General features: G+C 41.4%; 1 protein-coding gene and 2 pseudogenes across 1 annotated transcript; 2 read left to right on the top strand and 1 right to left on the bottom strand.

The window, feature by feature from the left end:
- Positions 1-5,473: 5,473 nt before the first annotated feature.
- On the bottom strand, positions 5,474-7,179 carry LOC140528406 (phosphoglycerate mutase 1 pseudogene; annotated as a pseudogene).
- A 49,568-nt stretch (positions 7,180-56,747) lies between these two features.
- On the top strand, positions 56,748-108,189 carry CDH5 (cadherin 5). Its single transcript, XM_072635918.1, has 12 exons — positions 56,748-56,929; positions 85,115-85,339; positions 90,407-90,701; positions 92,466-92,582; positions 94,188-94,352; positions 95,486-95,673; positions 96,736-96,986; positions 98,865-99,007; positions 99,720-99,844; positions 102,422-102,530; positions 104,652-104,897; positions 106,503-108,189. The coding sequence occupies exons 2-12, from the start codon at positions 85,136-85,138 to the stop codon at positions 107,030-107,032; spliced, it is 2,373 nt and encodes a 790-aa protein (XP_072492019.1). The 5' UTR covers positions 56,748-56,929; positions 85,115-85,135; the 3' UTR covers positions 107,033-108,189.
- A 19,260-nt stretch (positions 108,190-127,449) lies between these two features.
- LOC140519876 (vesicle-associated membrane protein 4 pseudogene) lies at positions 127,450-127,890 on the top strand (annotated as a pseudogene).
- Positions 127,891-144,179: the final 16,289 nt, after the last annotated feature.

The following is a 144,179-nucleotide window of genomic DNA, read 5'->3' on the forward strand; positions in this document are numbered from 1 at the left end:
TCTTCATTTTCCTCAGGGGCCCAGTTGTACCATAAATCCATCAGAACAGGCAATAGGGAAAAGTTTCCTGACATCCATCAATAACAAAACAGAATTCATCAGGTATAGCACCTTGGTTGATTTTACATTCCCCAAACAGACTTGCTTTCAGCAGCTGTTGGGAAATAGATTGGATGCACTTGAAATGAGCATGTTTTGGCCAAAGGCTAAGCTAAAACATTGTAGGAAAAGAGTCCAGATTGCCAGTTAGCTATTATTTAACTCAACAAGGACTTGAGGTAATTATAAGATATTTTGTAAAAAGAAAAAGGAAAAATTGTCTTAACTGCCCTCTCCATATTCCACATGCCAACTATAACTTCTTTGTAGTACTAGAGTTTTAATTCCTTGGCTATTCCAAATGTCAGCTTCATGTATAATGTAAATAAAAACTCACACACACACACACACACACACACACACGATTTGGACTTAATTATGAAAGGTTATTGGTGCTGCTACAGTTTTCTTATTTCATAATAAATATTCTTTAATTCCCCTCTGACTTGTCCAATTGGAAGGGATTATGGTCACAATATGATGTGGCTTTGCATGTTGAATACAAGCCACAAAGAGGAAGCAGATAAAGTCTCCTGGGGTCCTAAAGGATCAATGGACTCCTATACAGATCTTAGCTCTACTCCTAATCTGGTATAGTTTCCCCACCTATACCTCCTAAAACTTCTCCCTGCTTTTGCTGTACTTCCACAATCTATCCCCACCTGACTTCTCTCCAACATAGGCTCTCTGCTTCAATCACCATGATCTCATAGATTCATAGACTTTCAAAACTGGAAGATACCACTAAGACATTGTTCAAAGAAGCAAACTGAAGCCCAGAAGATTAAGCAACTTGGCCAAGGTCACAAGAGTTGTTAAGTAAATGATAGAAATGAACTTGAACTCAGATCTTCTTAGTCCAAAGCCAGTCCTAGTGAAAAGAACACTGCCTGTGAGGTCAAAGAACTTGGATTCAAATACCAGATCTTATAGGGTCAGGGGTGGGGGGCCAGGGTCAATATTAGAGTGTAAGTTCAAGGTTAGAGTCTTGGCAAGAGTCAAGATCACAGGTAGAAGTAAGGATAAGATGTGCTTCTATATCACTCCCCAGCTCCTGCAGAGGAACAGCATGTTTAGAAAAGGTTAAGAAGTCTGATGTGAAGGATGACAAATACAAGAACCTAGAGACAAGCTAGAATGTCTCAAGAGACCCCATGAAGATATTTGCTTCTCATAGCAACTCAGATATTAACACAGCCCCAACAGGAATGAGAAGAAAGGCTGTTCCAAGTCAGGAACTAAATGATAAAGGTACCCCTATAGGGGAATCATTAGCCCCCTAGACAAACCACAATTTCAATCTCTCTGTCTCTGTCTCTGTCTCCTTATCTGCATCTCTGTCTGTCTGTCTGTCTCACTCTCTCTCTCTCTCTCTCTCTCTCTCTCTCTCTCTCTCTCTCTCTCTCTCCCTCCCTCTCTCCCCCTCCACCCGCCCCTCTCTCTCTCCCCTCTTCTCCTCCCTCTTCCTTTTCTCCTCTGCTTCCTCGTGAAATACTGTGAGAAGATCCTGGCCTACCAATTAGAAAAGATAATGGACACATTCAAGGAGCCAGAATCCCATTTCCAGGGGATCAGAAACTAGCCTACTTCTCAATGGACATTGCTAGATTAGAGAAAGATGCATCCTATAAATTCAGATGGAGCCAAATTGTATTGCAAGCCTATGAGGTTGATAGGAAAGATAAGGAAATAAGGAGCAGTGCAAAGTATTAGGAAATAAATGGAATCTAATCATCAAGACTCTTTTCTGTGGATTGGTACAGTAAAGAATGAACCACAAATAACAATGAGCAGACATTAATGGTCTAATGAAGGCATTTCTGACCAGTATAAAAACAGCTACCCAAGTCAAATGCAGTGACACACATTCCAGCTGTCTCCATCATGCTCCCTCCCCATCATTTGCAAGGAGTCACTGAGTCAGTCACCCCTCAGATATAATGCCCCTCTTTCTCTGTCAATCAGTAAACATTCATTAAGGATCTACAAAGTGTCCGGCACTGGATTAGGCTTTAAAAACTAAACAGAAGAGCTTGCATTTGATCCTAAAGGCAGTTGGGAGCCACTAGAATTATTTAAGAGAGTGAAATGGTCAGATCTGTACTTGAAGAAAATTACTTTTGCAGTTACGTGAAGGATGAACAGAGGCAGGGGGAAGCTGATTCAGGGAAACCATTTAGGAAACGCTGTAACAAACTAGGGAGATGCAAGAGAGCCTGAATTAAAGTAGTAGCTCTGTGAGTGGGTTGAAGAGGTCAGATGGGAGAGATGTTTTACAGGTATAAATAGGAAGATTTGGCAACTGGTTGGATATACAAGCTGAGGGAGAGTGAGGAATGGAAGGTAGCAATGCAATTATGAACTTGGGAGAGTGGAAGAATGGCGCTGCCTTTGACAGAAACAGGGAAGTTTGGAAAAGGAGTGAATCTGTGGGGAAAGATAATGAGTTTTGTTTTAGACGTGTTGAGTTTGGGAGTCTCTGTGACATCCAGTTTGAAATGTGCAATAGGCAATTGGCGATGCTGGGCTGAAGCACAGGGGAGATAATGGGGCTGGGTTGATACACCTGGAAGTCATCTACATGGAAATGTTGATTAAATCCATAGGAGCTGATGAGGACATGGAGGAAGAATATAGAGAGATAAGAGGAGATCCAGGACAGAGCTTTGGGGAATCCCCACAGTTGGACCTTAGGATATCATCGATGAACCAGAAAAGGAACCTGAGAAGAAGAGGTCAAATTAATAAGAGAATTAAGCAAAAATAGTGTCATGAGAACTCAGAGAAGAGAGGTTGTCTGGGAGAAGAGGATGGGCAACACTAAAATACACTAGAGGAGTCAAGAAATATATGGATTATGCACACCATTCAGCACTGGAGATACAAAAATAAAAACAAAATGACCCCAGCCTTCAATGAGTTTACATTCAAGCTTGACTTTGCAAGTACAAGATGGGGGAAGGGAGAGGGTGGTTAGATGGCAGTTATTCTAAAAATGATCTGGAGGTTTTAATACACCACAAGCTCAATATGATCCTGTACTTGATGGGGCAATCAAAAAAGATAATGCAATCTTGAGTTGCTTTAAGAGGGTCAAAACTTCCAGGAACAGAGAGATGTGCCTTTGTACTCTGCCCTCATCAGACTTCAACTGGAATATTGTGCTTAGTTGTGAGAACCACAGTTTAAGGGAAATATTGATAAGCTAGAGAGTGTTCAGAGGAGAGAAACCAGGTTTATGAGGGGCATTAAGTCCATAACATATAAGGACTTGTTGAAGGAACTGGACGTGGTTAGTCTAAGGAAAGGAAGTCTCGGGTTGGACATGATATTTCAAATATTTGAAAGACTGTCCTGTGGAAAAGGGATTAGACATTTTTGGGGGGGAGGGTTATTTGTTTTATTTTGTTTTAACCACAAAGAAGGACAGCACTGAAAATTTAGGCTTGGTGTCGGGAAAAAATTTCCTAACAATTATAGCTATCTAGAAGTGAACGAGTTGTCTCAAGGGGTGGTAGGTTCCATCTCCTTGGAGGTCTTCAAATAGAGGCGGTGACTGCTTCTTGGGAATGTCATCATAAGGATTTCTTTCATATACTGTTGGACAAAATGACCATGGAAACCACTTCCAACACAAAAAGTACATGGTTCTGTGACAACAGGCTCATAAAGGCATATATGACACGTACAAAGTAGATATAAGGTAATGTTAGATAGAAAAGTATTAGTAGCTGAGGTGGAGGTGGAGGTGCAGAAAAGTCCTCCTGCTGAAATGGGTCCCTCCCCTTCTATGTAGAGCATCAAAGTTCTGATTATTGATTGAGGAGGAAGAGAAGAACAGTCCTAAGACCCAACTGTAAGAGAAATGCTGCCAATAAAGTACTTAGAGACTCTCTGGGGAAAGGATATACTTCACCATCATGAGAAACTTAAACTGTAAAGGCTAGAGGTATGGGGGCAGAGGAGGGAAGATGGAGATCAGAGAAAAGGGACTTCTCTTCTATGCCTGTCTTGTCCTTTCTTACTCTACAAGGGATGAGGTAACCACAGCAAGAAGTTTGACTTCACCATACTTCAGAAACGTCCTACACACACACACACACACACACACACACACACACACACATACACACATACACACACAAAATTAAAGGCTAAAAACTCTTCTGCTAGATAGCTGCAGTCACCCAGAGATATAGAAGGGAGAGGGAGGATCAGGAAGACCTGAGTTCAAATCCTGCCTCAGACACTTACTAAACATATAATGCTGGGCAAGTCACTCAACTTCTGCCTGCCTCAGTTTCCTCATGTGTAAATTGGGGATAATAGCACCTATCTCTAGGGTTATTGTGGAATAAAGTTAGATAATTTTTGTAAAGCACTTTACCAACCTTAATGTTCTATACAGATGATATTGATATTATTAGTGCTATTATTATTATTACCATCTATTTCTGAAAATCATGATTCCTTGACATATCCATCCAAAGAGCTGAAAGCACCATAAGAGTGAGTTTGGAGGAGGGTTGGTGCAGTCTGGGCTGTCCTGTGAGGGTAATAGCAGCACCAGATGGTTAAATGAACCTCATCTGAGCTCCTTAGGCAGTGCTTTGAGATCATGTGCCACCCTGCAACCCAGTAGAGCGAAATCTTTGTCCTTCCTGGATTCTGCCAAAGCTAAAAGTCAGATCTGTCTTCACGGTTCTCTGAGTTGGAGCTAGGAGCTGGGATGGAGAGGCTAACATCTGCTTCTGAGCCCACCAACTCATAGATAGAATCACAGAAGGCTAGAGGGAAAAGGGACCTTAAAACATGAAATAATAATGGGTCACATGTATACAGTGCTTCAAGATTTAGAGGGTGCTATACCTGTAATGACCCTGGAGGCTAGGTAGAGCACACATCATTGTCCCCATCTTGCAAATAAGGAAATGTAAAGAGGTTAAAAACATGGATAGACTTGCAAGAAATAATCAGAGTGAAATAAGCACAGCCAAGAGAATGTTGTATTAAGTGACAACAATGTTGTTTTAAGGACAACTTTGAGCAAATAAGTCATTTTGACTATTATAAATACCCAAATTAACTACAAAGGATATATGAAGGAAGACTCTATCTGCATCCAGAGAAAAAAACTGATACATAGAAGTATGTATAGAATGATTTTATATACACACTATATAGATATAGATAGATAGAGACAGAAAGAGATACACACATATATTTGTGTATAATGGTAGCTATTTCTAAGGTGGGTGGAAGGAGTGGGGGAGGGACAAAAAGGAAATTTACATGATAACTTTATTATATATTTAAAATATATACTTTAATATGTATTTAAAAGCAAGTTGTACATAATAGATTTACAGTCTCATATGAAATCATCTTTTTTTATTGCACATCACTCCTTTATTATAATGAACATCAAAAAAGGGGGGGCAGGGTTAGTACAGTTGTGCTAAAACTGAGTGAGCACTCAGGTGGCTGGACATTAGATGGAAGCAATGGGACACTGAGACACATTTCAACATGATCTAGGGGCATTTCACTGCCACAGAACAGAGCAGGGGCTATAAAACACAATGGGATGTACTCATCCATCCTTTAGAAATGAAGGAACTCTTTTATTCTCTGACTGGGCTTGAGATCTCTGATGACTACCAAGTGGGACACTTTAATTTCAAAAGCCACTAATAACTCGCCTAGAAGGGTTTTTTGAGAACGTAAATACCACAAGTAAACATTAGGACATAATCTCAACCTCCCAGATCCATTTTTCTTGGATTAGGGCAGAAGTAAGACTCATGATTTGCTAAATGACCACTCGGGTTATAGGCAACTTCCTACAGCAGCACGTGAGAGGGCTGCCCTACTGGCAGGACTGGCTCATAGGAATAACTGGACCAATTGCTTCTTTCAACTCCCCACATTGGTCACTTCTTACTATGTCCCCATCCTTAACCCCTAACCAGGTCCTTACTGAGCCAAACCACCCCGGAGGCATTCTGACTAATGTGGTTGAGGGGAAGGGCAACAAGAGAGAAGAGAATTGGTCTGAAATAGGGAGGAAAAGAGAAAAGGAACCATCAGTCTCCCACCTGCAGCCATGTGCTGCGATCCCTAAGGTGATGGTCAGTGTGTGGAGCAGGCAGGGGAGAGATGTGGTGGGGACAGTGAGAAGAGAAGGACCTGGCTACTGCTGGCAGGTGCTGGTAGCCTGCATTCACTGCTTGGCCTTGCCTTGGGCTGCCACGGCTTCCATGGCTTTGCGCAGGGTCTCTTCATCCCCAAGGAACTGCATGGGCTTGATGGGCTTCAGATTCTTGTCCAGCTCATACACGATGGGAATGCCAGTGGGCAGATTCAGCTCCATGGTTGCTTCTTCAGACAGACTTTCAAGATGTTTGACAATCCCTCGAAGACTGTTGCCACGGGCTGCAATCAGAACGCGTTTGCCTTCCTTGATCTGGGGGACGATTTCCTCATTCCAGAATGGTAGAGCCCGGGCAATGGTGTCTTTCAGGCTCTCACAGGAAGGCAGCTGATCCTCAGTCAGATCCTTGCTGATGTTGCTGTAGAAGGTGTGGTCAGTCTCCATTGGAGGTGTGGGATGTCGTAGGATCGTCGCCAGATCTTCACCTGCACCTCACAGTGCTTAGCAGCAGTCTCTGCTTTGCTGAGGCCTGTCAGACCTCCATAGTGCCGCTAACTGAGGCGCCAAGTCCTCACTACAGGCAACCACATCTGGTCAATATCATCTAGTACTGTCCAAAGGGTTCGGATGGCTGTCTTCTGGACGGAGGGGAAGCAGATATCAAGTTCATATAGCCAGCAGCTCGTATCGCCTGGCCGCCACGCTTGGCCTCCTCGTGCCCGGCAGGGCTCAGGTCCGCGTCGTACCAGCCACTGAAGCGGTTCTCCAGGTTCCAGGCGCTCTCTCCATGCCGGAGAGCACCAGTTTGTAGGAGGCCATGGTGGGGCGGGGGCTCTGGGCAGCAGGGAGCGAGCAGACCGGCACAGAGGCGAGCACGCACTTCAATCATCTTTTTTTTGTTATACTGTGTGATCGAAGTGCTTGTTTACTTCTAAAGATTAAAAATGAAATAAATATTTTTTTAAAAAGAGGTCAGATGGAGTGCCCATATTCACACAGCTGATAATCATCAAACCTTGATTCAAGTTGAGGTTTCCTCCCAGCTGACCTAGAAGGACCTCAGAAAAAAAGCATATAGAACGCCAGAGCAACAAAGGACCCAACCTAAGAGACCATCTAGTCTAATTACTTTGCTGATGGATGAACTGAGAGGCTACATCTGCCACTAGTGAAAAGAAAGAGAAAACCAACAGCGGAATGTATCACCTGACAACTGCACTTCAGATATTAGGAATGGATAAGTTTAGACTTAAGTAAAAAAACTTACCTATGAATGAAAATAAAAGAGAACAATCCAAGGTTACAGTCTTTTGCCCAAGTCTCAGACTGAACCAGATGCAAACATCTGCACATGCTGGAAATCCCCAAACTCCCACATCAGTCCTTATTGGCCATCATCACCATCAGAAAAATCCTGAGTATCCCAGTGATGACCAAAGTGTAAGAGAGAGAATATACTAATAGCAAACATTTACATGGTGCTTGAAGGTTTGCAGAGTACTTTAGATATGTTACCTCATTTGCTCCCCATAATGGTGCTTCCATCATCCCCATTGGATAGATAAAAAAAACAGAGGCATGTGATTAGCCTAGGATCACACCACTTGTGTCCCGGGCAGGATTTGAACTCAGGTCTTCCTGACTGCATCCAATGCTTTCTATCCACTGTGCCACCTAATCAGAGATCATTATAATTCACCTCAATCTATGACTTTATTGACGTATAGGAAATACCCAGCAAGAGAACTCCCTCTATAAATGTAACTATTGTGAAACACAGAGTTTTAGAAATTTTCCTGGGACACAAAAATTAAGTGGATAGCCCAGCATTCCCCAGCCAGTATATGTCAGGCAGAAAGGACTTGAACCCAGACCTCCCTGGCTACAAAACAACCTCTCCATCCACTATACTTTGCCAGCTTGCCCGGTTGTTATGACAACTAGATTTATGATATTGGATAAGTCATCTCATTCTCTCAGACTCAGTTTCCTCACCTATAAAATGGGAATAATGATATTTTTATGTACATTATTTCATTTGGTTTTTACAACAGCAAGATGAGTAGTATAAAAGCTTTATGCACATAAAACATTTTATAAATGAGCTACTAATATTACTCAATCAGATAGTTCTTGTCACTGTCCAAATCATTTGATTCACTATGTGTGCAGTTTCTTGAGTATTGCTGAGGAAGAAACAAAGTTTACATAAGCTAAGTCTGATATACTATATGTGATAGACTCATGGTTATTCTAGAGTGTGATAATAAACATTAAACAACCAGCTGTCCAAAAACAATGAACATTTTCTCAGGTTGAGTCAATTAACCAAACAATAAATCAAGCCCTGATTTCTGAGGTACAGTAACAGAATTATATAATGCCTGGAAGGGAGCTTATAACATGGAATATTAGTACTGGATTGGACCTGAGAGTATAAAATGTTATAACACAATGTTAGCATTGAAGAGAACCTTAGAACAGAGCTGGATCAGAACTTAGAACATGGAATATTATAACCAAATGTTAGCATTGGAGTGGAATCTTAGAACATAGAATATTAGATCAGGAAAGAACTTTATGATGAATAGAATTAGAAATGGAAGGAACCTTAGAAAATAGGACATTACAGCACAAAATATTAGGGCTGGACCAGAGAATGTTAAAACTCAAATACAAGTAGAACATAGAACATTACGACACAGAATTTTAGTGTTGGAGGGGTGTCTTAGAACATAGAATGATAGAGCTGGAAGAGACCTTTAACATCCTCTGAGTTCAACATCTTGACTTCACAGATGAGGAAACAGGTTCAAAACAGGGACATAATGTGATCAAGGCCACACAGCAGGTTAGTAGCAGAGCTGACAATAAAATCCTGGTCTTTATTGAATGCAGAGTTCAAGGTTCTTTCCCCTCTTCTTGTCAGATCTGGATGTCAGGATCCTAGGCTCAAGAAACCTGACTCATCATTGGAGCTGCTCTCCATTCCTACCTCCAGCAAGCAGCCAAATCCAGCTACCACTCATTAGTTTCAGCCTGCATTTATTTAATCATGCCATAAACTCCCCTCCACATTATTAAAAATGGTAATTTGGTATGGTGGTGAAGCCTGCCAGCTCCCAGAGAGAATGGGTCCAAGCTGTTTAATCTTTTCTCACAATCCCCAGTCAGTTTTAAGAATTGTTATTGTTATTATTATTCTGTGAGGAAACTCCCAGAACAATTATAAACTCTGTAAACCAAAGAGCCTCCAAGCTGAGCCATCAGAGGTTTTTGGGGGTGATGTCTGGATTCCAGAATATTTTCTGAAAAGATAAGTCACTCGCTATTTTTCTCTTTGATCCTGTTCCTAGATTAGGAGGAGAGGAAAGACAGGCACTTCCTACATTTGTAGACTATCAGGGCTGGGAAGGGCCTTAGAGGTAATTTAATCCAATTCCCTCATGTTACAGATAAAGGGACTGAGGCCCAGAGAGGGGAAGGGATTTGCCCAAAATGACAGAATAGGTTAATATTTAATCAACAAGCATTTATTGAGTGTAAACTGGCAGAATCAGGATTTGAACTAAAGTCTCTTGACCCTTTTCCTAGGGACTCTCTCTCATGTCATATTATCTCTGTCAATACAAGTGGCTGTGGAGAAACTGAGAGCAATATAGTCAGGGTGTGGGGGAGCCATCTGGGACTGGCAAATTGTTAAAATCTGATTGTGATCATTTATACCTCAGAAATCAGTGAGGTAGACCATACCATATTAACCCAGTCAGGTCTTGATCACTGTAAAACCACAGATTTCACTAAGGCCAATAGCAAGCTGTATAGTTCACTGATAGAAGAAGGGTTTGGGGGTCTTAGCCAACTGAGGAGAGCCATGATCCATGGGATACCATAGTGGCAAGAAAGACAGAAAAGTCACCTCCCCAGAAGGCATCTATTTTAGTCAAGAAGCCACACTGAAAGGGAAGCTGGATCTCAAGCTGTTCCTACTCTGTTCTCTCCCTTAAAACCCAGTTATTATTGGAACTGTGAATTAATCTAACTAACCTTTCTAGAAAGAAATTTAGAACTGTCCTCCAAAAGTTATTAATCTATGCATATTCTTGAAGTTATTATTTGCATATATCCCCAAAAAGATCAAAGAAAGAAAGGATCTACATGTACACTGTAGTAGAACTTTTTTGTTATAGCAAAGAATTGTAAATAAAGTAGGTGCCCATCAATTGAGAAATAGCAAAACAAATTATGTTATATGAATGCAATGGGCCATTGTTGTGCTATAAGAAATGATGAAAGGGACTGATTTAGAGAAACTTGCGAAAACTTGTATGAATTGATGCTTAATGAAGTAAGAATAACCAGGAAAAGAAATGATACAGTAACAACAACACTGTAAGGAAAAATAATTTTCAAAGACCTAAGAACTCGAATCTCACTCATCATGACTCCAGAAGACTGAAGACAATGTCTGCCTCCCCTCCAGGCAAAGAGAAAATAAAGTGCAAAATGAAACATACATTCTCAGACATGACAAATGTACATTTATTGTGCCTGACTCCATGAAATGTTAGTCAAGTAGCACTTATAAAATGCCCACTATATGCCAGATGCTGTGCTAAGCACGGGGAACACAAAGAAAGGTAAAAACAGCCCTTGACTTCAAGAAACTCACATACTAATAAGGAAAAAAAATGCAAATAATGATGGACATAAAATATATACATACACACATGTATATATGTATATGTGTGTGCTGGTTCACTTGCATTCAATTCTTTGTGACCTCCTTTGAGGTTTTCTTGGCAAAGATACTGGAATGGTTTGCCATTTCCTTCCCCAGCTCATTTTACAGATGAGGAAACTGAGGCAAACAGGGTGAAGTGACTTGTCCAAGGTCACACAGCTAGAAAGTGTCTGAGGCCAGATTTCGACTCATGATGATGAGTCTTCCTGACTCTAATCCAGTGCTCTAGCCACTGGCCCACCTCACTGCCCTATGTATATGTGTATATGGAGGGGGAGTGGGGAGGCAGTCTCTTAGAGTAAGCATTAGAAATGATGGGATCAAGAAAGACTTCTTGCCAAACATGGGGTTTGAACTAAGTCTTGAAGGAAGCCAGGGAAGCTACAAGTGGAGGTAAGGAGGGAGACATTCCAGGCATGGGAGACAGCTAGTGAAAATGCACAGTCAGGAAACAAGTAGACTTCTGTATCTGAATCACAGAGTGAGTAGAAAGAAGTAAAATGTAAGACTGGAAAAGGTGGACATTTTCAAGAAATATTGCAAAGGTAGAATTGACAAGACTTGGCAACAGACTAAATATGTGGGCTTAGTGTGAGTGAGAAGTTGAGGATGACAAGGTTGCCAGTATCAGGGATGTGGAGGTTGGGAGTGCCATTGACAGTCACAGGAAGTTAAGAAGAAGGGATGATTTCAGAGAAAAGACAATGAATTCAGATTTGGACATGTTGAGATTGAGATACCAAGTGGCAATTAGTGATACAAGTTTGGAGCTCAAGAGAGAGATTAGGGATGCATATAAAAATCTGGGAATCATCTGAACAGAGATAATAATTGAACCCATAGAATGTGATGATATCACTGTGGGGAAGGCAGAAGGAAATATAGAGCAGGAGTTTTTAACCTAAGGTGAGTGAACATGTTTTTCTTTTAGATAGATGGATAGATAGATGGATAGATAGATAGATAGATAGATAGATAGATAGATAGATAGATAGATAAATGTATTTCAATATCATTGATTTCCTTTGTCCTCCTAAGTATTTTATGCATCTAAAAAACATTCTAAGATGATTCATAGGTTTCACCAGACTGCCAAAGGGAGTCTATGACATCAAAGGCTAAGAACCCTAAAAAGAAAGGGAAAGGAGAAGAGGAATCAGGTCAGAGCTTTGAGGGATATCCATGGTTAGTGGTCATGACCTACATAAAGATCCAACAAAGGAGTCTGAGAAGTGGTCAGGCAGATGCTTCAATGTCACAAAAACCTGAAGAGGAGAAGAATTATCAAAGAGAAGGAGCTAATCAATAGTGTGAAATGCTGAAGAAGGATGAGGGCTGAGAAACTTAAGGTTAGATTTGTCAGTTAAGAGATCTTTGGTAACTTTGGAGAGAGTTGACTGTCATAACGAGGTTGGGAGCTAGACTGCAGACAGGAAGAAAAGTGGAGGCAGAGGGCGTAGAGGTTCTCTCAAGAGGAAGAGAAGAAAGATAGAGGACAGTGACTAGCGGGGATGGAGGGATCAAGCCAGGGTTTTTGTTTTGGTTTGGGGGGTTTTGGGGGGAGCTGCTTGTTTTTGTTTTTAAGGATGGGGGAGAGATGGGCATGTCTGGGAGGTACTTAAAAATACTGCCAAGTATCTTCACCATATATTGCAAGGTCACGTTCGAGGCAAGCCTACAACCATTCTGCAAGAAAATGAATGCAGTGAATTCATTTTTCTAAAGTCCCTTTCAATCCAACAATCTATCAGGTAAACAATGTAGCAAATACTTCTGACACTTAGCAGTTCTATGACTTGCACAGTTTCAGTCTCCTAATCTGTAAAATGGAGGTAATGATACCTATTATACCTCCCTTTGGGGATTACTGTGAGGCTCAAACGAGATACTGTCTTTCAGTTGTATATAATGTATCTAAAGGGCTTTGCAAACTTTAAGCGACAATTGTTGTCGGTAATGAAGACAGTTAGGTAATGCAGTGGACAGGGCACTGAACCTGAAAGCAAGACCTGAGTTCAATGTAGCTTCAGACACTTACTAGCTACCCCGACCCTGAGTAAGCTTTTGTAACCTCTTTTTACTTCTATTTCCTCATCTATTAAATGGGGATAAATCAATCTATTAAACAGCGTTTGCCTCCTAAGGTGGTTGTGAGGATCAAATGAGAGAAAGTTTGTAAATTATACCTTAAAGTGCTACATAATATAAATAATGCTACCGGTTATGATTATGATGTCAACAACGTTGTTGCTTAACCTTCATTCTAGAAAAGGACCATGACATCAGGAAGGTGATGTCATGACTTGCAAGTGAATTGGATTTAAGTGAGGAAGGGCTATGCAAAAGCATGATGATGGTAGTGGGTATAAGGGATGAGAAAAGGAAACTAAAGGAAATGCTATTTATATAGTGCCGTCCTACCCACAGGTACTGTGCTAAGCACCTTATAAATGTGATCTGCATCCTGTAGAACACAGCAAGTCCTGAGACTTTCTATCCCCAACATCTAGCACCAGGCCTTAGTAGAGAGCAGACACAATAAATGTTGAATTGGACATCTCTTCCAACTCCACCAATAAATCTATGGTTTTATGATTTCTATATCCCAGCAAATACTCTGTGATCACAGACAAAATATTCATAGAGAGAGAATCTACCTTTACTACTTATAATTGCCCAAAGGATCCCTTTCAAATGATTAGAACTCTTGCCCCCTGCCATCACAGAGGTTTTTGATTAAAATCACAGGTTGCTCACATTACAATAAAAAAGCCAATTCCTTTAAAATAAAGAAAAACCCAAATGGAATTGGATTTTCTGCTGGCAAAATGCATGCATGCACACACACACACACACACACACACACACACACACAGACATCACACATACATAGACTCTTTCCTCAAAATTGGCTGGGAAATGATGCCCCCAATTCAATTACGCCCTGGCAGTCTGAGGGCGGACTTTTGTTTTTGATCTGTGATGGGTTTTGAGCCCCTCAGAGAAGTCTGTGAGAGCAGCTCAAAATGCAGTATGCCAACCTGAAAAAAAGCCTGCAGTTTATCAAACCTGAGATTGGGGGAATAGGGTGTGGGACCAGAAGCTGCTAGGGAGCTTGTATGCTGCCCCCACCACAGCCTAATTACAGGGCACATTCCGGGGCATCTGGGCACGAGGCTCCAGGTAAGATGAGAGCCATGTCTCTGCCTATGGAGTCCCAAAAGGCCCCACACCAGATGCCAGAGATCCAGGGGTCTTTGGCGCAGCTCCTGATGGACTGACTCTTCAAAAGAAATAGATAAGGATGCTTAAAGCCGGTAGAAAGATATGAGTCCAAAAAGAGAGGAGGCAAGAGAAAAAGAAAGAAGAGAGAGAATGAGAGCCCCAGGAAAGAGAGCTTTGAAACGGTGGGGCACCAAGACAGAAGTTTTAGTCAACTTCAGAATTACAAACACAGACTAAGAATAGCTCACAATGACTTGGCCTTTTTCTCCCCCAAGTCTGTGGTAGCATGATGGGTGTAGAAAACTCCCCTTGCCCTTGAAGATGAATAATGGCTCTGCAAGGTATGGTCTTAAGAGATTTACCTGAGACTGACCCAGGGTCACACAACCAGTATGGGTCTCCGGTGGGACTTGAATCCAGTGCTACCTGACCCCTGGCAAGCTCACATTGCCCCAGCAGCTGCATCTATTCATCTATTATAAGGGAGAATGAGGGGCAAGAGAAGGGTTGTGATGATAAATATTAATCATTAATAACAATAACTTATTGTTAGTGCAGTGATGATATGAATAATTACCATTGCATCCTGGACCATCTCCAGTTATCCTGATCTGTATCTTGCCACTGGACCCAGAGAAGAAAGTGAGGCTGATGACTTTGCACAGCCCTCCCTCACTTAAATCCAATTCAATCACAAGTCACGTCATCATCTTCCTGATATCATGGACCTCTTAGAAAACAAAGGACAAAACCACAATTAGCATTCACATGTGGCAAGCATATACATATTTCATTTCATCCTCACAACAAAAGTGTAAGGTAGGTACTATTATAATCACTATTTTATTCCACCAACTAACTTACTACTTCCATTTGGGGCATCATTTCATTTGATCCTCATAATAGCCCTGGGAGAAACATGGTAAATATGTTCAGCCTAGAGCTGTAAAATGCCCATTTTACAGATAAAGTAACTAAAGCTCTGAGCTACTAAGTGGCAATGGGGTGCTGTGATGTATTGGAAATAGTACTGATCTTCAATTCCAAAGAGTCCAGATGCTGGCAGTTAGTAGGTGTAAAACCCTAGCCAAGTCTTTTAGCTTCCTTGGGCCTCAGCTTCCTTATTTGTAAAATGGGGATAATAGAATGATTCAAAATGTATTGATATAAAAACTTAACTTGCCTGTGACTCCACTTTCAACCACTGCATTTATTTATTTAGTGACTGCTTTGCACCAGGCTCCACGCTAAGTGCTGGGAATGCAAATAAGGAAGTGCTTAAGGAGATTACATTCTAAAGGGGAAGATAACACACAAAGCAAGGAAGCTGGGGGTGGGGAGACATGGAGAGAGAGACAGAGACACAGAGACAGAGGTGGTGGGGTGATAAGACCTGGATCCCTAACAGGAAAAGACCAAGTCTTTGCCTTGAACTTTCCCACTTTGGCGTTTCACCTAGGCATCTGGTCCATCCTAGCCTACCTAGATACTCAATAATCCTTTTAACAGCCCTTTCACTGTGGCTGCACCTGTACCACCCCAGGCAATTTACCACTCCTTAATCCCATCCACAATCTTCACCAGTCTTTCCTCATATATCAGTACCAATTTTTACCCCCATTAAATTATGCAGATTCCCTAAGAATCTGTTGGCGTCACGATAGCAGATTTACTAATAATCTGCCCACCATGTTGATGTTGTAATGAAACTTCACTACTCTAACTGAAAGAAGGCTTGAGTGGGTGAATTCTTTTGAGGCAGACTCACCTTGTACCCTTACATTTCAGGGTTCCCAGCACCCCCAAACCACAAGAGAGACAGAGACAGAGAGCTATCCTTGTGGGTGTGCTAGAGAAAGTCCAGACAGCCAGTAGTACAGATCAGAGAGGAATGAAGACATGGCCCTGCTGGGTATTTTCCTTAAAATGGAGGTTCTGGGAGAAACCAGATAATCACATGAAGGGACCAAAAAGTCAAAAGTACTTTCAGTGTGAGAAGTACAGGGATGAAGTAAACTTCCAGGGTAAGGATGCTGCTATGGCATCAGAGACAAAATCCAGAGAATCACAAGTGGATTCCCAGAGATGAGTGAAGACATGACTCTCCATTTTATTCTGGCATTGACCTAACATTAAATTCCAGCAGGTGACCACCAGTGCTGTCAGTAATGGTTGTTAGTACCCTAGACATGGAATCAATGATGTTTTGTACTCAAGCATAGACAGAAGGGAATAGATACCCTTTCTGAATGCAGCAGCCTGAGAGAAGAGGAATCTTGCACATATATGAACACACCAATTACATACAAGTTGAACTGAGGAAATCTACTCTTGAGAACTCTCCTCTCAGGACACAGTCATTTCTAATTCCTGGTGGAGAGGACTGCCAATTGTGGTTATACATGTTTCCCACCCACCCATTCCATCCAATGATAGCTAGCATTTACATAGGACCTACAATGTGCCAGACACTGTGCCAAATGTTTTACAAATATTACCTCATTTGATCCTCACAACAACCCTGGAAGGTAGGTGCTATTATTATCCCCATTTAATAGATAAAGAAACTGAGGCAGACAGAAGTCAACTGACTTGCCCAGAGTCACACTGCCAGTGAGTGTCTGAGATAAAATTTGAACTCAGGTCTTCCTAACTAGGCACAGCTCTCCATCTGCTCCACCACCACCTCCCAGGGTGGTTATAAGATCAAATTAGATATGTAAAATGTTTCACAAACCTTAAAGAGCTATATAAATATTAGCTATTATTATTATCATTATTATACAATGGAATTAATTAATGCTTTCAACTGACTACCCCACAGGGCTATTGTGAGGAAAATGCTTTGTAAATCTTAAGATTTCAAAATGCTATTGGAAACATGAGCCAAGAAAGCTGTTTAGAACCTAGGGTTCCTGTCTTCCCATCTGAATGAAATGTTATGATGAGCCTCTGACTTGGGTCCAAGTTAGAGAGTACTACATATTCTGCTCAGAAGCAACATGAACACAGCTAATCATGGAGATGCTTGGATGCCCTCCATGACTTGAAGGTTTCAGAACCAAGCTCATTTAGAAAGACACAAACATCTCTCGAGCAGCTCCCTCTCCCCTTCCTCCAACCTTCCTCCTACCCAGAATGCTGAGGGACTGATTACTTCAACAGACCTCCAACACCCTGCTTGGAGAGAGCTCTCTCCTCACCACTCATCCCCATTGGTCTCGGAGCACCTCTGGGTGCCAAAGGATGGGAGAAGTTGGAATTGGGTCTAACCTTTGAATTTTGGTGTCTGCCAAATGTTGCCAGCACTCACTGACACGTCATATTTGAGATGAGCCAGAATACCCTCTAGAACAACCAGTTTCGTGAATTGATCGTTTGAGGTCACCTTTATGAATGTAATACCTAAACCATTTTCATAAACTACTTATTTCATCACCCTTCAAAAAACTATGCAATTTGAAAACTGGAAAATATTTTCCAAATACAGCTTAGATGATATCATCCCTCCCTTCTTCTTCCCCTCTTTTCTTCTTCCCCTCCTCCCCTCTCACACAGAGAGAAATCGCCATTGCATCATATTTTCCTCCAGGATAAAATACATGTAACCCATGCATAGTATAGGATAGCTCAAAACTCTGGGTTCTCACCAGCTGAGTTCAATCCTAAGGACTGATCCCAAAATCTATTTTTCTTTTGATTAAACTAGCCACTCATCTTTCACTCTAGGAAAATCTTCTACTGTAGCTTAGGTCTAGACTTCTATAGATATGGGAGGAGGCCCCAAACTCTATATAAGTATTCAAATGTATAATGATAGAAAACAGTCTTGATTTTACTCCATAAAAAAATGCAGATGAAAATGACTCAATATTAGCCCATAAACAGAAAAACAGAAGTCTCTGGGACATCCAGTTCAAAGGGACCCAAAGGATGGACCAAAGTCCATTAGAAAATATAGGAAACATGTGAAGCATTCAAAGAACCCACAAGGTCCCCTCATAAGGGAACCTCACTCAGGGTTCCTAGTGAAGTAATTCATTGAAAATGTCCCCTACTCTATCTCCCATCTCCAGGGCCCTAGGGAATTCATAGAACCCTCTGCGATTGATTGAACTTGTTTTGGAAGACAAAGATTTCCTGGAGCTGCTAGATAAACATCCCCCTTTGCATATAATTTACATTCTCTGAATAACTCCCTGGCATAGCCAGGTGTAGCAAGATTCTCTCCCCTACTCTTCTAATGGCTTAGCTTTACACATGACTGTTTCCCCGACTGCAGGGACCACATGGGCAATCCTCTCCTTTCTCCAAAGAAACACCCTTCTGAGGAAATCTACTTCTTTCTCTAGAAGTTCTGATCCCCCAGATTTCTTACTTTTGGGGGTTCTCACAAGGCAAACTTCTAAGGCTGGTTCTGTCCATGTAATATCCCCTCCCGAACTAGAAAGCTAGATTCTGAGGTCACTGCCTAGTCAGTCAGCCAGTCAATAAATGTTTATTAACCACCTACTATGGGCCAGGCACTATGCTAAGTGTTAGGGATACAAAGAGAGGTAAAAATCGTCCCTTCTCTCAAGGAACTCCTCCTCTAATGGGAGAAACAATGTGAAAACAACCCTGTACAAACAAGCTATAAAGAAGAAATGTGAGATAATGACAGAGGGAAGACACTAGAATTAAGGAGATGAGGAAAGGTTTCCTATAGAAGGCGAGATTTTAGCTAGGACTTGAAGGAAGCCAGAAGGCAGAGATGAGGAGGGAGAGCATTCCAGACATGGGGGGACAGCCAGTGAAAATGCCCGGAGTCAAGAGATGAAATGTGTTGTTCAAAGAACAACCAGGAGTCTAGTATCACTGGATCTGAGATTCATGGGGGCTTATAAGGTATAAGAAGATTGAAAGTGTGGGTGGTGAGGCAGGTTAGGAAGAGCTTTGAACAGCAAACAGAGAGTTTTATATTTGATCCTGGAGGTAATGGGGAGCCACTGGAGGTTACTGAGTGCAAGACAGATGGGTGACACAGTCAAACCAGCACTTTAGGAGCATCATTTTGACAGAAATAGGAGAATGGCTTGGAGTGGAAAAGACTTGAGGCTGTGAGACCAATTACCAGACTAATTACAAAAGTCCATGAGGAGATGAGGGCCTGGACCAGAGTGATGGCAGTGTCAGAGGAGAGAAGGAGGCATTTCTCAAGAGATGTTTCAAAGGTAGAAAAACAACAGACCTTGACAATAGATTGGATATGGGGTGTGAGAGTGAGGAGTCAAGCATGACATCTTGGTCTTGTGCCTGAGTGACTGGGAAAATGGTGACACTCTCAATAAGGAACTAAGGAAGAGGGTGGGGTTTGGGGAAAATCATAAGGTGTTCAATTTTGGACATGTTGAATTTAAGATGTCTACAGGACATCCAGTTCAAAATGTCCAGGCTGTTAAAGATGTGAGAGTGGAGGTCAGCAGAGAAGTTAGAATAAATTTTAGAATCATCAGCAGAGAGATGATGGTTGACACTCTGTTGTCCAAAATCCCTCCAAGGTCTGATGTTCTGTTTCCATGATCTTATGCTTCTAATCAGGAAAGTCTTCAACAAAACAGGACTTGAAGGATAAGAAAAGCTTAGCTAGGTTAAAAAAAACAAGGACGTAAAGCATGAGTAAAGACAAAGATCTGAGAATGTGGTTGGGGTAGCTGAGGGAAAGGATGGGAGATGGGACATGAAATCGCTAACCAGCCCAAGAAACTTATCCAACAACTGGCACCTGGTTTTCATTCCTGTTAGCTGAGACCTAAGTCCTGGGAGGAGGAGGAGGGGGTGGGTTAGAAGGTAATGAGGGGGGAACATCCATGAGGACCCAGCAAAAGAACAGAGAAAGGGGAGGACAAAGAATCCCATTAGCTGCCAAGGTCACGCCTGAGAAGATGAGAAAGGGGCTTCCCCTTGTTTCCCAAATAAATAGTTCTAACCCAGGCATACAGAACTTCCATGGGGTCTTCAATAGCCCCACTGTTGCCTGCCATGAGGGCTTGTCGGGTGATGTTTACAACTTCCCCATCCTTTTGTGTTTCTCTGGGAAACTCTGGACCTCAGCTTTTCCTGGGGTTCATATGTACTGCAAGACTCTGAGTTTTCCTCCGCAAAACAAATAGCACCTCCTGACTCTCCATGTAACGAGTATTATAATGGATATCTGTTCCTTTTGGCTCCCTCCCAAATGCCCCAAAGCACATTGTGCCTCCCCACACTCTGGTTTTTCATCGCCAGAGCAGCACCAAGGAAAGTGGTCCAGAGAGTAGTCCCATTCTTTGGCTTGGTTTGAACTGAGCAGAAGCCTGAGAGGGTTCATGATTCAACAGAGTTACCTCTGTAGGCTTTGAATCCTGACTGCCATTATTCATGTGACTTTAGCCACATCATTTTCTAGCTCTGACCTTCATTTTCCTTCAGTGAGAGGGGTTGGATGAGAAGACTCTAAGATCTCTCCCTTCTAGCTCTAATGTCTGTGATGGGTTATGGGTTTTCCTTTTCCATGACCCTAAGATTTGGGAGGAGAAAGAGGGAAGGGCAGTGACATGGTATTATTCCCCATTTCCAAATAGGAGAAGTCCCCCATTCCCATCCTTCAATGACAAATGGTCCCTGGCAACATACTTGAAGGAAATTTCTTTCCTATTTCTTCCTTTCACTTTATATGAGCGTACAAATTTGAGCTAGGAGAGACCTTGGGAATCTGATCACCCAGTAGAGTCTCCCTTTTTTTTAAACAGGGGGACAACTAAGATACCCAAAAAGAGCAAAAGGGAAGGATACAAGCATTTATTAAGCACCCACCATGTTCCAGGTACTATGCTAAGCACTTTCTAAATATTGTCTCATTTGGTCTTCATAACAACCCTGCAAGGGTGGTACTATTATTATTTCCATTTTATATTTGGGGACACTGAAGCAGAGAGGGGTTAAGTGACTGGTTCAGGGATTTGAACTCAGGTCTATCTGACTCTAGGCCAATGCCCCATCCATTGGACTACCTACTGCCCCTGATTTGAATCCATGCCAGAGCTAGGACTGAAATTCAGGTGTTCAGTTCAACATTAACTACACCATATCATACTGTCTTTGTTTCAGTATATTATAACTGAAGGCAAACTTGCAGGCTCCAGGAAGGGAACCCTATGGACAGGGATAATTCAAAGAAAATTTGGGAAGTGTTCAAATGTAAACTTCGCAACATCAGCCTCTATTTCCTCCATCAGCTTCTGCCTTTCCCAGTCCCTCTCATCTCTTCTTACTTTGACCCAAACCTGCTTTCAAATCCCTTCTCATACTAAAATGCCATTGATTGGCAGCTTAGAGTTTGACATCTCCCATTAACAGGGATAAAGAAAAAGCTTTAATGGTGGAATTTCAGGTAGCAGTCAAAATTTGAGGGAAGGCTTGGATAGAGAAAGGATGGATGTTCACCATCATACCTGTGGGTAAGGACAGCCTTGACTAAAGAAAATATGATTATTCAGGGTCATAGATCATCCCTCATCGTGGCCCTCCACTCTGGTATCCAGTTGAGTGGGCTAGCCTGGAACAAGGGAGATATTTCGCTAACTCTTTACACTTCGCATGGATCATATAGCTGAATTAACATTTCCCTTCCCTTCCCTGGCCCACTGCAGGCAACAGGTAAGTAAAGAAGCAATCAGAAGATGTGGATTCTGGAGATCTGAGTCCTTCTGGTCCTTCTGGTCCTTCTGGTTGGAGAGCATTTTCAACAAGATTTTTCCATCTTTCATTGTTATTTGATCACCTTAAGTCTCAGTCTCTCCATCTTAAAATGAGAAAGTTGGACCATATGATCTAACTGGTATCTTCCAGCTCCAACAGTCTAAGGTCCAAATACTCTAAATTCTAATAGTCTATGTTCTAATGCCCCCCTAGAAGAGAGTATGTTCTTTAATCTAGTATTCTATATTCTATGATTATTTGGTTCTAACAATGACTTTTATACTTAAAAAGTGGCAGATCTAAGTTTCTCATGGGAACCAGAAGAAATCAGCCACCCTAATAAGCATTTTGGTCCAGTAGGCAATTGTCTTAGCAGCCTGTACTGGTGCCTGTCACATCTCATCTCTCCAAATTGTTCCAGATTTAAAATATAGACAATCGACATTTGTACAATCTAGAGAGAGTGACAAGGATCTCTTTTTCCCACCATGAAAAAATGTAAGAATTTCAGTTGACATCATAGATGCCCATCTATCCTGAAATGCCTGAGCTGCTGCTGGCTTGGGTTCAGCCAATATACAATTATGGTTCTTTTTTGTTTTGGCTGAAGACTGAACATCCAGCAGGCAGAGTGTGTGGGGAGAATTAATGTCTAGTTTTCACAGCAGTGTATCACCTTAAGGATATTTGAGCAGCGTGATTTATTTGAAAAGGCAATGAGTTTGAGGTCAGAGGACCTGGGTTTGCATCCCAGCTCTCCTGCTTATTAACTGTGTGACATTCACTCCCCTCTCCAGGCCTCAGTTTCCCCCTTTGTAATAGCTTGGAGCTGGATTACTTAATCTCTAAGTTCCTTACCAGTTGGAAATCTTCTAATCTTATTTGTCCTTCAGCTAAGGAAGAAAAAAAGCAGGTGGATGTTTATCCAATTATCCTGCTTCTGAGTGGGGTCCTGGGACACAGTATGGCATTTTAGAAAGAGGAAAGAAAGCTTGATGTGTGTTCAGTGAATGGGTGAAGAGGGGGGTGGGGAGAGAGAGAGAGAGACAGAGACAGAGACAGAGAGACAGATAAACAGAGAGCCAGAGAGGGAGGGAGAGAGAAAGAGAGAGATGGAGACAGAGACAGAACAGACAGAGAGAGACAGACAGAGAGATTAAGCATTTGTCATGTGCCAGACACTGTACTAAGACCTGGGGATACAGAAACCAGAAAACAGAAACAAGAAAACAAGACAGCCACTGACCTCAAGGAACTTACATTCTAATGGGGAAAGAAAACCTATAAAAAGAAGCTGATAAAGGGAGAAAGGAGAGGAGGGAAATGAAGGTACCCAGTGAGGTTTGTAGTAGAAAAAGTCTGAGAGAGTCAGGAACGCATCCTGGAAAGGAATGAAGACATGGCTGGACTAGGCCTCTTCCTTAGAATGGACATTTGACTGGAATCATTGAATCAGAAGAGGCTGCAGGGGAGTAGGGTTACTTCCAATGTGTGAATTCCAGAGAAGGAATATAGCTTTGGACTTGGAATGGCTGGGGGGGGGCGGGGATGGGAGGGAGAGGATTGGAAGGGGGGAGTGTTGGGGGAGGGTGGGAGGGGGGAGAGTAGACCATAGGAAATGAGTTGTTACCCAGGATATTTGGAGGGTCCCTAAAAATTGGAAGAACATAATTGGCGGAGACTTGAGTTTATGACAGAGGTCAGATACTCAAAATCTCTTTTAAGGGCACCAGAGAACCCCAGAGGAGTGAAATATAACAGATCTGGCTCTCAGACAATTAGGCCAAAGAAATCACTGGAATAATACTATACCAACTACAGCTATCCCAAAGTAGAATGAGCTGTTTCTGGAAGTAGGGAGTTATCCCTCTTGGAAGATCAAATAGATGCCAACTGACCGCTTGTAGGTTATGTTGTAGAAGGGATTCATGTTCATGTATTGGTTGGAGTAGGTGGCCTCTGAGGTTCCTTCAGCATCTGACATTCCAGGATTCTGTGATACAGAGCTAACAGCTCCTACTATTGTGCCCAGGGCTCCAAGGGCAGTGGGGTGGGCACTGTGTCACAGAACGGGATTCAGCATCTGCATACTGCTGGCCTGGCCCACTCTGGTCTCACTGCTGTCTGGGCACAGAGGGACAGAAGAGATCTATCATCCTACAAAGGGATCATGGTACCTTGCCAGCAGCTCAGTGATAAATCACCCATCTTCGTCTAGAAATTAATCTCATATTACCCCAGGAGGATTTTGTGACAGAGATTTAAAGGTGGGTCCCAAGAGAGAGAATTAAATCATGTATCTCATCGTGGGGTCATTTTCCATTCCCAAATATCAGAGCCCCTAGGTGTGAGCCTGGGACAGATCTGAGTGCATTGGCACCCACTAGGAGCTTCTATCCACCTTCCTAAAATAATAACCATAATATTCAACTGGGGCAGCTAGATTGTATTAAGTGTTTATTGTATGTCAAGCACTCTGCTAAGCACAATGAACACAAATGCAAGCAAAGAAAAAGCATCTCTGCCCTCAAGGACATTACGTTCTAACAGGGGAAATCAATAGAAAAAAAGGAATCTGAAAATGGGGGACACAAAGGCTTCTGATATGGGGGTCATGGTAGAGAAAGTCCAGAGTGCAGAATGCAGAGGAATGAGACATGGCTAGTCTGGGAGCCCTCCTTAAAAGGAGGTTTGAAGAGGAATCAACCTTAGCTAGGTGGCATAGAGTACCAAGCCCGGAGTCAGGAAGGCATCTTCCTGAGTTCAAATCTTGCCTCAGACACTTACTAGCTGTGTGACCCTGGGCAAATCATTTAACCCTGTTTGCCTCAGTTTCCTCATTTGTCAAATGAGCTGGAGAAGGAAACAGCAAACCACTCCATTTTCTTTGCCAAGAAAACTTCAAATGGGGTCACAAAGAGTCAAATAACAACTGAAAAATGACGTAACAACAACTTTATGAGGTAGTTCATGCAAGAAATATTGTCCCCAATTTACTAAGAAGGAACCCAGGACCCCAAAAGGTCAAATAACGTCCAAAACTGAGTAAGAAGTGAGTTAATGGCTGAGGCACGAGGGCTGAGAATGGAGCCACCAAGCTCTAGTGCCAATGTAAAAGGCACTGCTCATCCTCCAAAAATTCCTGGCATCAAGTTGTTGGTTCATGACAACTCATCTTGCAGCTTCCCTGCTTAGGAGGTGTCAGACTGAATTATAAATGCCTCCTCCATCTATGTTTTATAAAGAAAGATATGCACCACTCATGTCCTAGACACAATGGAGAAGGGCCAGATGATGACTGCTCCATGTGTGAACCTCAGATTTAGAATCTCACGGCTGGGAAGGTCCCCACTTTAAATTGCCCCAGACAATAAGAAGTGTGCTTAACAGTTCCCTGTGGATGTCCTGGTAACCATGTCCCACAGTAAGAGTACAAGGCCTGAAAGTAAGGGGTTTTTTTTTCTATTTCCTGGAATTTCCAGGGATCATTCCATGTCATTCCATGGTCAGGCTTTTGTTTCAAAATCTGCCTCTGCCACCACAATCATCATCACTGCCAACATCATCATAATCATTTCATCATAAAAATAACCACCATCATTTTCTCCACCACCACCATCACCATCATTATTTAAAGCCATCACCATTATCTTCACCATAATAATTTCATCATAGAAATAATCCCCATCATTACTACAACCACCACCTCACCATCATTATGACTTAGAACCACCACCATCATCTTCGCCATAATCCTCATCATCGTTAACCTTTACTGAAATTACAATCCTCCTTCCCATTACTGATGCCATACCCCCTTTTTCTCAGACTGCCCACCTCCATTGCATGGAGAAGCATGGTTATAGTTTGAGGTGAAGAGGTTAAGAGAAAACATGTGGTCAGAAATGATGTAATGCGGCAGAGAGAAAGATGTCCACAATCAAAGTCCTCAAGCTCAGAGATAAGTTGGGATGGAAAGAGTAGTAAGAGATATCTCTTGTTGTTCAGTCATGTCTGACTCTTCATGACTCCATTTGGGGGTTTCTATGCAAAGACAGTGAAACAGTTTGCCATTTCCATCTCCAGCCCATTTTACAGATGAGGAACTAAGGTAAACAGTTTTAAGAGACTTGCTCAAGATCACACAGCTAGTAAGTGTCTGAGGTCAGATTTGAACTCATAAAGATAAGTCTTCTTGACTGTAGGCCTAGCACTCTATCCACTGAGCCACCTAGGTGCTTAGATAAGTAGATGTTTATCAACCAGCAAAAACAAATAAATGTGTATATGACATGCTTTTAAATTTAATTTGCATCATTCACATTTTCTCCATCACTTTCTTAAGTCTAGAAAAGCAACAAAACAGTAAATCAAGCCCTAATTTGGAGTGTTTGCCATTTTCAAGGTCTGAATGCTCATGTTGAAAATTTAACAATGAGCTCTTGAAAGGCAATGTGAGCTGGTTCTAGCACACCCTTGAAGAGAAGGTTAGATGACACGGAAAGGAGAAAGGATTTTTCTGTCTGCATCCTGAGCTATCCCTGTCCACACCTCTGCTTGATGATGAGTTAGCAATGACAAGAAGTAGTCAGGGATCCCTGTGGCTTACAAGGGACCAAACCAAACTGAAAAGCACCAGCTGTAAGAGCTTCAGTTCCCAAGCCCTTGCCTCATATTGAGCAGGCTGAATGGGGGGTGGGATGGGCGCAGAGCCATAAGAGGTCCCTGATGATCTGAATCATCCAACTGAATGCTCTGTCTACTGTACTCCTTTGACCACTCAGAGCAAGAGTGGCCATGAGGACTTAAGCAAACCAAATCATGGACTTTCTAGGACTCTGAGGCTAAGAATGTTCTATACTCTCCCTTAGAAATTGTTCCATTTGGGGCAGAGGTTATGGAGGTACAACCAAGCAGATGATGTTTTATTACATATTGTTAATTGTTTTTAGCCCCACCCCTGACTCTTCCCCACTGTGTGACTCAGGGCAGAGCATTTAACCTCTCGATGCCACAGAAAACAACGCAATAAGACTGTTATTGGCAAAGCAGTTATAGATTTGCATTGAGAGAGGTGAATTTTCTCAGTGGAGATTGTGATTTCCCTGCCAATGAAATCACAAATCTGATTTCCTCCACCCCACCCCATCGCTGAAAAAAAGAATGTTTTGTTTTGTTTTTTTATTATCAATTCTATGCCAAGAGAAAAGCACTGCATATAGCTAAGTATGTTGTGTCTTTTCTTGTAAGGAGTGATTTCATTATGCCAAGGTCATACGAATAGGGATCAGCAAAGTGGGGCCACTCTTCCTGCCTCTTTCCATTACTCTTTTCCTGAGACTAGATGAGAATGCCTCACAAGAGAAGAGACAAAGCATCTCTGCTGTGTCTGAAGGCACAGGAGTTAGTATAATGTAATGCTGCCCTCTGCCGAAATCACTGAGTCTGAAGGGATTTAATCAGCTCTTTCTGCAGGGCCGGTGTCCCCTTTCAGCTTTTCATCAGGCCTGAGGAGTAAAGGATGAGGCTCACCATGGTGGCAGCACTTCAAGGTCAGTGCTTTCTTTACTCTTACTCTCAGACTTCTGAGAGAGAGAGAGAGACAGAGAGAGAGACAGAGACAGAGACAGAGACACAGAGAGATAGAGACACAGAGAGAGATAGAGACACAGAGACAGAGAGAGAGAGAGCAGTAGATTTCAAATGACAAGACCTGGTAAGAATTCAAACTCTGCTCTTTCTTTCTGGGTGACCTTGTACAGATTACTTCCTCTCTCTGAACCTCCCTCCAATGAAAAGGCTGGAACAGGAGACCTCTAAGGTCACCTCTGGCTCTAAATTCTGTGTCTCCTGAAGGCCCTAGCTGCAGGCCAGCATGGGCTGTCACTAACAGGAAACCTAGACACAGCCGTCCACTTCAAAATAAGCCTCCACTTTCAAACAGTCCAACCCATTCCAGGGGACAAGAGGAAGGGCAGTGGGGTGGATCCTGAAGGTCTGTGTGTGACCTATAAGCCACCATGGACCATCATGGTCCACTTTGCTTGCCCAGGCCCTCATTGGGTCCACTACCCACTACCCCAGACCAAGGATCACAGATTATTAGCAGCCATCTGGCCCAACCCCTTAATGTAACAAATGAAGGAAAATGATTTATCCAATGGAACACTAATCTCTCACTCCGTCTTTGCCATTAACGTCATCTAGATGTGCTCTAATAGTGACATTTCAGGCCCAGTGAAAGGTAGGTAGATAGTACAGTGGATAGAGTACTAGAATTGGGAACCAGGAAGACTCATCTTTCTGAGTTCAAATCTGGCTTCAGACAATTATTATCTGTGTGACCCTGATCAAGTCACTTCACCCTGTTTGCCTCAGTTTCCTCATCTGTAAAATGTCCTGAAGAAGGAAATGGTAAACCACTCCAGTATCTTTGCCAAGAAAATCCCAAATGGGGTCACAAAGAGTTGAACATGACTAAAACAACTGAAAAAAGCAGGTAAGGGCAGTATCTTTGAACATGCCTTCATCCCCTCTGACCACATAGCACAGGCAGCTGCCTACTCAGCTTAGGCCTAGAGTGTCCTGCCCTATTTGTCACCTGAAGTCAGTCATCTTGTCATATAATCCTAGAATTTAAGTGGGGGAAGCAGTGTCAGATATCATGTAGCCTGCTCCTACTAAAGCAGAGAGCTCCTCTATAGAATCATGAGATCACAGAATTCGAAGCTGGAGGGAGCATTAGAGATCCTTGAGTCCAGTCTCCACATTTTATCCCTCTGATGTTACAGAGGAAAGGGAAAAAAACTGAGACCCAAACAAGGCAAGTGATTTGACCACGATCACATGGGTAGTAAGAAGCAGAGCTGGAATTTGAATCCAGAATCACAGACTCCAAATCTTTTGCTCAACAGCCCAGTTCCTATATAGAGCCTGGTCTAGAACAACTAAATAGGTGGGTGCCTCTTCACTCTGAAACCTTTGGTTTTCCCAACCAATGTGGGAAGGGAGAGCGGGGTGGAGGGAAGGTTATAGGATGCTCTCTCTGGGATAGAAAAGATGCACAAGAAAGAGACTAGGGCTAGGAGTTGGATGACCACCACCTCAGAGTTACCACCAGGAATGAGTCGTTAATCATTCTTAATTAAAGTATCTTAATGCCATTGTTGTTGAAGTCAACAGGTACTTACTGAGTGAGACCTAGGTGCTCAGTCCTGTACAAGGCTGTGCAAAGAAAATAATAATAACAGCATGTTATGGGAGGTGAACACTTCCAATTCAACCTTAAAGAATCTCAGAAGCCCTTAGAGCCAACTTCTGGGCTACTTCTTGGCATTAACATGTTGGTTCTTCTTCCATCCAGGCACTAGGGGTCACTATGACTCAAGAGCCCCCATCCAACATGCCCCACCTCAGATCACCAGCCAGCCAAACTTCTTTTTAGCTATGAGAAAGGACTATTTATTAATATGGTATAGTAAGAATAGTTGATACAAAAGCATTCTCCCCACATATCTGAGACACACGATCCCCCAAGTCCATGTAGAGTCCAGGGAAACGCGCACTCCAGCTCAGAAGGTACGTTCAGCAAAGGGGGAATTCATAGATATAACTCTTCCAATGTACTCCGAGTTGGTGCCGGCTGAAACTGCCTCTTCTCCGTATGACATCTGTCCTCAGTGCATCACTGACCGCCTAAAGCAGAAGCTTCCATCAGCCATCCCTGAGGACATTGTTATAAATACCCATGAAATACAAATCAAAATTCACAGGGTCATCCTCTGTTCAAGGAGAAAGAAGAGGCTAGAGAACGTCATTCCCTACCCTAACAGCCCTCTGGCTGCAGGTGTACCTAATTCTTTCCACCACTCTTAATATATTTTCTGTATGTTATCATCAGATCTCATCCAATGACTAGAAGCACTTCACTATTTCCAAATTTAATTCTAATTTACCCTGTATATACACAAGCTATCCTGAATATATCCTTTACATAATTGTTTATATATTACATCCTGCACATAATTGTTTATGTATTATCTCCCCCACTAATTCCTTCAGACAGGGACTGGGTTTGTTTGGTGGTAGTTTTTTGGTTTTGTTTCTTGTTTTGGTTCAGTTTGGGTTTTTTGCCTTTCTTTGTATCCCCAAGGTTTGGTACAATGCCTAACATATAGTAGATGCTTAACAAATGCTGTTAACTTTTCTTAAAGACTTTGCACCTAATTCACCCTTTCAGTTGGTTCAATAAAGGTATCTAGATGTCTTCACAGGTGGCTCATACCTTGATTGGTTCTATTTCTCAAATTGGCATTCTAACTAGATGAAGGTCTCAGGATGTAGAGAAAACGTATCAAATACAAAGCTCAACACTCCAGAGTGTGGCAGAATAGAGATTAAAATATATTTAGGAAATAGCAAATTAAATAAAAATACAATAGAACATAGATGTTAATATGTGTCTAAGTCAACATATGGTGACAGAGATCCTTACGTATGGTTTAGTGACCCCATTTCTTTCTACTGGAGTTTGGCGGCATTGGGATATAATATTTTGTTATGTCATTTTGTGTTGATAAAATGATATTTTTTTTCCAAATTTGTATTTCAAAATATTTTCTACATTTTTTTTCAAATTTCTCCAAATTCAATTCCAAATTTGATTAGATTTTCAAGCTTCCAAAAAACATGTTCTTACCATTTCTCATTGGACAGACTCCATCCCTGACCAGGAACCTACATTTGAAACCATAGTCCAAAAATCCAAATCTCCTTCTCAGATGCCAGCTTCTTAAACCTCTATTCACTTTTCTGAATCCTTTGCCTCTGATGGATGGCAGTGATGCAAATACCATCCATGCCCCTACAGCCTTCAGTTTCTTGACCAAATTTTGTTGCCACACAGTTCACCAGAAGTGAGTAGTAGCATTGGTTTTCCACCAAATCTTGAGAAGGCTCTCTGTCACCTCTAGGGTAAATGTCCTAGGAAGATAGCAAACCTTCCTGTGACCAGCTCAACGAATAGCTGACTCAGTATCCTTTCAATAGGGAGTCACCAACCACAACCAGCCTTTTCTTCTGATCTCTCACTTAACAGCACTCTCTGTTTCTTTGTTATCCCTGAAGGACGAGGAGTGCTTTTTCTCAGACTATCCAGCTCTTCTGAAGCAGCCTCAAATTTGTTTTTCCTTATGTTTTTTAGTTCGGTGTTCAGCGGTCATTCTTCTTTTTTGTTTCCTACTTTTCACACTGAAATCTGTCTGGGTTCTAAAGAATCGCTTTAGTCAGATGAGGAAGGTGACAGTCTTCTACTGGAATATCATGTCCAGTTTTGTGTCACATTTTAGGAAGGACACTAATAAAATTATTAGCATCCAAAAGACAGCCAGGAGGCATATGGATAGGTGCAGGGACTGGAATCAGGAAGACCCATTTTCCTGAGTTCAAATCCAGCCTCAGACACTTACCAGCTGTGTGACCTTGGGCAAGTCACTTAACCCTGTTGGCCTCAGTTCCCTAATCTTTCAGATGAGCTGGAGAAGAAAATGCCAAACCACTCTAGTATCTTTGCTAAGAAAGCCCCAAAAGAGCTCACAAAGAGTCAGACAAGACTGAACAATAACCGAGTGAATTAAGATTTGCAAAGCATTTTGCAAGTGTTATCTCATTTTATCTTCACAACAATCCTGGGAGTTAAATACTATTATTATCCCCCTTATATAGATGGGGCAGTTGAGTCAGACAAAGCTTAAATGACTGCCCAGATCACAGCTAATAAGTGTCTGAAGCAGGACTCAGTTGTTTGTTACTCCAGGGCCAGTGCTCTATCCATTGGACATGATAACCTTTCAAATACTTGAAGACAGCTTTATGCCCTTGCTAAATCTTTTCTCTGGGCTAAACGTTCTCAGTTCCTTCAACAGTCTCCTCACATGGCATAGACTCAAGGCCCTTGAATCTTCTCCAATCCTTCCTAAAATGTGTTGCTCACAACTGAACACAAAATTCCACAGTACTTCTGGACTATAATCTAACTTGCTCTAGATACTACATCTCTCTTAATTCAGCCTAAGGTTACCTTGGCTTTTTGGCTGCCAAATCTCACTGGTAAATTTGTTGAGCTTACTCCAGGATTTTTTTTCATCTGGAATGTAATCTAGCCATATCTCTCCCATTTGATATTCAAGAAGTTGTTGGGGAGGGGCGGGGGTTTAACCCAAGTGTAAGACTTTATAGCTAACCCTATTAAACTTCATTATCTTAGTTTGGCCCAAGGTCCCAGAGTTGAAAGTCAGTATGTTCCTCCTAGCCTTGTATCATCTGCAAATGCTTTCTATGACTTCATACAAGTTGCTGGTAAAAATACTAACCCATGTAGAACATGGGGAACATTCCCTGGAAGACCCCAACAGAGGCTCCCTTTAGGTTGACATTGACTCATTAATGACAACTTTGGGAATATCAGCATTTCTCTGTGCTAATTCTCAGATCTACCTATGCTGCTCTAAACCCTCTGCTAACTTCCAATCTCAGATCTCCATTTGCTTTCAGACATTTCAAACTGGATGTCCAGTAGATCTCTTAAACTCAATACATTCAAAGCAGAACTCATTATCTTTCCTCCAAACCCTCCTCCCCTCCTACCTTCCCTATTACCATAGAGGGCAAGATCATACTCTCCACCTCCTGTTTTTCCTGTATACAACTTGCTTTGCATATATTTCAGTATTTTGTAAGTTCCTTGAGCTCAGGAAGTATCTTTTGCCTCTCTTTGTTTCTTCAGAGCTTAGCACGTAGTAGACACTTAGTAAATGTTTACTGATTTATTTAACCAGCCCTGAGCCCATCTAATTGCACTGTTACACAGCTGACATCTCCCATCTTGTCCAGGAGAATAGCATGAGAGGATCTGTCAGATGCTTTCAAAAAATTTAGGTAATTGTATCTATAACGTTCCCTAAACTACAAACCTAGTAACCTTGATTTTAGGGGAGGTGAAAGAAATTAGTTTTCTGCCATGACCTGTTCTTAATGAAGTCTTTTATGATCACGACTTTCTTTTCTATTTGTTCACTAACCCTCTTTTAATAGCATGTTCTAGGTTTGTTTGATTATTTTTCCAAACATCAAAAAAGTCAAGTTCAATAGCTTGTAACTTTCAAGTTCTGAGGTGGGGTGGGGAACCTCCTCTCAAGTTCACATGTGGACCTTTAGGTCCTCAAGTGCAGCCATTTGACTTGAGGACCTAGAAGGCCACATATGGACTTGAGGCTACAGGTTCCCAACCTCTCTTCTAGACTCTCCCCTTTTTTTGAAAAAGAGCACATTTGCCCATCCCCAGGTCTTGTGGCACCTCCCTGGCTTCCCGTAATGTTTCATAGATTACACTAATTGGTTCTGCAATCTCTTCTATTAGTTGTTGGTATGTTAGTATTTATACTGCATGAACCTTGTAAGTTGAACTCATCAAGGCAACCTTGCAATTCCCTTACAATCCCCCCCTCTTTAATTGGGACTTTAACTCCCCCTCAGTCATTTTTGTTACCTCTGTCCTTTACATCTCAAGGTTATTCTTCATGTTGTTGTCCTTTGTTTTTGAAGAGGGCCAATGACCTCACAGGGTGATGTTCGGGCTTGGGCATGAATTGGATTTATGTGCAGAGCTGCACAAAGTTGTCAGCCTCACTCTCCAGAGTCATCCAAGTCCAGTGGTAGGATGCAAGTCAAGACTACTGGTAATGGCCCAGAATGCAGTGGATGACCTTGGTATCTTTGATGCCTGACCACATTCTAAGAGCTCCACAGTCCCTGCTTTAGCCACCTTCATGACCATTGGAAAAAATTGTTCTTATCCACGTCTTCTGCCAGAAGAAAGTGTTCACATTTGGGATAGATAACCCCCTAACTCACCAACAGGTTTGAGGTCTATCAGTTACCCTCAGCCTGGTTTGGCCCATCTGTTGAGATGGCCACTTCACATGCTCCACCTTCTTGGGACCACAGGTGAGAGTTGGGTGAATTAGGTGGACACCAAAGGTAAATGAACAGCCCTGAAAAGGTCTCAGAAAGCCCTCACTCCAGAGGTGTTGGTCCTCCCTAAACACCACATATACCTCACTCTTCATGTGAGACAGGAGAGGAACAGTGAGAGGGGGAAGATGTCCATGTGATATAAGATATAGAAGAATGAACAAGTAGGATCTGTTGGAGGAATGACCTTAATGTTTTTCCAGTGAAGTAAAGCTCTCAGCTGAGAGGATGGGGAAGGAGTGGGAGAGAAAAGAAGAGGACAGCTAGGGATGGGGAATAGGGTCTGTGCATAGTCAGTTGGGGATGCAGAATCACTGGGATGAAGAAATAGGGGGGTGGGTCATCAGGGTAGTATGCTAACAACTAAAGAATAAAGGTGTGGAGCAGGAGTAGGCCAATGACTATGGAATAAGCCCAAGCAGAGAACCAGGGGTTGGAGAGAGGTCTTTTGAGGGAGTCTTCAAAAGAACTGGTAGAAGCAGAAATACGGCTTAAGGGTCAGGAGATGACAATACAAGGTGGGCTGGTTGAAAAATTGAAAAAGTAAGTATTTAGTACCAGGGATGGCTTGTCTGGCCACACCTCAGTTTCCTTTGCTTGTTCTTCGTCCAGATCATGGCCAAGGCTCTGTCCTGGGTCCTCTTCTCTTTTCCCTCTATACCAGGACTTCTTAACCTTTTCTGTGACATAAATCCCTTTAGCAGTCTGACGAACCCTATGGACATTTTCTTAGAATACAGTTTTCTTTTCTATTTGGTAATTGAAAGAAATTCTAAATTTCAGTTCAAGATTAGTGAAAATGAAGATGTATTTTTTTGTCCATCCAAATTCATAGACCCTCTGAATTCTAAACATGAACCCCTGGGGGTCTGTGGACCTCAAATTAATAATCCCCCCCTCTCACTCCTCTATACAATTTTATTTAATGATCTCATTAAATACCATGGACTGTTATCTCTGTGCAGATGATATCCAGATCTGTGTATCCAGCCCTAATCTCTCTCCTGAGATCCAATTTCGCATCACCAACTAACTTTCAGAAATCTTGATTTGGATTCCCATAGGCATCTCAAACTCAACACATCCAAAGCAAAACTCATTATCTTTTCCCAAAAAACCTCCTCTCTTTCCAGTGTTCCTAGTACTGTTAAAGATACTGCCATCTTCCTAGTCACTCAGGCTCACAACCTTGGCATTATCTTCGACTCAGATACATATCCACATATCCAATGTCTTCTCATATCTCGTCATTTCTATTCTCACAATCTCTCTGCTCACATAACCATCCCTCTGGTACAGACCTTCATCACCCCTTGCCTGTACTATTTCAATAATCTTCTGATTGGTCTCCCCACCTCATCTCTGCCCACTCCAATCTCCTCCATATACCTGAGTACTCCCTCATCTTTTCTCTGCCTCTAAGTTTCCCTGACTTCTTTCAAGATCTGGCTCAAATCCTACCTTCTGCAAGAAGCCCGTACTCTCTCCTTTCCTGGGACTTTCACTCTGAGATTATTTTCCATTTACTCTCTATATATCTTGTGTATGTATTAGTAGTTTGCATGTTGTTTTACCCACTAGAAGGTGAGTTTCCTGAAGGCAATAATTCTGCCTTTTTTTTTCTTTATATTACCATGGCAGTGTCCAACACATAGTAGTGTCTAGCACATAGTAGGTACTTAATAAATTTCTTGTTGATTGGCTGACTGACTAGAACAGGGGTGGGGAACTTGCAGTCTTGAGTGGAGAACTTGTGACCTTCTGTGTCCTTGGGTGTGACCTTTTGACTGAGTCCAAATTTTACAGAACAAATCTTTTTATGAAGGGGATTTGTTCTGTGGAGATGGATTCAGTCAAAGGGCCACACTTGAGGACCTAGGGGGCCCACTCCTGGATTAGAACATCTCTAATTCCCTGTTCTTCAACTCTGTCATATTGTCCTTTGCTGAACTCTAAGTTTGGCTTCCTTTTCTTAGCTAAACTCATAGGAAAATCCCTCTACATTCCTTTGTCCCACTTGCTGTCTCCTGCTCCCTCGGCAACTCGTTGCAATATGGCTTTCAACCTCACCACTCAACTGAAACTGCCTTCTGCAAGGTTGCTAGTTATCTTTTAATTACTAAACCCAATGGCCTTTTCTGGGTCTTCCTCCCTGAGCTTTCTATAGTCTTTGTCACCTCCTGGATACTCTTTTTCCCTGGGATTTCATGGCATTGCTCTCTCCTGGCTCTTCATTCATGACTCTGCCATCATGTGAACTCAGGCTCATAATTTCGGTGTCATCCCTGACTCTTCCCCCTTCTCTCACTCCCCATATCCAATCAGTTGGCCAGTGTTATGAAAGCTACCTCCAATACTTATCTTCTATCCATTTTCTTTCTGTGGACCTCAGTTTCCGGATAAGTAAAATGAAGGAGCTGGACTGGATAATTCCCCTGGTTCCTTCCTTCTCTGATATTCTATATTCTCCCTCCCAGGCAGAAATTGGATGGGTCCTTTTAATGATCTTAATGAGAATGCAGCAAAGAGGAAAATTCAGCATTAATATCTTATCCATGTGGGAGAACCAAAGCTCTCTCCATCCCAAGGGGGAATGAACTCATTAAACTTAGCACACAGTGGATTCATGCCAGACCCAGGCCTTGCAGAAACAAGCACTTAAGGGAGAAGAGGGAAGAAATGACAGGTTTAGCACCCATCTGGCCCCAACATTGGCTTAAGGAGGTTCAAGTGGAGTCAGCCTCTTTGGCTTCAAGGGTCTCCATGTGTGCACTGGCAGAAGCCTTGGAACACTGTGCCAGGAACTCCCCTGTATCTGCAAACTACTCAGCTATATCACCACCTCCATACTATCCAGCTGGGGTTTCTCCCAGTTCAGGACTTCTCTCTCATGGAGAGCCCAGTCCCCAGGGAAGAATTGAGAAGGGAGCAAAGTTCAACCAAGAGAACTCAAGCATCCTGTGCTCAAGGTCCAGCTCGAGGAATATGGCAGCTATGCCCTCAGGTAAATCATCTCCCCTATACGAGGCATGGTGTCCTCTTCTGGAAAAGGAGGGAACTGGACTAGGTTGGTATCAACGTCCCTTTCAGCTCTACCATTCCATGTATTAAGGTCTTCTCTCTGCCTCTGGAATTCTAAAGTATCTTCCATCTCTGATAGTTTGTACTCTAACATCCTTTCAGGCTGTGATTTTCTATAATTCTATGAGTCCCAGATCACTCAAAAGTAAACAACCTGATGGAAGGAACCCTGACTTTGGTCTTTCTTTACTCCTTCAGCATTTAGCATGGTGCTTAATAAACGCTTGCTGGCTGACTTTTTCCCCATTCAGTTCAATTGAATAAACAGACCACTCTACTGTGCCCGGTATTGGACTGGGTGATGGTAGATGATACAAAGACAAAAATCAAGCAGTGTCTGCCCTCAAAGAACTTGTGTTCTACATGGCGGGTGGGGGGAGGAAGTGAAGGGAGGGAGAGATACAACACGAGATAGGTCAAAATGGAAACACATTCTATGGAAGCAGTAATGCAGCAAAAGAGGTTCTAGGGATAGTAATACTGCTACTAATACTAATAACAAATAACAATGGCACTTTAAAAATGCCAAATCCTTATACATGTGTATATATACACATACATGCATATATATACAACATATGTATATTACATGTGTATATACATATATGTATACATGTGCATATCTATCTCTACACATGCATGTATTTAATGCTTTGGACAGGTAGGTGGCACAGTAGATAGAGTGCAAGGCCAGGAGTCAAGAGTCAGTCCTCTTTCAGAGTTCAAATCCTAGCTGTTTTACCCTGCACAAATCACTTAACCCTGTTTGCCTCAATTTCCTCATCTGTCACTCCATTATCCTGGCCAAGAGAACTCCAGATGGGGTCACAGATCGTTGGATATGACTGAAAAACAACTGAATCCCACTATGATGCTTTGTAAATTTTACAGCGTTACTAGGCACTTATTTATTTTTTATTATTATTTTTACTGTTAGTAGGAATAGCCTAGAACTTTTTTTTCTAATATGTGTGTGTGTTTGTAATATCTCATTTTATCCTCACAACAACCTGGTGACGTAGGCTGTATTCCAGCTGGCAGAATCATGGAGTTGGCATGGGGATTTGTCTCTCCACCTTGACTGGCCAAGAAAAGCGGGTTGAGGAGGAGGGAGTTGGGGCCTGTACAGATGTTTGGCAGGCAACTCAAAGATTTTAGAGTCCTCTCCCTTATCTCCTAAGCACAGGGCAAGAACTGTGACTATTTCCAGTGCGGCATTTCCTCCGGGGTGCCCTCTTCCTTCCTTTCTCCATAGCACCTGACACAAGACTTTTTTTTACCAACCCTGTCACTGCTCAGCTTGTCAGGGGATTCCTTCTTTGGGAAGGATATAAAGTCATCCTTGAGTTCTTTCTGAGCTATTTTTTTGGACCAGATCAAAACCCACTCCCTCAGGAAGCTACCTTGACCCACTCCCATCCACCTCAGTTTTCAAGGACTTCTCCCAGCTCTGAATATCTGTGGCCCTTAAAGTCAATTTTGCAGAATTGAAGAATTTCAGTCTTGGAAAGACTGAGCTACGGAGTTCAGCCCATGCTTGGATCAGGTACTCCTCCTACAATATCCACAAGTGACCTTTGCTTGAAGACCTCCTGAGATGAAGAACTCCATACCAGTAATATGTAAGTCCCTTCAGATAATCAAACATAAAAAGATCACTATCAGGGCTGGCAAAGCTGCTTCCCTCCAACCCACCCAATCCCTCCCCCACTTCCCCCAAATAAACTCATCGAGGACAGACTATGTCTTAACCACATTTTAATATACCATAACACCAACAGAGCTTTACATTCATTCAGCATGATAGCAGGGAAAGCGTACTAGTGCTGGACATAAGAGACCTGAAGTTCAACCCTGGCTCTGTTCTTTGCTATCTGTAGGACCCTGGGAAAGTCACCTAATGAATCTGTGCCTCAGTTTCCTCCCTTACAAAATGAGGATAATCATATGTGTACTGCCTATCTTACAGAGCTGTTGTGATGAAGGTACTTTGCAAAATCCTGTGTGAATAAGGGTTGTAATCATCCAATCTGTTTGGATGAAATTTTCTCATTCAGGGTCCTCTAGGTCCTCAAGGGCAACCCTTTGACTGAATCCAAACTGGACAGAACAAATCCCCTTCATAAAAGGAGTTGTTCTATAAAACTTAAACTCAGTCAAACAGCTGCACCCAAGGACCTAGAAAGTCACATGTGGTCTCAAGGTCGCAGGTTCCCCACCCTGGTAGTCAGCATTGTGGACTCTGAGCATCTGAAGGGCCACCATGTAGTTTATTCTGCTTTGTCCCAAGAAACAGGAGCTGGTGGCTTTCCAATGACTAGAAGTCTTCAAACAGGTCATTTCACCTCTATCTCAGTTTCCTCAACAGTTAAAAGGAGGATAATAATACCTATCTTCCAGGGTTATCATGAGGATCAAATGAGACGGTATTTGCAAAGCACTTTGCAAACCCTAATGTACTGTATACATGCTAGTCACTATTATTATAATTGTTATTCTATGTCAATCACTGTGAGGGCACTGAGGATACAAATACAGAAGTGAGACACTCCCAGTCCCCAAGAAGCTCACATTCTACTGGGGTGGGGGCAGGGAGAGATACAACATATCCACAGAGAAGTAATATAGGTTGGCTATAGAAGAAATATAATGTAACTGGAAAGAGAGGGGTTGGCCCTATTATCAGGGGAGTCAGGGAAATCTTCTTGGAGATGGATTTGAACTGAGCCTTGAAGAGAGGAAGGGATTCTAAGAAGCAAAGGCAAGAAGGAAAAGGTGAAATGAGGACAAACTGTGCAAAGCCACGGCAACAAGAAATCAACAAGGAATAACCATTTCATTAAGCTCCTACTACGTGCCAACCTCTGTACTAAAGGCTAGAGATGAAATATTATGTATGGGGAAGAGCAAATAGAGTTCTGATTGCCCAGAGTACATGATAGGGGGAAGGGTAAGGAAACAAGTATTTTTTAAGCACCTGCTATGTTTCAAGCACTGTGCTAAGCACTTTACAAATATTATCTCATTTGATAAGGGGGGAACATATAATCAGCCTGGAAAGATAGGCTGAAGCCAGATTATTAAAGGTTTTAAATGCCAGAGAGAGACACTTGCATTTTGAGCCTAAATGGGAAGCTTCTTAAGGATGGGAGGGATATGGTCAGACCAGTGTTTTAGGAGTATCAATTTGGCAGCTGTGTGGAGGATGAATTACAGAAGGAAGAGACTAGATGCAGGGAAATCAATCAGATAGCGACAGCAATTGTCAGGTGAGTGTGATGAGGGGCTATGCTTGTGGTGTGAGTAGAGAGCAGGAGACAGATGTGAGAGGTGTTACAGAACTCAAGGTGACCAGCTAGCCTTTTTTTTAACCCAGAGAACACATGATATAGTAGGTTTTAACCTGAGTGCAACCTATAATCTATGAATTTCTTCAGGACCCACTTATATACCATTTTTGGCTTCCAAAGAGAATTCACTTTAGAGATATGGTGTACATGGGAAAGATGTTCTATATTCCAACACTATGTAAGTTCTGCATTCACAGTAAATGAAGTAAGCTTCATAGTGTACCTTTCCCCTCCCCTCTTCCAGCAACTGGGGAAAGAGGAAGGAAGTGTCAAGAGTTCCTGTCAATGCAGCCATCCCTAAGGGGATTAGAATGATGAAGATGAGGAGCTCCTTTAGAAATATCCAAAACTTTTCAGGGGAATAGCAATCACCCTCAGCCAACAAGGAAGCAAGGAAATAGGTTTGGTGCTAAGCTAGAGGCAGGGATCATCAGTCAATCATTAAGCATTTATGCAGCACCTACTATATACCAGGCACTGTGATAAGGGCTGAGAATGTAAAGAAAGGCAAAAAAAAAAATTTCTATCCTCCAGGAAGACAACCCATAAAAAGAAGCTGAAAGGTGGGGGTGTGAGGCAAAGGGGAGAGGAGGAGGGGAAATGTTCAATGCTCCCTCGAAGACAGGGTTCTACCATCTACCTGGGCCCAGACTTGACTCTGGCTGTACCCTGGTATTTGAAGAACAATTCCCTTCCCAGACTTGCTACTGGCATCGATCACCTGAAAAACAGGAAGACTATAATGATTCCTTACTAATGAGCATCTGAGATGACTATTTCTTCTGACATGTAAATACTGTGGGGCAGAAGGTGGGGGTAGAGCACAATCAACTATAAACCGTACAACAGCCAGTTGGCAACAGGGCCTGGTAATTCATCCACCCAGCAGACATGCCTGAATCCCCGATATGTTGGTCTCTTAGTAAAATATATTCATCTGTCTTTGACATTTACGGCCTGGGAAAAAATAGCATTGGTAGAAAATACATTGCTTTTCAAATGAATATTTGGTTTCTCTTCATCACCTATTGGTGAGCAGATTCAGGGATCTATTATTTATTTGTAGTTCCTATTAATTAGCAATCAAGTAGCTAACAGTATAAAAAACTGATTTATTGTGTATGCATTGTTTCTGCCTCCAGTTCTTATGATATGAAGCCACATATTTTTAGCTTGCTGGGTTTTTATTTTATATAGACTTATAGAATCATTGACTACAAGAATTAGGAGGGATCTTAGAATATAGGATATTACATTAAGATAGTCCTGAGAACACAGGAAATTTGAGCTAGAAAAAACCTTAGAGGTGGAGGGGGCCTTAGAACAAAAATTTAGGTTGTTAGATCCAGGTGGGATCTTATAACATAAAATGTTAGAGCTGGTAAGGACCTTAGAACATAGAATATCAGAGATACTAAAATGTCAGAACTGGAGGGGACCTTAGTACCAAAAATATCAACTGTTAGATCTAGATGAGACCTTAGAACATAGAAAGTTGGAGCCGGAAGAGACCTTGGAACATAAAACATGAATGTCAGATGTAGGTGGGATCTTAGAAAAGAGATGTCCAATTCAGCAAAACTCCTGAATCAGATTAAAACATAATTAAGACATGATTAACAAAATTAGCACAACATAGATAATGTTGATTTGTGGTTTTCTAAGTCAATATACAGCTGGTGGGAAATTTCTATATGAGTTTGACACCACTGCCTTAGAACATAGAAAGTAGAATCATACTAATATTATAGTTATAATTATAATATCAGGACAACACCATAATCTCACTCCTTATAATGAGTAGGAATAAACTGGGAAATGGAAGAGGATGAGGAGGAGAGGGAGGAGGGAGAGGAGGAGGTAGGATAGGGAGGAGGAGGAAAGGACAAACAAGAACCGTACCCAGAGGACAACCAAATGGATACAACCTAGAGAAGAGACATGCTGAAAGGTGATCTGCCAGCCATCTTCAAATAGTTAAAGGGATGTCTCACCTTGAAGAGAGATTCACCAGCTCTAGAAGACAGAAGTATGAGTTCTGGACATTGCACAGAGGTAAATTTCAGGCCTGATGTCAAGGGGAACTTTGGAATAATCAGATCTATCCCAAAGCAGGATGGAGGCCTCATTGGAGGCCTCAAACAAAGGCCAAAGTTATGTTAAGGTAAATTCTGTTTAAAATATTGTTAGGACCAAATGACGGCTAAGGGCCCGTCCACTCTGAAATCCTGTTATTAAGTGACAGAAGAAGGCAGGAGAGTAGTGAGGATAAAGGGAAGGGGAAGTTGAACAAAAAGAAACCGGGAAAGGGGAAGGGCAGGGAGAGGTGTGCTGGACTGGAGAGGGCACCTAAAGGAGACTCAGAAGACCTAGGTTGGATCCTAGGCATCTCAGTTAATTGTTGACTTTAACAAGTTACTTCTCCTTAGTCTACACATTCAGGGGCTTAGACAAGATGATGTCCAAGACCCCTTTCCTACTCAGTTATTCATGAATGCAAAGAGGAAGAAAAGGAAGAAGAGACTGTAGGAAGTTCTGAGGCTCCCTTGCCCATAGCAAGCCTGGCTACAGAGATCCATCAGCACATGAAGGTCACAATATATCTTGTTCTGGCTTAACTGTTTGTCTTTGTCTCAAGAGATGACAAAGTGCTAAACAGAGAGGGACCTACACCCAGAAATGATCACAATTGAAAAGACTTTGATAAAAAAAATAAAACTTCCTGTCTACACATTCATCATAATATTAGCTCACATTTTGATAGTGCTTTAAGATTTGCAATCCTTAGGACCACCCTGTGAAGCAGGTGCTATTATTGTCTCCATTTTACAGATGAGGAAACTAAGGCTGAGAGAGGTCAATTGGCTTGTCCAGGGTCATAAAACTGGTGTCAGAAACAGGGTTCAAACTCAGGTCTTTCCGGCTCCAAATCCAGCACTCTGGCCACAACACCACCTACCTACACACATAAGGTGGGTGTAATAATAACAGCTTTGACTTGCCCCACAGGGATGTTATGAGATTTCAGTGAGATCATTGGATATAAAATGCCGAATGAATGGAAGCTATTTGCCTTGACCCATTACTACTACCACTTGATACTAAGGGAAGCTGCATAGAATAGTTGACTGGTCTTGGATTTGGGAGATCTGGGTTCAAATCCCAGCTATGAAGCCAACTAGCTAGAGGGCCCTGGGCAAATGGTGTCTCCTTTTTGAGTTTCAGTTTCCTCCTGATGCAGTGGATAGAGCACCAGGCCTGGAGTCAGGAAGACTCCTCTTCCTGAGTTCAAATCTGGCCTCAGTCACTTCCTAGCTGTGTGATCCTGAGCAAGTCACTTCACCCTGTTGGCCTCAGTTTCCTCATCTATAAAATGAATTGGAGGAGAAAATGGCAAACCACTTCAGTATCTTTGCCAAGAAAACCCCAAAAGCGATAACAGAGAGTTGGACATGACTGAAAACAACTGTACCACAACAAAAATGGGGATGATAACACTCACACTGTATCTCCTAAGTTTGTTGTAAGGAAAGTGTTTCATAAACCTCAAAGTGCAGTAGAAATTGGAGTTTTTAATTATAATAATAATAATTAATAATGATAATAATAATTGACAAGTCCATCAAAAGGGATCCTGAGTGGGACAGGAGAGGAAATTGGAGTAAAGAGAAATTGATGGCAGCTGCCATCAGCCTCCCAGTAATTTACACTAACTCTTATTGGCAATAAACATATTTATGATCTGAGACTCCTCTGAATTTATGCCAGATCAATGTCGGGAGCAAAAATGCAGGCTGAACAGATTGATTTCCTTTATTTAAGGGGAAACTAGTATAATTCAGCTCTCTTGCCCTAAATCATAATGTTTGCTGAAGAAAGGCCATTGAAAATGTTCATATTTGGGCAGAGAGACAAAACACAGATCCAGCAGGGAACATTCATCAGAGGTGATACATTCCCTAAGGGAATAGGGATGACAGGCCCTTTTAGTGACATTATTTTGCAGAAGCACAAGACAAACAGCCTCCTAGAAGCCTCCTAATGGCATCACTATGGCCAGGGCCCAACTTGCTTTACTGTACTGGTGGGCACAGATGGGAACCCTAACTCGAAATCCCCCAGCTCTGTCATTTACTTCCTGGGTGACCTTGGATCAGTCTCTAGCACTCAGGGTTCATAGGATTTAGACCTAGGAGGGACCTTAGAGATTATCAAGTGCTGCCTTCTTATTTTACAGAGAAAAAAGAGATTTTACAGAAAAAAAGACGTAGACAGGCGATGCAATCTACCCAAAGTCACCCACGTAGACAGGTACAGAGTCATGTACCTGAACTCAGGTACATGAACCCATTGTCCTGAAATCCCACATCCAGTGCTTTTTCCCCTCTATTGTGCTGCCTGGTACAAGGCTCTGCAGTCAGAAGACCTGGGTTCATATCCTGCCTCCAATGCTATCTGTTGGACCTTGGGCTACTTGGCCTTCCTGGGCACCTGTTTCCTCATCTGTAATATATAGGAGTTGGGCTAGAGGGCCTCGGGTGTACCCTGTAATTTCAGATCTACCATCCTATTGACAAGATAACTTCTGTGGTCATTCTGACTAATATTCTGTGAATCTCCTTGAATATCCATAAATAACATTATCTTTGAGAATTAAAGTATGAATAGAAAGATAAATAAATGAATTAACCCAGGATGTTTGCCTTCAGTGATCATTAGCTGGTATATGATCTATTTCTAAGGCATTTTTTTTACACCATACTTTCCAGTCAAGTATTTAGGGGCCCCAAATTTTGCTGTTAAGCAAAAGGTTTGGTCACTTGTGGGAAGGAAGCATCCAGATGAGGAGCCCTGGCTCTACTACTTACCAGCTTCCAGATGTTAAGCAAATTGTTTAACATCTTTGAACTTCAGTGTTCACATCTGCAAAAAGGGATTACTAGTATTTATCCTACCTACAGGGATTGTAAAGTCTAATCATGAGTAACTTTATGCGGTGTCTGACTTCTGAAAAAAATAAAAGGAGAACTGAGGCAATTTTGAGAAGCTCTTGCTCCTTTATAGACACACTCTTGGCCCCAACCAGGTCAGTCTCCTCATTGTCCCCAGAGCACATCTTGGGCTATTATAGAATCCCAAGAAGGGACCTTATGAGTCAGTTAATCCAACCTCCTGCTTTACAGAAGAGAAAACTGAATCTTATAGAGGTTAATCAGTATGACCTGGGCCACACAGATAGTAGTTCAGCTAAGTAAAACAATGACTAGGCTTAGACTTGAGTTTAAATCTTTCTTAAGACTCTTCCTAGCTGTGTGGCCTAATAGGCAAGGCCCTTCAACCTTCTTGGTCTCTGTTTCTTCATCTGTAAAATGGGGGCGATAATAGAACCTACTTCACATTAGTTGTGAAGGCTTCAAAAACAAATCATTTTATAAATGTTAGTTAGCTATTGTGATTAAGGGGCAGAGCAAGGGTTTGCTCACGGCTCTTCTGACACAAACCTCAGTGCTCTTTTCAGTACATACATTCACATTGTGCCCCTCCCAAAACTTTCTAATAGAATCTAGACCTAGAAAGAATTAGTTGTAGTTCAGTTGTGTCTGACTCTTCTTGACCCCACTTGGGGTTTTCTCGGCAGAGATACTGGAGTGGTTTGCCATTTCCTTCTCCAGCTCATTTTACAGATGAGGGAACTGAGGTAAACAAGGTGAAATGACTTGCCCAGGGTCACACAGCTAGTACTTCTTTGAGGTTGGATTTGAATTCAGGTCTCCCTGATTCCAGGCCCAATGATCTAACCACTGCACCCCATCACTGCCAGAAAGGACTTGGGGGGGCAAACAAATCCAACCCCTCAATTTTATAGATGAGGGAAGTGACATTTAAGAATTTTCCCTCTAGATCACACAAGCTGTAGGTAGCATTCAAACTCAGATCCCATGGCTCCAAATTCAGGGGTCTTTCTCCTATACCATCCTGCTTGCCAGAGTATACTCTCTGCCCTCTTCTTCTCTCAATGGCCTATATGTATCTTACCATCCATCAAGGCCAAGCTGCGTCTTCTCCAGGCAGCCTTCCTTGACTGTTTCACTGAAATCTGACCTGGACAGTCTCCCAGGAGACCTTTCACATATTTATCACACCTGCATTAGAGTGATCCCAAAGGTGAGAGGGGGGAGAGTATTAGGGGTAATAGGTGCTCACATCTCTCCTCCCTGTTCCAATTCCTCAGGTCTTTCGGCAGCTTTCCCTGATCTTCTCCCTACCCCCAATCAAAAACAAGGAGCCCCAAGGAGAGGAAGCCATGCCACCAAGAACCGGAGGGCTCCCCCACGTCCCAGTCTTTAGGTTCCACAATGTGTTTCCTGTCATTGAGACCCAAGTCCTGGGATTTGTTGCACGGGAGGAAATCCTTTGGCGAGAAACAAAAACAGCAGTTAAAACAGAGGTCATTGCCCTGCTCAAGAAAGGGGACAGAGAAGATTTGGATCTTAGGACTGGATTGGAGTCACTGACTTTGTCATCCACACAACTACAGAAAGTCCTTTCCTGGCTTTAGCCTCAGTTTCCCCATCTGAGAAAGGAGGAGATTGGACTAGAGAGTCTCTAAGGTCACTTCCAGTTCTAAATCCTATAAGTGGCCCTTTCTGTATCTCTTCTATAGTCCACAGTATCCTACTGTACTGGAAAGATGCTTACTTCCTTCTTCCCTATACTGGGGGGAGCTGGGTGGGAATAGGGAGAGAAGAAAGGGGGGGCCATCCTATGGGATATAAGCAGGTGGGAAAAGCTACTAAAATAATAAACAGAAGGAAAAGAATCTGTAGGGAAAGTAGGAGAAAACAATAGGTAACCGCCAACCACCTCCTTAAAGCATTTCTGCTATTGAGAAAGAACCAAGAAGGAACTAAGATATTATACAGTCCAATGTTCTCTATTTGACAGATGAACAAATTAAACCTAGACAAGGTGAAGTGGTTTGGCCAATGTCACATAAAAATCAGTGACAGAATTAATATATAGGTAGGTAGGTTGGTTGGTAGGTAACATACATTTATTAAGAACTTACTATGAGCCATTGTGCTAAGCAGTGGGAAAACAAATCTGAACAAAAAGACAGTCCTTGCTCTCAAGGAGTTTATAATCTAATGGAAAAAGACAACACATAAAAAGCTGATTATCTGGGTGGGGGGAAGGGATGTGGGGGAGGGGGATGTGGAGAAGGAGAAGGGGGAAGGAAGATGGGAAGAGAAGAAAAGAGAGTAAGTTTTTACATGGTACCTAATATGTAAGCATTTATATAGTACCTACTGTGTGCCAGGCAATGTATTAAGCAATTTACAAATATTATCTCATCAGATTCTCACAATAATCCAGAGCTTTTATCCTATTATTACATGTAATAAACCAATAGACTAAAATAATATTAACATAATAAATACTATAAATACATGATAATCCCCATTTGACATTTGATGCAATTGAGGTAGACAGAGGTTAAGTGACTTGCCCAGGATCACACAGCTAGAAAGAGTCCAAGGCTGGATTTAAACTCAGGTCTTCATTCACTGTGTCACCTGCTGCCTCAGAAGCACACTCAGGAGGGGAATGAAGATTGGCCAGTCCTCTCCAAAATGAATATCCCAGGAGAAACTCACTAATGGGTGAAGAGGGCTGGCATAATGGATGGATAATGCATAGAGAGGAGAGCTCAGGTACTGAGGGAGTTCTCAGGGGCAAGACTGAAACAGAGGGATGTTTATGAAGTCCAGAAAGTCAGAAGCATAGCTGAGAAAGAACTGGAACTAGAACCCAGTGTTTCTGATTGCCAATCCAATGTTCTTCCATCAGATCATACTGATTCTCTCTCCTGGACCTGTTTCTCCATCTGTAAAATAAACATATTGGAATAGATCATCTCTAAGATTCTGGCCAGATCTCACTTGCTATAATACTCTATATTGTAAAGTTCTTTTTCAGTTCTAACACTCAATGTCTTTGTCTGCTGGCCTTCAAAGTAGAAAATGGCAGCATGACCCTAAGAAGTATGTGATCAACTCATCAGCAAATGAGAAGATAGGCCAAATACCATCCTCTCTGAAATAATCAATGGTGGAGGTTATCTCCAGTCTTCACCTATTGTCTCCCAACAGTCCCCTAACAGCCATTGTTGTGGAAACTCCCCCAACCTCCCACCTTTTGCCTCAGGTGTTGAGCACTCACAATCCAGCCTCTACCCAGGCCCCCATCCCTTTAGACTGGGAGCTCTTTGAGGGAGAGATTGTCGTTTGCCTCTTTTTGTATCTCCAGTGCTAGCACATAGTAGGCACTTAATAAATGTTTACTGACTGATTGGCTGACAGCAGCAGCTCTGAAAGTCCAATAGGGAAAATCCTTTCCTCCCACCCTCAACATACCCACATGCCTTCCCATCATCATCTCCTGTCTGTGGCAGGCCCTCCAAACAGGACTGGCACTAATCCTAGAGTAAGAATCTTACCAGGTTTTCATTCTGAGTGGTCAGACTGAGTCACTCAGAGTACATGTATTTAATTTATAAATAAATGTACATACATTGGGTGTAGTGTTCAAAAATTACTTTACCTATAGAATGAGTAATTTTTAAAATTTGGAGACCAGTGGTCTAAACACTAAAAAATATATATAAGTAGGAACTTAGGAGAAAGGAGACCAGGGGCAAAAAAATGAGTGGAGGATGCTAAGAACTCTCACTCTTTAAAAACAAGAACAAAGCAAAGGCAACAGAGCCAGAAAGCTCAGTGGACTCAAGGTCAAACCCTAATTCCATTCTGGCTTTCCCCAGGATTGTTATTTTTACCCCATCTGTGCCCAGGTTCCCCATGACTTAAAAAACAAATAGAACATGTGCTTAGTTAAGGATAACAGCGATGGAAAAGGCTAACCAGCAACCCCTTTCAAATCTGTCCCAAGGGGAGAGGACCCTGGGAGAGAGAGGGGGGTGGCAGCCAAGAAGGGGCACGTGATGTAAGACTTAGAACCAGAAAACAGAATTCCAGGCCCAGCTCCCCTGCTTGATGGCCATGTAGCCTTGGGCATGTCCCTTCTTAGTCTCAGTTTTCTGACTTGGGAAATGGAGAGAGTGTTCTACCCTAATGGGCTCCAAACTGGAGGGAGGGACTTGTCAATTACAGTTCAATTTATCTCCCAAAGAGGCCTTTAAGATCAGATATGGTAATGGATGGCAGTGACTTACCTCAGATCACACACAGAGTGTAAGGAGCAGAGCCTGGATTTGAACCTGATTTCATGGTGGTAGATACTTCCTCAAATGACACACAGCTCAGAATCTTGCCTATACATTTGTCAATGATTTCATGAGCTGCCATGAATGAAAAACCAATCCTGTAGTGGGCAAAGTTCTAATGCTGAGCTCCTCCCCATCTGGTCTGTTCATATACACATATAACATATAACACACACACACATATATATATATATGTTTGCATGTAGTCTCCTCCTTGAAGGCAAATACTGTCTTTTGCCTCTTTGTGTATCCCCAGTATTTAGCACAGCACATTGCACATAGTAAGCGCTTAATAAATGTTTAGTAAAAAAGAATATTAATTATAATAATAAGTACCCAGATTGGGACCAACACCAGCTGATACTGAAGAAAATCTTTTCCAGCTCAGAGTTTGTGTTCCCTTGTCATAGCTTTTGAGAAACCAGGATCACCTCCATACTAGGATGAGGTATTGTAAAAGGACTTTACAAATGGAAGGACCTATTTATGTCTCTCTGTATTCCCATAGTTGGCACATAGTGAGTACTTCATAAATGCTTACTGCTGCTAATGATAATTTTTCTATTTTTCCTACTACTACCACTACCACTACCACTACCACTACCAGGAGCAGCCAAACTATCTCAAGGGTCTACAGAAGAAAAGAAACATGATAGAATGTACTCTTATCTTAAAGCCACAGGATTTGGCTCTGGAAGAATTCTTAGAGATCATCTTTGATTCCCCATAAAATGGGAGACATGGGAAGGTAGGAAAGAAGGAGTCAAATCCAGCCCTAGGACCCCAGGCTGAAGGAATGTCTGTTTGTCTAATTATGAGACAGGAACACTATCGATGACCTACCTTCCTGCCTTAGAGCTCCAGCCCTATTGTTCTCCTTGGGACCCTCAGGCCAAGGCTTTAAGGAATGTGGAGCCTCAAGGGACAGGAAGTCCCCAGCAAGGTTCCTCTACTGCTAGCCTTAGTTAAACAAGATGCCCTTTTAGGACAAGCCCCCCAGAAGTGGTGTGAGAGTTGGTCTGACCACGGAATGAAACATATCCTCCGCAGGGGTCAGGAGACCTCATGTCTCAGAAATCCCAGGAGTGCTGAGTGCCACCTTCCCCCTTCTGTTTCTTCCTCTATAAAATGAAAGGATTGGACTGATCATCTCTAAGGGTCCTTCCACCTCTAACATTCTTCAATGATTGCATCACATGTGCACTTTTACTGAAACATGAGTAAAACCGTTTGAGGGAAGAGGAAGACGCATGATGGAATTCCTGCTTTCCCAGAGGTTCCAAATGCCAAGTGAGACAGCATCTGCAAGGATGCTTGATGCCTCTGGAGGAAGTCAGCAAGGAAATCCCTGGGAACTGAATGGATCATTGTTAATATTATTACATGAATTCAATTTCTTTTTAGAAAAAAAAATGTGTTTTTTAAGAGAAAAAACTGTTACCAAGAATGGTCTCACAGTACTGACAATTTAAATGCTGGAGGCTTGTGGCCACTGGGATGCTCTTCTAGTTGAAACACCCAACGATGGCCTGGGTTGCATTTACGCAGAGGAGAGAGGGAGCTGTTCCAGCATGTGCTGTAATATAATCACATTGATCCTTTTTCCAGTTTTAAACCCATTGTTCTATGTGTACTGTTCAGTTGTTTCACTCATATCTGACTCTTCATGACCCCATGTAGGGTTTTCTTGGCAAAGATGCTGGAGTAGTTGGCCATATCCTTCTCTAGCTCATTTTACAGATGAGAAAACTGAGGCAAACAGGGTCAAGTGACATGCCCAGGGTCTCACAGTTAGTATACGTATGAGGCCAGATTTGAACTCAGGGCTTCCCGCCTCCAGGTCCAACACTATCCACTCTGTCACCTAGCCGCCTCAGTAGAGACTACAAATCTAGGCCTAGCTAGAAGAAACTTCTGAAGCCATCTAATTCAATTCCTCTTTTTAACAGATGAGGAAACTGAGTTCCAGGAAGGTTACAGATTTGACCAGGAGTAGGAGGCATCTGAGAAGGTACTTGCTCTTAGATCTTCTGATGCTAGTTCTCTTTTCAATTTCAGTTTCTCCTGCCTTTGGAAAACCTTGGCAATGTTGTTTAAAGCCATGGAAATAGACTATGAGAACTGAATATGACCTCAGAGCTATAAGGGGACTTAGAACACGCAAAGTTATGGGAAGAGAATTGAGAACATGAAATATGAGCGCTAGAAGAAATCTTCAAATATTGACTATCTGAGTTGGAAGGGGTCTTAGGGTATAAAATGTTAGAACAGGAAGGGAATGCACATTTCTGCAGGACCAGGCACTGTGCTAGGCACTTTTTACAACTATTACGTATCATTTGGTCCTCACAATGACCCTGGGAGGTGGGTGCTATTATCATGCCCATTTGATCCTATAATCCATCTTTGTGACCTTGGAGAAGTCTCTAATCTTTCTCTGATCCTCAGGTTCTTCTTCTGTAAAATGAGAGTTTTAATGTTCTAATGTTCTATTCACTCGACCCCTTCCAACTCTACCCATCTCTGTTCTAATGCTCAGCAAGACTTGATGTTCCACCATGATGATTTTTTCTTGTGTTACGTTTTGGTTTGGTTTGGTTTTTCTCATGGTTTCTCCCATTCGTTTTAATTCTTCTATGCAACATGACTAATGTGAAAATATGTTTAATAGGAATGTATATGTGGAATCCATATAAGATTGCAAGCTGTCTCAGGGAGAGAGGGGAAAGGGAGGGGAGAAAATTTAAGCCTTATGGAAGTGATTGTTAAAAATTGAATACAAATGTAAATACTAAATAGTAATTGTTTCTCTTTTATCCAGGAACCCTGAAGGTCTTCCCCTCCCAGTTTGATTTTTTTTTTTTATTAAAGGGGCCATCCCTTGAGTTACTACTTCAAGAAGCCTATTCATTGAATGGGTGTATCTCACTCAAAGTGAGAATGTGATAAGACCTTAACCTTAAATGGCCAGGGTCTCACATTGCATCCTAGGCCATCTCCAATCATCCTGATGAATATCTGACCACTGGAGCCAGATGGCTCAGGAAAAGAAGGTGAGGTTGGTAACCTTGCACAGCCCTCCCTCATTCAAATCAAAGTCAACTGCAAGTCATGTCATCATCTTGATGTTATGGTCCTCTTTGAGAACAAAGGACAAATGCAACAACAGTAACAATCACACGCCATCCTTCTGAACCACATCAGCCAACGGCTTGGCTGTGGTACATCTATTGATCATCGGACAAATGGACACAGTTTTTGGGTGGTTCTAACAAGAGAGAGTTTTGGGTTTGTTTTTTTTTAAGAAATGAAGCTGTCTGCCTTCTCATCTTCACCTCTTGGAATCATTTGTTTCCTTCAAGACTCAACTCAGTTGCTACCTCTTACATGAAGACTCTCCTGAAGACGCCCCTCAACCCCCGTTACCAGTGTTCACCTTCCCAAAACTGTCTTATATTCATCTTGAATATATTATGTATGTACTTACTAGAGATGAGATAGATCATCTCCCCCATTAGAAAGTAAGCTGTTTAGAGAAGGGACTGTTTCATACTTTTGTCTGTATCTCTAAGAACTTTGCACATGGGCTGGCACCTGCTAAGCTCTGAATAAATGCTTGTTGATTAATCAGATAATTCAAAGACAGATGGGACCATTGGCACCATCTAGCCCAAACCTCTCATTTTACAGAGGAAGAAACTGAGGCCAAAGAGAAGTTTGACCAAGGTGACACAACTACTAAGTGAAAGAGTCAGAATTTTACCCCAGGTCTTCTGATTCTTGAGTTCAGTACTTTTTCTACTGTACCAAGCTTCTTACTCATTTAGGGTCAGCTGGGGGGCATAGGGGATAAAGCGACAAGTCTATAGTCAGAAATATCTGAGTTCAAATACAGCTTCAGACCCTTACTAGCTGTGTGATCCTGGGCAAGTCACTTAACCTCCACTTATTTTTCTATAAAAATGAGAGTAATAACAGCATGTACCTCCCAGGGGTGTTATGAGGATCAAATGAATTTATAATTTATAATCGTAAAGTACTTAGCATGTAGTGCCCGGCACATAGTGAGCATTATGTTCATGTAAGCTTTTATTATTACTGCTTCCTCATTTATCAAATGAAAGAACTAAAATGGACGATTTTGAAGGTCCTTCCTAGTTCTAAACTTCCAGGAGCTCTCTCTGTGTCTCCCTCTCCTATCTCTCTCTCTCTCTGCCTCTGTCTCTCTCTGTCTCTCTGTCTCTCTCTCTCTCTCTGTCTCTCTCTTTGTCTCTCTCTCTGCCTGTCTCTTTGTCTCTCTCTTTTTACCTCCCTCCATCTCTATCTCTCTGTCTCTGTCTGTCTTTTCTCTCTGTCTCTCTGTTTCTCTGTCTCTGTCTCACACACACACACACACACATACACACACACACACACACACACACACACACACACACACACACACACACACACATACAACAGAGAGCTCAGGAAATTGCAGTCCACAGTCACTGAGGAAACTGCGAAGGAAGGCAGGAAGGAGAGCCTGGAGCAGCACAGCCCTGATTACTGACCCAGAGAGGAGGCAACAATGGATATAAGGGGTGGGGGAGGGTACCCAAGGATGGGCTCCCAGCCTCTTGTGACTTTCTTCCTCCAGGTCTCACTGACAAAAGAAGATTAAGGCTGGTCCAACAGAGAGAGCATCGGCCTAAAAAGGAGAACCCACTCAGCCAGTGTTATCACCCATGTAAAAGGAGGGAACTGAACTATGTCATGTCTAAGCTCTCTCCTCTAGCATAGTATGCTGAGCTCTCTTCCAGCTCTAGAATCCCATAAATGAGATTCAAGATCTGTATACATGTGCATATTTATGTAGCACCTACTATGTGCCAGGTACAATTATTATCTCACAATAACCCTGGGAGTAGGTGCTATATTATTATCCCCATTTAACAGGTGAAAAAACTGAGGCAGACAGAAGCTAAGTGACTTACCCAAGGTCACTCAGCTAGTTAGTGTCAGAGGTCAGATTCGAACTCAATTTTTTCTGACTCCACAGCCAGCATTCTAATCATTGTGCAGATAACTAGTTATCTACAGGTCAAAGGAGATTTTTTTTTTTTTTGCTTTAAGCCACATGATATCCCAAAGACCCCAGTGAGTGAATCGCCACAGGAGGGTCAAATCACAAGGTGAACATCCAAAAAAGGTCCATGTTTGGAATTCAACAGACTTGGAATCATGAAGACCTTCGTTTGAATCCCACGCAAACACTTACTAGCCATGTAATCTTGAGTAAGCCCCCTTTCTCTGGAGGATGTGGATAATAATACCTCCTATTTCTCAGGGTGGTTGTAAGGATCAAATGAAACAATTGTAAAGTACTTAGCACAGTGCCAGGCACACACGCTAAGTGCTACATAAAGGTTAGCCATATAAAACATATGTAAAGTACTTCACAAATCTTAAGGCACCATATAAACCCCAGTTATTATCTTTCTCAAAATGCTGCAATACAGAAAGCAATTTTCAATGACAACCAACAGCTCAAAGGACTTGTGATATCTGAAAACACGTTGGAATGACTGGCTAGTACCATCTATATGTCTGCATGTGTGTATGTCCAAGCCTGGGTCTGGGTATGCATGCATCCATCGCTAGCCCATGTGCTTGAGAAAAGGACTCTGGTCGGTCAGAAGCAGGCAGGGCAGCTCTGCTGACGCTTCTCAGGGGTTCCATCCTCATTATACATATGTAACTCGTGACTCAGAACTGATGCTTTGTGCATACACCAGCAGGTTTCACTCTTGAGAAGCTTCTTAGGGCAATCTTGTTAGCCCATGCTGACACTCGGAATTTCCTGAGAGAAAATCAGAATTTGTCTGCTTTTTCCCCTACCCAGGACATCCCCTGAGAACATCAGAGTCTGACTCCTATCTAGGACTCAATAAAAAAGGAAAAGGGTTTTAAGTTCCCTCTCCAAGCACTTGGGCTAATAAGATATCTAACATTGCACAAACTTATTTCAACCTGGCAACAAAAAGTGAAGACTTATACCCTAATTCATAAATAATCAATATACTACCTCTTGCCTCAGAAGTGAGATTGCCATCTTTCCCAGGAGTTGATTTATTTCTCCTTCCTGAGTTGCCTCCTCCAAAAGGAAAAGATGAGAATTAAGCAAGCCCCCTCCCTATGTTGAGTTTCACCTTCTCAAGGAATTTCTTCGGTCATTCTAGACTTGTAGATCAACCCTTCAGTTTAAACTCCACCTACCCCAAAACAAAGAAAGAATCCAGGGCAAGATAGTCAGCCCTCCTCACCAAAAAAGGGTCACACAATTCATCCATCTCCCTATACCAGAAAGGTCATTTATTCCTCATCCTCATAGCTCTGGAATTCCTTAGTTCTAGCTTCCACATCTTAAGGCTAAGAAGAGTTAGAACTCAGCTGGGTGTGTCAGATAAGGGTAGGAAGCTTCCTGTTTAACTAATCATTCTTGCTAACTTGATGCTAAGCTCAGTTGTCTCTAGCTATTGATGTGGTTCAAGTGCTCTGAATGTTGGCATCCTGGAATAAAGCCCCATCATTCCACCCTTGTTATGGTTCTGGAAATCAGGGTTGCTGACTCTTGACTCAGTGATCTTTCCAGTACATCAGACCTGTCTCCAAAAGAAGAGTCCCAATTGTTTTGGAGTGAGGGGCAACCAGGATGCTCTGATCCTTTGCCCACCCCTATTCTAGAGGCTTTGGATAAACTCTAGCCTTGGTTGCCCCTCACTCCAAAACAATTGGGACTCTGTGCCTTCATAATGCTGGGTGACCCACCTAGGCAGCTCTGAACAGAGTTCCAAAATACTCCCCCTCACTTGGGCCCAGCCCCAAAGCTGTTTACCCATATAAAATTAACAGGACAGATATAAAATCAACAGAGGCCTTCAGATTTACAATATCCCAGGGGCAGTTCTCAGGCAGGCCCAGGGCAGCTTTGTCCCTCACAATGCAGTCTCCATGTATCTGGAGCTTTCCTCTCCAGGCCTGACCCTCAGAGGAACAATAACAGGAAACCATGCCGGGTGGGAGGCTGAGCTGGAAAAGCTGGAGGGAGGAGGGAGGTTGTACACACCCAGTACCCAGTGGCCCACTCAGGACAGGGACGCCAGAGCCGTGGTGTGTTCTCGGCTGAGCTTTTCTCCTAGGTTGGGCAGAAGGCAAAGAACCCAGGGACTCTCAGCCCCACTTCCGGGGCCAAAGCTAAGGTAAGAGACCACTACTTCTTAGGGGATAAACAACTTTCTTGATTTCCTGTATCTTGATGGGGGGACAGAGGAGGACGGAAATTATAGTAGAGTTTATTAGGAGATTTAGGCCAGTAGGGAAAGTGAAGCGTATACATATAAACATGTATATATGCATGTTTGGGAGGCAAGGCTTAGGAGACAGAGATCCAATCATTGAAAGTAAGGAAGAATTGAAGTCAATTGCTACCCTGACACACATTGACTATACTGGCTGTGTATCCACTAACAAGTAACGTACTCTCTCTGTGCCTTACCCTCTCTCAAAATATTGTAGGGGGATTTCTGTACCAAGAGTTCCCAACATAGATAAAGTCACAGATGTGGAACGTGTGTGTGTGTGTAGATGTGTGCGCACATAGATATATATAATATAGAGAGACAGGTAGATCTATGTATATAAAGTCATTGAATCCTCAACTAGTCCACTGTGATCCCCAGTGCCTGTTCCTTACGCAGAACTGTAAAAGTCCAGAAATGGAAAGGAACGTAAGAGGGATACAATGGAGAAAGAGCGCAGGCTTTGAAGTCAGAAAATCTAGATTCCTATGTCAGCCCTGTTATTTGCTATATGTGTCCTTGGGAAACTCACTTAGATTCTCTGAGCCTCAGTTTCCTCCTCTGTAAAATAGAATGCTTGGACTAAGGCATGACTGAGGTCCTTTCTAGCTGTAAATCTATACTTCCTTGACATTAGAAGGAAAGATATGAACTAAAAGGGAACCTTGGAGCAGGAAAGGCTCTCAGAAATCATCTTATCCACTTCTCACAGTCTGTAAGAGGTCACCCAGAAGACAGAGGACTCAAATCTAAGGCTGATGGTCAGCCCCATTTCTTTTCCACATCATTTGACTACTTCCAAGAAGTAGCATCCTGTCTCTTTGCCTCTTCCATCCTAGATTGTTCTGAGTCTCTCCTCCACCCTGTCCAGTTTATCTGCTTAATTGTTTTGAGACTCAGTTAGAAGGATAAAGTAAAGGAATCTATGACAAGATAGGAAACCATCCCCTCCAAGTCATCTCAAAAACAGTCTATGCCAAAATCTTCCTGGCTTCTGCCCATTTTCCAAGTCATGAGACTGAATTACAGTTCTGTGGGCTAGGTCTTCAAAATGATCCAGGCCAGTGAAGTGAGAGATACTTTGGGGAATCAAAAAGATAAGATACTTTCCTAATGAAAGTCCCAGACCAGTCATCTGCAATGTAGGATAGCCTCAGGACTGTGCCCAGGCTGTCCTGGACACTTAAGGACCAGCCCTCCCCACCACCAGCCTTGCAGGATTCCCACATGGGATTTGGGCATCAAATGTCCTCAAGGTTTATCTCATACTGAAAGTTTCTTGGCTATTACCTGGAGGTTATAGCTTCCTCCTCAGGTACTGCCTTGTAGACAATTTTCACCAAGTTCAGTGGGGGAAAAGTATGATGTAGTGGCAAGAGCCCTGAGCCAGGCACTGAAAGATCTAAACTAGAATCCCAACACTACCGCCAATTCACTGTGTGGTCATGGCAAAGTCATTTCCCCACTTTAGTCCTCAGTTTCCTCATTTGTAAAAGGAAGGAAAGAGTTGGACTGAATGTTCTCTATGGTTTCTCCCAACTCTATCAGTCTGAATCTATGGTTGTATGATCCAAAAATAGGAAATGAGACAATCAGTCATGTGCCCACAATTGGAACACTCAGAGCACGAATGGGAAGTTCTCCCCATTTAGGGCATTTTTATATGGCCTGTGGTTTTTGTTGTTGTTGTTGGTTGTGTGTGTGTGTGTGTGTGTGTGTTTAAAAGGTAAAAGAAGATACAAAATCAGAGGAAAAACTACAGTTTTCTGAGGAGCTCTTTGCCATTGAAAGGAATGGTGCAACCCTGGTGACCTGAGAGTCAGGAGTCCTGGGTTTTGGTCCCTGAATGGCCATGATCAAATGATTTACTCTTTCTGAGCTTCAGTTTACTTGTCTCTCACACAAGAAGAGGCAACACCATGTAGGACAAAGAGCAATAACTCTGGAGTCAGAGGACTTGTTCAAGCCGCATCTCTGACTTCTATTACCTGGGTGAATTTACCGCTTTCAGCCTCAATTTTCCTCATGTGAGGAACCATGAGTGGATGGCAATACATGGATTCTGAGTTCTCTTTGACTCTAGATCTGTAATTTCTGAGTTTCTCTTCACCATCACCCAAACATCTGATGATGTAAATTAATCAAAACCCTTTAGAAAGTTAATGTTGTCCTAGGGCCAAGAACATATATATGCAGTAAGGTTCATGGGATAAATTGTAGGGCACAGGTGAAAAAAACCATTCCACCCTTACTCCCTGCCCAGAAAAGTGATATCTCCCTCCTGCCTACTAAGGTTAGGTGGTGCAATGAATAAAGAGATACCCTAAAGTCGGGAAAAGAAGAGTTCAAATCCAGTCTCAGACATTTTCCAGCGGTGTGACCTTGGGCGAGTCACTTTACCTTTTTGCTTCAGTTTCTTCATCTGTAAAATGGGGTCAAGGATAGCACCTGCCTCCTAAGGTTGTTGTGAGGATCAGATGAGATAATTAATATAAAGGACTTAGCATAATGTCTGACACACAGTAAGGGCTATATAAATGTCAGTAATTGAATATTAGCTATTACGAACACCCTGGAAATTCTGTCAGAGATTCTGTCTGTAGGACCAAAGAGGCATGGAGCACTATAAAAACATATTAGATTTGTTGTTAAGGAGCCCAAGTCTTGTAACTCATTAGCTATGTGACTCTCACTTCTCAGAGCCTCAGTTTCCTCATCTATGGAAATGCGAATAATAATTCTAAATCACTGCTTCCCAAGGTTGTTGTAAAGAAAGTACTCTGTAGGCTAGATCTATATAAAGGTAAGCTATCGTGATCATCAGCCCCCTGAGCACCCTCTTTCTTAAAATTTTAAAATTTTATTTTTCCCCAATTACATGTAAAAAACAATTTTTAATTTTTTTTTTATTTTGGCATTCAAAATTCTTTCCCTCTCTCTGTCCCCTCCCTCTGCTCCCTTTGTTATTGAAAAGGTGGTGAGCCTCAAAGTGAATGAGGGCCTCCAGTCTACAATTTCTATCCTCTCTCAAACGGATCTGAGAACTCATCGATCTGGGAGTCCCCTCTCCCTTCCCCCCCACCCCTGCCATGATTCTATTATTTGCTCATCCCGTGTGACTCTTGCCCCAATCCTCCTAACAGTTCCCCACAGCGGCTCCACCCACTGTGCTGGAAACCTTCCTCACTTCTCCTGACATTGGGAAGGTATCAGCAGGGGACTCCAGCTTTCCACATTCATACCATATGACCAGTGTGTCATCCTCTCTACCTCTTCCTTTCTTTAAAATAACACTTGTCCTGCCTACCTCACAAGAGCTTCAGAAGGAATGTGCTTTGTAATCCTTAAAGTAGAATATCAATGAAAGCCGATTAGTAGCATTAGACTGATGAGATGCCAGGCCCCTTGCAGTCCTAAAATCCTGTCTAAAGGAGAGGTTGTCAGGAGTAGGACTCTGAAAGGACAGCAGTTCTGGTGGGACAAGAATCAGGGATGTGGAGCTCAGAGAGCCACAGTAGAAAAAACAGTGCACTGGAACCTGGTCTGAGGACAGTTCTAAAGGAGCCAGGAGAAGAGAGATGGCCACAGGAAGACAAGGTAAGGGAGGCCTCCAAGGATACACTCTATGGGCTTCATTCTGAGCTCTGATTGTAAGCTGAAATAGTGAACACAAGCACAGAGGTCAAGCCAAAGGAGGGCAATCCATGTCACTGGTAGTATCACCAAAGTGCCTGGTATACAGTGGGTGCATAATAAATGCAAATGGATGGGATGGAGTAGGATAGGATAGCATGGTAAAAACAGCAGCAGATCTGGAGTCAAAAGACAGAGTGTTAAATCCTAATTCTATTACTTATTACCTGTGTGTAACTATGGGCAAGTCAGTTCCTGGGCTTCTATCATCTTTCATGAAAAATAAGAAAAGTGCTGCCTACGATAAACTCTAAGGGCTCATTCAAGTTTTAATCCTCTGGTCCTATGAGACAGAATAAGAAAGAATGGGGGAGGATGGGACAAGATAGGACTGAGTAAGATGGAATGAGTTACGTTAGAACAGTAATAATAATAATTGACATGTAGAGCAAAATCCCTTCCTTACAATGAACCAATAAGGTTGGTAGAGTATCATTATTGCCATTTTATAGATGGGAAAACAGAGGCTTGGAGAGTTTAAGTCACTTGCCCATGATCACACAGCTACTAAGTATCTGAGGGAGGAATCAAATCCTCCTGGGTCCAAACCCAACACTCTATCCAGTAGGCACGCAGACTAGAAGGATGGCATGGTGATGGTTGGCACAGTGGAGGGGGTGCTGGCCCTGGAGTCAGGAAGACCCAAATTCAGGCTCAGATGTTTACTAGCTTGATGACGTTATGTAAGTCACTTAACCTCTGTGTATCTCAGTTTCCTCAAGTGTAAAATGAGGATAATAATAGTACCTACCTCATAGGACGATTGTCATAATCAAATGAGATATGTTTAAAGTGCTTAGGAGAGTGCCTAGAACATAGGCTAGAACTATGTAAATTAGAGCTAGCGTTATATCATTATACATTGTTGTTCAGTAGATTCTGACTCTCTGTGACATGGTGGATTATACTGTCAGTGGGGTTTTCTTGGCAAAGATCCTGGAGTATTTTACCATTTCCTTATCCAGTGGATTAAGGCAAACAACGGTTAAATGACTCGGCCAGAGTGATACAGCTGGGAAGTGTCTGAGGCCACATTTGAACTCAGGCCTTCCTGACTCCAGGCCCAGTGCTCTAACCACTGAGCCATCTATCTGTCCTTTATTATTACATAGGGAAGGGAAATAATAATAAAAGCTAACTTTCAATTAGTACTTTATTTGCAATAGGCTTTACATGCATTTATCTGGTTCCTTACTACAAACCTGTGAAATAAGTAATATAATTATCTCCATTTTATAGAAGAGGAAACAGAAGCTTTCTTGTTCAGTTATTTCAGTCATGTAAGATTCTTCATGGCCCAATTTGGGTCATGAAACAGAGACTAAAAGATATTAAGTCACTTGGCCAGGGTCACACAGCTGGTAAGTTTCTAAGACTAGATTTGAACTCAGGTCTTCCTGACACTCTATCCGATGATTCACTTATGGAATAATGCAGAATTAAATAAGGTGGAATAATAAGAGAAAATATAAAAAAGAATTAAAGAATTGTTACTGAGATTACTACTACCTCCTCTTTCCTTTTTCTCCTCTTCTCCATTTTCTCCTTTCCTCCACCATATTGCTTTCCTGACTTTTCCCCTTTCCTTCCTTCCTAGTTTCTCTCTGTATTCTAACTAGAAAACCTTCAATCTACTTTTGGTTCACTAATGCATACTCAGACTGCTGAAGCTGCAATGCTCAGAATTAACTATCCTCTCAAACAAGAACAGAGGACTCTTTTTTAAGACCAATAACCACAGTTACCTACTTCCAAGAGACCATCTGGTCTCTCCGTGACTTTGTTTGGGCTGTCAGGGAGTTTCCTTGAGAGGGTTAAGTTTAGAAGAGCCAAGCAGAACCAACCTGGATGATTGTTTTGCTGAAACAAAAGCAGGATGTGAAAAACAGGAAAGCAGGAGGAGGCATGTTTAGTTTTAAACTTAGAAGCCCCAGTGACTCATGGCCCTTTGCTGAGACAGACTAGGAGATGAGAGATGATTCTCAGGTGGAAAAGCTGGTCAAGGTAGCAAGAGTTAAATAAAAATCATTTTATCAGTTGGTTGTTTTTCTTGCCCACTGCTGCTGTCCAAATATTGGAGATTCCCTCTTCTCTTTCCCGTAACAAAAGGGAGACACAGCCAACTCAGTGGACAAGCATTATAAGCACTTACTATGTACCACCATTGTGCTCAGCCCTGAAAATACAATGAAAGGCAAAAAAGAAGCCCTGCCTTCAAGGGGCTTATACTCTAATGGGGGAAGAAGCAACACGAAAGTAACTAGGTGCCGACAAGATAAGAATAGTAGATAGAGGAGAGGAGAAAAGCCCCACAGCCCCACTCCCCACCCCAGGATATTTCTACACTGGCAAAATCAATCATAGAACTGCAAGCTCTCAGACTTGGAAGGGAAATCAGGGGTGATGTAACTGAGTCATTTTTTTTCAGCTGTATCCAACTCTTGGTGACTACATTTGGGGTTTTCTTGTTAAGATATTGGAGTGGTTTGTCATTTCCTCCTCCAGTTCATTTGACAGATGAGGAACTGAGGCAAACAGGGTTAAATGACCTGCCCAGGGTCACACAGCTAGTAAGTCTCTAAAGCCAGATTTGAACTCAGGAAGATGAATGAGTTTTCCTGACTCCAATCTAGGCACTCTATCCACTGCAATGGCACCATCTAGATACCATTACATCAGAGGTCCAAATCACAACTGAATAGGAGTTCCTTCTATCTCCTCCAACATCCCCCCAAAATGGTCAGCCCTTTAAAGAATTCCAGTGATGGAAATCCCAGTGTTTCCCAAAGCAGCCCATTCTACTTTTGGTTCAAATTGTTAAGAAGTTCTTCCTTGTATTGAGAGAGAAATCTAGCCCTTTATAATTTATAGAATTTAGAATTTATAGACTATATAGAATCATAGAATTTACAACTAAAATGGAAACTTAGAGATAATCTCATCCAAGCCCCTCATTCCATCCATTGCTCCTCATTCTGCCATTTTGAGGCAAAGCAAAACAAAACTAATTTATCTACTACAGAATGACTTTGCAAATACTTGACTGCCCACTATATTATTTTCTCATTTGGGATCCCCAATTTGTTCAGCAGATCCTCATGGGGCAGGACCTCTGGTTCTCTCAGAATCCTGGTTCTCTTTTTCAACGTCCTTCCAAAAATATATTGTCTAGGCCTAAATACAATTCTTCAAATATGGGCCAACTGGGGCAGAAGACAATGGGATCTTTACCTCCCTAGTAATGGATACTGCAGCTCTCTTTTTGAGGCTTAGGACAGCAGTGACTTTTTTGGCTGCCATATCACACTGTTAACTCATATTCACCCTGAAGTCCACTAAACCTACCAGATTTTCCCCACAGAATGCTATCTTGCCACACTTCTTTCATATTTGTACTTTTGAGGTTGATTTTTTAAAGTTTAAGTATAGGACATTTATCCCTATTAAGCTTCATCTTAGTAGATGCTACAGATATTTTCAGATTATCTCTATTTCAAGGATGAGAAAACTGAGGCTCAGAGACACTAAGTCATTTGGTCATGGTCATAGGGTTTGAACCCTTTACTCTTCTAGTTCTTTCAGTTCCTTTTTCACTACAACACATACACTTCTTCCCCTAAACAATGACAAATGGGAATGACTGTTGTGAAAATTGGTTGAAGGAACTAGAGAACACATAAGCTGCCTTCAAGGACTGGTCACGTGAAAGAGGGTTTAGACTTGTTCTACTTGGAGTAAGTGTGTAAGATGCAGAAAGTTTGATTGAGTCACATTATAAGGAAATCCAGCAAGATGGCTCAGTGGAAAGAGCACCAGACCTGGAGAAGGAATACCTGAGGTCAAACTCAGTCTCAGACACTTCCTATTTGAGTGACACTGGATAAGCCACTTAACCTCCATTTGCCTCAGTTTCTTCATCTGTCAAATGAGCCAGAGAAGGAAATGGCAAAGCACTCCAGTTTCTCTGCCAAGAAAACCCCAGATGGGGACACAGAGAGCTGGACATGACTGAACAGCAGCATCAACAAAGATATCCCAAGATTTGCAGCCCTAGGGTGTCATCAGAAAACTATATGTACTTAATGAAGATTGGACACCTGTCTCAAGGTCTGTTGTCTCCAGGAGGGGCAGCTAGGTGGTGCGGTGGATAGAGCACCAGTGCAGGAGTGCAGGAGTCAGGAGGACCTGAGTTCAAATCTCACCTCAGACACTTGACACTCACTAGCTGTGTGACCTTGGGCAAGTCACTTAACTCCAATTACCTCATCCTGGATCATCTCCAGTCATCCTGATGAATATCTGGTCACTGGATTCAGATGGCTGTGGAGGAGAAGTGAAGCTGGTGACCTGCACAGCCTTCCCTCACTCCAAACAAAGTCAAGTGCAAGTCATATCATTATTTCTCTGATGGCATGGTCTTCTTCGACAATGAAAGATGAACATACACATTGTTCCCAGGAACACTGACTTCAGTCTGGTGCTATATAAACACTCGTTCTCCTATCCTACCCTTTTCCCTCCCCTTCATCCAAGTCATTGACAAAAATATTGAACAGAATAGAATCAAGGACAGATCCCAGCAGCAATTCAATAGAGACCCCCATTCAGGTTGATACCTTATTATTAATCACCACTCCTTGGGTCTGGTTAATCAATCAGTTTCAAATCAACTTAATTGCACTATCATGGAGCCAACATCTCTCCATCAAGGAAAGAAATATGCCATGAAAGACTGTCAAATGTCTTGTTAAATCTAGGTATGGGATGTCTACAGCATCCCCAGAACTTGACAACCCAGTAATTCTACTAAAAAAAAAGGAATGAGGTTGAGTGGAAATGACTTATTCTTACAGAACGCACAGTAATTACTCCACCCTTTTCCAAGTATTTATAAACCACTCCTTTAAAAATAAGTCTAGAATTTTTCTAGGAATCAAAATTGAGTTTACCAACAAATATTTAATCAACAAACATTTATTAGACATTGACATGCTAGACACTGGATATACAAAGACAAAAATAGACAATCTTTGGCCTCAAGGAGCTTGCACTCTATCAGGGGAGACAATGTATACAAAATGATATAGATATGGAATAAACTCATAACCATTTTAGAAGGGAGATACTGGCAGCTAGGAGAATCAGGAAAGATCTCATGTAGGAAGTGGCATTTGACTCAAGCTTTAAAGGAAGCTATGGATTCTAAGAAGTGGAGGCAAGGATTGGGCATGGGGGGAAAGCCTACACAAAGCAAAAAGGTTAGAAGGTGGAATGCAGTGAGTTAAGAACTCCCACTCAGGCCAGTTGTGCTAGACTGTAAAATATGTGAAGGGAAGTAATGTATAATTAGGTTGAAGTCAGGTCACAAAGGGTAATTAGGTGGCACAGTAAATAGAACACTTAGTCTGGAGTCAGAAAGATCTGAGCTCAAATCTGGCCTGAGCTTAAGACTAGCTATGTGACCCTAGGCAAGTCACTTAACCTCTGCTTGCCTCAATTTCTACTCTCAGGGTTATTATGGGGATTAAATAATATTTATAAACAACTTAGCACAGTGTCTGGCACCCAGTAAATGCTTGCTTCCTTCCTTTAAATGTCAAACAAAGGAATCTATGTTTAATCCACAGGATGATAGGCAGGAGCCATTGGAGTTTATTGAGCAGGGTAGTGACATGGTCAGACTTGTGCTTTAGGAAAATCATTTGTGCAGCTGTATGCAGAGAGGGACTACAGAAAGAAGAGACTTGAAGTATGGAGACCCACCTGGCTATTGAGATAATCCAGATGAGAAGTGATAAGAACCTAAAATGGGGCAGTGGCCATGAGAGTGGAGAGAAAAGGATGGATGTGAGACAGATTATAGAGGTAAAATCAAGATGGTGAATGATGGCATATGGAGGATGAGGAAGAGTGAGAAATCCAGGGTGATGCCCAGTGTGCAACCCTAGATGACATGTTTAAAGACTCTACCCTCTTTCCTTCTTGAAAAGTTGGGACAACATTTTAGGATGATATTGTCAATCTAGAATACATTCAGAGGAGGAAAACCAGGATTATTAAGTGGTCATCTACCACTTTCTATAACTTACGTCATAGGATCCTTATAACGACTGGTCATGTGAAAGAAGGCTTAGATTTGTACCATTTGGCCTCATTGTTTAAAGTGCAAAAAGTATGATTTAGTCACGTTATAAGGAAATTCCATGATCTATAGCCACAGGGCATCATTGGAAAACTTTAAAAAGATGAGCTCTTGTCTCAGGGAAAAATTTAGGGTCATTAAGAAACACTTTATAATTTCCCAGAGACTATGCAATCCTATCTCACCAATTCATTCAACAAGCGTTTTACTGTAACTAGCAAATGCAGCTATGTAGATTAGGAGGGTTCCTGTTGAGCTCTGAACCCAGTTCTTGGTTCATGTGCAGTGTTTGTCCATGATAGGGAACACTAGAGTCTCTGAAGAACTGAAATTGAGGGTCAACCAAAAGACAGTGTGGAAGTGCATGGTGGACGTAAGCAAGAAGGTCAAGGCAATGGATGTCAGCAGAGAAATGCATCACTGGAAAAATACAGGCTAGTCCCATAACAAACCCCACACCAAATCCATAATCCATGGATATCTCACGGTGGCAGGAGAATTGGAAAAAAGGATTTGAGCATATAAAGTGAATCTCCTGGGGCAAACTTACAGGAAAATATGGATCTAAGTTGTGCAGGATGGGTCAGCATGGATGTATTGAAACTGGCATAGGATGACACGATTATAGATTGAGATCTGAAAGAGACTTTGGAGGCTATCAGGTCTAGTCCTTTCATTTTACAAATAAGAAAAACAACTCACAGAGAGGTTAAGTGATTTGCCTAGCATCACGCTGTTAGTAACAAGCAGCTGGTGGCTCAGTAAATAGAACACTGGGCTTGCAGTCAGGAATACCTGAGTTCAAATCCAGGCTCAGACACTAGCTGTGTGACCCTGAGCAAGTCACTCAACCAACACTTGTCTTAGTTCACTGGAGAAAGAAATGGCCAACCACTCCACTTTCTTTGTCTAGAAATGGTCATGAAGAGTCAGACATGACTGAATAACAATAACAGAGTTAATAAATGCCTTAGGTGGGATTGGAATCCAAATCTTCCTGACTCCAAGTCTAGTGCTGTATCTACCATACTCAACAATGTCATTAGAAGGAATGTCCACATGGCAGGTGCCAAGGATCCAGTAGTGTATTGGATTAAGAAAATTAGAGCTGTCCAAAAGTGAAATTGGCTCCTTTGGGATGGAGATTTTCAAAACCAGCCTAGATGGTTATATGTTAAAAGGATTCAAATATAGACTGGCATCTATATAATGTCAAGGGAACTATAGGAAAGCCTCCAAGATGTTGGGCATATCAGCTGTGATGAATTAATTAGAGGACATGGACAAGAGATGCACAGGATAGACAGTCAAGGACAACCAATTATCTTCATCATTGGAAGGAGTACCCCACATCAATAATATCACAAATCCATTGAGGATGAAGTTGGACATGGACTGGACCACTGAGTCCAGGACCCCAACAGTGAGATTCCATGACTCTATGAATCTATATATAAAGATTCATTCAAGACCATGCTTTTAAGTATATGCTATCTTGCATCATTTCAGTTCAATTCATTTCAACAAAGATTAATTAAGTGCTTACTATGTCAAGGTAATGTTTTAGGCACTGGGTATATAAAAATAAAAATAGCCCCAGCCTTCAAAGAGTTTATATTCCACTGGGGAGTATAACACTTACACATTTTATGCAAATACAAAGTAATTTCAGGAGAGAGAGCGAGAACACTAACAAATGGTGAGGCAGGGTCAGAAAGTGATAGGGTGGGTTAGACAATGGATATACCACTACACTTAGGAAAAGGAAGGAAAGAAGGAAAGAAGGAAGGAAGGAAGGAAGGAAGGAAGGAAGGAAGGAAGGAAGGAAGGAAGGAAGGAAGGAAGGAAGGAAGGAAGGAAGGAAGGAAACAAGAAAAGTGGGAGGGGGCAGGGAGGGAGGGAGGATAGAAGGATTCTAAAAGATACTAAGACATGGAAGTGAAGAGACAGCATTCCAGGCATAGGGGACATAAGCATGGTGAGTTCAGAAATTCATAGTTTAGCTAAAACAAGGATGCACAAAGATGGAATAACATGAAATAAGTCTAGAAAAGCATAAGGAACCTAATTGGGGAGAGTTTTAAATGCCAGGTTGTATTTTATCCCCAAAGTCATAGCAAGTCACTGAAAAGAATCTTTAATTGTTCAAGTCTTGGTTCTCCTGTTATGATGTATGCTCTTAAATGCTTCATGAGCTGTTTGTAAGGAAAGCATTTTGTAAACTGTAAAGTGTGATGAACATGTGAGCTCTCGTAATTATTATTTACCACCAGTCTGTATAATCTCAGTTCTCTAGAGGCTGAGCAAAGAGGGAGATGATGGGGGCCTAAAGTGTCAGAGAAGGCTTCATGGAGAAGACAGTCCTTGAGCTAAGCCTAAGTTATTATTATTAATAATAGAAACACAATTCTGTAGTACTTCAAGGTTTACAAAGTTTTTTTTTTCTTTTTAATATCCTTATGAAGGAAGCAATGCATGTATTAGCAACCCTGTTTTATATCAATTAGTCCATCAATTGATAAGTATTCATTATGTGCTTACCATGTGTCTAACACTGTGCTAGGCACCCAAGAGACAGACAGTGTCTGTCCTCAAGGAACTTGCATTCTATCAAGAAAAACAACATCTATCCATCTCAGTAGAAGCACAAAATGTACAAAGTAAAATATTCAGTAGTTTAAGAGAGTTCTAGCAGCTGAGACATAGGGGAGGGAAATCAGGGAAGGCCTCTAGAACAGGAGTTCTTAATCTGGGATCCATGAACCCCTGTTTCAGGGGATTCATGAACTTAAATGGGAAAAAAACCACATCTCTATTTCCCATATAACTGATTTTCTTTGTAACCCTATGTATCTTATTTTATGAGTTTAAAGCCATCATTCTGAGAAGGGATCCATAGGCTTCATCAGGCCACCAAAGAAATCTACAAAAAAAAGTTAGGAACCCTGCCCTAGAAGGAGGTAATACCTGAGTTGAGCTTTGAAGGAATCAAGGCAAAGTTAAAAAAAATGAGCATTCTGGGCAAGAGAGACAGCATTCAGCTCAGAGAGATGCATTGACTTGCCCAAAGTCACTTCAGTAGTAAGTGACAGGGTTAGGATTTGAACTCAGATCACTGGACTTCAAATCCAGTGCTCTCTATTATAGGATATAGGTGGATGGAAGGTGAATAGTGAAATGATTTGTTCTTCCTTTGCACACCTTTCCTGACTCTTCTGCCCTTGGATGATTGAACAGTCTAAGCACGAGGAACCAAAATTAGATTGGATGAATTCCTTCCTCCTGAGGGAGGAAGGCCAAGCACTCAACTGGTCCACTTCTGACTGACTGGTCAAAACAGGGCCCATTCTATGGCCCCTGATTCAATGGGAGACCACAAACTCTGAATGAATAAGGGATGACAGATTAGGATGGGTCTCTGGGTCAGCAGTTGCTTCTGAACACATCTGAAGCAAAGGGCAAGGAACAGGAAACATGCTTGCCAATCCACTTTTTAGGAGAGGCTAGGGAAGAGATCCAGGGTCATAAGACCTGATAAAGATAGAGACTCCAGTATACCAGCCCAAAACAGGGAAACAAAGACCCTGGGGCAATGGGCCCCACGGGCAAAAGACCCATTGTTGCTTCTGGGGAAACCACTGCTTCTGAGATTAAGTCTCCTACCACCATCAAGGGGTGGAAAGACAGAGAACAATCAAGAAATGAATTTTTGAAACTAATTATTCTTGTGACTAGAGGTCAACTTGGGTTGTTTCTGTGATGCTAAAGGAATGTAAATACTGTCAACACCCTCTAGATTTTTGATGTCCTAGGGCAATGTCACTCTTACCCTGCCCCCAGCTCTGACCCAATCAGACCTAGTATCAGAGTTGGCCCAAAGTAGAACAGTTACAGAAGATAATGAATTCCCACCCCGCTCCCATCACTGTACATCTTTAAGAATAGCTTGGATGAATTTGGTAGGAATGTTGAAAAACGGATGCCTGCCTGCTCCAATATAAGTTAAAACTAATTCTAGAATTCTGTCTGTAAAGAAAAAGAAGTTGTACCCCTCAGTGGCCTGGAAAAACGAAACCTCCCTAAATATGTAATAATACAGTCCTTGGGGTCAGCACCCACCCATACTGGGGAAGAATATTTATAACAAAAACAATAATGATTCCCATTTACACGAAGTTTTAAGGTTCACAAATGCAAGCCTACTCAAAAATATGTCTCTCCTCTACCCACATGACACCATCAGAAGAATCCCTTGGAGACAGGATTCCCCTGAAGGTAGAGGATCTGTTTCTGACTCTACTATTGACTTAGGATGATTCCTTTCCCACTTCTGAGCCTCAGTCTCTCCATCAAACAGGGCAAATAATATCTGCACCACCTACCTCACAGGCTTGTTGTAAAGATTGTGCTTTGTAAACCTCCAAGTGTTGTAGGAATGGGGTTGATGATTGCAAGCTTAATTACTCATCAGAGACTAGAGGGAGTGGGCAGTGAGGAGTGGCTAAGGCCCTTGCCCTCTCACCACCACAGGCCCACAACAAAAACATGTTCTGTTATCTCTTCCTGTTGGCCTTCTAACTCCTGAACCTGGAAACCCCAGCTCTGTGGGGTTCTCTGAGGGGATCTCCGTGGGGACAGTCCAGAGGCCAATGGAAAGTGATTACACACAGCTGGGCTGGGAGGGCTGGGAAGACAGTGGGGTGTGTACACACTCCCACCTGGGATCATTCTTTTGGTTCTGCCAAAGTTAATTTCCACCCCTCCATCCCAGCACTGATCCTTCTCCCTGGGAAGCTTCTTTCTTCATGCTTTAACTTCAATCATCAGCTTCCAACAATCTGCTTCTTGCCTTTAATCAAGGCGGAAGGGGCAGCTTCTGGCTTGATTAGAGCGTTGCTGTCACTTGACTCCAGTAGAGAGGAGAGTATGTACTCAATATCGGTGTGTATCTATTTGCTTTTGTCTTTGTGGGAGCATGGAGGCAGTGTGATATAAGGGAAAGATTGGGGATCTATAAGAAATTAGGGTGAATGGGGGAAAGTTACAGGGATGTAGATTTCAGACCAAGACAAGTAAGAATTTGGCAGTGATTAGAATTTGTAGAAAATAGAGTCGGCTGCTTCATGATGCAGTAAATCGCCCACCACTGAAGGTATCCAAGCAAAGGCCAAATGAGCAGTTGTTGGGGAAACTGTCAAAGGAATTCTTGCACATAGGCATGGATGGCCTATTAGGGCCCTGCAAACTGAGATTTGAGGATTCTTGGGTTGGGAGGCAATAGGGCGGCCAGAGAATCTGGAGTCCCAGGACTGAGGCAGGAAGCCCAGCTCTGTCATACAGCCAGTCTGAGTTTAGGCAAGGAGCTTCACTTTCGAGTGCCTCAGTTTCCTCATCTGTAAAATAAAGGGACTTTAATTAGATCATCTCTTAAGTCCCTTCCAGCTCTAAACACTATAATCCTCTTGTGCTAGAATAATATTTATTTTATTCACTTCAATTAAATACCTACTATGCACAAGGTACTGCATTAGGAAAACAAAACTTAAAATGAAATAGCCCCTGCCCACAAGGAGACTACTTTCCACTGAGGAGATAAAATATGTGCTGAGAGAATTATAATAGAAGGGGATATGGAGACAAAGAAAGAGAGAGAGAAAAAGAAAAGAGAGACAGAGAGAATGAGAGAGACAGAGAGAATGAGAGAGACAGAGAGAGAATGAGAGAGACGGAGAGATACAGACAAAGAGAGACAGAGACAGAGAAAGAAACTGAGAGACAGAAAGAGATAGAGAGACACAGAGAAAGAGAGATACAGCAGGATTCTACCTATGTTTTAGATTCCCTCCCAGCTCTAACTTTCTTGGTTTTCTTGTCTAACATCTTATGTTTGGGGATCCCTCCTACCTGTAACATTCTATAGTCTCTATTTTAAAATTCTCTGTCCTAAGTGTCCTCCCAGCTCCATTTTCTCTATTTTCTATTCTAACATTCTATATTCTAAGGTGCCTTTCAACTCTGACTTCTGTATACCAATGATTCTAGAAGGGAGAGATCACTATGAGCTAGGATGGTCAGGGGGGGATTATCAGAGGCAGTGAGACTGACTAGTAGGAAGTAAAGAACTAGAGAGGACAAAGGAATGGCATCCTTACGGAAGGGAACAGGATGAATGATCATGGCAAAGCAAGAGAAGGAGAAGGAGAAGAATGAAAGGGCAGTGAATTTCCCATCAGGCTGGCTCTCCTTCCACCAGAAAGGTTATTTATCTTAATTCCAAAGCTCCAAGATTCAGCAAAGGTCTTGGGTCCCTTTCACTGAAGACCCATGTACTCTTCCTTTCAAAGGCATCTATCTGCAAACTGCCTTTTCTCTTCATTCATAGTTAAGAGCCAGTGGAGTCAAAACCCAAAGAGAGATTCATGTAGAAGATTCCTTTAATCTATTGTGAGCTGCTTAAGGGCAGAGACTGTTTTTGCTTCTCTTTGTATCCCCAGCATTTAGCACTGTGCCTGGCACATGGTAGGTGCTCAATAAATGTTTATTGACCAACTGTCCTTTCCTAAATTCATTGATATGGAGACCAAATTGTGGGTGGGATATGCAAATTCAAAAAGATTCGGTCTGAGCTAACAGTGAAACAGAAGCCGGAAATGGGCAAAGATGTCTACATCAGATTAAATTCATTTCTCTTCTGTGTTAGCCCCTGGGATAGGACACAAAGGACTGAGTGGACAAAGGCATTTTCACAAAGAACATGTGAAGGATTTTCTATATTTGGTCAAAGTCAAAATCCTTCCACCAGCTAAAGCCCAACAGTAATCAGCGAATCATTTCCTGATCTAACTGCTGTCTCTTGTCTACGTCAGCGTATATTAGCACATCAAATTTGTGAGTTTATCAAAGTGAAAATTGTGCTCAGGAATCTCAAGTTGAATTGCTTGGTTAGTTGTTCTAGTCAGGCAGTCAAGCAATAAGTCTGCTATGTGCTAGGCAACAAGAGCTAACAGTTCTTGATGAGGATGAGGTTAAATGAACAATACCACTTGAAAATAAATGGGTCAGCAGAGGTGAAATTTAAATGTGTTGATAACTGGCAGGCAGTGGATCACAATGAAAAGTAATCTGGACTTAAATTCAAACTGAGGTTAAAAACTGGATCTTGGAACATTTATGAACTATGTGACCATGGGCAAGAAAGGCACAATGAGTTAGGGAATAAAGTGCTGGACTTCGGGATAAAAAGACCTAAGTTCAAATCCTGATTCAGATACTTACTAGCTATATGAACCTCTTTGGACCTCAATGTCCTCAACTATAAAAACAAGAGGGTAGAGGATAAGCATTTATATAGCACCTACTGTGTGCTGGGCACTGTGCTAAGTGTTTTTTTACAAATATTAACTCATGTTTTCCTCACTACAACCCTGGGAGGTAGGTGCTTTTATGATTCCTGTTTTACATTAGAGGAAACTGAGGCAGACAGAGGTTAAATGACTTGCCCAAGGCCACACAGCTATCAAGTATCTGAGGTCAGATTGGAACTCAGGTCTAACCCTGACTCCAGGACCACCTCTATCTTCTGTGCCACCAGCTACCTCTAAACACAATATACACAATGACCTCTATAGTCCTTTCCAGCTATGATTCTATGACCTCTCTATATCTGTTTCCTCATCTGTAAAATGAGAAAAACAAAAATGTCACTACTTCACAGGACAGTGAAATAACAACTTCGTAAAAACTGTAAAAATACCATAGATATAAACTGTCATTATCACTGTTTGTTGATGGACAACAGACTCCTCAAAGGACTTTCCCCCTTGTGTAGAACATCTCATTCTGTCCCCTGCATTTAAAGATAACAGTGGTGAGGGAGTCCTTTTCTTGTGTGCACAAATGTGACTGAAAAGACAAACATGGAATTCTAAGGTATGTCCCTCCTATTCCCAAAATTGCATTTAATTAGTAACCTCTAAGCATGTATAAGGCTGAAAAATCTTTCTGAATCACATCCTTTGCCCCCATAAGACTCAGAAACTGAGTTGTTTGTTCTCAATGAGCCCTTCCTCAACTCCTTCCCTGGGTAATCAATCATCCAATCAACAAGCATTTATTAGGTACCCATCATTCGCAAAGACATAAGGAAACACAATCCTTGCCTTCAAGAAGCTTACTGTCTCTCAGGGGAGACCACATTGACATATAGTAGTAAGTACTAAATGTGTACAAGGCAATGGTGGGAGGCACTAGAAATCTGGAGCATTAGGAAAGATTTCATGAGCTTTGAGGAATAGTAAGGAGCAGAGTTTGCCTAGAACACCAGTGAAGAGGAGGAATGTGTAATAAGGGTGGGAAAGGAGGCTAGGACCAGAGTTATAAAAGGCTTTAAAATGTCAGACAGAGGCATATACATTTGAACCTGAAGGTCCTAGGGAGCCACAGGTGCTTACTGAGATAGAGAGTGACAGAGTCAGACCTATCTTAGAAATACTGATCTGGGGGCAGCTTTGTGGAGAGGGGAGGGACTGAAGGCAGGGAGACCAATTAATTAGAAAGTTATTACAATTATCAAAAACCACGAGGATGTGGGGATTAAAATTGTCCAACCTACAATAAAAGAAACTGAGGCACAGCTCTGAACCAATGACACTTTATTAAGGGGTCATGGTCCCCTCTAATGAAGTGGACCTCAGATCTTCCTCACAATCTGAGATGCACCATTATTCTAGGGCCTTATTTTTATAAGGCTTGATATCCGAACACTCTAACGGGACTATACAAAGTACAGAGTCTCATTGTTTGATAGACCTTGTTTCGTGAGACAAAAATCATGCATCAGCTAGAAATGGTATGCCAACAGGAGTGTCTCGGGTTGGACAAAGCATGGGGTACCTCCACTAAGCAGTCATAAGAGGGTCATAAGATGGTCAACTGCTTATGTTGGACTAAAGAGAATGGCCCAGAGGTACAAAAATAAGTTGGAGGACTTTCCGTGTAAAGCTTGATCACCATGACAAGGAAAAACAAGGGTGGAGGGCTTCTAGTTAGTTTCCTATGATTAAGCAAGTGAATTTATAATCTGCAGCTCACAGCTCTGGAGCCTAATGTACAGAACTTATAATCACTCCCCCTATGGAATCATAGTAAACTGATTGGAATAGCCTAGGAGTTCAAATGAATTATTTCTCACAAGAATCTGAGCTGGGGGGGGAGGGGGGGGATTGTGAACCAAAAGAAAGAAACAGATCCCAGAGATATGTCAGGGAGATAAAAATGACAAGATTTGGCAATGTTGCGGGGGCGGGGGGGTAATAAGAGTAAGTGAGAGAGGGCTTGAGGAAGTACTCAGATCAGTCAAAGCTGATTCTGAAGTTTCTAAGTCTGAGTAATCAGGAAGATGGTGGTGTCACCAACCTATGGACAAAAGGAAGCTGAAAGGAGAGGCAGGTTTAGGGGAGAAAGTACGATCTCAGATCTGGACATGCTGAGTGTGAGATATCGATGGGTATTGATAATCATTTCAGATCATTTGAACCTCAACAAAAGCCAGAGACTGAACTAGTCAACCAGTAAAAGCATCTCAGCCTAACAGCTTCTTTGTTCTCTGAGTAAACTCAGAGAATATCTCTTCCTTTGAGAACATGGTCAGATGGGGCTGACTTAAAGAGCATTTTTTCCTCCCTTTATGGCCATTAAGGATGAGATCCTTAACCTGAGACACTATCTTGAACAATGGGACTTTTTCTTAACAGTAAGGATATATATACTATGCTAAGGGCATGTTAATGATAAAGAAAATACAGATATCCTAGGTGGTAATTTCAATTAACACTTTGTCAGTTCTCTTATTGTATTTACCACCTAATCAATTAAGAAAATTGCTTTCTCATAATATGGTTAAATATATGCAGAAATCATAAATTTGAGTGACACACATACTGAATTGGGATTGTTTGAAAACATATTTAAACCTAGTCATCCTTTCATCAGACAGTCAGAATTCACATTCTAACTCCTTGTAAGTATACGTTCACTGGCTTTGACTGGCTTTAAGAGAATAAACAATATGAATTTACATATCACCTAGCCTGTTTGCTTCTTTTAACCAAATTTTCAGGTCTATAGTAGAGAAGAAATTCAAATTGGAATTGGAAATTCTCTCTCCCACTCTTGGCAGCTAAGCTCTCAACTGACTCTTTCCAGAGATCCATGGTGGGACCCATCTCTGTAGCCTTGGCCTTGAAGTCAGAAGACCTGGGTTCCAATTCTTAGCTCGCTACTTTCTGACAAATCACTTCCTCTTCCTGTCCTCAGTTTCCTCATTTTGCTCTGTGGATGATAGAGGAATAGTGAGACCCCAGAGTATTAAACTTGTCTTGGGGTTTATTGAGTTCTCCAGCAAAGGAGTCCCCCACCCCCATCCATGTAAAGGACAAATCACAAGGGAAGAGGAAAGCTTCAGGAAAAGGAAGATTGGGAGGGGATGCTGCATGAGCTGGCTGATTAGTAAAGATGCCTTAACCAGAGTGATGAAGCTGATTCCTGAAATTGGAGAATCTTTGAAGTCTGCCTGAACAGGGGATGTTCTTGTGGAGGGGTCATTGAGGAAGGGAATATGGCAAGGAGGGTCCTTTCATTAGTGAGCTAATATTTAACACAAGATGGAAGGAATTGTGCTCAGTTTGTGATCCACAGCTGCTAGCAGGCACAGTAGATAGACTGTTGAGCCTGGAGTCAGGCAGACGAGTTCAAATTCAGCCTCAGACACTTACGTGTCACTTGCATGACCTTGGGCAAGTCACTTAACCCTTTTTGCCTCATCTATGAAATGACAACAATAGCACACACCTCAGAAGGTTGATGATCAAAGTGCTTTGCAAACTTTAAAGTGCCATGTAATAATAGCTAACATTTATATAGTGTTTAGTATATGCCAGGCACCATGCTAAATATTTTCTAATTATTCTCTTACTTGAAACTCACAACAACCCTGAGAGGGAGGTGTTATTATTATCCCCATTTTACAGATGAGGAAACTGAGGCAAACAGAGGTTAAATGATCTGCCCAGGGTCATACAGCGAGTAAGTGTTGGAGGCTGGATTCAAACTCAGGTGTTCCTGACTCCAAGTCCAAGGCTCTATTCCCTGAGCTGCCCAATTGCTATAGTAACTATTACTACTACTACTATTATGATTGTGAGTATATAAGGAGTATAGTATTCATTGCATCCTACTCATAGCATTCTCAATGCACTACCTCTGAATGAAAAAATGAATTTTAAAAAGCATTTGTTAAGTGCATGCTATATTCTGCGCTCTATACTAAGTCCTAGGGATATAAATATAAGCAGACAAGAGTCCCTGCCTCAAAGATCTGACATTCTAATTGGGGATGACAACACATACAGGGGAATTACACTGTTCAGTTATTTGAGTTGTGTCTGATTCTTTGTGACCCTGTTTGGAATTATCTTTGCAAAGATACTAGAGTGATTGGCCAATTTCCTTCTCCATCTTATTTTATAGATGAGGAACTGAGGCAAACAGGGTTGAGGGACTTGTCCAAGGTCACACAGCTAGGAAGTACCTGGGGCCAGATCTGAACTCAGGAAAGTGAGTCCTATTGACTTGCCCAGCACTCTATCTTCTGAGCCACCTAGCTGCCCCACAGGGGAATTAAGGGATACCTCAAAGAACTGTGAGGAAACTGATTTGTCATTCTTAAACCTTAAAACAGTCCTGAAATGTGAGCACTTCTCTGCTGCTACCTAAAATCCCTTGGGAATGGGGGAGGGGTGCCAGAGAGGGAAAAGAGAAGGACCTTCTCACAGTGAGAAAGTCACCAAAACTTCCCAAGGCAAGCAGGCCTCACTGGCGTCTCTCAGGGGCCATGAACTCTCTTACATGACATTTCCAAGTTTCACTTCCATTGGCTTTTTCTTTCTTTTTTCTCCTCGATCCCTCTGCCCGCCCCATACCTAGTAGAAAGTAGCTCAAAGCCTAAATATTCTCCAGAGACTCCCCTCATTTGACGTCTTCAGGCAGAGGTTGGACAATCATTCGTGAATGTTCTTGTAGAGAATGAGTGGGACTCAATGTCCCTTTCACTTCTCAAATTCTATAATTCTGTGATTCTTAAATCTATAGCAGAAAGAGCACCGGACCCAGCAGGGGTATCTGAGTGGGGAATAGGACTTCTTTTTGTCCCCTATAATCTTCTCCTACCCCTACCACCTCCTGCCATGCCAGAATAAGGATAATTATAATCATAATAATAGCATTTATAGAGCACTTTAAGATTCACAGTGTGATTTAGAATATTATCTGATTTTATCCTCCCAACAACCCCGGCAGATCAGTGCTTTTATTATCCCCATTTTACAGATGAGGAAACTGAGGCATACAGAAGTTAAGTGACTTGCCCAAGGGTTACACAGTAAGTGTGTGAGGTATGATTCAAATTCAGATTTTTCTGACTCAAAGCTCAGGGTTCTTATTCACTAACATAACATGATATATTGGCAAGACCATTGGATCTGGAATCAGGACACCTGGGTTCTAAGAGCATCTCCACTCCATGCACCCTGGGTTTTAACCTACTTGAATGTGTTTCTTTTTAAAATAAGGTTATATAGTAGTTGTGCTACAGAGCTCCCACAGGGCTATTGTGAGAATGCAATGATGTGTTATCTACAGGGCACTTTTTAAACATGAAATAAAGGTAAATGTAAGTCATTATCATTAGTCCCACTGTCTCATCTTACAGATAGGGAAATGAAGGCTCCTTAAAGGGAATTGTCTTGCCCAAGGTCCCACAGAAAGTTAGAAGCAGAGTCTGAATTATAACTCAGGTTTCCTGACTCTCAGACCAGGCCCAAGGCACAGTTCACTCCCAGGAGAAGAAGAGCCAATGGTCCCAGTGGCCCCATCCCTCCCCTGTCATTTTTACATTTCTCAGAAAACCATTGGTGTCATCAGCTCTTCCTGAGGTCAGTTTGGAGCCATTCAAATGTAATAGTATTACTAGAGTTCACAGAACTCCCTCAGTGAGCAAAAGATCTGCAATTTCCTGCTTCAGCTCTTTGCCCTTTCTTAGAACTTCCTCTCACTTGGACCCACTTTTCTTTGGAATGGTGCTGTTGTTGCTCAGCTGACTCTCACACAGACCAACCAGTCAAGGTAGGAAAGACCTTTGTTCGGGGACTTTTACAATAATGGCTATTGTCTGCCAGGCAGATGCAGAGGCTTCCCAGGTGATCTTCCTTCAACACAATTCAGGAGCCTTCAGTGGCCATACCCTGCCTGGATCAATGAATTCATCTAGACCAGGGATAGGAAACCTGAGGCCATGAGACCCACATGCAGCGCTCTCGGTCCTCAAGTGCATCCCTTTGACTGAATTCAAACATCACAGAACAACAAATCCCTGGATTCAAAGGGCCACACCTGAGGACCCAAAGGGCCACATGTGACCTCAAGGCTGCAGGCTCCCCACTCCTAATCTAGGCTGTTTAGGACAAGGCTCAATGCTTCAGTTAAGGAAATCAAGGCCACCATTTTGATCACTCTGTGGGGTAGGAAGATTCATTAATCCAGCTCTTCTTATTATATTAGAGCTTGAAAGAATCTTAGCACATAAAATTTCAGAGCCAGAAGGGCCCTTAGAGCATAAAATGTCAGAGCAGGGAGGAGTCTTGAGGGCATACAATATTTGAACATAAAATGGCAGGGCTAGGAGAGACCTTAGAACAAGGGATATCAGAGTCAGAGGGAAACTTAGAACAGAAAATGTCAACAGAAAGGGGCCTTAAAACACAGAACTTCAGAGCTGGAAAAAACTTAGAATATAGATTGTCAGAGCTAGACGGCATCACAGAACACAGAACATTATTGCCAGAAGGGATATTTAATGTTCCTAACTCCCTTCTATCTCTGATGTTCTGATTTTCTGAGACCATATAGTATAAACCATTCATTTGACTAACCATTTGACAGAGCTACAAAGGCCCACGGTCACAAACCAAATGAGAGGCTATCTCTTATTTGTAAAATGGAGAGAACATCGGCAATGCAATGATCCAATACAGTCTCAAAGAATACATGATAAGTATGTTATCTGCTCCAGAGAAAAACCTGATATTGTCTGGATACAGACTGAAGCATGCTATTTTTCTCTTTCTTTCCTTCATTTTTGTTTTTATTTGAGTCTTCTTGTACAAAATGATTAAATGGAAATGTTCTATATGATTGTACCTGTATAACCTATATCAGATTATTCACCATCTCAGGGAGCAAGAGGGAGGGAGGGAGGGATAGATTTGGAAATCAAAACTTTTTTTAAATGCTTAAAAAATTCTTTTAACATGTAATTGGGGAAAAGTAAAATATTATTTCAAAATGGAGAGAATAAACCCCTGCCTACTTCACCGAGCTACAGTGAAGATCCAATGAAATATTATTTGCCTTTGCAATCTATAAATTGCTACACAAATGTGACATGTTACAATTATTACTGAGCTGAGAGCTGAGTGACCAAGGAGAGATGTAGAGTATGCTTCTTTAGGAATCATGTAATGGAGGAAAATGCCCTCCTCAAGTCAGCTGAGGGCCCCTTGGCTTGGGAGAGGGATATTGAAAGGTCAGTCAGTTTCAGTCTTATTTCCTAGAATCTCAAGTTCATCTAATCCTACCCCAGAGCAGCTAGGTGGTACAGTGGATAGAGTACTGGGCCTGGCGTCAGGAAAACTCATCTACCTGAATTCAAATCTATGAGACCTTAGGCAAGTCACTTAACCCTGTTTACGTCAATTTCCTAGGAAACGGCAAACCACTCCAGTACCTTTACCTAGAAAACCCAAAAATGGAGTCACGAAGAGTCAAACACGACTGAAACAATTGAACAACAAATGAATAAGTGCTTATCATAAGTCAGTCAGGGATACAAAAAAAGGCAAAAGATAACTGAGCATCCTACCCCAAGCCCTAAGCACCATGGGATAATGGAGAGAGTGCTGGATTTGGAGCCAGAAAAACCTGCGTTCAAATCCACCTCTGATACTTACTATGTGACTCTAGGCAAATGAGGAGAGTGGATGAGATAGCCCCTAAGGCCCCTTCTAGCATTAAATCAATACCCAATAAACATTCATTAAGCACCTGCTATGTATCAGGCACCGTGCTAAACAACAGATACAAAAAGAAGTAAAAGATGGTCTCTGTCTTCATGATCTAATGGGGAGACAACAATCAAACAACTATAGAGATGATAAATTTGAAATAATTAAGACAGGGAAGGTATTGGAATTAAGAGGAGATGGGAAAGGCTTCCTGTAGGAGGTGGAATTTTGGTTGGACTTAAAGGAAATCAGGAAGGTCAGTAGTCAAGAGTGGAGGTGGGAAAGCATTCCAGGAAGGGGGGTCGGCCAGAGAAAATGCCCAGAGCTGAGAAAGGCAAGGAAGCCAAAGCTATGAACCTGTTTCTTCTCTTATCTGGGTAATCAATCAGAAGGGAAGAGTTTTCTCCCTCTCTACAGATAATCCCAAATTTGTCTCTCTGGTCTCTGTTGTAAGGAAAAGAACACTAGATTTGGGGTCAGAAGGCCAGGGTATAGAATCGCAGGTCTGCTTCTTACTTCTTGCCTGTGTGACCCTTTGTAAATCACTTCATCTATGTGTATGAAAGGGATCTCATATATAAAATGAGGTGGCTAGACTTAATGATGTCTAAGGTCCCTCATAGATCTAAATCTTATGGTCCTATAATCTTTTTAGAAAATTCCTGTGACCCTTCTGGAGAACTGACTCCCAATTAAAGAAATTCAGACTTATACCAGAGCTACCAAGTGCCTGATAGCCAGTTGGCAGTGGAGGTGTCTACCTCATTACCCATCCTTTGTGATGGATGTTAAGAAAGGAAACAGTGGCTGTGGGAAGTATCCAGACTCCAAAGTGGGTTGTGTTTATTTCTCAAAGGGCCATTTGGATTATAGGGAGTCACAGTCTAGAGAAATTAGAATTATATTGTTCTTTATTTAAGATTCCCACCAGAGGCCCACATGGGTGGTGTCTATACTGGGTGATGTGAAGGAGAAAAGCCTCCCTCCCCACCAAAAATTCTCCTGCCAAAGTAGATATCTAAAATTCCACATTTAGAAAACCTTTCCTCTAACTAATGATATGATATGCCCAGTTTAAATTCAAACACTTCAGAGAGGTATTAGGACATTATCCTCTGTGAACACTTTAGTATGAATGAGCTTTTCTGAAAGCATGTATGGATGGAGATATGGGAAGACTAGGCTGGTGTGTCACCACATGGAGGGGGGACAATGGATGAGGTAGCAGAAAGTCCTCAGTGCCACCACCTCTCACTCATTAAATAATTCCCAAGGATGAGTTCCCTCAGTAGTCAAAAGAAACTAACTCTTCATCTTCCTTCTCCACATTCCAGGGTCATGGGCCCAGGACCCATAACTTCAAGGCATGCAGGGTCAGTTCCCTAGATGGAGCCTCTTATTGGAATTAATAGAAAATGAATTTAACTCCCTGAACTCTGGTAGGAAGGGGGAAGGAAGATGGAAGGCACAAGCTGGAGGAAAGAGAAGAGACAGAAGCAAAAAAAAATTTAGTAGAAATTCACAGTATAAGGAAAATAAAATCATTCATCCATCAGGGAAGAGGAAGAGGTAGGAAGTGAGAGCCAAAATATGTTAAGGGACTTTAGAATATAGAATATTAGGGCTGGCAGGGAGCTTGGCCATCAAGTGGTTTGAGCCTCTCATTTTACAATGGAGAAAACTAAAACCCAGAAAAGAAAACAGCCAAGTTTCCATAATCAACCTAAACTCATACAAAAACTAAAGGAAAGAAGGAGGCTCTTCACACCTAATTTTACCCCATTGGCCCCTCAGAATCTAAAACTGAAATCATCACTTTCCCCTATTACCACCCGCTCCCCTTCTAACTTCTCTGTTTCTGTCATTAGAACCTCTGTCTTCCACATCACTCAAGTTGATATCCTTGGAATGATCTTTGACTATGCCTTCTCCTCCCAAGCCAGGTGGCAACTACTCATATGGTATCTCCCACATCTGTCACCTCTCATCTACTCCTACTGACGAGACCCTAATTCAGTCCTTTTTCTCTTTTCACCTAGAATTTAAGAACAGACTTCCAACTAGTTTCTTTGCTCCTAGCTTCTCTCTTCTCCAATCCATCCTTCATTTAATAGCCCAAGATCTCCCTCTGTGTAATTCCTCCATTCAAAAATCTTCTATAATTATATATAGTATGCAGTTATATAGAATTATATATAAATGGTAGCTTCCAAGTGACTCTCAATTAAAATACAAACTAGTTGTGGCATTCAGGGTCCACAATCCTTCTGTGATCTACCTTCCCAATCTTTTCTCGTACTAGTAGCCTTCATATGGTCTCATGGACTACTCTCCATCTGCCATTGTCATCCTTAACGCTCTTGTCTCCATTTCTTTGCTCTTTGCTTTCTCCATGCCTGACATGGGTTTCCCCTCCATTCCCCTTACTTCAATGTCCTCTCAGATGCTTCATCCGTGAATCTTCCCCTCAACAAATAACAAACTACTGTGTGCAAGTTATTGCACTAGTCCTGGAGATATTTAAAACAACAACAAGACAATCTCTGCCTTCAACATTCTCTGAACTCTTCGGACGAAAATATTCTCTCCTTGCTCAAGTTCCTCATCCCACTTTGCCTGGACCACAACTTGACATATATCTCATTCTTTTAGCATAGATATAATGCAGACTCCTACTCTCAAAAAGCTTACAGTCTGGGGGGGAGGGGAAGAATATATATAAAAAGCTTCTCCCCCCTCAGAACCAAGTAAAATCCCTCTCAGTTATAGTAATTATTTTATATTTAAATTTAAAATTTTCTATTTAATATTAATTTAATTAATGGGATTTCTTAGGCAAGTAAATAGCTCAGTGGGAGTGTACTAAGCAAGCAAGGTGGTGCAGTGCATAGGGCACTGGGCATGGATTCAGGAGATAAATTCAAATTCTAGCCTCAGACACTTAGTAGCTATATGACTCTGGGTAAGTCACTTAACCTATCTGTGCCTCAACTTCTCCATCTGTAAAATGGGGATAATAGAGCCTACCTCTCAGAGTTGTAAGGATCAAATGATATAACATTCGTAAAATGCTCTTAAAATGGTATATAAATGCTCATTACTCTTTTTTTAATCTGTCTTTACCTTTTTCTATAGACTTGAGCAGGTCACAGGAAGATGGAGAAGCAGATCTTCATCATCTTCCTGGCTGCAGCCTGCAGAAGTGAAATGAGAGCCTCTGCAGAGGCAGTGAGCTACTCCCTGGAGCTCCCCCTCTCAGGGGCCCAGGATGCTCGCCCACGCTTTAAGAGAGATTGGATTTGGAACCAAATGCACATCCAGGAAGAGATGCCTGGCAATCTCCCTCATCATGTGGGCAAGGTAAAGGATTCTCTCCTTCAGAGGCTGCCTGTCCTTAGAACCTCCTGCAGCAAGGCAAACAGCTTTCCCAAGGCCCCTACTATTCAATCCCTACTACCCTAGACCTTCTGGGAAACATGGAATCACTGAGAATTATAGTTGGAAGTTGGAAGTGATCATGGACTCTAACCCTCTTAGTTCACAGATAAAGATACAAAGTTTCCAAGAGCAGTAATTACTCACTCAATTGAGTGTTACAGAGTTTCCTGCTCTCAAGGGGATTACAATCAAGGCGAAACAAGAATAACACACATGAAACTGTTAGGATGCGAGTTATAGTTTCTACAGCAATGTGTGTATCTCTAAATGTTGTAGGAAGGCCTTTGCTAGGCACACTCATCATGGATTGAACTGGTCTGGGAAGGTTTCCTGGAGGAGGTGGGCTTTGAAGTAAATGAATAAACCTTGAATAACGAAGAAAAGGCAGAAAGATCTTTCTGCCATACACAACTTGGTGTCAGTAGCAGAGTAGGAGGTAATCTGGAGGAGTGAGGAGACTGCATTCAAAATTAAAGACATGGTTTCAAATCCTGAATCACACTTTAACACAATCCAGCAAACATTAAGGATGCTAGATACACAAAATTATATATATATGTATATATATGTGTACATATATATACATATATATAAAACCTTGGGCAAATTACTTCTCTTTAACTGACCTCAGTTTTCTATCCTGTAAAATGAGGGAATCATTCATCTAGAGCTGGCAGTGACCTAGGAAGTCCTCTAGACATACTTGCTTATTTTACAAATGAGGAGACTGAGACTCATGAAATTTGTGATAAGCCCAAGCTCAAAGAGATGGTCAAATTTGAATCCAGGTCTTCTAACTGGAATACTAATGTTCTGTCCATGGTGCCTCCCCCGCCATTTCTAAGGTGTTCTTCAAGCCTAAGTCCAAGGATCATCTCTCCTAAGCTCAGAAAACACTGAAGCTCCTCTACTTTGGGGTCCAAATTGGAATCTCCAAGTTGGAAGGGATTTCAGAGGCCAATCTATACCTGAACAGGAATCTCCTCTACAACATCCCTGAGAAGGGTCATCCTTTGCTTAAACACCTTCATGGTGCAGAATTCACGACCTGCAGCCCCGCTCAACTTTGGGGACCCCTCGTTGGTGGGAAGTTTGTCCTTATTGAACCACCAGGGGGCTCTGTGGCACAGTTAAATGGTCCTTTTCAGTGAGGAGATCCCAGGTGCCTGAATCCTCTGACTCACCTGGGCAGCCAGGCACTCTCTGAATAGCAGGGACTACCAAGGCAGAACAACAACCTGGCTATTAAAGAGTTGCTACCTCTAACCCCAACATCTCCGGGTTGTTGCCTCTGCTACTCCCTTCTTTAGTCTAAGGGTATGGGTCATGTGGATATATCCAGTTAAAATCTTGACTAAGCCCCGCCCAACTTGGAAAACTCTGCTCTCCATCCTGGTCTGTCATATTTCAATGAATTGTCATTATGTGAATATGGCATAAAGGAATCAGCTACACAAACATTACTTACTCTTCATCACTCATAATCAAAGAAATAAGAAATATAATTACCATGCTTTAAAACAAAGACCAAATGGGCTACATGTCTATAGCTCTTTCTGGTCTTTTACCAGTCTGTAGGCAAACCCAAGAATTCCCAGATACCATTCAGGTACATAGACACCTCATCAACCAATCCCAACAGGAGTGAACGTTCTCCCATGTGGTCCCATTCAAGCTTCCAGTAAAGTCAATGCTTAGTTGAGGAAATGAGAAACTGCTGTCTCTGGTCCCTCTTCAAGGGAAGCTGCCAGGGATCTGGATTCAAACACTGAGCCCTCTTTCAAATCATCCTGTTCCTTGGCTCCTCCACTCTGGTGACACCTCCAGCCTCATTACCTGCCTCATAAACCTGTTTCAGTCCAAAGAAAGAGACAGGAAGAAGCCAAAGCAGGTTCTCTCTACATCTCAAGGACCATCTTACTTCCTCTTGTTTTTTTTTTATAAGATTCATCCCCGTGTCAATGCTACCCCCAAACCTTTTAGCTTCTTTTTGTATCAGTCAAAGCTTTATGGGTAGAGCTGACTTTTGAAACACAGGGTCCATGACTCTTCAGACGGAGCAAAGAAAAAATTCAATTTATAATTACATCAAGGTAAAATTGGCTAACCTGTAATTTCTGTTCATTGCTTCTAATTCTGCCCTCTGGGGCCAAGTACAACAAGACAAATTCCTCTTTTGTCATTCAAATATTTGTAGAAAGAGATCATGTGCCCCTTGGGTCTTCCCTTCTGTCTAAGTATCCCTGAAATATTCCCTTCAACCAATCCTCCTATTACCAGCTCTGGTACCCTCATAATTCTAGTCCTGCTTTTTCCATTTTGTTCTAGTCTAGCTTATCTATGGCCTCTGTAATATAAAGCATCTTTTTGTTATTGTTCAGTCATGTCCAACTCTTTGTGACCCCATTTGGGGTCTTCTTGGCAAAGATAATGGAGTAGTTTGCCATTTCCTTTTCCAGTTCATTTGACAGATAAGGAAACTGAGGCAAACAGGGTAGAGTGACTATGAGTCACATAGCAAATGTCTGAGGTCAGATTTGAACTCAGGAAGATGAATCTTCCTAACTTCAGGACCAGAACTCTATCCATTATGCCACCTAACTGCCCTTTATGAGACAACTAGAACAGTACATGTTCCTTCTGTAGCAATCTGACTGAAACAAAATGCACTTCCCTCATGCTGAACACTATGTCTCTCAACTCCAGGTTCATAGGGAGAGGGGAGGAATCAGAAGACTGGTAACATCACACTGTTAACTCATGTCCTTTACAATAATCTAATGGATGGCTATGAACTTCCTCAGGAGAACTTGACTTCTATCCAACAAAAGGCCCAAAGGTCAAATTCTCTCAGTGCTTATGCTGTTTCCAAAGCTAGGGAAGGAGTGAGGGGGGCACAGCAGGATGAGGTAGAATGCAATTAGAGTCATGAGCGACTCACACCACATGAGGAAGGGCTTTCTAATCTGTTTCTGCAGCCAGCCAGCACTGGCCCATTAGATCAACCAAGCCGTGGATCACTGAAAGTTAGATCACATCTCACTCATTTCAAGGATTTTCTGGACAATAGGATGCACTGGCCTTCAAGGCCCAGCTCCAATGCCATCTCCTCCAGGAAGCCTTGTCCATTTTTCCCTAGATGAAAGACATCAAATGAGATAGTATTTGTAAATGTACTTAACTCAGTGCCTGGCACATAGTAGATTCTTAATAAATACCATTCCTCTCCCTCTCCAACCCCCAGTACTCCCATGGTACTTTTTTTGGCTTTCTCTTTTGCCTTATGATACGATCATAGCTTTACAAAACTATAGAAAGGCCTCAGACCATCATCTGGGGTCGGACTTCTTAACCTGCCATTCATGAACTTTTTCTTTTTAATATTTTGATAACTGTTTCACCATAATTGGTTTCCTTTTAAATTCTATGTATCTTGTCTTGTAAAATTCAAAATACTATTCAGAAAAAGGGACCATAGGCTTCACCAGACTGTCAAGGGGATCCAGGACACAAGATTTCATCTGGGAGTGGGGGACCTTCCGCTTTGAGGCCACATGTGAGCTTCTAGGTTGTTGGGTTTGACCTGTTGACCTAGTCCAAGTTTTACAGAACAAATCCTTTCATTAAGGGAAAGCTTGGATTCAGCCAAAGGGCAATACTTGAGGACTTAGAGGGCCACATGTGAGCTTGAGGCCACAGGTTCCCTGTCCCTGATCTAGTCCAACCCCTTCAGTTAAATAAATGACTTGCCCAAGGTCACACAGGTGGTCTTTGTCAGAGGTGAAATTCCAGTTAGAGTCTGCTGGACCCAGAGCTCCACATTCTATCCTCTGGACCACCCTATTTTATATTAAACTTTTTCCTGTAGACATCATATCCTCCTATTGGATTATAAACTCTTTAAGAGCAAGGATGGTGTCCTTTTAATAGCTCTGATATATTGGAAGTGTTTCCTTCTGTCAAGCTGAAATTTGTCCCCCTGAGACTCCCACCCATTCTCCTAACTCTACGTTCTAGGGCCAAGTAGAATAGGTCTACTTCCTCTCCTATATAATAATTCTGCAAGTCAATTTACTAAATATTGGTTGAGTGCCTATTGTTTGCTCAGATCCACAATAGCCTCTCTTTGTGGGGTGAGAGATGGGGAATTTAGGTCCCATCACTCCCAGGAGCCTGTATTCTTCAAACCTTTGGTGTAAATGTGCCTTTTCATTAGTGGTATTCTGGCTATTTATTTTATGACTCCAGACCCAATTTGCATATTCTAATTAAAAAGCTCTATTGACTCTACATCTTTAATAAGAACAATCAGTCAACCTGACACATTTTCTGTTTCAAGAATAAGTGTCCATATTTTATCTGTCCATCCTTTCCTGGAGGGATGGGGTGGGGAAGGAAGAAGGGAAGGGGAAAGGATGGGGTAGAAATGGGGATGGGGAGAGGGATGAGAATGGGGGTGGGGGTGAGGGTGGGGATGGGGAATGGGAAGGTGATTGGGTTCCAAAACAGAGTGTGAATATTTCTCTGGCTGTGGGAATTGAGAGGAGAGGAAAAAAAAATCACTTTCATCTGTGAAGGATTAGATCAGGAAAGGCAGGTGGTATGTGAGCTGGGTTTGGAATGATGAAAAGTAATGATCATAGCGATGCCATAGGATTTAGAGCTGGAAGAGATCAACCCCTTATCTTACAAGTGAGGAAACTGAGACCCAGAAAAGATGACTGGGCCAAGGTCGCAGGTAGTTAAGGAGCAGAGTTGGGGGAGGGGGGGAGGGTCAAACTCAGGTTTTCTGACTCCGTGTCGAAACTTCTTTTAACTCTCCCAAGCGGAGGGGAGTGAGGATGGGGAGAAAGGAGGAGAGATTTTCATACAGAGAAAATGCTAAGAACAAAGGTTCACCAATAAAAAAACAGGACGTGCTCACTTTGCACAGGAAAGAGGATTCCCCTCCCATCCATTTTAATTGCCCTCAATTTTTGTCCCCCTTAGATCACATCAAGTGTGAACAGAAAAAATGCCAGGTATGTTCTCAAAGGGCCCGAGGTCGGCAAAGACAAACTCTTTGGAGTCAGTGAACAGACTGGAGATGTGTATGCTTTTGAGAGGCTGGATCGGGAGAAGAAATCGGAATATTACCTCACTGCATACATTGTGGACAAAGATACCAACGAGAACTTAGAGCCACCGTCCAATTTCACCATCAAAGTGCACGATGTGAATGATAACGCCCCCGTGTTTGCACAGAGAATTCTCAATGGCTCAGTGCCAGAGATGTCCGCTGTCGGTACGTGCCAGGGAGACGGCGCTCAGCTGCCATTCCAACAAACACCGGGCATCTCTTACCCTGCAAAGTCTCCGTCCTGCCAGGACTGGCCTGGACATCAACAGCCATCTGGGCTCTTCAGCTGTAGTTGCTGATAGCACATTGGCAATGGAGCCAAGGCTGGGGTTTGTACCCCACCCTTCCCCCCACCCCGTATAACACATCTTCACACACAGGAAAAGTTTCTGTCTCACACTCCCAGCCTGAGCCCTAGCCTGGAACAGACTGAGCCCTAATTCTGACCATAGACCAAATCCTAATCCTGGCCCCAGACAAGCCCTTAGCTGAACCCTAATCCTAACACGGCTACATAACTCTGACTATAGCCACAGACTGAGCCCTAACCCTGGCCAAGACCGAAAAATAATCCTCTACAGTGTCTGGAGAGGGCTAGGTACTATCTCCAAATCAAATGAGAGCATGTATATGTGACCACTAGGAGGCGCAACAGGTTTAGGCTTGTGACCCAATACAATGGATGTAGAAGTCCCAGGTTGCTAGTAATCCTGTCTTTGAAATTACAGTTATGAAATACGAATGGCTTGTGATAATGGCTCCACACTGTGGGGTCTCCATTCTAAGCTAGGAAAGGTCATTCTCTCGTAAGTGGCCCCTAGAGCTGCCTTGTACCCTCATACCATTGACAAAGGAACACAAGGAAAATGCAAGGTGAAAACAACCATGTGTGTTTTTGAAAAATAAAATTGGACGAGTCAGATGTAGGCTTTGATGGAGGCAACTGGGAATGAGCCCTTCTGAAATGAGGTAGGGGATGGTGATAAGGAGGGAGTGCTCCCACACTCCCTCTGGGTCTGTTTTTCTTTCCATGTTCCAGATGCCTGAGTGAACACACATAATATTTTTAAAAGGTGTAATCTTTTACTTGACATTTGTCTCTTTAATTTTCATCTCCCGTGGTCTCCCTTGGAGTCTTAGGTTTGACGACAGGGCATGAATTTGTCACCACCGTGGCCAATGTGGTCACAGTATTGCTCCATATGTCAAACAAAAGCCTGTCATCTCTCTCTTCTCCCCCACCCCAAAAGATTCTAGTAGGAGGGAAATAATGGCCTCTCATCCTAAGTTAACTTTAGTTAGTTAGTTAGTTTAGTTAGTCTAGTTAGCTTTCCTTCTCTCCCCTACCCATTCATTAGGGCAGCTAGGTGGTGCAGTGGATAGAGCACCAGGGCAGGAGTCAGGAGGACCTGAGTTCAAATCTCACCTCAGACACTTGACACTCACTAGCTGTGTGACCTTGGGCAAGTCTCTTAAGCCCAATTGCCTCATCCTGGGTCATCTGATGAATCAGATGATGATCAGTCATCCTGATGAATATCTGGTCACTGGATTCAGATGACTCTGGAGGAGAAGTGAGACTGGTGACCTGCACAGCCCTCCCTCACTCAAAACAAAGTCAAGTGCAAGTCATGTCATTATTTCTCTGATGGCATGGTCTTCTTTGGCAATGAAGGACTAATACACACACCCATTCATTAAAGAAATATAACTCCCAGGGTCTTTAGTGATTTTGATTCCCTTACAGGGAGCTCCCAGAACCCCATCAGCATGCTTACAATCTCACAGCAAATATCTAAAATACTTGATAAGCCTTAAGGCACTATAGGAATGAGAGCTGCCATTATTGTTGCCATTCTTGTTATGATAATTATCAGCACAAGGGTCTGACCAAAGTTATTCTAACCTATTGATTGACTTTCTCTGTAGGAACTTCAGTCACCAGAATCACAGCAGTGGATGCAGATGACCCTACCGTGTTAGGCCATGCCTCGGTTTCCTACAACATAGTTCATGGCAGAGAGTATTTCACCATCGACAGTTCTGGTTTGTATAGCTATTAAGTGTTCTCCCTTCCAATTATTCTCATGCCTAAGATGACAGACATGTACCCACTTAGAACTTTCAAGTGACCAGAAAATAGTTTGTTGTTGTTGGGATTGTTGAGTTTTTTGTTTTGGTTTGGTTTGGTTTTTACAAACAGGCGGGAGGTTATTCATTCAACAGCAAGTAATCAAAAGAATATGTTATATATTCAAAAAGAATATATTAAGTGCCCATTGTATACCAGTCATAGTAATAGGAGTTAGGGAAAAGAGAAAACGAACAGTCCCTTGCCCTCAAGAAGCTTATACATGACTGCTCTTCAAAGAAGTCTCCTTAGGAGATGACATGCCAATTCAACCGATACTGCCACTATCTAGGATTCTAATCTGGGGTTCAGAGACTAAGACACGCTCTTTGGGATCTCCTCAGTGATGATGTTGTCCTTTGTCCTTGGCTGCCTCTTCAGTTCAGAAAGGTTCATCACCCAAAGACTAAATGAGCCAAATACTAAAGCATGCAGGAGTTGGGATCTGTGGCAGCAGAATAAATACCCACAGTTCCAGAACGTTAGAACCAAAAGAGTCCTGGGTCCCAACATGGGCAAAATCATGGATCCATGGAATGTGGAAGTTCGAGGTAGCAGATGTAGCTCCTAATGACTTGTGTGCATCTAAGCTGGGAAGAACATACCTTGGACCAAGACCATGGAATCAGCCCTCAGACCCACGTTACCAATCAAAATTGCTCCAAAGAACAGTGACAGCACTGTTTGGGTTTAAAGGAAGCTTTTACTGGGGAATGGTCTCTAAGACACATTTATATGGCTGAGTATGTTTGGCCTGTTAAATAATCCACTCCCATTACTGGTCACCTCTGTTGCCTTTACGAAAAAGAATGTTACAATGACACTGTCTTTAGGCTTTTTTTGCATCCCTCATGCTTGACATAAATCAGGTACTTAATAAATGTTTACTGACTGACTGACGGACATGTTCTCCCAAGCATCATAGAATGCTAGCACTGGAAGGGACCTTAAAAGGTAAATTAAAACAAGAAATATGGAATACAGGAGCTAAAAGTGACCTACCTTAGTCTATGGAATGGAAGAACTTGTAACATGCAATGTTACTGTAGGGAGAGACTTTGGAATATAAAATGTCAGAGATGAAAGGGACTTAGGAGACTTCAGAGATTTCTGTCTGTTTCCCTCATTTTATAGAGGAAGGAAGTGAGGCCCACAGAGAGAAATGGTGTCCCCAAGATGGCACAGTGAGGCAAAGAGAACTTGGAAAACACTGGCAAGTTTGGGAAAACCTTGTATAAAGTCAGTCAACAAGCATTTAGTAAGCTTTTATTATGGACTAGTCATTATACATGTAGAAATATAAGAAAAATAGTCCCTGCTCTCAAGGGGCTTATATTCTAATAGAAGAAGAAAACACATAAAAAGAAGCTGGGGGGGGAGGTAGTGTAGGTAGTGGGGCAGGAAGTATTTAACCAATGTCCTAAAGATGTCTTTAAAAGTCCTAAAAAGCAATGGGGGTCACTGCTTAGCTCATATTCCTCCTGTATCTTTTTTCCCTCCTTCTTCCTCACCCCATCCAGGCACTATCTTTACATCTGTGAATAACCTGGATCGAGAAAAGCAGTCAAAGTATGAGATTGTGGTGGAAGCCAGAGATGGTCCAGGGCTCCAAGGGGAGTCCAGCACAGCCACTGTGGTCATCACTGTGAGTGACATCAATGACAATTTCCCAATCTTCACTGAAAGTGAGTGGATACTTGGAGAAACAAGGCTGGTATAGGGGGTGGGAGGAGGAGGGTGGGAAGGTGGTGGGCCACATATTGTATATTGTACTCAGATAGGACTCCTGAAACTAAGACTTTAGCCCAGGCTAAGGAGATTTTATTCAATCTAGCTTTTTAGTTCTCCAGGATCATCCACCTTCTAGTCCTAACAAGCTCTTATCTCCCCCAAGACTGACCAAAGAGGGAAGATGAATTGTCTTGTCTATTTCCCAAACTCCCATCCCAGACTTCACTTCTCTTCTGGAAAACTTGGTCCTATTCCTAGTCCTTGACAGAACTTTAAGATGAGCTCTGATTCTAACCTTAGATCATGTCAGTGGCTCAGTGGATAGAGCATTTGGCCTCGAGTCAGGAAGACCTGAGTTCAAATGCAGCCTCAGATACTTTCTAACTGTGTGACCCTAGGCAAGTCACTTAGCCTCCATTTGGTTCAGCCCTGGACCAAATCTTGATCCAATATACCACCTAAACCCAGTCCTTACCCTGGTCACCAAGTGAGTCATCATATACTACTACCCCAACACTCTTTTAAATAAATGTTGTTGGTCCCATAGGAACCTGAATAAGAGACTTGGATAGATTACAATTTCCAGGGGCTGTTTAATTTCTGGTTTTGTATCCCAACTGCCTAGCACAATGCTTAGGTTCTGGATATCAATCGATCAACATGAATTCATTAAGTACCTGCTATGTGCTAGACACTGTGCTAAACTCTAGGTATACAAAGACAAAAAGAAAATAATCCTAGCCCTCAAGGACCTTCTTTTCTTAGTCAGAAGACCTGAGGAATACCAAGGATAATACAGTAGACTACTTAGAGTTCTGGTAGTATTGTTCATACAGCTCTTATTAATAAGGAAAACAAGCCAGGACAAGAGAGATGTATAAATTTTTCCCAGGACTTTATGGTGCAAGAAAAGAGTGCTGGGGAACCTGTAAACAGGGATTACATGTACCATTAAAGCTATGTGACTTTGTTGTCTGGGACATAACTCACCCAGATTCCCTGCAAAGTAATGGTCTATCTAATTAATGTAAATTAAGAGGCACAGCTCATTAACCAAACCCTCCCTAATGTTTCTTTTATGGAGCAGCAAATTATAAATTTGTGGTTCCTGAAGATATCCGAGTGGGAAGCCCCCTGGGGTCCCTGACAGTCGAAGACCCTGATGAGCCCCAGAACCGAATGACCAAGTACAGCATCGTCCAGGGAGAATACAGGGACACCTTCGTCATTGAGCTCGATGCTTCCAGGAACCAAGGCATCATCAAACCCAAGAAGGTACATGGAGCATATGGAAGTGAAGCAGAGAGGGCACATGACTCCTGCCTCAGTATCCTCATTTGGAAAATGATTTAATAATGATAGAACCTACCTCCCATGGTTGTTATGAAGATAAAATAAGATCATATTTGCAAAGGTTTTGGCAAACTTCAAAGCACTATATAGATCCTAGCTATTACTATTAGAGGGATGACATCCCTTCCAAATCTGAAATTCTGTATTTTTTCTGATGGATTTAGAAATGTTTCCATAATGACCCCACCAATTCCAGCAACCAAGACTAAAGTACTAAGTGTCTGAGGCAGAGCAGGGCAAGGGGTTAATTTGTTTCCTTTCCTTTGGTAATCCTGACCCAAAGTCCCATAAGCCTAACCCACTCTGCTGCAAGTACATCATCCACCAGTCAGCAATCAACACCCAGTGTTGTGGGCCATGATAGGGAAGTCTAAAACCTATTCCAAACCCTCAGGAAGGACAGAAACTAGTTGAGGAGACAGGATGAATACATGTGCCAAAAACATTCTTCATTCCCCATCTAAGTGTGGACAGATCCTATCCTTCCTATCCTGACTTCCTGCCTACTAATACAAAGCAATAGTTGTGAATTGCCTGTGAGGGGTGTACAGGCCCACTTTTCTGGGAGAGCAACGTCTGGGCTTGGGTGATGTAGGAAGGCTTCCTGCAGAAGGTAGATATGGCACAATCCTGGAGGGATGAGTTGGATTCATGGAGCATAAGAAGTTACAACCAAAACAGAGTGGAGGGGAGGGGCTCCTGCTGTTCTTTGCAAGCAATGCTGACTGCAACCTTTAGGTCTATATCTCCATGGTTCAATGAGAATTCAAATCCACTTGAGTGGATTTCACATACATAATAATAATAACTCAGTCCCCTAGTACTGTTATTGGAGAGGTAGGCAGAGTAGGGATTATTACTATCTCCATTTTGCAAATAAGAAGACAGTTCTAGAAAAAAACAGCCACTTGCCCCCTGTCTACAACCCAGACCTCTCAACTCCAAGTGTATGGCTCTTTCCAAGTGTTCCCTTCTCTTTCCTAGCCCCTGGATTATGAGCACATCAAAGAATATAGCTTCACCATCGAGGCAACAGACCCAACAATTAACCTCCGATACCTGAATAATGTCCCCTCAAAGAACCTAGCCGTTGTTCACATCAATGTCACTGATGTGGATGAGCCACCAGTCTTCTCCCAGCGTTTCTACCACTTCAAACTGATGGAAAACCAAAAGAAACCCTTAGTCGGCTCAGTATTAGCCAAGGACCCTGACGCAGCTCAACGGAACATTGAGTAAGAAGGAACTGGTTTCTGTGACTTTGGGGAGGTGAGAGATACCCAAATCAGAGCCCTTGCTTGCCCCTTTCCAACAGACTCACAGGATGTTAGAGATGGAAGGAAAGTTAGATGTATAGATCCACCAAATATTTCTTAAGTAGTGACTTGGGACCAGGAACTGTCCTAGGTGCTAGAAAATTCAAAGACTACTTAAGAAGGTTCCTGCCCTCAAATAGCTTACCTTCCACCAAGGAAGTAAAATATGCTAACAGATAAGTAAATACAGGATATAGTCAAAATAAATACACAGTGATAGGGAGGGATTGAGGAGGGGGTACTAACAACAAGAGGAATCAAGAAAGACCTCTTGAAGGAAGTGAATCTTGTGCTGAGTCTTGAAGAAATCAAGTGGTTCCAAGAGGTGGAAGTGAGAAAGGAGAGCATTCCTGGGCAAGGGATATAGCCTGTGCAAAGTCAGGGAGGCAGGACATGGAACATGTCATCCAGAAAGCAGCAAAGAGGCTTGTTCAGTTAGAATATAAAGCATGTGAGGAGCAGTAATGTGTAAGCCTAGAAAGATAAGCTAGAAGCCAGATGGTGAAAGATTTAAAATGTCAAATGTAAACATAAAACATGGAATGTTAGAACTGAAGGGGACCCTGGAAGCCATCTGGTCCAACCCCTTCATATAAAATGATGAGGAAACTGAGGTCACACAAGTCATCTGTGGCAGAGGGGCGAATCAAACCTAGATCTGATTTCAAGTCTAATGCTCTCTCCTTTGACCTATTTTCCCTTTCTTTCTCACCTTATGACATCTCAACTCATATCTCCCAGAGACCCCAGATGCCCTCCTCATTTCCCAGCACCCCTCACTATTTTCCTCACACAATAGACATACTCTATGCTGCCAGCTTTCTGCCTATATCCCAACCCTTCAGGAATCAAATAATAATGATGACTTACACTCAAGGATGTGTTGGAACCTCTTCATAAGGGGGTTGTTAAATTTTCAGTGTGAGCACTTAACATTTCAGAAATCAAAAAACTCTACAAATCAGAGCTTAATGTATTGTTCTATTGATTGCCTAGACTTAAGAAACTGTTAATAATGCAGATTAAGCATGAAAGTATGTAGTTCATACTCTTGTTTCCCAAGGGGATATTTGTTAAACATTTACTAGAACACCCCTGCTCACGCTTCTATAGTACCTAAAGGTTTAGGTGGCACAGGGGACAGAGTGCTAGACCTGGAATCAGGGAGACATCTCCTCCAAGTTCAAATCTGGCTTTAGAAACTTCCTAGCTGTGTGACCCTGGACAAGTCACTTTACCTTGTTTGCCTCAGCTTCCTCATCTATAAAATGAGCCGAAGAAGAAAATGGCAAACTCCTCCAGTATCTTTGCCAATAAAGCCCCAAATGGGGTCATGAAGAACCAAATATGACCGAGCAACAACAACAAAGCTTTACAAAGTGTTTTCCTCAGAACAGTCCTATGAATTGGGTAGCATAAGTATTATTAATTCCCATTTTACAGAGGAGTAAACTGAGGCTAAGACAACTCACCTTCTGGAAGTAATTGTGCCCATGGCTAAAAAACTAGTAAGTAACTTAATGAGAAAAGAGAACTGAGGGCTGGAGTGGAGGAAGGGCATGTCCAAGGTCACAGAGAGTACCATAACACATAACCTAAAGTTCTTTCTAATACACTGTTTTTCCCCCACAGCCAGAATAATTATGGTCCCCACACAAGAGTGAATGGTCTCCAATGTCATTGACATTCAAGGGCAACCTGACTTGTCCCTGCTTAATTAATAGCTATGTGATCTTGAAAGCATGTAGTGGGTATTGGAAAGATATACTAGGAGATGTCTTTTCTCCCATAATGTAGATACTACATCCGGTCGACCAGTGATAGAGGACAATTTTTCAGAATCACCAAGCAGGGTCACATTTCCAATGTTAAGGAATTGGACCGTGAAATCTACCCTTGGTATAACCTGACTGTTGAAGCCAAAGAGATGGACCCTCGTGGTGAGCAACCAATGGGGGATGTCCCTTCTGGGACTCCCTCTTTTTTTCTCTCTGTTTACCTCTTTCTGACAAAGGCTGGAAGGGAAGACTTAAGAAAACATTTACACATCTTTTTGGTAAGGAGGGGAGAAAAGCCAACAGAAGCTGATGACGATAGTGACGAGTAAGATGGTACAGACAAGCAACCAACAAGTATTGGTTGCATGCTTGTTCTCTGCTCATTGTTGCATGGTAAAAATGTTGGGCTTGGTGTCAGGAGACCTGGCTTCGAGTCCAAGACACAGTGATTATAACTGTGGGACTTTGGATAAGAAATTGTATCTCTTTAAGCCTTAGTTTCAGATGAGAAGTTTTAAAGGAGGCAACTGAGACCTCACAAGAGGAATTAACTTGCAAAAAATCACAAAGCTGATAAATGACAGAGCTAGGGCTAGAAATCAGGTCTCCTGGTTGCCCAGTCCAGGATTCTTTCCACCACTCTACCCCATTTTGTCTTATTGATGGCAAAAGAAGGGATGAGACATGGGCTCTTGTATCAATGAATCTCAGATCCTTTGGGGTACCAGCCATCCTCACAAAACTAGAAGCCCTATAATGATGACACTCCTTTGGTTTTGTCATTCCCTAGGTCTGACTCCCTTGAGTCATGTAGTCAGAAATACCAATGAAAGAGTTATGATTTAAGGGTAATATCATTATTTTCTATCCCCAGGGAAATTCACAGGCCAAGAATCCATCGCTCAGGTTCACATCGAGATCCTAGATGAGAACGACAATGCTCCAGAGATCGCACACCCCAATGATGCCAAAGTGTGCGAGAACGCTGCCCCTGGAACAGTGAGTACCCTGAAAACCCTATGCCTCTAGCCGTTGTCATCCTGGGGGAGCCACAGGTTTGGGGGGAGGGAAAGCACTCAGCTGGATATGTTTACACTCAAGTTAGGAAGGAAGATCACATCAGGGAAGATGTAAATTAAAAGAAATGTCTGAAACTATTTCTTATAACCCCTTCAATTCACAGCCAAGCACCATGATACCCAGAGGAGGTCAAAGATTTGCCCCAGGTCACACAGATAGTTAGCACAGACCAAGGATCAAAACTCAGATCTCCTGACTTTCCAGTGTTCTGTGACTCTGGGATTCTATTTTCTTATCTCTGTGTAGCTCCCCGTTAGACTAATTAGCTTGTCTTTGGCCTAGGGCACAACATAATTCCCCCTAAGGTCCACACTGCTCCCTCCTCTTCAGTTTTAAAGTATTCATTTTAGATGAAAAGTTGTGAGTTCAATCACAATCACTCTAAACCCCTATTTAAGAAAATTTCTAACATTTAGGGAGAAATTGGGTTTTCTGCCTAACTTTACATTTTTACTTATCTCTAGTGAACCCCTGGCATTTCTGTGGTTGAGGCAAGCTTCAGATTACTGGAAACATTTGGTTAATGAAACATGAGATCATATTATAGGATTGATATTATATTATAGTTTATATGGACAGATCTCCACCAGAAGGAAGTGTTGGGAAAAGATCAGACCTTTTTGGGAGAACTACCTCGGTCTGAGTTTTCTGCTTCAAGATATCTGTAGTTTCCTTAATATCTCCCACAGCTAGCTTTGCTCCTCAAGAATAGACTGGGATGCCATACTTGCTCCAGTTTGTCAATCTCAACCACCCCAATTTTACATACAAAATGAGAGAGTTAGACTAGCTGATCTCTGATGTTCTGTTTAGGTCTGACATTCTCTATGTTCTAAGGTCCTTTCCAGCTCTGACATTATGTTCCATCTTTAACATTCTAATATTCTGTTCTGAGGTCCCTTGCAACTCTATATTCCAGGTTCTAAGGTCCCTTTCAGAGGCCATGCCTAGGAAGAACTGAGCTTTTCAACTTGTCATTCTCTGGGATCGCTGAGTCCTCATTTTCACCCTGACCACTTTTATCCCTGCTGCCTCTCTTCACTTTTTCCCCATTCCCCCCCTCCAACCCCCACCTCACACACATTTTCTACTTCTATCTGTGAGGAACATAGTCAAATGACCATTACCATTGCTTTCTGGGTCCTTTGTGACTGCAAAGACTATAACTCCCTTCCCTGGCCAAAACTCCCCTATGTGTTATCTCCACCCACCCACTTAGAAAGTAAGCCCTCTGAGGGCAGTAGTTCACTTTTGTATTTGTATCTCCAGCACTTAGCAGAGTGCCTGGAATGTAATAAATGCTTTTCATTCATTCATTCAAGAATGAGTTGAGTGAAATGTTCTAAGATCTCTTCCAACTCTGACATCCCATGAACTGAAGTGAGTGGACAGTGGACTGCCCCCATGTCTACACACCCAAGACCCATGGCACTTTTGGCTGATGACGGTAATTCTACAGTTCAGAAGAACAGATAACTCCTGGTTGTCTTCACCCGTTATTTGCTTTTGTGACATATTTCTTTTCAGGGTGTATAGAATTACTTCTATTACTAAGATAGCCACCAGGCTCAGGGACAAAATTGACATTTATTAAAAAGCTAAGAAATCCGAAAAAACCCAGAAGCAACACCACTGTTCTGTCTCTCACTGTAAATTACTCAACCCTGCAGACAGAGCGGTTGTGGTGACTGGCTTCTTCTCCAAGTTCCTCTCAAGGCACAGAAATCCACAGACCTTTAAGGGTAATAGTGAAAGAGACTCAATTAGGAACTTGCTTCTTCCTTCAGAATTTGCCCACACAGGCTCATGAAATGCCTGGCCTGGCCTTGTGACCTAATCTTTAAATGTAAATTTGCTTTTCTGCAAGAGGATTATGGGTAAAGTGGAAGACTGCCTCTGAATATAGAATTTTCAGAGTGGAGGTTTCTTCAATGCTTTGAAGAGCTATTATAGTAGTCTTACTGCCCACCCCACCCCACCCAGCCCCCCCCCAAGGACTATGACCTTCCCTCAAGAAAATCATTTTCCTCTAAATGGGATTTATAATCCTAAAATCAGAGCAGCTAGATGTCCCAGTGGGTAGAGTGCCGGGCCTAGAGTCAAGAAGATCTGAGTTCAGATTTGGCTTCAGGCACTTACCCTGTATGACCCTGGGTAAGTCACTTCACCCCATTTGCCTCAGTTTCCTCATCTGTAACATGAACTGGGGAAGGAAATGGCAAACCACTTCAGTATCTCTGCCAAGAAAAACTCAAATAGAGTCACAAAGAGTCAAAAACTACTGAAATGACTGAACAACAACAAATTCTAGAATTTGCTTAGGGGATTGACTTGTTCCAATGCACAAAGAGTTCCCAGAGATATGGTAACTGTAGCCTATTCTGATAGCTGAAGCTATGTTCATAGATTCTTCATTTACCCCTACTAAAAAACAATGTTTCTATACCCATTGCATGAGGGACTGACTCCCCTTTTCCTTCTTTTCAATCACCATAGCTAGTCACAAGGATCTTGGCCACAGACAAGGATGTGACACCACTGGACGTGAAGTTCAGATATTCCCTGAGTAAAGAGGACAGCAACTTCACCCTGATAGAAAATCGAGGTATTGTATCTCTATGGAAGCTCTTGTTATAATGATGTTTATAATAATGTCACATATCTATGGCACTTCAAAATTTATGAAGGATTTCCCATTCCTTCCAACAATTCCATCAACTCTATCTTCTGGCTGGTCTTTGTGTCTCAAGTCTCTTCCCACTCCACTCAGCAACCAAATTAATCTTCCCAAGCACAGGTAGGACCACATTGCCCTCCTATTTAATATATTCCAGTGACTTCCTATTATATCTAAGGCTGAATATAAAATACTCTGTCATTTAAAGACCTCCATTTCCCATTCCCTTCTTACCTTTCCCATCTCACCTTACTATTCCCCACGTGGTGACATTGGCTTCCTTGGTGATCCCTGCACAAGACATCCCATCTCTGAGTATTTTCACCTTCTGTCCCCCACGTCTGGAATTCTCTCTCCTCATCTCCATCTCTGAGATCCCCAGGTTTCCAGTCCCAACTAGAGTCCTCCTTTTTACAAGAAACCTTCCCTGATCCCCCTTTACACTAATGCATTCCTTCTATTGGGTATCTCTAATTTATCCCATCTATAGCCTATTTGCATGGAGTTCTTTGCATGTGGTCTTCCCCTATGGACTATGAGCTTCTTAAGAGTGCTGACATCTTTTGCCTCTATTTGTATCCTTGGCACATAGAAAAATTTCTGGCACATAGTAGGCATTTGAATATATACTCATTTGACTTACTAGGTACTAGAAGTAGTATTATTCCCATTTTACAAAGAAGGAAAATATAATGGAGAAAGGTTAAGTTATTTGCACTATATCTTGCAATTAGTACCACTCAGGATTTGAACCCAGGTCTCCTAATTCCAAGGTTCATGATCTTTGCAGGCTACCACACTGTCCTTCATGCAACCCAGTTTTCAAAGTCAATTCAAAAAGAGAAAATACAGCCAAGATTATCAGGCCAAATTCTTTTATAACCTCAGGACATGCAACGAGAAGAAACTTTAGAGATAATATCTAGCATTTATATAGTGTTTTAAGGATTTCAAAATGCTTTGCATATGTTATCTCATTTTATCTTCATAACGACCCTGTGGGGTAGTGCTATCATTATGTCTGTTTTGCAGATGAGGAAACTAAGGTTGGGAGAGATTAAGTGATTTACCCAGGGTCATATAGCTAGTACTTAAGGCAGGATTTGAACTCAGGTCTTTCAGAACACTTAGAGATCATTTAGTCCAACTCCTTCATTTATAAATGGGGGCAGCAAATACATACAATTAGGAAACCAATATGGTAATCCAGCCATAATTTTAGAGCTGAAAACTCAACAAAGTATAACTGAAATAATGCTGATCTGTAGTAAAAAGATTTGGGTTTGAGAAGAGAAAGGAAAGATAGGAAAGGGAAGACCGGAGAAGGGAAGGATAGAAAAGGGAATGAAATGGAAACAAAGGGAAAGGAAGGAAAGGGAAAGATAGAGAAGGGAAAAGAAAGGAAAGGAAAGGAAAGGAAAGGAAAGGAAAGGAAAGGAAAGGAAAGGAAAGGAAAGGAAAGGAAAGGAAAGGAAAGGAAAGGAAAGGAAAGGAAAGGAAAGGAAAGGAAAGGAAAGGAAAGGAAAGGAAAGGAAAGGAAAGGAAAGGGAAAAGGGAAGAGAAAAGAAGAGAAGGGAAGGGAAAGGAAGGGAAAGGAAGGGAGAGGAAAGAAAATGAAGGAAAGAGAAGGGAGGAAAGAAAAGGGAAAGGAAGGAAAAGGAAGGGAAGGGAAGAGAACAGAAAGGAATGGAAAGAAAGAGAAGAGAAAGGGAAGGGAAAGGAATGAAAAGAAAGGGAAGAGAAAGGAAGTGAAGAGAAAGAGATTTTATTAAGAATCTACTATATGACAAGAACTATACTAAGAACTTTACAAATATTATCTCATTTAAATCTCAGTTCTACCATTTACTACCTGTATAATCTTAGGCAAGTGAATTAGCTTCTCTAGACCTCAGTTTCCACCTCTGTAAAATAAGGGGTTGGACAAGATGATCCCTAACTTCTCGTAGAATCCTATGTTCTATAAGTCCATAACACTGGCCAGACTCCCAGGATATTAGCAGTTGTGTTGGGCCCAGTGACCTTACCCAGACATATTTTCCCTTTCAGACAATTCAGCCAACATCACAGTGAAATATGGTCAGTTTGATCGGGAGAGAGCCAAGGTTCACTACCTTCCTGTGGTCATAGCTGACAATGGGAAACCCAGCCTTACGGGCACCACCACCCTCGTCATCACAGTCTGCAAATGCAATGAGCATGGGGAGCCCACATTCTGTGAAGAGCCAGCCAGGCAGGTTGGCGTGAGCATCCAAGCCCTAGTGGCCATCTTTCTGTGCATCCTCACCATTGTTGGTAAGTGTAAAGTAGGGTCATATTTGGGGCAGCAGGTGGGGAGGGACAGGGTTTTGAGTAACCAGGAAGAAGTACATGACATGATTGTTAAAGCCTTAGAGTGGGAATCAAGAGATTCACGTTCTTGATCTGGCTTTGCCATTAACTTACTTTGTGACCTTTTATAACTTATTTCCCCTCCCAGGGCCTTAATTCTCTCATCTTTAAAAAGGAGACAGTGAAACTAGATGATCTCAAAATACCATCCCACATCTAACATTCTTCATTCTTGGTGGTATAATGGACCTCGTCTAGTATTCTTTCTAATATACCACCAAGAAGCAGGGATTATTATGCCCATTTCACAGAGGAGAGAAGGGCCAGGAACTTGAAACAATTTACCCAAAGTCATATAGCTTGTAAGTGGCACAGAAAGGATTGAAACCAAGGTCATCTAACCCTCAGCTAATGTGGCAAACAAAATTCAAATGCCAGCTCTGGATTTTTTTTTTTTTTTTTTGGCTATCCATCATGCCTAGAACTCTTTCCCTCCTCACCTCTGTCTTCTGGCTTCCTTAAATCCCACCTTCTACAGGAGGCCTTTCCCAATACCTCTTAAATCTAGTGTTTTCTCTCTGATGATTATTTGCTATTTATCCTGTATGTATCATGTTTGAACATACTTGCTTGCATGTCGCCAATCCCATTATACTGTGAGCTCCTTGAGGGTAGGGGCTGTTTTTTACTTTACTTTCTAAGCCATTTGGCAGCTTCAGGGACTTTGTAGACAAGAATTTGGGGTTTTTTTGGGAGGGGAGGTGTCAGTAACTGGAACTGGAGCATCTATGGGAGCAGCTGCCAGGCTGCATCTCCACAAAGGTGACTTGTGATGGCTGAGGATGGTCGTAGAGGGCAATGGGTTATTACTATTCCAGAAATTCTTCAGTCCAGGCTGCTAAGTTTTCTCCATTGAGGTCTGAGGGGAGATGATGGTCAGTATAGTGGTGGTCAGATTGATCCTTAGCTCTCTTAAAGGGGAGTGACAAGGCAATCCAACTGAGTCAAGTGCCATTGCATAATAGAAAAAATACCAGGTTGGGATGTAGTAAGAAATATTGGTTCTAGAGCAGGCTCTGCCACTGACTTGTGAGACTCCCAACAAGTCATGCCTCCGAGTCTCAGTTTCCTCATCTGTAAAATGAGAACGTTGACCTAGATTGTGTCTAAGGTTGTTTCCAGTTCTAGGACTCTTTGTAAATCTTAAAGCATTATATAGATGCTAGCTATGATGATGATGATGAATAGATTTGGCAGGAACCTTAAAACACAGGACATAGGATGTTAGAACTGGAAGGACTTCTAAAGCATAATCATAGAATGTTGAAATATTCTTTGCTCACACAATTTAAGGACCCTTCCAGTAATGACATTGTGTGACATAGTTATGAATGTGCACTGCCATGAAATTATAAACTCCTTGAGGGAACTATCTTTGGCTTCTTTTTGTATCCCCAGTGTTTAGCACAGTTCTTGGCACATAGTAGGTATTTTATAACTATGGATTGATTCACTGATTGACTGACTGTGTGCTCAGGAAGAGTTGACATAAATATTTTTTACTTACAGTGATCACGGTGCTAATCATCCTCCGCCGACGGTTGAGGAAACAGGACAGAGCCCAAGGCAAGAATGTAGCAGAAATTCATGAGCAGCTGGTTACCTATGATGAGGAAGGTGGTGGGGAGATGGATACCAACAGCTATGATGTATCGGTGCTCAACTCAGCCTACAAGAGCAGTGGGAAACCCCCAGGAGGGAAGCCCCCTAGGTCTGCCCTCGATTCCCGGCCTTCTCTCTATGCTCAGATTCAAAAACCTCCAAGACCCGCTCACCCCCAGGCAGTAACTGGGGAGATGGCCGTCATGATTGAGGTGAAGAAGGATGAAGCAGACCATGATGGCGGTGGGCCTCCATATGACACACTCCACATCTATGGCTACGAAGGAGCCGAGTCCATTGCTGAGTCACTCAGCAGCCTTGTCACAGACTCCTCAGATTCGGATATTGACTATGACTTCTTAAATGACTGGGGGCCCAGGTTCAAAATGCTAGCTGAGCTATATGGCACTGAGCCTAGCCAGGAGCTAGTATATTAAAGTTACCACTGATTGGGGGCTGTGAAGGACAGTGGTTGTCAGAGGCCAGCCACAACTGGCACAGAAGGCCGAATTCTCACACTAGGGATCAACCAAACCCTTTTCATTTGGATCCCAGAAACCACCCCCTTTGCAGGAAAAGCTCCAAATCCCCAAGGTCGCCTGAAAGAAACTATAAGGATAGACTTATCCACCTTTTAATTTCTTGCACAAAATAGATACTCAATAATGGATTGTTGAATTCACTTGAATTTGGAAGATGTAGAAAAATAGCTGAGTATAATCATACACATCATCCTCCATTTATCCACACCTCTGGAGAGGCATTGGGATGTAGTGGAAAAAACCCTAGATTTGGACCCAAGTTCAAATTTTGCCTCTGCTACTCACTACTCATCAATGTGAAAAAGTCACTTTTCTGGGCTTCAGTTTCCTCTTTTGTAAAATGAAATGGATGGACTGGTTGTTATCCTTCGGTGCTCAAAGAGGACCAAAATGACATCGCTATGTCAGGGTCAAGGTACAGTGTGTCTGACTGTGGCTGATCACACCAAGACACTCTCTAAGGTCTTTTCCAGCTCTATAACCTGGGATTATGTGAAAAACATGGCCATTCTGACAATGAAGGCACCACCACCTACCTGATGGCAGATACCATGTGAGAGAGCAAATGACCCACTTTTATGTGGTTTGCCATGCCAACTAATGAAGAGCTGACAGCTCAGTATCACACAATGCTTTGGGAGAGAAGATGTCTAATGGAATCCAAGCCAACTGTATTCGCTTTGCTTCAAATTTGCTAGTAAATCTCCATAAGTCATCCTTACTCCCTCTGAACCAACAATAGAAGAACTTTTCCCCCACACGCCATACCTAGTTCCTTAAATCTGCTAACCACAGTGACCATCCTCAGACTTTGGAGGCTAAAGTGGTTAAAATTCTAAGGAGCTTCCTTAATGAATAGCATCTTGTGGGTCAGTCTGGTTTGGGTTCCATGTCCACAGAGAAGGGAACTTGGTGACTTGTGGTTTCTGGATGCTATCTACCCAGCTAGCTGGCCTATTTCCTCTCTCTTATTCTCTCTCTCTCTCTCTCTCTCTCTCTCTCTCTCTCTCTCTCTCTCACTCACTCACACACACACACACACACACACACAATCTTAGAGTTAGAAGAGATCACAAAGGTCATATATTCCAACCCCAAACCTGTTATAATATCCCAGAAAAGTGGTCAGATGATCTTTCCTCAAAGACCCCCCAAGGAAGGAAAACTCACTACCTCCCAAAGCAACTCATTCTACTTTTGGAAAGTTCCAAGTGTTAGGAAGTCCTATAGCTTCCACCTAATTATAATCCTGCCTAATTTCTCCTCATTCTGCCCTCTGAGTTGAACCACACTCATTCTTATCCTTCATCATAGAGACCCTTTAAATACTCGCAAACAGCTAGCTTGTGTTTTCCCTAAGAAATATGTCTAAATTTTCTTTCCTGAGGACCAACTGTCCCCCAATAACTTCACCCAATCCCTGTAAGGAATGGCCCCCAAGTACCTCAACAACATGATTCCCCTCCCCTGAATATGCTCTAACTAGTCAGTGTCGTGCCTCAAATTGGACACAATACTCTGGTTGCACATTCTGAGTATTCTGCCTCTAGCATTATGCCTATGTAATAGTCTATATAATGCAGCATTGGGTCACATTAGCTGTTGGGAACTGCCATCTTACACTATTGACATATTCAACATGGTGTTGACTACACCCCATCAATTTCACCTCATTCCCAGAACAAAACCAGGCACAACTCCCAATATCACCCTACTACACTTCTCTGTTGTACTGTGGCATTGAAAGGTTCACTGAACTCCTCTCCCAAGCTTTATAACATAGATGAATTTTTCCTCACAGATGAGATGACAAAAATGGGAAATGCCTCACCACAGAAAAGGATTCAGGACCACCTTTTGTCTATCTCCCTAATTTGCAACCTTCAACATTGAAAGGATCTGTGATTTTATCATTGATACTCCCCCCACCAATGCTGATTGCAACCTCCTATAGTCTTTGAGAGTTGCTGTAACTGAAAAGTTCATAAACTTGTGTCCAACCTGCAGAGGCCACCTCTCTGAATTTAGCTAGTCTGGTCCTTGGATGACAGGCACACAGTCACATGGTCCATCCTTCCTTTTTACTTAGAAGCACGTATTCCACTGACAAAACCTTTGTCAATTCCGGGTCACCTGCACACTACAGTGAGGCATGGGAAGAGAACCTCAAACAAAGACTGAATCTTCAAATGCTATCTAAATGGCAGCCACTATCATACGTCCTTTCCCTTAGAAACATCGCCTGACGAAAGGAGACTTCATTTCCCCCTAAAGACCCAAGGGACCCAACTCTGCTGCTTTGACTTTGATCTGAACCTTTCATATCACTACCCACTATCACTACCACCACCATTTGTTTTCTCCTCTGGAATGGAGATAGGCTTCTGTCCCTTTTTGTCTCAAAGCTAAATTAGGCTGTGAGGTATCAATCACAACCTCTTCTGGCTGGTATCCAAGTCCAGTGACCAAGTTCATGCCAGACCCACTGGGCCATTCCTCTCATGTAGATCCAGTAAAAAACAAAGAAAAACTAACCTAGACCTGACTCATATGCCATCAGGAGCCACCTGTAGTCATCCAAAATTCAAACATTCTTTGGCAAATACATATCAAAAAGTTCACTGTCCACACAGCCAGAAGAAATATACTGATAATCCTGGTAGTCTAACTTCCTAATCTATGCAGCAGTATCTTAAACCTGTTTGGGGTTCTTTCACTCTGTGACAAAATGTAGATGACACTGAAATATTTCCTTAACCCCTCACTAGTTGGGGGCTTTTTTCTATGTAAAACTATTTTACTAATAATACTGACAGGCAAGTATATATGTAGCTCAAAATATTGGTTCATAATTAACTGTGTGCTAGTCAAATTAACTTAATATTAATTCAGGTTATGTTAGTTAGATAAAGTTTCATAAAAACTTTTCTTTCCCCACCCCACCCCTTTCAGTATAGTAATTGTTTTCTGGAGTTATTAACTGTACATTTGCCAAATTGCTGCACTGAACGTACTGTATTTTTATATTTGGGGTTTTTACTTAAATAAAAGAAAATCTTAAGATTGGTTTGGGAGGGTTCTGTTTCACCTTCTGATCACTAAACTGAACAGTAAACATCAGTGATGTCTGAATGATGTACTTCGAGTAAACTCAAACTTCCCAACCATGAAGATGGGAAAGCAGAAGACAGAGCCCGTAGGTCCCAGTCCTGGCTCTTTCTTGGCCTTGAGGAAATCACATTCCTCTCTCTGGGCCTTAGTTTTGGTATGTAAAGTAAGAGAATTGGACTAAATTGTGTCTTAGAAAGCAGAACATCAGATCTGAAAGGGCCCTTAGAATAAAGGTTGTCAGAGCTGGAATGGACATCAGGATTTAGGTTGCCTCCAACTCTGAGATCAATTCCAGTCCTAACATCCTATGTTCTAAGATCTCTTCTGGTTCTTGGAGTAGAAGAAAATCTGAATCTCCTCCAGAAAGAGGCAGGAAATCAAAAATGACTGAAAGAGCTGAAGGTAAAAAAAGAGACCTCTCCAGAGACCTCAAAATGGAGTCGTCACCCGATGTTAGAACTTCTAGAAGTGATTGAAGAAAATGTGGAAGAGATTAATGGGAAGCATGTAAGTGAGTCCATAGACCCCAGTTTCTTCCAGTCATTCTCTCTCCATTCTCCCTCAATATGGGCAGAACTAATTGGCTGGTCTACAAAGTTCAGTCCTGAGACTTCTTTTGTTAAGTCACTAAACTCTCTCAGAGGGTGATCTCTTCAGATCCCACTGATTCAATGATCACTTCTGTACAGATGATTTCAGATTTTTTTATCTGATCTTAATTCCTCCCTTGAACTCTAATCCAGTATCACCAACTGCTGTCTCCTTCTAGATATCCTGAAGGAATCTTAAACTCATTATTTTCAAAATGGAACGAATTATCTTTCTCCCTAACTCCACCCCCACCCCAGACTTTCTCACTTTGGAGCTGTTCTTGACTGTTCCCTCTCTTAGTTCAACTCCCATTCTCCTATATCAGTCAGTGGCCAATGCTTATCACTTTTGCCTTTACAACATCTCCTATCACTGTGCTTCACCCAGACTTTAGCACATAGTAGGCACTTAGGAAATGCTTGTTGACTTGTCAGTTGCCTTCTCTTCTGACTGACATCCAAATCCAGTGCTCAGGTCTGTGCCAGTCCCCTTGGGCTATTCATCTCGTGCGGTTCCAATAAAAGAACAATCTGACCCCTTCTTTCCACTCCCATGGACACTGCTATGATCTAGGCTTTCCTCACACAGGTTATTGGGATAGTTTCCTAATTGGAAACCCCTTTTCCAGTATATCTTCTCTTCAACCTATCCTCTGCACAACTGCCAAAATAATCTTCTGGATTGGACAGACACAAGTCTGTCCATGCTTGAGATCCTTTTGTGGCATCTAGCATAAATACAGATTTCTCAGCCTGTCATTTAAGATCCTCCAGAGTCTAGCTTCAACCTGCCCTTTCACCCTTCTTTCACATGACTCCCCTTCATGCTTTTTGGGTTCCAGTCAAATTAGACAGCTCTATTCCCAAAATTCAATATTCTACGCCCTCCATCTACACATTTTAATCAATCAGTAAACATTTATTAAGAAGCTCCTATATACCAGGCACTGTACTAAGAACAGAGAAACAAAAAGAGGAAAAAAGACAGTCCCTACCCTCAAGGAGTTTGTAATCTAATGAGAGAGGCAACAAGCAAACAAATAGAAAACAAGCTACGTATAGGCTAAACAGGAAATAGTTAAAGGGGGTCAATGGATAGAACACGGGGCTTGGAATCAGGAATCTTCATGACTTCAAATCTGGCTTCAGACCCTTCCTAGCTGTGTGACCCTGGACTAGTCACTTACCCCCCGTTTTGCCTCAATTTCCTCATCTGTAAAATGAGCTAGAGAAGGAAATAGCAAACCTCTCCAGTGTCTTTGCCAAGAAATCCCCAAATGGAGTCACAAAGATTCACACATGGCTGAAACAACTGAACAACAAAAATTCAAAGAGGGAAAGTATTGGGATTAAAAGGGTTTGGAGAAGACTCCTTGTAAAAGATGGGATTTTAACTGGGACTTAAAGGAAGTCAGGGAGCCCAGTACTCAGAGTAGAGGAAGGAGAGTATTCCAGGCATGGGGAATAGCCAGAGAAAATTTCTGGAGCTGAGAGATGGAGTGTCTTGTTCCTGGAACAGCCAGGAGGCCAGTGTCACTGTATCGAGGAATATGCATTGGATAGTAAAATGTAAGACTGGAAAGGTAGAAGAAGACTAGGTTATGAAGGGTTTTGAATGTTAAACAAAGTTTTTGTATCTGATCCTGGAGGCAATATGGAGCCACTGGAGTTTATTGAGTAGGGGAGTGACATGATCAGACCTGCATTTTAGGAAAATCACTTTAGTGGCTGAATGGAGGATGGATCAGAGTGGGGAGAGACTTGGGGCAGGCAGATCTACAAGCAGCTGTGTGAGGCAACAAAAGTCTGCACCAGGATGGGTGATGGCAATGTCAGAAGAGAGAGGGGGACACATAGGATAGATGTTACAGAAGTGAAATGAACTGACCTTGGCAACAGCTTTAACTCCCAGGTTGTCAGCTTGAGGTAATGGGAAGATGGTGGTGTCTTCCATAGGACTAAGGAAGATAGGAAAGTGGGAGGATTTAAGGGGAAAGATATCCTGGTTTGGATATGTTGAATTTAAAATGTTACCTAGCCATGCCCCATGCTTGAAATGCAATCCCTCCTCATCTCTGCCTCTCAAACATCCTTATCTGACTTCCTGGCTCAGTACTGGTACCATATCTTCTATGAAGTCCTGTTTGACTCCTTCATTTATGAGCACCCTCTCCACCACTCCAATTACCTCCTACATACTTATCTATGTACATGTTGTATCTCCTCAGTGGAATGTAAACCCCTTACAAGAATCAGAGACAGTTTTATTTTTATCTTTATATTCTGAACAGGTAGCATGGGCCCCTTCATGTAATGAGTCTTTCATTAATGTAGGTCAACTTGAATTGAATTGAGAGACAGAAAAGGAAAGTAGCATCATTCCCATTGTCCAGATGAGTAAAATGAAATGGTTTGTCAATGTGACTAGCATTCCCTTCCTAGCCCTCAACAGTGATTGAGTACCCTGAGAGCATTAAGAGCCCAAGACTGAGTCCCATGGAAAGAGGACAATTCAAAAGAATCATTTGATTTGATTCTAGGCTTTGAGGACCTTTAAGCCAGGCTTCAAAGGGGCATATGTGTCCATTGAGAACTCAAATGAGTTGATTCAGACCAATGGATATGAACAAGAGTTCAGAACGGGCACTCAACCCCTTTGTTCAGTGCAAAGTAAGAAGAACTTGACCTCCCCTGCAATGGATATTATGTCTTCCTTTATCAAGAAGCTGAGGTCACCAGTAACAGGCCCTTTCTCCAGCTTCCTCTGCTCCTCTCTTTTCCTTTTCTACCTACAATCAAGTCCTGTCCTGCTGTTTGCATTCCTCGATATTTCCTTGGCAAGAGAGATGAATATAAATTCAAAATCCCAGAAGACCAAGAAAATCCATACCATCCTTTCCTCCTATAAAGGAGGATAATCTGCCCCCCACTTTGAGAGAGCAGTCATATTCCTATATTTCTGGGCTAGTAATCTTTCCTCACTCAACCTCAGTTTCCTCATCCATAAAATGAGGGTGCTTATCTCTGCACAATTTATTTCAACTGAATGAAAAAAGGCTTTGAAAACCTGAAAGCACTCGAGATTTATCTTTGTGTCTCCTCTACATAAGAAGCACGCAGGAAATGCTTATTGAATTCACGAAAAGAACAAGAAAAAGAGCACAAAATTTTGAAACTAGTCTAATTAAGCCACTCAAACAATTAAGCAGCTAAAATGGAAAATATTCATTTATTGACACACTTGTCATTGATTAACATGCAAGGAGATCATACAGTTCAGAATATGTGGCATTGAAAGCCCATGTTGCTAGAGAAAGAAATTATTTTCCTTTGAAACATCTCTTTACAAACCTTTAGCTTGCAAACTAGATGGTCCCAGATTCCTAACACAATTAAATGTCACCACTTCAAAAGTCTCTAATGAATGTGACATTCTTTAATTGTGGTGTATTGGCATCTCCTATAATGAATGCTATGGGTTATTATGAAGAAAAAACAAAGGGGGAAATAAGCCTATTTGGTCTATTTTGTGTCTGGTTTGGTTTGGGTTTTGTCTGCTACAACTCAGAAAACTAACAGTGAACCCTGGCAATGACCTTAGCCAGTAAGGGGCAGCAGAGAGCTGTCTGTGACAAAGTTGGGTTGTGGGCGGAAGAGGGGTTTAAGGATTATAAACTAGACCTTGAATGGGGGTAGTTTTTCCTGCTTGCCGGGAATTTCACAGAATCTCGGGATTCCAGATCTGCTAGGGACCACATAGTTCAACCAGACCAAACCCTACCTGTATCCATGCCTTTGACTTCAATGATGCCTAAATCATCGTATCCAACCTCATGTGTATCCTGAACTCCAGTTCCACGCACATCCCCAGCTGCCTGCTAAACATCTCCACTTGGATGACTCCTTAGACTCAATCCAGCCTAGACTAAAGTCATCATCTTTCCCTGATACTTTTTCTGAATGAATTTTCCTATTTTAGAGTATCCAGGTTAATAATCTCATCTATCTCTTTTCTGGAGACTAGATTCCTTAATAACAAGCAACTAACAGACAGATAAGAGCATACCATGAGTTCTCAGTGCTCCCAAATATTATCCTTCCCATCAAGATATAAAAATAAAATTTTAAAACCCTGTACTTGGAGACAGGAGACCTAGATTTAAATCCTAATTCTTCCACTAACTTTCTGTGGTACTCCACACAAAATTCACTCTGGACCTCAGGTTTCTCATCTCAAAATAATGGGATAGTACTAGGCAGGTAGGTGGCTCAGTGGATAGAGCCCTTGACCTAAGGCAGGAAATCTTGAATTCAAATGTAACTTCAAAAATTTATTAGCTATGTGACTGGGCAAGTCACTTAACCTCTGTCTCTGCTTCCTTATTTGTAAAATGGGAACAGTAATAGCACCTACCACTGAGCTTATCGTGAAGATCAAATGAGATTTATAAAGTGCTTTGCAAACCTGAAACACTATAGAAATGCTGGCTATCATTATTAGCCATCTGCCTCAGTTTCCTCTTCTGTAAAAGTTAGGATAATAATCGCACCTACCACCAAGGTTATTGTGAGGATCAAATGAGATCATGGTAGCAAAGCATCATATAAATGCCAGTTATTATTATTGTACAAAATGATCTCTATGGTCCCTTACAATTAGAAAACCTATAATATTCTGAGGACATGAACACCCTAGGGGGCTGAACTTTCTTCCACATTCTTTCTTAGTGCCTTCCCTCTGAGATTATCTCCCACTTATCCTGCCTATATCCCATCGGTAGATAGTTGTTTACATGTTATCTTGCCCATTCAATTTTAAGTTCCTTAAGAGCAGGGACTATTTTTTGCATTTCTTCATATCTCCAGTCTAGCACAGTGCCCAGCACATAGTAGGTCCTTAACAATTGCTTGTTGACTGACTATGATCCTATGAAGCTTCACCTAAAATTTTCCAAGGACTTAACACTTCTCCCCAGATGTTCTAGAACATGTGGAAACACTCTCTAAAAGAATGTAAAGGAGCCTGGATTTAGGGGTGCAAGTTAGCTGTCATTAAAGGTTTGAAGGGCTAGCCTGAGGAAAAGGGATTCTGCTTTTCCTGCTTGATCCCAAAGGACAGAACTGGGGTCAGAGTGAACACAGAGAAAGAGTTTGTGACCAGATGTAAAGAAAAGCTTCCTGCCTGGGTTGCCTCCCTCTAACTCCCTGGAGATCTTCAGAGAGACCTCTTGCTTAAATCATTACAGGGAGATTCCTATTCAGGTAAGGGTTAGCTTTGATGATCTCCTAGGTTCATTTCACCTGGGAGACTCTGTCATGATGGGACATGTCCTAGAACAGTCAAGAGATGGCAGTGTTTGCTAATTCTGGGCAAAGGCTCAGACTTGGAAAGAGACCACAAAGGGTGAAGGCTACACTGCCCTGAGCCAGGTACAGGTCAGGCTACCCCTCTTCCCCAAAGCCGGAACAGTTGGCTTCTTAGCCAAGTTTCACGAGTCAGGCAAAGTTTCTGAACTTCACCTTGACCTGCATTGATAAATGTGTGCCCTCTAACCAAGTTTGTAACAAAAAGGGTCAGATACACTCAACAGGACCAAATCTCTTCCCTGTGAGGTCTTGATAATACTGACATTAAAATGCTTTTTTCTCCCTACAGTACTTTAATTTCTTAAAAGAAAAAGTAATTTTTCCCATTCTAAAGATGCCACTAAGCAAAATCAGAAATGCAAGGGAAATGCTAACATAGACACATCTCCATAAGATTCAAAAAACTTTCCATTCATCACACATTTTAAAATTTCTACTTTGAGCAAGGCACCATCCCTGAAAAATACTAATGAAGACACATCCACTTAAAACAACTACCAAAATGCTAATGAAGAGATGTCCCTGGGGAAATACAGCCAAAGTTCCAATGACACTAATCTTCATGAAATGCACCTAAAAAAGCAAATGATTTGGAGTTCAAATCCCAGCCCTGATGTTTTACTCCTCTTGTGACCAGGGACAAGGCATTTGACCTCAATTTCCTCACTTATAAATAAGAAGATTGTACCAAATGATCTCTTAAATTCATTCTAGTTCAAATTACCTATAATTCCTGTGACATGATCCTGGGATTTATAAATATAACAACCACAATGCTAAGGTATTTAATGTCTACATGGAAAATGGTACTCAATTTAAGACACAATACCAACACAATAACAGCAAAAAAAAATTGGTAGAAAATGTAGCAGTTACTGGGAGACAGTTTGAGTCCAGCCTTTAAAACCCTTATTCAAGTTACTGAATAGAACTCGGTATGATTTCAAGTCACAGAGGGAGTGTTACCAAAACATTGTATTAATCACAGTGTATACAGATCAATCATTAAACCTTTATTAAGTTCCTACTGTGTTCCAGCCACTGTAACAGATGACATCAAGTTTAATGGAAGAATTGTAAATACAATTACACCACTACTTCCATTCATGGAAATTCTCCAATGAAACTAAAATGTCATTTGTACTGAGTAACTATGTGATAAACAGGTCAAAATTTTGCTTTTAAAACAGACTTTATTTCACAATTGTAAAGGCTGAAAACAAATGCAAATCATTGGATTGGTCAAATATAACCAAAATTATTTAACTCTGGATAAAGACTATTGAAATGGTTAATAGGATCCATGAGCAAATACAAGAGGCTCTCCATAGCTACCTCCACGTAAATTCAATCAATGGTAAGTCAACAGAGAAGTGACATGCAAATGGTTGAGTCACGCAGATGTGTTCATGGGAATGGAGCAATGGTGGGGTTATAGTTGTAATACAGGATCAGGTCATTACCATCAGAAATTACAGAAAGCTTGTTCTTAAGGAACCTGAACATGTTGATCAGTACATATTATGCAACGAAAACATGTAAATTGCAACATTATCACTGAAGAATGCAAAAATTTAGCATCTACTCGATACTTAAAGAGACACAACCAGGTGGCTAGAATAACTGGGAGATAATAAGCCTAGTGCTACAAATAAAAACTCCAAAATACCCTTGAGAAGGCAACAAAAACCAAAGCATCATCCCAAATAGAGCTGTTAACCACAGTCCCCTGGGCATAACATTGATCCATTAATATTTTAGAACAGCTTTTTTAATAGATGTCACCGTAAAGAATTTTCATGAATCCCCAAACAGAAAAAGAATGAAAAGCTTTCAAAATATAGAGATCTAAGCAGAGGAAAGTAAAACTACATAGGAAATTGGACAAGGTACATGTCTTTCCCACCCCATCTGCCACTCCACTTGTCCCATGCATGTTTGATGCTTTCAGTGAGTCTATGGAAGATGAAGCTATAGCCTGGCACAATTTTTTTCTATTTCAAAAAGACTTCATTTTATCGACTTTGTGATAGTCTGAAGAATATGAAATGAATAAATGAATTAAAGGCACTTATTAAGTGCTTACTATGTGCAAAATATTATGCTGAGTGATAAGGATACAAAGAAGGTTTTGTCTAGGAGTCAGATGGTCCACATTAACATCATTTCTACTATCATAACTGCTTCTTTTTTAGTTTTTTAAAATTTAATGTTTTTTATTTTTCCTCAGTTACTTGTTAAAATAATTTTTAAACATTTTTTATAAGTTTTGAATTCCAAATTCTATCCCTCCCTCCTTTCTTTCCCTCTCCCTAAGATGGTAAGCAATCAGATATAGGTTATAACATTCAATCATATCATAACTGTTTCTGAGGGTGACCCATTTGGCAGTACCAGGATTTTAGTGGTGAGAATTTTATTTTGGGGGTCTTCAGTATATAAAAGAATCAGAGGAATATAGCTACTGTTCTCAGACTGTTTCTATCTAACCCCCTTTTGAAAACAATGAGAAGAAAATGCTAACAGTAATAATGATATTAATAATAATTGTAATTTATCTAGTTCTATATGGTTTGAGAAAGACTTCAACGTACACTATCTCCTATGACCCTAGGAGAAACACCACTAAGGTAATGCATTATTATTTAGTCAATTTTTGGTTATGTCCTGACTCTTTGCGACCTCATTTTGAGGTTTTCTTGGCAAAGATATTGTAATGGCAAGTAAAATAGGATCTTTTGCTGTTTTAATATAATCAAGAAGTATAATGCCTTTATTTGAATGTGACTAAGGAGGATCTTTCCCACCCATTGTCAGGCCTGGGAAGATTTGTAGGAAGGCCCATGCCTTTTGTTAACAAGGCACTGGTTCTCAAGGGATGTGATGCCCTCTGGTTCTAAAAAGTATATAAAGACTCTGAGAGTGAGGTCTTATTTGGGGGCTTACTACCTGGAAGTGTTTGTTTGACCAGATGAGGACTCTAGGAATCCACTAAAGGAGCCTCCCAGCTTTGAAAACCCAGATGTCAGTGCTTCCTTCTCTGGTAACTATGGTCAGACAGTTAGGGTCCAACCCTCTGTTGAATTCAGGCAGAGGAAGCCATGTCTGTTGATTTTTAATTTCTCTGTATTTTCTTTGAGGTCCAGGGTGCTGACTCCCCTGAACTAGGTGAATGATATATGTACTTGGTTAAAGGAATGATACATATGCTTAAAGTGATTGCTAACCTCTCAAAAGTTACGAATGCAGATCTAAGAACCTGTGGTAGCAGGTCCCCTTGTGTATGTTGGGTGCTTCCTATTACAGATACTGGAGTAGTTTACCATTTCCTTCTCCAGTTCATTTTACAGATGAGGAAAGTGAGGCAAACAGGGTCAAGTGACTTGCCCAGGATCACACAGTAAGTAGCCAAGGCCAGATTTGGACTCTAGAAGATGAGTCTTCCTAATTCCATTATCTGATCTGAATTGTAGGTAAGACAACTGAGAAACACAGAGGTTAAGACATCTGTCAATGGTCACATAGCTACTAAGCGCCATCATCAATATAGAGACCCTGTCCAAGTTAGCGCTAAGTCCAGCACTCTTTCCACTGACATGCTGTCTCAGAAGGTTGATGAAGACTCGCTCTCTACAATGAAGCCAAAATATCAATGAATGTTTGGGAAACCTCTTAACTTTCTAAGCCATATTCACGTAAGTATCTCCTGTTCCATCCTCACAGCATCCTTGTAAGCTGAGTACAGCTGAAATAACTATTCTCATTTTATAGATGTGGAAACTGAGGTCCAGAAAAGTGATATGTGTCAGTTTCCAAAGGTGACACAGTGACAGTGGGAGAGGTAGGGCTAAAACCCCAGGTCTCCTTCTGCCCAATTACAGCTTTTCTCAATTGTAACCTAATGCCTACCACAGGGCCCTTTGTTCCCAAGAGGTCACTTAGTAAAAGGAAGGCTGGGACCCTTTTGAAAATCTGAATTGTGCTCCAGAGGTTTAACTCCATTTGTTAATAATCTTTAAAGTCCATGTTTCAGAGTGATAGATTTTTTAAAATGCTTCTGCAAAGTAATATAATCCTCCCTCCTGTTTTCATAGGGATTTGCTCAGTTAGAAGCCCTGCCCATTCATTGTCTAATTTCAGCTTCATAATATACACTGAGGAAGATCCAATTCAACACCATAGGAAACCTCAGAAATTAGTATGGGGAAACTGAAGTCCAGAGAGGATGACTGACTTGCCCAAAGTCCTACAACTAATAAGCAGCAGATTTGAAATCCAATCTTTTGATATAAAATCCTGTGCTCTTTCTATACCATCACTTAGCCTCACTGGCAACAATTATGAAATTATCCCAGCTTCATAAAAAGAAGAAACTCACAGAGAGTTGACAGGCTATGATGGAAAGGACCACCAAACTTGTAGTCAGGAGACCTGTGCTCATAATCTGGCTCCAATGCTCAACAGCCATGTGACCTTAGGCAAGTCCAAGCCTCAGTTTCCTCTTCTGTGAAACGGGAATAGTTATACTTGCACTGCCTACTTCCTAGGATTTGTTGTGAGAAAGGAGCTTTATCATTCAGTGTCACATGGCAAGTTGGTGGCAGGGTCAAAACTCCTGGTCCAGTGTTTTTTTTCTTTTTCCCACTGCACCTGTCTCTTTAGAAAGAGAAGAGCTAATTATTCTCTCCCCTACAGAAATGTTCTGATCCAACCAAATTGGATAACTTGTTACTTTCTTTCAATTGGCATTCCATGTGCCCTTTACCGCAACTCCCTATTCAGTGTCTTTCACAAGATATATTCCGTGCATGGAATGTGCTGCCCCTCCCCCCTTCTCCTAGAATCCTTAGCTTCCTTCGAGGCTCATCTAGGAGGGGAGGAGAGTCCACAGCCATCATCCTAGGAAGCTCCCCTGTGGAGATGAAGTCAGGCAACTGCTCCTGCAGGTAACCATGCATATTGAAAGCCCAGATTAGAAAGTTCTTACCTTAGCACTATTAAATGATTCAACATAACAACAGTAACAAACAATTATAAAAAATAAAGCCCTTTAACTTTTGCAAAGTACTTAACAAATATTCTCATTTTATCCTCATAACAATCCTGGGAAGTAGCTGTTATTATTACCCCTATTTTACAGATGAGAAAACTGAGACGTACAAAGCTTAAGTGATTTGCCTGGGACCACACAGCTACTAAGTGTCTGGGTAAGGATTTGAACTCACGTCATTCTGACTCCGGGTTCAGCTCTCTGTCCATTTTGCCACTCAGTTATCTAGCTGACAAAAGATGATTTTGTCAATGAAAGTGACATTAAAGAAGAAGTGTTACCATCTGTTCTGTGGCTGTACCCTGAGCATCATGGAAGCTTTCCATCTGACTTGTAGCTGAAATGTTCTATTGCATTCTATGCTGTTCCCCCTTTAGAACGTGAAAGCAGAGACAGTCCCTTCTACTGGTATTCCCAGACCTTTTGCTCATCATTAGTACTTATATTATTCATTCATTTGAGGTCCCTTATATCTCTAATAGTTAATATTCTAAGATCCTCTCCAGTTTCGACATTCTACCTTCTCTCTCTCTATTTCCATCTCTGTCTCTATCTGTTTCTTCTCTCTCTCTGTCTCTCTCCTTTGCCTCCCCTCTCCTCTTTTCTTTCTCTCTTTGTCTTCTCTCTCTCCCTCTCTCTCTCTCTCTCTCTCTCTCTCTCTCTCTCTCTCTCTCTCTCTCTCTCTCTGTCTCTCTCTCTGTCTCTGTCTCTCTCTCTGTCTCTGTCTCTCTCTGTCTCTCTGTCTCTCTCTCTGTCTCTGTCTCTCTCTCTCTGTCTCTCTCTCTCTCTCTCTCTCTCTCTCTCTCTCTCTCTCTCTCTCTCTCTCTGTCTCTCTCTCTCTCCCTCCCTCCCTCCACTTACAAATTCCCATTGCACTGAGCTGAAACCCTGCTTCAGATAAACCTGAATAAAATCTAAAAGTTCCAAAGAAGCCTCTAGGTACTTATAACTATGCACACCTCTTAAAGACCAGAGACATTACGGCTAGAGCACACAAGACCCACCAAAGATAAAAGGCCTCACAGAGATGAAAAACGGACAGCTCTCTGGGAACACACTGGCATTTGAGGTCTGTTTGTTTGATCCTACTGCCAAAGAAAGCTGAACTGTGGTATTTCTGAAAAGAGGCGGGGAAGGAATATTTTTTTCTAAAGAGGTCCATAGAGAAAACCTCTCAGCCTTCAGGTCTCAAAGACTTTATTAATCATTATATGAAAAAGATTCAGCCTATTCCCAGCGATGCAGTCGTAACAGAAAAGAGTTCATGGTTCCATAACCCTCTAAAGTCTACAAAGCACTTTACTCATACATAACATGCCTGTGAGGTAAGTAAGAAAGTTATGACTATCCCCACTTATAGATAAGACCTGGAGAGGAGAAATTACTTCTCGATTGTCATATAAAACTATTCAACAGGAATTTATTAAATGCCTAATATTGTATGTTTAAGGCTCCATAAGAGGTTCTGTGAAAACAAAGACAACCCAAAACATTCCCTGCCCTCAAGGAACTTACATCCTACAAGACGTTAGTTTTGTTTTCTTTTTGTAGAAAGGAAAGAGAAAGAACCAGATTCAGTTAGGTGATTAGTATAGGAAACGCTCTATTCCAAAATACATTGGCATGTGCTCTGAGATTAGAGTATGAAGAGTCAGCAGAGACAAGACTTGAACTCAGGTCTCTCTGACTCCAAGACTGACATTCTTACTCCATTTCACTCACTACCTATCACAGGAGAGATAAATATGTCAACACTGAGTATGTACATGGACAGAGAATGATGGCCAAGAGGATGACTTCCCTTAGGAGGTGATAGGTGAATTTTATCTTGAATGAAGCTAAGAAGTCTAAGAGGTAGAAGGAGGCTAGAAGAGAGAAATAGAGGCCCAGAAGAGGGAATGAGGAGGTCAGAGAGCAGGAGGTAGGCCTATTTGACTGGAACCTGAAGAATATGAAAGGGAGTCATGGGAAACAAAACTGGAAAGGTTGACTAGAACTATGTCATGAAGAGCTTTAAACGCCATGCTGAGGAATTGGTATTTTAGCCCCAAGGCAATGAGATGTCATTGAAATTTTCTATGCAGAGAGAGGTAGGAGTTTAGGACCTAGCTCCCAATCTTTCTCCCCATCACAATTTGGAGTGTTCTTAAATTTGGAGTCTTCAGCATACATATTAATATTTCTTCATCATGAACTATGGTTATTAGATTTTCATAATATATTTGAACATATCATATTCATAGTTTTATAAGCATACTAATTCCCAAGCTCATCGACCTGATTAACTCCCATAATCCATACCTTCACTCCACTGCAACAATATACAAGGATGGGTAGTCAATCCATCAAGAAACATTTATTAAATGCTTACGATAAGCCAGACACCATGCTAGGCACTGGGAATACAAAAGATAAGACAAAAGCAAAAACCAATAAAATAATACTTGCCCTCAAGGACCTGTTTTATGCTTCCCTTCATAATATTTGAAATCAGAGTGACACTGAACAAGGTTATGTTTGCTGCTACGTCTTTCAAAGAATCCTATGATTTTGACCTAAGTATGGGAGGTCTTTGTTGGACTAGCACCTCTAAGACGACACTTTGCTCTACCCAACCAAATGCTTTTTATAGTCAACAAGCAGTAAGCACATTTCCCTATGGACTCCAGAAAGACCTTATATTCTCTAAAGAATACAAGAAAAATTTTATATTCTCTACATCTATCAAACAATTGGGTAAAGAAGTAAATGGCTTTCTGGGAATGTGTCTGAATTCAAAGTCTGTCCATTTGATCCCCATTGCCAAAAGATGCTGTATATTCATTATTTCTGAAGTGGGCTAGGAAAGAATGTCTTTCTGAAGTCCAGAGAGAAAATATCTGTGCCTTCACATCTCAATACTTTTTTGTTAATTGGGATATGGGTAAAGGATGTCTGGGAGTGTTCACTCGCATGGTGCCTCTCACACAGGGAGGTTGGACAGTACTTGCTCTCTGGGCTGACTCACTCCCTCCAAATTTCTCTCTCACACTGGCAGATCTAAATTTCTAGAAAAGAGTCACCATCACATGATTACACTCAAACACTCTCAGAGTGCTAGGGGTATCCTTGTTGTGGGGCAATATATGCCCTTACTCTCCACTCTAGCTCTTGATCTCCCATTGATGCACTTCCATTTGTACAAAACCAGCCGGTTACAATGAGGACACACTTAAATCTTGAACATAGCTATTTATTTAGTAATAAGGCAGAAGAAATAATAATAAAATTATTTGTAACAGCTATCATTTATATAAATACTCTAAGATTTAGGAGCAGGTAAGTGGTGCAGTGGATAGAATGCCTAGCTTAGATTTATCTTCCTGAGTTCAAATCTAGCTTCAGACACTTACTGGCTGGGTGACCCTGGGAAAGTCATTTAATCTTGTTTGCCTCAGTTTCTTCATCTGTCAAATGAACTGAAGAAGGAAATGGCAAACCACTCCAGTATCTTTGCCAAGAAACCCCAAATCAGATCACAAAGAGTTGGACGTAACTAAAAAACAAGTCAACAACAATGTTTACAAAGAGATTTTAAAACATAATCTCTTTTGATCCTCATAAAAACCCTGGGAGGTAGTTTCTATTATCATCTCCATTTTATATATGAAGAAAGTGAGGTCAAATGATTTGTCCAGGGTCACATAGCTAGTAAAAGTCAGTCTGGATTTGAACTCACATCTTGAAGCTGTGGTAACTTGAGCTTTAACTCAGTGGTTATTACAAAGAGCCAGCCAGCATGGCTTTATTCAAAAGACTTCGTGTTAGACTCATCTCTTGGTTCAATGGGATAGATTTTAAAATAGCTGGATGGCTAAACTCAAATCATAGTTGTGTTCATGGCTCAATGTCAGAATGAAACAAGGTCTCCAGTGGGATGCCCCAGGGCTCTGTGCTTGATCCTCTGCTTTCTAACATCTTTTCAATGACTTGGATAAAGGCACTGAGGACACGCCTATCAAAGTTGCAAGTGACACAAAGCTGAGGCAGATGAATATACCAGATGATAGAGTCATGATCCAAAAGTATCTTGACAGGCTACAGCATTGAACTGAACCTAATAAGATGAACTTCAATAGGGATAAATAAAAGGCTTATACTTGACTACCAAAAAGATCAACTCCACAAATATAAAATGGGGAAGACAGTGATTGTTCTTCTGAAAAGGATCCGGGGTTTTAAGGGACTACAGGCTCAATGTGAGTCAGTAGGGTATTGTGGTACCCAATAAAGCTAATGCCATCTATGCATAAGCTTCCAGGAACAGGGAAGGAATAATACTACTGTTGTCTGCCCTTGTCAGACCTCATCTGGAGATTCATGTTTAGTTCTGGACCCCATGATGTAAAAAAAATAATAATAATAAGCTGGAAAATGTCCAGGGGAGGTCAAGGAGGATGATAAAAGATCTCAAGTCAATGATATGTGATGGTCAACTGAAAGACCTGAGTGTTTTGTGTGGAAAGGAAGGGGAGGAGAAGGGGTGGGATATCACTCTTCAGCGTTTGAAGGGCTACCTGCACAAGTGGTGGATTCCCTCTCCTTGGAGGGAAGAGGTTAGAATGACCTTCATGAAGAGGTTAGATGACCACTTGTCAGGAATGTTAGAGTGTGAGGACTAGGGGAACAACTTGAGGGGAAGGGCTAAGGGCTCTATCTCAAGCATCTTTTTTACACTGTTGTTTTCAGACCAATTCTGGGGGACTTCCAAGGTAATGTGATCTGGGGAAAGGTGTGGACACGTCTCTCTTGGTCTGAAATCTGGTCCTTAGCCAGGAAGGGCCCCTGATCCCTTGGAATTTCAATCAATACTGCTCCTCAAGGCCTTTCCTCTCTTGGGACCAGAAATGATACCATTCTTTAGGGACCCTGATCTTTGGGGCTGGAAGTAATACTGCCCTTCAGGGTCTCCACTCTCTTTTGACTGAAAGTACTCCTTTCTGCCCTTGAACTATGACCCAGAGTGAATATAGGCAATGTAACTGCCAAATACTATTTGGTCCTGCATCCAGTACTAGCATAGGGATACTCTAGAATCTCTTTCTGACCAGCTGCCAGGTCCCCTTGCCATCCAGAGTACCTAAAGCTACTGCTGCTTCTGTCACCACCACCCAGTCCCACCACTAGTGTTTTATCCACATGAGCTCCAGGTCAGCCTCTTCTACCATGTCACAGATTTCTCTTTCTAACCTCCTATGTTGACTTGGACTGGAAGAGTATCTCAGTCTGGACTTTTGTTGGTTCTGCCACTTCAGAATTCAATTTGAGGCATTATTTTAAAAGTTGTTTGGAGGCAAACATTGGGAGAGCTCAACACTCTCTACTCGACCATTTTGGCTTTGACTCCAGAAATCTCAATAAAAACATTTTAAAGAAAATATACTCACTATGGAAGCAAAATCTAAGGATCTCCAAGACAGGATGTATAGACAACCTAAGTCTCCTAGAAGAAGATAACAGGACAAAAAAACCTTAATGTCATAATGAAAGAAATGATAAAAGAGAATTGCCCAGAACTTCTGATCATAGAAAATGCAATCCCAATTGAAATAATTCAAAGATTGCCTTAAAAAAAAAAAAAAACAAGATCTCAAACTCCAAGATACAAAGTGGTTAAATTTAACAATTCAATCCAGAAACAACAAATTCTGCAAGCTATGAGGAGAAAAATCTTCACATACAAATTAAAGGACATTTAAATAACACAAGACTTCTGTACCTACTAGAAAAAAAAAGAGGAGGGAATAGAATACTGTGTTCCAAAAGGCATTGGACTTCCCAATGCATCTCAAGGTGACCTGTCCTGCAAATCTGAGCTTAATCATACAGAACAAAATATGAATTTAATAATAAAAAAAGAGTTTGAAATATTTTTAGAAAGAAAATCAAGGGTCCTATCAGGCAGCAGAGGAGTGGAGCAGCTGACAAAGTCCATATCCAAGGCCATTTCCCCTTCCTCTCCTCCCCTTTCTTGTTCCTTCCTCTTTCCTTCCCTCCACTCCCCACCCCCACTTTCAGATCATCCCAGTCCAGTCCACCCAATCCATCCTGGCCTCATTCCAAGGGGCAGCCAGAAATCTCCTGGCTGATGCCTAGATGGTATATATCTGCTTGTTAAAGTTGGGGAAAAGAAAATAACTTTTTGAGTAATAAAGATGACTTTTAAATTCAAGAGCTAACTAAATGATGATGATGATGTCACTGGTCCCACGAAAAGTGAAAGGCGAAATCCTTTGGAAGAAGAGTCAGGTGAAGAAGAGGATTTTTTCCTAAGGGTCTCATCTGGAACAAAATTTGGAGCTCAGAATGACAAAATTAGACATGTACAGAATCAGGTGCATGAAATAATGGATGTCATACAAGACAATATTACAAAAGTGATTGAAAGAGGAGAGAGAATGAATGAACTGTAGTTCATCCTTGTCTTGTAAGACAAATAAGAAAGCTTATCAGATAATGCAACAGCTTTTAGCAACAGATCTAAACAGCTTTAAAGACAAATGTGATGACTTGGATGCAAAAGGAAAACAATCATGACTCTGACTGCTGGTGGTATCCTTTGGCTGGTGATTATCATTCTTATTGTCCAGAAATAATAGGCTTGATATAGCAACCAGAAATCTCATTAAAACAATTCTGGGATAATGGGAAAAGAAGAAAATTGCTGCATAATTTTATGAAATAGGTATATAACTTTTTAAAGTTTTTCTTTCCTCAAGGAGCAAAATGAACCAAGTGTCTCTTTCAAACTGGAACATAGACAAGTTACTGATTAGCCTCCTCCCTTTCATAAAAAATGTATACTTATTCATTTGTTTTTAAAACAGGAACATCTAGTGTGCCATGTTCTAGGAACTTAATTTGAAACTAGATACTTGCCAATACATTATATACATATATATATATATAGTTAAACATTGCCAATGATATTTATAATTTAACACTATTCCTTACTATAAACTAGAGAGGAAGGGATTTATTGTATCAAATTCAGGGATAGAGTGGGAGGTAAGAAGCATATGTAGAGAGATGAAACATTATATAAAAAGATGGATGGTAACCAGTTATTGATTATAAAACGCACAATTTTTCTCTTGTAAAAATAGGTTTTGGAAATGGTTTTCATATATCTATGGAGAAATTAATGTTTTCAATACTGCTACTTTCAACTGTGACTAAAGACATTCCAACAAATCTATTTTGCCAAGAAAGAATGAATGAATGAATGAATGAATGAATGAATGAATGAAAGAAGAAGGAAAAGGAAGGAGGGAAGGAAGAAAGGAAGGAAGGAAGGAAGGAAGGGAGGAAGGAAGGAAGGAAGGAAGGAAGGAAGGAAGGAAGGAAGGAAGGAAGGAAGGAAGGAAGCTGTTTGCTTCTCTGAAAGCCCAAACAATAGAATTGCAGTAGGAGTGAATGCAACAGCAACAGAATGATGACAGAAAAACCAGTAAGAGTCATCTTTCAAAAGGTACACAAGGAGACAGAAGTGAAAGTGGAAATCTGGTAGAGGTAATAGTAACAAGGAGGACAGGGGGAATTATGGACAGTACCTGGAGACACCATGCCTATAATGGAATGCTTCTTTTGTGTGACTACATTACCACATGATACATGACAAGGGAAGAGAGGACAAGGGAATGGTGAGGAGTAAATTATATGCTGAGGTTAAAACGAGGGCTATCAGTGAAGGAGACCTCTGTGGTCTCAGAAAGATAGGAGCCTACAAGGAAGTGGCTGAAGAAGAGAGGGTAAAGATTCAAAACAGAGAGGAAAGGGAGGAGGTCTTATTCTGGAGGTAGGAAGTGGTTCCATTGATGAATGTTCCTATGAGTGAAGAGAGATGAGTACCTTATACTAATTGAAGCCTGGGTGATTTGGGTACTAAAAAGTCTACTTGCCCTGGGAGGAAGGGAGGTGGAACCCTTTGGGGCATCTGGCACCTGGAGTAGTGGGAAAGCATAGTTACAGAGAAGAGATTTCTAAGCAAATGTAAGGGGGAAATGACAACAAAAGAGGGTATAGATCAGTGAGGAAGGGGTTTCAATGGTATAGTGCCCTCTCTGACACCTGTAATAATTGACATTGTTCTAAGAGTGAGGCACTACAGAACAGGAGAATCCATGGAGTAAGGTCTACCTGTTAGTGGCAGAAAACACCTAGAGGGTAGAGCCTACAATGGATACCTTGAAAGCTTTCATTATATAAAGAAAACAGAGAAAAGAGAGACCAGATGATTGTAGAGAACATGAATCAAAGAACAGGAGTATAAAGTAAATAGAAAGAGAAGACGGATAATGAAGCAAGTAAGAGAAATCCTTTTTGGAAAGAGGTCTCAAATATAAAATTTAAAAAATTAATGAACAAGACTAGATGAAGGGAAGGAGAGGAAAGGGAATCTATTTAACTAACTGACAGGAAAAATGAGGAAGAAGAAAAATATAACCAGATGAAATCAGGGAAGAGGAACAAATACACCCAATCTTAAAGAGGGGGTAACAAATGAGAATGAGGGAGGGGAGGGGGCAGAGAAGAAGAGTGCCAGAGGGAACAGGGTTGCCTTAAAGATCAAAGCAAAATAATTGAAGGAACTTAATATTTTGTTTATAGCAGAAGAGGGGGGAAAATCATAACTTAGAAATAAAATCAGCTTGAAACATGGAAAATATAAAGTTAATTCTAGTAATTTTAAATGTGAATGGAATAAACAATCCAATAAAATGAAAAAGAATGACACAGATAAGAAAATAAAACCCTATAACCTTTTGTTTATAAGAAACATGCTTAAAAAACAACACAAAATGAAACTGAAGGAAAGGTGGGAAATTTTACTGTACATCAAATGAATTCAAAAAATTAGGAGTTGCCATCATGCTATCGGACAAAGAAAAAATACGCACTCAAAAATAAAAAAGGGACAAACACAGAAAATTGATTATGCTGAAAAGAACAATAGACAACAAAGTCAGTAATTTATATGCTCCAAATTCCCTAATCATCCAAATTCAAAATGGAAACATTATCTAATCTTCAAGAAGACATAGACAGTAAGGAGACTTCAATATCTCTCTATCAGTTTTAGATAAGTCTAACAGAAGATTAAAAAAAGGAAAATGGAGCTGAACAGATTTCTGGAGAAACTAGGGTTTTATGGCATCTTCTAAATGAGACAGAAAAAAAATAAATGCATTTCCCTGCACTACACAGAACTTTTAAAACTAACCATGTACTAGGGCACAGAGATACTGCAAACAAATATAAAAGGCAGAAATCATCAATGCATCCTTTATAAACCATAAAACAACAAGAATAGAAATTAGTTCAGGGATCACAAAAAGAAGAAACAAACCCAAATGGAGACTTAACAATAAAATCTTAATGATTAGTGGGTCAAAGAATAAATTAAAGAAACAATGAATAGATGTTTTAAGAATGATAATGATGAGGCAACATGCCAAAATTTCTGAGATGCATCTAAAGCAATCCTCAAAGAGGAAATTAAATAGTTATAATCATACACTAGCAAAATGAAAAATGAGATATTAATGAACAGAATATGTATTGAAGAAATTAGAAAATCAACTAATAAACCTAAAATAAGCACAAAAGAAGAGATTAAAAATCAGAGGGAAAATAAATAATTTGGAAACAAAGAAAATGATAGAGGTGATAAATAAAAGCAAAAACTGGCTTTTTGAAAAAACTAACAAAATGGATAAAACCTCGGATAATCTGATTAAAAGGAAGAGAGCAGAAAACCAAATCAATAAAATGGCTAATGAGCAAAGTGAAATCACAGTAAACCCAGAAGAAATAAAACTTAATCCAAATGTATTATGTACAGATATGTGCTAACAAAACTGAGAAGACAAAAAAAATAGAGGAAAACCATCAAAAATATAAAATATTGAAACTATCAGAAGACCAGATAGAGAGGACCTTAAATAAAGTGATCTCAGAAAAGGAAATCAATCTAGTTGTAAAGGATTGTTGTGTTGTTGTTGTGTTCGTCCTTCATTTTCGAAGAAGACCATGACGTCAGAGAAAGGATGACACGACTTGCACTTGACTTTGTTTTGAGTGAGGGAGGGCTGTGCAGGTCACCAGCTTCACTTTCTCCTCCTGAGCCACCTGGGTCCAGTGACCAGATATTCATCAGGATGACTGGAGATGACCCAGGATACAATGGGAAACCTTGACCTTTTAAGCTGGCCTTTTCAGGTACCCGCTTAGAAGGAGGTAGTGCCCATTGAGTGAATAGGCCTCTTTAAGAAGTAGTCAGAAAATGGACCTTTTAATGAATAAAAGAAAAAAATAACTAAAAAAAGCTGGGAGGGAAACAGAAGTTGTTATTACTGATAATCACTCAGCCATGAAGTGGAGCTTGGGCAGGGACCTATTGCTGCCCAGCCTATGGGCTTCAGAGTGTACTGGGTGTAAGGTTTTGGGAACAAAAAGGAAGGAAGGGAGGAAGGGAGGGGAGGAGGGAGGGAGGAAGGAAGGAAGGAAGGAAGGAAGGAAGGAAGGAAGGAAGGAAGGAAGGAAGGAAGTCTAGACCTGATGGATTCACAAAATTCTATCAAACTTCTAAAGAACAGTTAGTATCCTTCACAAATTATTCTCAAATATTGAGAAAGAAAACACCCTACCAGAATCCTTTTATGAGACAAATGTTATCTTAATATCCAAACCAAAAAAGACAACACATGGGAAGAAAATTACAGGCCAATATAATTAATGAACATTGATTGAAAACTTTTAAAGAAAATAATATCAGATCAAATACAGCAAGTTATCCAAGAAATCATTCATTAAGATCAAGTGGAATTTATATCAGAGATGTAAGGATAGGTTAACATTAGGAAAATAATCAACATAATCATATTAAAAAACAAAACATCCCAAACTACACAATCACCTCAATAAATGCAGAAATTGTGTTCGTCCTCCATTGCCGAAGAAGACCATGCCACCAGAGAAATGATAACATGACTTGCACATGACTTTGTTTTGAGTGAGGGAGGGCTGTGCAGGTCACCAGCCTCACTTCTCCTTCAGAGCCATCTGAATTCAGTGACCAGATATTCATCAGGACAACTGGAGATGACCCAGGATGACCTTGGGTCTTTTAGGCCAAAGTCTTTGCAGGTACTCACTTAGGGTGAGGTAACACCTATTCATTGAGTAGTCCAGTCTAAGAAGTAGCCAGGGCATGGTCTCTTTAATGAGGCCAAGAAAAAGAAAGACATCAGGGTGGGAGGGAAACAGCTACAGTTATTACTGATAATCACTCTAAAGTCAGGAGGGTCCAGAAGAGCCCTTAGATAGGGACCCACTGGTGTCCCAGCTTCAGAGTGCAGTAGGTTTAAGGTTCTGGGAAACGAAAATACAGGAAGCTCGGACAACTGAAGCAAACTACCCCATGTCACGCAACTTTCAGATGGGGCCACTGAGTGGTGGTGTATTTCAGCTGGTGAGTGTATTTCAAGCCTTCAATCTACGATGAGGAGCCCAATATTACTGTGACATTCTTGACCACTTCCTGGCAACTCATCACCTTTCCTAACACATCCAGGCAAGTGAAAGCTTCATCATAATTCCCTACCTTTCTAGTTCTACCTTAGGGTTTGCCCAGCACTCAACTGCTCCCTCTTCCACTTGGTCCTTACAACACTGTGTGAGAGAAGTGAGATTGGTGACCTTGCACAGCCTTCCCTCACTCAAAACAAAGTAATGTGCAAGTCATGTCATCATTTCTCTGATGGTATGATCTTCTTCAGCAACAAAGGACAAGCACAATCCTGTGAGTAGACGTAGCTGGCTGAATGGGGATCCAGTTAGCTGGGTAACTCAGTTGCTCCTCTCCTGTCTGCCTCACCCTTCTCTTCCTTCTCCTCTCCAAAGGAAGGTAAATTTGGATGGCCAGAGGATGCCCAATTAACTTGGAGTTTACTGGCTAGATTTCTTTCTTCCTTTCCTTTCCTTTTCTTCCCTTCCTTTCCCTTCCTTTCCCTTTCCTTTCCTTTCAAAATGCAGAAAAAGCCTTTGACAAAGTACAATTCTCTTTAAACACACACACGTACACACATACACACAGTATGGGCTTAGAAAAACCAAAGGCAAGCATTATATACAACGGGGATACATTAGAATCTTTTATAAAAAATATGGGAATAAAGCAAGGATGCTTATTCTCTCCACTTAATTCAGTTTTAGAAATGGCAGCAATAGCAATAAGACAATAGAAAAGAATTAAATGAATAATGACAGGTAAAGAGAAGATAAAACTGTCACTGTTTGCTGATTATATGATGGTTTACTTTGAAAACCCCAGAAAATAAGCAAAGATACTAGCTGAGACAATCAATAGCTTTAGTGTATGGTGTGTTCAAGAAGGACCAATACATCTAGTGCGAGGGTCTGCCAAACCCTTTTCAGGACTGCTTATCCACCTTTGGTGTCCACCTATCACCTAACTCTCACATGTTGTTCCAAGAAGCTATACCATGCACAGCTGTCACACTGTCTCAATACCATCTCAGCAGACTGGTTAAATGAAGTTGAGGGTAACTGACAGGCTTCAAATATGTCAGTGACTTAAGCGGGGTATCTACTCTAAGTATGTGAAAACTTCTGCTGGCAGAATGGAAAGATGGGAATAATTTGTTCCAGTTACCATGAAGGTGGCTGAAACAGGCACTAAGGAGTACTTACAGCTTGGTCAGACATCAAAGATGCCAAGGTCATCTATTGTATCCTGGGCCACTGCCAGTCATCTTGACCTTTGTCTCTCCACAGGACTTTGATGACTCAGGCAGAGAAGGTGAGGCTAACAACTTTGTAAAACTCTGCCTCAATTACATCCAATTCATATTCAAGTCTTTGGTCCTCTTTGAAAACAGGACAAATGACAACAACAGCTTCAGGAAGGTTTCAAACTACAAAATAAATCCTCAAAAATTAATAACATTTCTATGCAATAACAAAACACAAGAAGCAATAATAGAAATGGAAGTCTCATTCCAAATAACTACAAAACGTATAAAATATCCAAAGATCAACCTTCTGAAGCACAAAAAAGACTCATAGATTTAATTACAAAGTGCTCCTCAAAGAAATCAAGAACAATATAAGTAACTGGAGGAATGTGTTCAGTGCTCATAGTTAGGTCATGCCAATATAATAAAAATGACAATACTGCCAAAATTAATTTCTACTTTTAATGTTATACCAATCAAATTAACAAGGAGATATTTTACAGTTTGCTAAGATAAATGAATGAATGAATAAAAAAATTCATTTGGAAAAACAAAAGATCTAGAATATCAAGAAAAATGGTGAAAAGAAATAAAGATGAAGGGTGAATAACACTTCCAGATCTCAATTATAAAGCAAAAATCATCAAAATCACCTGGTATTGGTTAAAAAGTAGAACATTACAACCCATTAGACAAAGGAGATTCAGAAACAGTAGAACTAAATTACCCATTATTTGGTAAAGTAGAAAACATGTTACTTTGAGAAAAATTTCTTCTTTGATGAAGAATTGCTAGAAAAAACTGGAAAGTAGTCTGGTAGAAATCAGGCTTAGACCAATACCTTACACCACACACCACAATACATTCTAAATGGATAAGTGACCTTAATGTTAAAGAATATAATATAAAGAATTCAGACAAGAAACAGACCATATACCTCTCACAGCAATGGATAAGAGCTGTATGTATTCTTTACCAAATAAGAGACAGAGGCAATTAGAAATGATAAAATAGATAACTTTGATTACCTGAAATGGAAAAGTTCCTTGCACAGACAACATTCATGTATCTAAGATAAGAAAAGAAGTGGTTGAATGGAGGTAAAAATCTTTGTACCAAATTTCTCTGGTGTTGGTTTGGTATCAAAGGTGTATGTCTATACATCCACACACATATGTATATGTATGTATATGTATAGACACATATTTAAAGACTAATAACCATTCTCCAATAGGTAAACAGTAAAAAGATATAAACAATTCTAAAAAGAAATAGCAAAATATTTGCAACCACATGAAAAAATGCTCCAAATCTTTAATAATAAGAGAATCACACATCTAAACAACCCTGACGTTTCATCTCACACCCTATAAATTGGCAAAAATGACCCAAAAAGTAGCAACAATGTTGGATAGGGTAAAGATAGGTATACTAATCCATTGTTTGTGGAGCTATGAAGAGGTGCAACCATTTTGCAAGGCAATTCAGAATTATGTAAATAAAGTGACTGAAATATCCATACCCTTGGAACCAGAGATTCCATTTTGAACTTATACCTCCAAGTAAGCCATCATTAAGAAAAAAGTTCCCATGTACTCTAAAAAAAATTGTAGCAGCACTTTCTGCGATAGCTAAGAATTAGAAACAAAGTAGATGCCCATCAATTGGGGAATGGCTAAACGAATTATGTATATAATGGAATATTTCCATGCTTTAAGAAATGATGTGTGTGATGAATTCAGAGAAGTATGGAAAGATCTATGTGAACTGGTACAGGGTGAAATAAGCAAAGTCAAGAAACCAGTATACACAATGTAAATGGAAAGAATGACAACACACCAAAAAATAAAAAATGAATGTAACAATATACTAAAGATCAAGTGGAACTCGAATAAAGAGATATAAAAAGATACTCCCAACCTAGAGGTCCACAGGTGTTCCATATTGCACAGGTTTTCAGACTTTTTCAAGGTATCAATCATTTTTCCCTCTCTAAAAAAAATAGTCTGCCATATGGGATGGCTCTCAAAAAAGGGGAAGAGGAGAGATACACGAGATACTATGATGATGTAAGAAACAGAAAATACCAATTAAAACTTTAAAAGAAAAAGAAATTCACTTGCCATAAACTATAGGGGCAGGGGACTAGAAGGATTTCCTAGAAGTGAGGAGAATCAGTATGAAGGGGGGAGAAAGATTTTGACAGTTACTTTAAAAGCTCTTTTATATGCATCTAGGCATAATGTAGCAGACTTGACTAATAAAAGAACTGAAACTGTGTTGATCAGCACCAGGCACATTAGTAGTCAGTAGCACAAAAAAGCAGTATTTGCTAAGAAACTGCAGTAGCAGATGACAGGTCTAACAGATGACAGCACTAGCTCAGCAAAGGGGGGGTAAATGGCAGCTTTGGAAGACAGTAGGGTAGCAACCCATTTCTGGGACACAAAACCGTGGAAGATATGAGCACAAGATGACCAACGAGAAGAGTGAAAAGCTATAAGACAGAGGTATAAAACTCTAGTAGAAACATGCTGCTCCCTATATAAAGATCTCTATGGTCTACATGTTGACTAAGTTTTCAAATTGATTATTATCTATTTATTTTGCCAATTATTTCCCAACGACATTTCAATCTGGTTTGCAATGTTTGGCAGGTCACAAGCAGGTGTGTGTTTGATACCTCTGCTGTAAAAGATTGTGCAAAAGTTGTGTGAGTAGGGGTGGGAGGAGAGGGGGGCAGGGTAGAGAAGGACAGGGAATACAATGTGGAGAATTATTTTCTCCCATTATTCAATTGGCTGTTCCATCTTAATTTAAAAGTTTTGTTGTTTGAATTATAGTTCCCACTTCAAATGTCTTAGTAGAGGGACATAGGGGCCAGGTAAGTCTTGATGGTTGGGGGGGAGGGGGCGGGGGGAGGGGAGAAGATCTAGAGAATGGGCTACTGTCCCAGAAATGATATGGTATTAGAACCAGAATGTCCCTTACTAATTGCGACCCTCTTTTTTTATAGAAAAGCAAGTCAATGATCAAAGGGTTGAAGTGATTCGCCCCAAATCAAAAAACCATTTAGTGTCAGAGCTGCTTCTATAATCCAGATTCCCTGACTCCCAACCTTTTTAAACCTGTTTTCCCCAGAAGTCCCTTGTTTTAAGCAAATCTGACTTCAAAACAATGATAAAAACCCACCCAGACTCCCAGAAGACTCACCAACATTTCAAGACCTTATTCTACCTCTTTAAACACCTGAGTAAAATAGAGTCTCTTATGGTAGTGCATTCTAAAATAGTACCATTATCATTGTTGTGAATAATAATATACGTTATATATTGTATATTATAATATATAATAATATATTGATATATTGTATATTATAATATATTGTGTTATATATTATAATATTGATATTACCATTGCGTTTCTATAATCCTTCAAGATTTACAAACAGCTTTCCTCACAACCATCTGGTGAAGTGAGGGGTACAAATATCTCTATTTTAGAGAGACTGGGGCTCAGAAGAGTTAAGGTTTACAGGTTTATACCCAAAGTGCATGTCACAGATGGACTTTGAATTCAGTTCCCCCAACTCCAGAACCTACTACACCATGCTAGGATTAACACCTACATTTTCATCTGGTTCAGGAAATACTTGTGAGTTTTGCAACCTGGGCCATGAGTTTGGCACCTCTGATCTCATCAAACCTCTCATTTTATAGATGAGGAAATTAAGGACCAGAGATTTGCCCAGAAATACACACCAAATAATTGGCAGAGCCAGGATTTGAACCCATGTACTTACATGGTACCTTGCAGACCTTTTAAAACAATACCAAATCTTCAATAGCTCCAGTAGTGTTTCCTCTAACATTTGAAAGGTCACATGAAAAATCAACTACAGACCCCAGAGTTTGGAAAACTACCCTGAGTGCAGGCCAGTTCTCCTTCCCCAAAGACCATGGCACAAAGGACTTCATATTCATTATCAATCTGCATAATCTGGACTATAGCTGAGAATATCTTCAGGATGCATCCTAGAAGTACACAGGGACTCCTTGAATCAATTAATGAGCAGACAAGCTTTCTTGGTGACTCCCCAGGCATCCTGATGAGAACCAAACATGGCTCCATCTACTCACCTAAAGATCCTGTCACTTTCCTGGGAACCTCAGCTTCCTCATCTGTAAAATAAAAGGGGTTAGACTAGATAGCATCCTAAGATTCAACTTTGAATCTACAATCCAATGATTTATGGACATAGTGATTCCCTGTCCATCCTACTGAGCACCTGTGCTCTATGGCTTTCTTGCTCAGGGAGAGATAAAAGGTTTTAGAATTAGGGGCCTTGGATTTGGATCCTGACTCTGGCACTTACTAGCTTTGTGAACTTTGGGGAAATCAAGGTCAGGGAACAAACATTTAAGTGCTTACTACAAGCCAGGAACTATACTAAGTGCTCTGTAACTATCATCTCATTTCTTTATCTGTAAAAGGAAGTAGTTGGAATAGATGACCTCTAAAGTCCCTTCCTGCTTTAAGTCATTGTCTCCTCTGTAACCTCTGTCCAACAATCATTTTCACTCCTATCTCCAATGCTAATGATAACAATTCACATTTTTGTAGGACTTTAAAATTGACAAAGTACTTTCCCCATTCGAGGCTTATGAGGTAGGTAGGAGATGAATCATTATCCTGTTTTACAGATGAGAATACTGAGCTCCAAAGAAGGGAAGAATTGGTCACAATTCAGAGGTATTAAGTCTCAAAACCAAAACTCAAACTTAGGTCTCCTGGAAATCACTAAAATGCACTGACTCTTAACTGAACAGAAAGCTCTACCTCAAGGAGGCAGCAGATGGCCTCAGTACCCCAAAATATTCTTTTAAGCATAAAAGCCTTTTCCCTTAACTATGCAAGAGCTCACTGATAAGAAACATGTAAAATAGTTCCAGGAAGAAATATAGTTACACCTTCTTTCATGTTCCTTTCCTTTGAAGATCTGCTCTGGTGCTTGGCTTCTCTACAAACTGTAAATTGATTTTAATGACAACTTTTAGAACTCTCTGGGTGTATAAAAACCTCTGTGTGAAACTCACTCTTCGGAAGCAGAATTCTACATTTCAGTCTCCTACTTGCTCTTTCCGGAAACTTCAGCAAAATGGCCTGTTCCTAAAAATGGTTCCCTGCTATTGGGTGCTTTCCTTAAGGCTTTGTTCTTGTTCAGTCATGTCTGACCCTTCCTGACCCCATTTGCTATTTTCTTGGCAAAGATGCTAGAGTGGTTTGCTATTTCTTCCCAGTGTGCCCCCATTTTACAGATGAGGAACTAAGGGAAATAGGGATTAAGCGACTTGTCCAGTAGTCAGTGTCTGAGTTTAGATTTGAACTCAGGTTTTCCTGATTCTATACTACTCCACCTAGCTGCCTCTGTGTGTTCTTTATCACAGGTTTTAGAAAACATTTGAAAAAGTCTCTCTCTCTCTCTCTCTCTCTCTCTCTCTCTCTCTCTCTCTCTCTCTCTCTCTCTATCTATCTATCTATCTCTCTCTCTGTCTTTCTCTCTATCTCTCTCTCTCTCTGTCTCTTTCTCTGTCTTTCTCTCTCTTTGTCTGTCTCTCTGTCTTTGTCTCTTCCTCTGTCTCTGTCTATCTCTGTGTGTATCTCTCAGTCTCTCTCTTAGTTTCTCCTTGTGAACAAGATAGACAGATGTGAGGTAGACTATAATAAAGATAGGCAAATTAACAACCGCTTCAATGACTAGATAGAGAGAATTTATTGGATGAATTCTATGTTCCTGGAACTCTGCTTGACACTGAGGATATGAATAAAAACAAGCAAGACAGTCCTTACCTCCAAAGAAGTTGACATTCTAATAGGGGAAGACAGCCCACAGAGAGGAGTTAGAAAGGTGAAAGGCAGGGATACTCTCTTATGCTGTGGCATGGATCCCAGTAAGACAAGTCTAAAGCTTGCCTATTAAGACTCTGCATGGTTCCAGGAGGAGAGTTCATTAGGGAGAAGTGGCCCCAGTGGAGATAAATGGAGGTACCATTATGTATACATGTTATATAGAGAGGGTATAGCCACCCTAAAAATAGTACTTAATGTGTTGATGTGAACTTGGAGAAAGGTCTCTAGGGCAGCACCTTAGGGATCTGTGCATGGCTCTATATTCCTTATGAAAGAACTTTGGATAAAGGCATAAATGACATGCTCCTTAAATATCTAGAATAAATTCTAGATAACACAAAGATGGGAGGAATGGCTGAGACACTGAATAAGAGCCAAGATCAAAAAGATCGATGAAATACTAAATAAATTATTCAGTCAATTCTAATTAGATGAAATTAGTAGGGATAGCATATCTGGGAAATGTGATCAGTTCTGGGCACCAAGAATGTCCAGAGGAGGGTGAGCAATGACATACATTTGCATTGGTTGGAGGATCTGTGTTATTTCTCTTGGAAAAGAGAAAGCTTAGGGAGGAAGAGGGGTGGGTGGTAATAGAGATTTGATAGTTATCTTCAATTATTTGAAAGACTATAATGTGGGAAAGAGATTGGACTTGTTCTGTTTAAGACTGGAGGGCAGAACAAGAAACAATAAGCAGACATTACAGAGAGGAATAGTTAAGCTTTATTGAAGAGAAACATCCTAAGAATTATCATTGTTCAGTTGTTTCAGTCCTATGCAACTCTCCGTGACCTCATTTGGAGTTTTCTTAGTAAATTTGCTGGAGTTCCATTTCCTTCTCCAGTCCATTTGACATATAAGGAAACTGAGGCAAACAAGGTTAAGTGACTTGCCCAGGGTCACACAGCTAGGAGTGTCAGATTTGAACTCAGGAAGGGGAGTTTTATTTGCCCACAGGCCCAGCACTCTATCCTCCCAGAAACTGACTCAAGTTTCAGGACAGAGAACACTCAGTGGGGACACTTGGTCACAAGAGATGATAGTGTCATTCCTGTATGTGGAATTTCCATATCTGATTGTTTTCATTCTGCTTCCAAAGGGGAATAGAAAAAAAGAAGGGAATGGAGAAAGAGGGAGGAAGAAAAGAGAAACATGGAGAGAGGCAGGGAAATTTTTCCAAAAAGGAAGAAAAAGAGGACTCTGCCTCCACAGACAAGTCATTCAGAGGTCAATGTGCACAGAAAATTGAATAACTGACCATAAATTTAATTAGAGAAACTGAGTATGGGAGAAAGTAAAGACACCAGGTCAAGAACAGTCAGTTATTTCTCCATGATGCTGCCTTTTTTCATTCTCTTTGAGTAGGGCAAGGGGAATGCAGAAAGAAAATATAAGGAAATAATACTATTGTTATAGATAATATTATTGTTACAAGAAGATTACTGTAAACCTTAAGGTTTACAAAGCACTTTACATATATTATCTCACTTTTCCCTCAAAATAACCTTAAGAGGTAATTATGAGAATGACTAAACAAACTGTGAGGTCTGAATGAAAAGAAATAGTATGGTAGGGTTAGAAAATGAATATGAGAAGTTTAGAGAATTTATTATATAAAAGCAAGTCCAGTTCTAAGTAATTGGAAAATCATCAGTGGTCCCAGAGAATAGCTAATAAAACCTACTTCCTTCCCATTAGCAAAGAGGCAAGAGTCTGGGAGAGCTGAATGTTACATTGTCAGTCATGGTCATTATACAATAGCTATTTTTACTTGGTTCTACAATGGATGTGGGGAGCCATGTAGGGAATATGTCCAGAAAAGACAGTAATACAAAAATAAAATACATCAATAAAATTTATTTTTAAAAATAATGCTCTTATACCCCTGTTTTACTAGTAGTTAGATTTCTACTTCAATTAAAGCATAGCTGTTTCTCTTTTACCCAGGAACCCTGAGAGCCTCCCCCTCCCAATTTGATTTTTTTGTTATTTTTTTCTTTTCATAAAACTGCTTGAGTAACTGCTTAAAGAGGCCTATTCATTGAATGAGTGTCTGATAAGACCTTATCCTAAAATGGCCAAGGTCCCACATTGCATCCTGGGCCATCTCCAGTCATCCTGATGAATATCAGGCCCCTGGATCCAAATGGCTCTGGAGGAGAAAGAGGCTGGTGACCTTGCACAGCCCTCCCTCACTCAAATCAAAGTCAACTGCAAGTCATATCATATCCTCTTTGAGAATGAAGGACAAGCACAACAACACAGTTCATCCAGTATGTATTCTGGTCATATCTAATTGCTTTCACGTTGTCTCCTCCGTCAGATTATGAGCTCCTAGAGACCAGGGGTGCACTTTTTTGTCTTTCTTTGTATTGCCAGCACTTAGCAAAGCATCTGGTACAACACAGAAGATGCTTAATAAGTGCTTACTGACTTGTTGACTTGACTTGCAGTCTGCTTATGTAAATTTCGAGGCAACCACAGTTTTGATTCCTCAGAGACTGTAGCTTCTCAAGATTCACAATACAACATAGCCAAGAAAAAATTTGTTTTGGAAAAAATGGAAGACTTTGGAATTGTTTAAAAATAAAATTTGTGATTTCCCAGATACAATCCAGCCTGATATCTCTCCTATTCATTTCCAGACCCAACTCATTGTCCATCTGCAGTGCCTGCCCCAAATCTATGTAATAATATACTAACTGAGTGGACTGACCATCCAGTTGCATATAGTGGACAGGATAATGGTCCTTTTTCATCATTTAATTTTTCCTGTATGGATCATTAGGAGAGTTTCTTTCCATAATCATAAAGGAGAACATCTTTAAGATTCTAGAACTTAATGTTTTTGGCCAGCACAATGAAATACACATTGCAGGAGCATCTGAAGAGTTATGCCATCTTCAGGGAATCATTCATTCTTTCATTTGGTTCTTGTAAAAGATAACTTTCCAGGACAGTGGCAGACTTTGTCAGCTATGCATCTCCCAATCCTGGTTAGATTGACTTTAATTATCAGAGAATCAGCCAATGCAATTATTCTTGTGAAATAATTTAGCAAGAAATTTTCTTAGCATTTATTTCTTAGCATCTATGTTGGAGGAGACATTTTAAGGGTATATTTTGTTCTATCAAGTAAAATTCTTTTAAAAAAAAAATCAATAGGGAAGGAGAAAGGAAGGTAAACATCTCTATATTGCACCTACTATGTACCAGGAAATGTGCTAAGCATTTTTTTTTTTGCAAATACCTCATTTGATCCTCACAGTAACCCTGTAAGATAATAACTGTTATTATGGTCCCAATTTTACAGTTGAGGAAACTGAGGCAGATAGGAGTTAGGTGACTTGTCCACAGCCATATAGCTATAATTACAATACATAATAATAATACACAGTGAACAAGAATAATAATACACGGTAAACACAGGAGAGTCATTTATTCTCAGCACCTTTCAGGCAACAGTGTGACAATAAATATATAAAGGATCTTTTATGCATAAAGGATCATTTGTAAAAAGTCTCTTCTTATGCTTTCATCAGGTATTCCTCTCATACAAATTTAGATAGTTCTTGTAAAGATTTACAAATATGACTGTCTATTGGTAAGCAACAAATGATGTTCTTTTAAGTGACTTTTTGGTTAATATTGTTTTGATTTTTATAAATAACTGAGGAGTTAGTGTCCAGATATAGTGATTCCTCTGTCAATGACGAAAAAACTAGGTTTATAACAGAGGGTTGGTGAACAGGTATTAACATGCTGGGTGCATGCTGGGAAGCATGCTTCCAGAAAGTTATGATTATAAGTAATAGAAGTACCCTGCTCTCCCAGATGGAGTATGTGAAGATATTATGTAACTGAATCTAATCATGTAATGATGAAGTAGCCTATTGATCAGCACATGACCAAGACTGGGATGTATTCAAAACGGCACTAATGAGCCAGGGCCTGGCTTTGGTAAAGTTTGCCAGCCTAGCTGTTGTTCAGGTGAGCAACCATGATGTAGGAGGAAAGGCCTCAGGCTTCCTCTATACCCCTTCAAAGACTCATGTGTGTTTGTGTTTGTCCTTCGTTGCTGAAGAAGACCATGCCATCAGAGAAATGATGACATGACTTATACTTGACTTTTGTTTTTGAGTGAGGGAGGGCTGTGCAGGTCACCAGTCTCACTTCTCCTCCAGAGCCATCTGAATCCAGTGACCAGATATTCA

This window comes from Notamacropus eugenii, chromosome 1 (assembly GCF_028372415.1).
Source record: "Notamacropus eugenii isolate mMacEug1 chromosome 1, mMacEug1.pri_v2, whole genome shotgun sequence".
NCBI classification, from domain to species: Eukaryota; Metazoa; Chordata; class Mammalia; order Diprotodontia; family Macropodidae; genus Notamacropus; species Notamacropus eugenii.

Excerpts from the sequence above, each read along its gene's own strand:
- CDH5 (XM_072635918.1), top strand. The coding sequence starts at position 85,136 with ATGGAGAAGCAGATCTTCATCATCTTCCTGGCTGCAGCCTGCAGAAGT. Across the intron at positions 95,674-96,735 it reads GCATCATCAAACCCAAGAAG|CCCCTGGATTATGAGCACAT; the intron begins GTACATGGAGCA and ends TCTCTTTCCTAG. Across the intron at positions 96,987-98,864 it reads GCAGCTCAACGGAACATTGA|ATACTACATCCGGTCGACCA; the intron begins GTAAGAAGGAAC and ends CCCATAATGTAG.